The sequence below is a fragment of the Peromyscus californicus genome, unplaced genomic scaffold (assembly GCF_007827085.1).
Source record: "Peromyscus californicus insignis strain IS unplaced genomic scaffold, ASM782708v3 Scaffold_11__1_contigs__length_118956290, whole genome shotgun sequence".
NCBI classification, from domain to species: domain Eukaryota; kingdom Metazoa; phylum Chordata; class Mammalia; order Rodentia; family Cricetidae; genus Peromyscus; species Peromyscus californicus.
In genome coordinates this window covers 105,736,563-105,880,741 of record NW_026294402.1, presented here as the reverse complement: position 1 = coordinate 105,880,741, position 144,179 = coordinate 105,736,563, and the positions used below count along the sequence as shown (strand labels likewise).

At 44.8% G+C, this 144,179-nt stretch overlaps 2 protein-coding genes across 4 annotated transcripts in view; one reads left to right on the top strand and one right to left on the bottom strand.

The window, feature by feature from the left end:
- Window positions 1-8,976, top strand: part of Stac (SH3 and cysteine rich domain) — a 127,972-nt gene extending 118,996 nt beyond the window's left edge. For all 3 annotated transcript variants that reach the window (XM_052722409.1, XM_052722400.1, XM_052722418.1), the window contains one exon: window positions 7,643-8,976. In XM_052722409.1, coding sequence (XP_052578369.1) covers window positions 7,643-7,741 — 99 coding nt within the window. In that variant the 3' untranslated portion in view covers window positions 7,742-8,976. The remainder of the gene's footprint in view (window positions 1-7,642) is intronic.
- A 72,547-nt stretch (window positions 8,977-81,523) lies between these two features.
- Dclk3 (doublecortin like kinase 3) lies at window positions 81,524-139,099 on the bottom strand. The gene is made up of 5 exons (XM_052722386.1): window positions 138,810-139,099; window positions 110,928-112,750; window positions 89,790-89,922; window positions 87,491-87,658; window positions 81,524-82,689 (listed from the first exon to the last, which is right to left on the bottom strand). The coding sequence occupies exons 1-5, from the start codon at window positions 138,895-138,897 to the stop codon at window positions 82,496-82,498; spliced, it is 2,406 nt and encodes an 801-aa protein (XP_052578346.1). The 5' UTR covers window positions 138,898-139,099; the 3' UTR covers window positions 81,524-82,495.
- Window positions 139,100-144,179: the final 5,080 nt, after the last annotated feature.

Here is a 144,179-nt window from a genome sequence, read left to right as displayed (position 1 = left end):
GAATGTTAGAGTCCATAGTGGCTGGGAAGGCATGGTAACAGGCAATTGAAAGCATGGTAACAGGGCCAGGGAGCTGTCTGATCACATTTCATTCAAACACAGGAAGAAGGGAGAGAGAGAGGGAGAGGGAGGAAGGGAGAAGAGGAAGAGAGGAGAACAGGAAGTGGGAATAAGTTATAAAACATCAAGGCCCGCCCCTGGTGACATACTTCCTCCAACAAGGCTCCAGCTCCTAAAGGTTCCATAACTTCCCCCTAAGCAGTACCACGAACTGGAGACCAAATGTTCAAACACGTGAGCCCATAGGGGATATTTCTCATTCAAATCACAGATACTTAGTGGTATCTGTCAGAGAAGAAGCATATATAACTTCACAGTATCATAAGGGAGCATCTCATCCCTGCACTTGGGTCTGAGGATCACAAGACACTGATGGTAGCAGCTACTCCAGTTTTCACTCTGGGCTTGTACCCACCAATATGTAATGGGAAAACTTTGTCATTGGGTGCTACTGTGCTCCAGGACTTGGTGTGTTGGCTCCAATCACACAGAGCTCTCTCAGATCTCCTTATCAAGACTCCAAGACTCTGTGTGTCCCTAAAGTCCATACACATCACATAATAATGTAAGACAGAAACAAAACACAGACTGAAAACTATCTCAGGCAGAGACTGGCCATCTCCCTGTACTCATCCACTGGTTCCTGATACCTTTTTGCTCAGTGCTATGTTGAATGAAGTGTTCTCTGTGAGGTTGTTGGTTTTCCTGAGCCCTCTACGTCTGTAATGTCCTGAAGCTGCTTCCTCCTGGATTCCTTATCTCAGCTCTGGAGTAGATAGAAACAGATGGGACCATCACAGCTCAGCATTGTCATGTTCTTCTGTGTGTCTTCTTCCAGCACAGAGGGGCTGTCCTTCAGCCCTACTTACTTCTTCTCAAGTCACGTACCTCACCTTCACTGAGGGCAAAATGACATGCTCAAGTTTCCAAGACTGTTCTGGAGAAGGTAGAAGAGGATGTGGGGAACCAGAGTTAGAAATCTCCTGTCTTTCTCAATGCAGTCTCATAGGTGATTTCAATGTTCTGTTCAGGAAGTCAGAAGTTGGCCTCTTTCAGCATTCTTGACATACAGTAATTCTAGCAACTCTCAAGACAATGAATATCTCTAGTTGAAAATGTGGAAATTACAAGGCTCAGTCTACAAGAAAGTAAAGAATGAAACATGCTCATAATTTAATACTCGTCTGTTCAATACAGTTGCCCCAAACATATCCTGGACACCATCTATTTAATTTTATTACTCTATTTTATGCATGTGGAGACTGTGCCTGCACAGATGTCTGTGTCCTACATGCATGCCAGGTGCTGTGAAGGCCAGATGAGGCATTGTTGGCTCCCCTGGGATCTGGAATTACAGACAGTTGTGAGTCGACATGGGGTACTGGGGATGGAACCTGAGTACTCGTAAGAGCAGCCAGTGCTCTCTACTGAGCCATTTCCTCCCCCATTTTGGGGAGTTATCTTCAAAGATAGTTACTAAGTCTCACACACACACACACACACACACACACACACACACACACACACATGATTCATCCGTCATTACTTTTTAATCATAACTGATTTATTGTTCTAAAATACTGTTTTACTCAACTTTACCAACCATTTTCTTTTCCATTATGTGGCTCCAAATGACATTATCAAATCGACAAATACTTCCTCACAGCGGACATGTAGTTTACACCATGAGATTCCAGCATCCAGGAAACATAGGCAAAAAAAAAAAAAAAAAAAATCTCAAGTTCAAGGTCAGCATAAATAGTGAGTTCAAAGCCAGGCTGAACTACATAGCAACCAAGAACTTCTGTCAAAATTGCAAAGGCTTGGAAGGTAACTCGGTGATAGAACACATGCCCTGGGCTTGCTTTCTAATTTAAAAAAAAAAAAAAAAGAAAAAAAGAAGTCGCATGCAAAGTAATGATTCACCTTTCACTGTGGCTAGTCAATAGAATGCCTAAAAGTCTAAAGAAAATTAATTTACAATGTGAAAAAAAGGCTTTTAGGAAAAATTTATTATCTATTTCTTTTAGAGTCAAGTAAATAAAAATTCTTAAAAATAAAATAATATACCAATAAATCAGAGCATTGTTTTCCAATATATCTTAAGAACAGTAGCAGATGGAGTCAGTGAAATTGGCTTTCTATAAATACTAGTGTGCATCAGTCCACTCATTTTTGAATAGTTACTTCAGACTATGTAGTAAGAGCATGGAAATTATTCAGCCCTGTGCATACTATAATTCCATTTTCTGCAATAAAGTCCTGAAAATTATCTATGCACAGGGAGAAAAGCTAGGCAAGGAATGTTGACCTTCAAAGTAATCTCATAATGGTGAGAATTGGAGACAATCACACAATGACAGTGGGTAGTCAACAATAAGACTTTCCTAAGGAGGGCTTTGGAGGATGTGGTGATAACCTTGTAGACAGAATACAGATCAGAGTCCAGTCACTGCTGTGCCCAGATGAGGACAGCTCTCAAAGAAAATGCTCTGAAAGATGAAAAAGCAGAGACGCAGGTGCAGAGGCCCCTCAGCCATCCGTATTCAGCCTTGGACAACAGTAAGGAGATCAGGTGTGACCAAATTATCACAGCACCTCACCTCGCCCTCACCACTGCCACCCCACCACCACCACTATGGGCTACCCCGAAGTCCAGGAGACAGTGGCACCGGGTGGCCCTTGGCAAACCAAAGGTCCAGGAAGAAACACAGCAGAACAGACCTAGGCTTGGGCAGTGCTGAGTCCCTGAGTCATTTGTTGTGTCAAACCTTCTGCCCTTAGAGAAGCCAGAGAGACTCAGGAAAGACAGGCAGGGTCTCTTTCAGTGGGAGTCAAAATATAATAGAAGCAACTGGGAGAGGCCAGCTCAGGGGTAAAGTACTTACTGTGGAAGTGTGAGGGCAGGAGTTCAGATCCTTAGCACCCTCCCAGAAGCCAAGCGGAGAAGGGACCCCCAGGGAAAAGCAGCTAGCAAGACTGGCCAAATCACCCCGTTGCGGGTTCACAAAGAGACCCCATCTCCAAGAATAAAACAGGGAAGGTACTTAACATCGGATGTATATAACATTTAGGTCCTACGTTTTCTTTTCACATGCCCTGTGAACTGTGTGGATTAACCATGGAGTGTTTCTATTTTACAAAAGAAGAAACAGATTCCATCAGAGGTTATGTGCCTTACTAGGGGCACATGTGAGTGCCAGGCAAGAATTCAAACACAAACACAGGGCTCCACTCCCAAGTCAGCAACTCTACTGAGCACATTCCCACCCCCGGCATAATGTTTTTATTAGTTATTTGGGAATTTCATACAATGCACCCTGATCATACCCACTTCCCATTCCTCTCAGGTCCACCCTCCCACCCTTGCTCACACAAGCTGGATCCCTGGTGGGCACCCTGCTCTCTTCCAAGCTTTGGACACTTTATCACCATGCTGTAGCCACATCTCTAAATGCCACGCACACCCCACACAACACACAACACACCACACACCACACATAACATATCCCACACAACACATAACACACCCCACACAACACACAACATATCCCGCACAACACACAATACACCTCACACCTCACACCCCACACAACACACATGTACTTCTCCCGACTCAACTTGGCTCACTGAAGACATGGACTTGGATAAGGGAAGGGGTGGGGATGCTGATAGTTAGGTTTTAATCTTTAATCCCAGCACATGGGAAGCAGAGGCAGGTGAATCTCTGTGAGTTCGAGGCCAGCCTGGGCTACAGAGTGAGTTCCAGGAAAGGTGCCAAAGCTACACAGAGAAACCCTGTCTCAAAACACCATAAAAAATAAAAAATAAAAAATTATTGTTAAATGTGGGCATGATGAAGCACACCTTTAATCCCAGCATTCAGAAAGCAAAAGCAGGCCAATATGAGTTCAAGACCAGCCTGGTCTGCATAGTAAGTTCGAGGTCAGTCAAGGCAACATACATAGTAAGACCCTGACTCCAAAAAAAAAATCGATGTTATAATAATAACAAATAAAAAAGCTCAAACTTGACATCTGTTTTAACTTCTTATATTATTAATATATGTGAAAACTTTAAAAGCCTCTTAAAGAAATGTAGCCGGGCGGTGGTGGCGCACGCCTTTAATCCCAGCACTCGGGAGGCAGAGCCAGGCGGATCTCTGTGAGTTCGAGGCCAGCATGGGCTACCAAGTGAGTTCCAGGAGAGGCGCAAAGCTACACAGAGAAACCCTGTCTCGAAGAACCAAAAAAAAAAAAAAAAAGAAATGTAGCACAGTAGGAAGCTCATTGATGCCAAAGTCAGGTAGAAATGGATCTGTGTTCTGTGTGGTTTGGATAGTCACCTCTAAATGTCACCTAAAAACATCACTATAGCAGCGTCTCCCTGAGGCAGACCTGAGAGCTCAGTGTGGCCACCTGTATAGAGACAGCATGGTGCCTGGACACCAGGGGTGTTTAACAAAAGTCATTTCCCACTGTCCTAACTCAGAGCACGTCTCAATGGGGATGTCCTCTGCAATGGTGAAGAACAGTGTAAGGTGCCCCGTGGGTGACAGAAAATAGCCAGTGTGATATTTATCACTCTAAAAACTTAAAGAGACAAGTGGCCATTAACAGAGAAATAGAAAATTGATTCTGAAAATAAATGCAATGCTTCTTTATTAAATCACATTTCTGTTTCTGAGGTTAATCTTTCATAATTATTACATTGTTTATCCACAGAGCGCTAGTTTCCAGATGGAATTAAGTTATCCATTATGAACACGTAGGAGTCTGCCTTGACAGAATGAATTTTCTTCATTTTTTTTTAAACTTAAGAAGAGTCTTACTTAATCAGCTTTAAATTCCTTTAAAACATTTTTATAACATCATTCATGGTTCTGTCGTAACTGTAGAAATGTTTTCATGGATTCCTTGTGCTATTGCAAAAAAAAAAAAAATTAAACCAAAAATTATTTTTAGATTATAAAGCTGAAATTTGTTTATTATATGGAAATTGAGAAAATAATATTTTTAAAGACAGAAGAAGACAGCAACCAAAACAATTCAACCATCAAGTTATTATCAGCATTAAATCTTTGACATGCTTCATAGCAAGCTTTCATTTGAAGGCATAGTTTAATATCATATTTTATTTAGGCTGTATAATTCTATTTAGTTTCAGCAAAATATAATTTTTAACAGTTGTACATACGTCAGAATGGCAAACTTTGGCACACTGGCCAAATCTGGTAACTTACAGTTTTTATTATAAGGTTTAGGGTTTGACTTTTATTCTTAATTATGTATATCCATGTGTTAGTATGTGCATGAGTGTCGTACTCATGGAAGCCAGAAAGAAGGGAGCATCCTATCCCTGGAGCTAGAGTTACAGGAGATTGTGTTGGCTGATAATCGGGGGAGGAACCAAAAGCAGTGTGAACTGTCAATCACTGAGTCATCTCAGTCCCCATTCTGTTTTTTTAAATAACATTTTTAGAATGTGTCTACACTGGAGCTGGGGACAGAATTCCTACCTAATATACTCAAGGTTCTGTCTTAGCATCACACAACACACACACACACACACACACACACACACACACACACACACACACACACACACACGTGCGTTTAGTTTAGTCCAAAGTAGGAGTTTCCAACCCAGCAAAGAGTCTGTGCTCTGGAAAACAGACTTGGAAAGAAATTCAGTACTAAAATTAGGAGACCATAAACAGTCTCACCCCGTATTAAAAAGGGTCAAGTCATAGCTGGCCCAGATGGCTGGAGCCATGCATTGTGTAGGGGCAGGGTGTCCCTCCTCAGAATGCACTGTGCCATCTCCACCTTAGAGGCTGACACCGTGTGCCCAGGCCAGGTCTGCCCCCGCAGTAACTGTGCTGGCCTGGGCAGGAAGAAAATATAGCCAGCCCTTGAGAAGTCTTCTGGCTAGAAAGAGAAAGAAGGTATGGAAAGAGCAGACGGCAGGAGAACCGAAGGCTGTGGGAAGGGGTAGAAGAGGATTAAGAAGATCCCATTTCCAGTCAGTCTGGCCCCTTCAGCTGTCATCTGGAAACCCTTTAACATCTGCCAGCTGTCACATTTGCCCTTTAGCCATGGTGCACGGGGTCGAGCCTTAGTCTTGTGACCCACCCACATCCCGTGTGACCCAGGTGATTCTAAGCTGACCAAATTGGTCCCATTCTACTGTCCGTGATTGTTTAGTGCTTGGCTCTGACCCAGTTCTAGCCACCGAGACAAGTCAGAACATGAGCTGAGGGGCCTAGCAGGGCTTAGCATGGCCTCTATTTCCAGTATGTTCCAGACCTTGACAGTGAGCTCCACCTTGCTCTTCTACTCTTCACCTATCCACCTCTGTCTTGACCACACTGAACTCTGTCTGTCTGTCTGTCTGTCCAGCTACTTCTGTCTCACAGATGACAGACATCTGGGCTTTGTGGCACACTCTCTGACATTAACTCCTCCCAGGGTGTTATTTAAGTCTCTTTGCAGTCAGATTTCTGAAACACAGCTCACATACCAGCCCTGTGTATGTTCCAGAACCTAGGGGTCACACATCCAGCTCTAGACTCTGCTGAAACCTCGTCCAGGTTCCATTTACTGGGGGGTGCTGCTACCTCTGGGCTGTAAACACTCCCAGCTCCTTCCTAGTAAGCCCCTTAGGAAAGTAGTGCTGCCTCAACTGAACTTCTGTGCATCTCTTGTCCTAGGTCAGTCTAGACTCCTTATCTCAAAGTGGGGCCATCTGTGTCCAGACTCCTGTGACTTCTCTCCAGCTGAGTCACGCTCTTGCCTGGTTTCTTCCCTCCCTGGACCACTGTGGTGTCTTTCAGACTCTTAGCAGCCCCTTTCCACGTAGCTCTTGGGTCATGCCTCAGGCTATGTCTGGAAAATACATACTAAGGCATAATTTTCAACTGTGGAGGTGGCTCATGAAGGGAGGAAAAAAGAACTACCCTCCCCAGGAACCTCTGCACACATCTGGTCCCATCCCCTTCTCTGTCCTTCACTGGCCTGTAAACAGTGAGTGACAAGGGCACCTGAATTGATTTTCATGGCCTCCTTTGAAGTCTCACACAGGTGCCTGCTCTGGAATATGAGAGATGCTCATGTTTATTTGCCTGGAGCTACTAATGAAATTGTCTCTTGGCTTCCTGGTGTTAGCCAATTCACATATAAAATTCCAAGCACTGGGCAGGAACCAGTGAGTGACAGCTATTATTTTGGGTCTTCAGCATAATAAACTGAAAACTCGCATGCTTCATGCCAGGTCTATGAGACATTTTTGTCCTTCTCCCCTTCTGGTGACTCTTCAGGGAGTCACAGTATTTAATACCATTTTGTTAATCCTTACTCAAAAAGCTGGAGCCCGGAAAAGATTCTGTATCTGGGCCTGGTTCCAAACCCAGGTTTGTGTGTGTTGCTTTCTTGAGCATTTCCTCACATTGCCACCCCCGGCTTCCCCCTCCCTGAGCCACCTCTCCTTCCTCCGGTACCCTCAGTCAGCAGCAGCTTACGCTGCAGGTCCCCATTTGTTCCTGCTGAACTGAAGCCTTTCTTCTCTCTCCCCTGGCACTCAGATCTGTGTGACTTCTGAGGAAGAACAGGACGGCTTCATCAGAGTCCTCAGCGGGAAGAAGAGAGGCCTCGTCCCACTGGATGTACTGGCAAACGTGTGACTGTGGCAGTCCCTCCGCGTGCAGGAGGCCAGCTCTGCTGATCTCACTGTGTCCACCCAGAGGAGCAGCTGCACTGACAAGTGCCCAGGAAACAGGGAGACTTGAATAGCTGAGACTGTGGTAGCAATCTGGAAGCAGACCCACTGCACAGCACATCCAGGATGCCGGAGAGCAGCATCCCAGAGCTGAGGGCCGCTGGGGGCAGTAAGTGGGCTGTAGCCAAGGCTGCCCCAGGACTCAGCTCCCTCCCTGCCCACCTGTGCAAGGCTGGAGTATGCTCCAGGTCATGGTGTGGTCCTAGTGAAAAGTTTGGATCTGAGTAGCCAGGTGTTGCTCTGGTTCCGGATTATTGCCCCCAATGCTGGCCAATCAACATGACAACTCCTGCAGAGAATCAAGAAGGCCAACCTCCCAGTTGCCAACATCCCAGACCTCACTCCAGCTCCTGCTCAGTCTGTGACTCTGCTGGCAGGATTGTTCTTTCATTCTCTTCAGTCCTTGGAGCACATCCTAGGCAGGGCTGAACGGACGCGTACCAAGCACAGAGATCTGACTTACCTACAGATGCTTGCCGGGGAGTCCTTGCTACTTCAGTGACTCACAGAGGTGGCAGCCAAGTCAGAGGCCCAGAAAGAAGCAAGTAGCAGTAAGAAGTGGGAGTGAGGACAGGGAAGGAGTCCTTGTGCATCGGGACTAGACAGCCCTTTCAGAAGGGGCGCTCTTTCCCCAAGCAGGTGGGGCTGGGAACGGGAAGTAGCTGAGAGTCTCCATTTTCATTTCATACCCTCTACATCAGGAGCATGACCTCTTCCCTCCCTCGTGCAGCCTGCAGGACTCCGTGGAGGAGGATGAGTCCACTGTGCAGGGGACCAGGGACAGGGGAGCCCCTGAGAAAAACACCCTAGAATAAATGTAGCCAACTTAGAATCCATTCTTCTCTAGGGCAGCATTTTCAGCTCCGGCAGGTGTGAAGTGGAAATGAACCTGTGATGCTTCGTCTCTCTGCACACAGAGGAAGCTGGAGCTTAGCTCACATCACCTAGGGAAATTGCTCTCTACCTGTACTGATGTTTACAAGAACATACACACTGCGATGCCTTCCTCCCAAGCCCGGTTCCAGCTCTCAGACTTGCTTCCTAGCAGTCACTGACGTGTCTCAATGTGATTCACGGTGACTTTGAAATTAATGTTGCTTTGATTTATTTTGCCACTGAGCAATAAAATCATTAGAATCATTGGGTTTGGACTTGGTTCTGCTTTGTTTTATGATTTGCTTTGTTTATTGGAGCAAGGATCTTTAGCCAAGGCTAGCCTCAAACTCACTGCATTGCTGAGGATGACCTTGAACTTTGATCTTTCTGCCCCTGCTTCCATAGTGTTGAGATTCCAGGAATGTACCACCACATCCCATGCAGGCAGTGCTGGGGATTCAATCCAGAATTTCACACATGCTAGGCAGTCAGTCTACCAACTGATCTATATCCCAGACCCCAAAAGCCAATGTTTTGCTTTGTTTTGTTGTGTTTTGAAGACTGAGATGGCTACATCCAGGGCATGTCAGCCTCATTCCCTAGACCAAAGTATCATTTGTCTGTTTAATGATAATGGTTTTGTTACTGCTCAGAGTGAAGTCGGGAGCTGAGCTATGGCAGCAGCTGGTCTCACAGTAGCCTGGATGCCTTACTCCCATTCTGTAGCCAGCATCCTTACTCCCATTCTGTATCCAGCATCCTTACTCCCATCCTGTATCCAGCATCCTTACTCCCATCCTGTATCCAGCATCCTTACTCCCATCCTGTATCCAGCATCCTTACTCCCATTCTGTAGCCAGCATCCTTACTCCCATCCTGTATCCAGCATCCTTACTCCCATTCTGTAGCCAGCATCCTTACTCCCATTCTTTATCCAGCATCCTTACTCCCATCCTGTATCCAGCATCCTTACTCCCATTCTGTAGCCAGCATCCCATTTCATCCTCATCTAATACCGCTTATAAAAGCAGATTCACAGACTCAAAACCTTTGGGAGCAAAGGTGGATCACATGACTGCCTTTTATAAAACTGAACACCCAGTGCAGACACTTTCTGCCTCCAATCAATTTTCCATTTAGTCAAGACAACCTAGTGACTGGAAGGGATATAAAACACATGTGTCTTGTCCTCATCCCATTGATCTCATATCCACCGCAGGCTTCTGGTACAGGGGTACCAAATCTGCATTTTAATATCAGCTGGCCTTTTCAAGTTGAATAGAAGGAAGATATGGCATCCAGCCTCCCAGGTTGTCTCCCTATTAACCTTTGCCTCCCCCAACACTGAATCAGGGTTTTTATTAAGTAGCTAGTGAAATACAGCAGAAGTGTCATGAGGCTAGCTCACAAAACTCACAGCTTCTGCCTTGACCTATCAGAGAATATGCTGTTGGAATCTTAGGACACCACGTGAGGAGGGCATGTACCTGAGGCCACTATAGGGAACAGGCCTCCATGTGAAGACCATACACTTCAGCAGTTGGTCCTCCAACCTCAGTGATTGTTGGGGCAGTGAGGAGTTGTCCCTGCTGACCACAGCTTGGGTCACAAATACTTGATCAATCTAAGCATATAAAGCATTTTTAAATGTAAGTTTTAAACTTATTTGCTATTCAGAAACAGGTAGGTGGGACAGGAGGCTTTTGCCATCGCAACCCAAGAAGACATGTATTCATTTTGTACAGTGAGACACAAAAGCTTTGCTGACATTGGGTATTGTCAGGCAGCTAAGCATCCCGTGCCAGATGTGCAGCATTCTCCAAAGACCCAGATCATTCAAACAGAAGAGGAGAAGCTAGATTTCCACACATACTCTGCATAGACTGTTGTGGGTGACTCTCACACATACATACAGAGACGGGGTAAGAGAAAGAGGGGGGATCTGAGGAGCCACGGTCTTTCCTGTCCTCTTCTGCTTGCCTGCCGGGATGACAGGAACAAGGAAAGTGCTGGCCTACCCAAGTCTTGATAATTTCCAAGGCTTGAGAAGTAACTGGACCGTTGATGAGGGGAGGACCTCCAGAGACAACTGCTGGTCTGGGGACAGCAAAGGAGAAGAAAGCGTCAATATGAAAGAGCCAATATGAGTCTGCGGACATTCTTCATAGTGCCGGGGACAGTGCCGAGGATACACTGTGCATCCTCTCATCTGTGCTGCTTCCAGCAGAGGGAGGCACAGGGCCATCTCAACACCAGGGCAGCTGTGCCCTGCACCTCGCTGTGGAACATGGCTCTGTGTTGGCAAATGTGTGGGGAAGAACTCACTGGACATTCCTTAGTGCTCCAGAAGGCAGGGAACCAGATTTCTCTTCCCCCACCAACATCACTACCAGACATTGGTTCTACCTTTAAGGTAGACAATGGAGCTGTGAAGAGAGACAGGTATAGATGTCTGGTCTACATGACAACTGGCAGAATTGATTAATATGTCATTTTCCATTCCAGCTATATACCAAATACACAAACATACACATACACAGAGACACGCAGAGAGGGAGGGGGAGGGGTCCCCATACTTGGATAGTGAAGAAGAATCCGACATCTGGGCTGCATATTTAAAGAACAAATTGGGTAAAACATGGTAGGAACTTAGTGGACCCAGTCTTCTCTGCTGCTGACGGGGAAACGTAAGGTCAATGGGGAAGTCACACACATAGCAAAAATCTCGAGGCTCAAAGCCAGTCTGGATGGTGTGCTCCTCCAAGAAGAAGAGAGTTAGAGAGTAAATAGACTCTCCAACCTGCTAGAGCCTGGGCCAGGCAGAGGCAGCTGCACTGCTGTGTGTTCTAGTACATGCTTACACTTACTTAACATTGCCGATACACTCAGACTTCTCAGGGCCTTTAATCTGTTTGCTCACTCTCATTGTGGACACCCAAAAGGGAGTCGGGGATTAGAACTAGGGAATACTGCCAGCCTCTCCTAGAGTACAGTTTGAAAAAGTCTACAGTGACCATTCTCAAATGATACAGAATCACCTAGAAACCTCAAGGTCCCTAACACTGGACTCTTCCTATAGGTCACTGAGGTAGGCACACTGGAAAGGACTAAAACAGACAATTGCCTTCTCTGGGCTGAGTCTGCAGTGGGACAGCAGGATGTGGAGACTGATGCACTCCAGGATAGAAAGCTCTGATAAGCTTGACTGAAAGCGAGCAGCTAGGGGTAGATTGGCACCAACGTAAGAAAATAAGAGAAAGCTCAGTCATGCTCAGAATGGAATCCCCAGGAAGCTAAGTGAGCAGGTGGACTCCAAGATTCACCACAAACAGAATCCCCTAAAAATAACTTGGACAGAAAATTCAAACTAATAAATGACATCCCACACCAGTCTCTGAGACTTTTCTTAGTCACTATCCTGTTGTGTGTTTTGTACACATGGTGGTTTTGATCCTGAGAATTTGGTTTTTTCTTTGCTTCCAACAAGGCATTTTAAATAGCCTTCAGTCTTCTGTAGGTAATGAAAATTTAACTGTATCTTAAAATGTTCATAAGATCATAGCCATTTATTTTAATAGACCTCTTTAAAATGAAGACGTGGTACATATTTTTAATACAGTATTATCAAATTTGAATAGCTAGTGAGTATCTCCCATGTCTTTGTGGAAGTCAGGATACCCTGCATCCTGAAAGTACACCCTGGCAAAGTACAAAAGCTACTTCCAAGAACAAGGGTTGGCCACCTTTCGACCTCCTCCTGTGATGCCTGGCGTGATGGCACATGCCTGCAATCTCCAAATGAGGTTGGCAGTCTCAAAAGGACCAACAATAGTCCATGAGTAACCTGGACCACATCAGTGAGTTCCAGGCCAGCCTGGGCTATGGTGAGACACCCTAAAGAGGGGGACGAGGTGGGACGGGGAGACAGAGGGAGGGAGGGAGGGAGACTTCTTCTATGGGCATCACTGGCTCAGGTGCTAGGTTATCTTTTTCAGTTAATGAACACATGTTTATCTTCTGCTGATTTCTGGAAATTAACATTTTTTCAATCACTTTTATTTTTAATCCATGTAAAAATGTCATCTAAGGCTCTTGATGATTTCCTGATTTCACTTTTGACCATGTTAAATAGTTGTTTCCACTCTCAGTCATTTTGAACACGGGAATTTAAGTTTCGATTTTTCTCTGATTTAAAAGAAAAGTGTGTGAATGGATAAGCCATTGTATATAATTTCTGGAAACAGGTTCTGGATGGCTTCTGCTTTTGTTGATGACTTTGTTTTTGTGTTCTTATAGCTGACCAGTGTGTATAAATGTTCAGCAGACACCGGGGAGATGGGTCTAGTCTGCAATGTGTCCATTTCACTATTAAATAAATCACATACCTATTAAATAAATCCTTAAGAAATTCAGATTGTCTGTATTCTTTTTTGGTTATGTATCAGACAAAGACAAAGAACCAAGAATAAGTAACAGTGGGCAATAATGAACGACTCCTTACCGCGACCTCCAGTTACTACCACAGTCCAGCCTGAAGGAAGGAAATGGCACACGCCCACACTCTTCTGTATTTAGAACCAATTGCTTTGGTCCTGTCCTAAGCAAATGTTCTCTTCAGCTTCCTGGAGCACACTATGCAGGAACTTTTTTTCTTTCTTTCTTTCTCTCTTTCTTTTTTTCTTTCTTTCTTTCTTTTTTAAGTGTAAAGGTTATAAAGATCTTCTTAGGAAACTTCAATACTAAATGCAGAGATGTGTCCCCAGAGTTCATACTCTTGATATGGGAAGCACAATCCCTAATGAAGCAATGTTGGAAGTGAGGCTTAATTGGCATTTATTTTGGTTTAGTTTTGAAGTACTGGGTATTGAACCCAAGGTCTGTGCATGCTAGGCTCTACCATTGAGCTGTGCATCCAGCCCAAACTGGGGTCTCATAGGAAGTGTTTGGGTCATGAGGGCTCCACCTTCACAGGGTTGTATTTATTACAGGGTCGTCGTCCATCCTTTCTCTTGAGCTCAGTGCTATCGTGTTTCACCATGAACCAACCCAGCACAAAGGCCCTCACCAGAAGCACACACCTTGATACGAAGCCTTGAAGACTAAATGCCAATAAATTTCTATTTGTCATATTGATCCAGTCTGTGACATTCTGTTACAGAAAAAAATCACTAAGATATTATGTTTGTGACATGACTAATAAATATCTAAACAAATTATAATAGGAATGTGTTTAGCCCCACAGTAGAAAAAGTCGAGTGACCTGCAGTAGCGTGCAGGTGTTCTGCTGGCTCTGAGTATGAGGGTCTGCATGACTTTAGATTAAAAGGGGCAGCTTTTCAAGTTAATGACCATGTTAACCTCCCAACAGGTGCAGTTCTTCAGTCTCACCAGACTTTGCAGATGATGAGAGAGTATGTTGTGGCTATGAGGAGTATTATTTTTATTACAAGTGTTTCTGATCGCATGCTTCCTTTAAGTTGGAGTACTGAGCAATTGAGTGATACTGCCACTGTAGCACCAGATTGTGTAGGGACCGAGGGGTTGGTGAGAAAGAGGTGGCCAGGGAAGGGGCTAGTGTGCAGGCAGAAAGAAGAAATGGTGCTGTCACTCAAGTCACATGTCATCCCCAAAAGCCTTAGCAGCTCCTGTCATAAGAAATGGCCCAAGGAGAACAAGCCATCTAAGTGATACTCCACTCTTCCCACATGGGTTCTTATATGTGGTGCTCAAGGCAGGGAAAGATTACACACAGGATAATAAAGGTTACTGTGATATTAGTGATAATAATATCACCAAAGAGGATGGAAAGATGGCTTAGCTGTTAAGAATAAAATAAGAAATAAAAGACTCTTTAATATATAATATATATCATCAAGATGAAAACAAATGCAGAGTTCCTTCCTAATGCAGAACAAAGGTTTTTAAAAATTGCAGGCATATGGTAAGGAAGGCCAGGATGCTATCACATCCAGACAGGATTCGTGAAAGCCTTCCAGTTGTAGGGCAATCCCAAACTCAAAGTTTCTTGCCCAAGATGTCCTTCCCTCTTTGGAGTGTCTCTTCTTTATTGATTTCACCTTCAGTGTGTGTTGCATTATCTCTGGTTTGAAAATTAAAGAAATGAGCTCGTGACTCTTCCAGATGTGATAAGAGAACCATAAAATGCAATGAAACAGTCTAGACCCTGAGCAAGGGATGGAACTAAGTCTTTGGTCTGCACGACCAAACAATGGTTCTGCTACTTAGGGCAGAATCAGCCCTCTCTGGGTTATGGAGTACTCTGTAGAGTGAGAAGTGGGACAGTGAGGGCCCAAGACCTCAGCAGGAGGACCACAGGAAGAGAGCTGGACTCTAATGACATCCCATATAGAGCAAGGCACTAAAGACGCACTCTCAGGCTGCAGAGATGGTGTTCACGTTACACTTGAACCTACCTCCAGTTGACCCCTGAAGCCACTTTTAAAAAGAAACATGGTGGCTTGTTTCTAAGTCTAGCACTTTTAAAAAGAAACATGGTGGCATGTTTCTAAGTCTAGCACTGGAGATGGTGGCATCATCAACAACCAACCCAGCCTGCTTAGTGAGCTCTGGGCAAGTGAGAAAACTTACATTAAAAACTAAAACATGCCCCTGAAGAATGACACTGTACACCCTAGGTTGATGCCTGCCCTCCACACACATGCGCACACATACCCACACCCTCAAGCATCTGAACACCCCAGAATTGCTTTTAATGCAATAAGCCTGAACGGACTATGTCACCCAGAACTCTCAGAGTGATCCATGTCTGCTGAAAGACAAAGCAGTTTTAGAGCCCTCAGCTTGCAGATGTGAGAGTCTCAGGGGACCAGCTGAAGTAACAACAGCTTGACCCTAACCTAACACTAGAACTAGCTGCCTGCCGGGCTTGGATCCTTGAAGAAAGTCCCTCTGTGCCCTTGTGTCCTGGTGAGACCCAATGAGGATCTGTGACGTCTGTGACGGTAAGACAATAAACAGCCATCATTTAAATCACTGAGTTTGTGCACATTTGTTCAAGTCTGAGTGGGACGTGCACAGCACCTCACTGGGAAGCTAGGGAGACGAAAGGGAACACACACCACAGTTATGCCTAACTGTTAACCAGAAGACACAAACGCAAAATCAGATCCAGCATGAAGAAAGGGCTTCCAAGACTCAGAGAGGTCATTTGAGGAGAACAGGAAAAGCCCAATAGCACGATAGTCACGTACAAGAGTGTAGAACAGAAGTGTCCTGGACTCTAGCTTCTCGTATCTTTCTTTAACCCTTTCCTCTTCCTCTGTCCTCCCTCTCCATCACCCAAGAATCAGAGTACCCCTAGAAATGACCCAGACTCTTTCAGATATCTGTGACTCTTTTCCTTATTCTCTCTCTCTCTCTCTCTCTCTCTCTCTCTCTCTCTCTCTCTCTCTCTCTCAAAGATGACTAGAGCTTTGTGTGATAAGGAATAGTAAAGGTGGCATCAAAGGTGAGTTCCGGAACTGCCTAGAGAAGGAGACACTTTGAGGAGCGTCCTGGCCCTGGGTTGCCATCTTCCTCAAATATGCTTTCTATTTATAGCTCAAGGAGCAGCAGTCATTATGCAGTGACAAGTAACCAGCATAGCACAGGAGGAAAAGGGTGTCTCATCAAGAGAGGATTGTGGGAAATAAGGAGAAGGCTTGAAGTGATTCAGGTAGGAAAAGGTTTATGGATCATCAAGAAATATGGATGAAATCAATATTCTATACAGATTCTAACTGGGACTGGAATGAAAAGAAAGCTGGTATTGGGACAGCTGAAACAGAAGAGGAGATGACTCTTCTCAGGAACAGAAGGTTGGGTGTACTAGAAGCCAGGGAGCCAGAGAAGGGGTGGCTGATCCTATAAATATAGGGCAACAGTAAGAGGCTCATGGCGATACAGCAAGGCCAGCCTGCTTGGCAGATCCCATGGGCACCGTGTGCTTGCAGAAGCCCCACCACAACAAAGCCTTTTTTGGTTCTGGTTGCTCCTTAGATACAACATGAATCCTGCTTCCAACATCTCATTTTGATCCCATCCCTGCTGTGATGATTACAGTAGTTGTCAGTTTGGCAGGATCTCATCACCAAAGGAACAATGAGATTAACTGAGGTATGAAGATCCACTGTAACTGGGTGGCACTGTTCCCTAGGCTGGGGTCCTGGGATGAAAAGAAATGGAGAAAGCAATCTGAGCAGCAGCATTCATCACCCTCTGCTTCTTCAGTGTGTGCCATGTTACCACTGCCTCAGGCTCCTGCTAGGACTCCCCCACTTCGAGGGACTGTAGCCTCTGAACTATGAATGAAAATAAGCCCTCTCTCTTGTAAGTCGCTTTTGTCTGGGTATTTTATCACAGAAAAATGAAGAGGAACATAGTTGCCCTACTCAAACCCTCCAGAAACACCCAGGGCTATGGATGACAGTCTAGCCCTGTACTGGGGTCCTCATTAGGGGCTCTGACCCAAGTTCTAGCCCTAAGAGGCAGAGCTCTGACAGAGTGGATCTGCTAGCATCTGTCACCTCAGCCTTGACTGGTGCTAACTTTCACACTGTTGACCCTGAACTCCTACCACCCCAATCGTCTCGAGAAGTAGTAGAAACTGGAGGGGAGATGCACAAGAGTCTTGTGGACCAGACTTTCAGCCAGTGTTCTTAGGTCCTTACTTTACAAGAGTGGTGAAAGGTATTGAGCACCCCTCTGCCAGCCATGCCTGACTGACTCCATGAACAGCCATGTAGTTCTTGGAGGGCAGCAGCAAGGCTTGATTGCCTCTGAAAAGGAATAGGTTCAGAGTGCAGAGTATTAGCATCATCGTAAACACCCCAGCTGCCACTGCTAGCCATCTCCCAGCTCTTGGCATAGCCAGGCTGTAATAGTAGGTGACAATGAACTCCAGCAGGTCCAGAGAGTCAACAAAACCCTCAAAATAAAGACCAAGTTCAACAATGGAACCAGAAGTGTGTGTGTGCATATCCCTGGGAGGGACTGCAGCCCTGACAGCCAGCCATGGGTCAGCAAAAGATACTAGAGACCCACTGAGTAAGGACTAAGAACAGCGATTGACAGGTCACCTCACAAGACCCTGTTGTGCGTTTGCCGCCCCCATGCCCTAGTCTCCACCACTTCCAGGTACAGATGGAGTCAGAAGGGGAATGGGAGAAAGAGAAATTATTTGCATGTCAGGATCCTTAAATCTCAAGTTGTGAGTGGTGTAAAGAACAGGGGAGTAAATCTGTGCCTGAGATTACCCAGGAGACTTCTTATGCTGGTACCCCACAGGAACAGCAAGCCTTTCACCCAGATGCTCTAGGTGGCAGTGAGGTGGTAACGATTGGGGTCCCTGTGCTCAGCACTCACAGCTATGTGAATTTACAGGTCATTTCCTCAGCCATAAATCAGCAATGTCCAACCTAGGGGCGTGGTTTCAAGCGTTAGATATGATGGTCTCAGTACAGGTTCATGGCCTGCAGTAATGACTCAGTCCAAGAGGGCTACAGTTGTGCACCAGGCATGAAGTTGTAACCCCCTGCACCCCCTCTACCCACGGTGAATCATTGTTCCTTAACTCCCTCCACCCTGCCAGGATGTCCTACCTTTTTCGGCTCAGTTAACTTAGACATTGCTAGTCAGTCCCTCTGTACCAGATTATGAGCAATTTAAGAGAAAGAGCTGAGCTTTGTCATGATGTCAGAAATACACATTTGTATGGAAGATTGTTGAATTTCTGTTTTTCTTGTCTCCAACATAATTCTCTCTATAGAGAGTAAGTGTTCAATAAACAGTGGCATTTTGTATTAAGCTGAATCTGTATCCAAAGCAGGGGTACCAGTCAGATTGGGTCTCTTCATCCTTTTAAAATCTAGAAAGCATTATTTGGGAGTTTCAAGCCCATCACCTAGACGAGTATAAAAACCTTCGTCATAATTTCTAGAAAGTTCCAAAAATTGCGTTCCCCTTTGCCTCCCTGAGCCTATGACCTTGAACGCTGTTTCTGAGCTATTCTGGCTCAGGCTGGAGACAAAGCTCTGTCACCTCACCATTGTTTAAAAAAAATCCACCCCATAAATCATGTGCTGAGCTTAGAAGAACTGACCTGATGAGGTCAGCGAAGAAGTCCAGTGAGGAATCCAAGCTTGGCTCTCTACCATCTCCCTGCCACTTCCGAAAGGACCTGAGTCTGCACAGGACACACCAAGACCAAGTTCTCAGCACAAAGGTGACTTATCTGCCCCAGAGGGATGGTGGGGGGAGGCAGGGAGTAAGAGACAAAGATAGATAGAGGACAAGGGAGAAGAGAAAATGGGCAAGCAGGGGAAGGATATTTGCCCCCGAGGCGCAAAGGACTGCCTCTGGACAGGCATCATAGCCCATAGGCAAACGGCAGTTTATAAAGGGAAAAGGGAAACCCCAGTATTAGGATGAGTCGGTTTGTTTTGATTGGGCATGTTAATTAGGGCAACCACAACGGGCTTTTGATTGCTGGACTTCAATACTTTGATAGCTGGACCTTGGCAGTCAGCCTCAGGAGGAGGAGGTGGCCAAATAAGGGACTAGATCTTGGTGTCTAGCTTTAGGAATGTAATCTATGGGTTAGCAAGGAGGAGAAGGGTAAAAGGCAAAACCTGTGGGCACCATGTTTGCCATGCTCGGGCCAGCTAGAGCCCTTCCTCTTCTCCCCTGCTCTCCTCTGCTCTCTCCCAACCCCGCCCCTACCAGCTCTGAATCCCTCTCCTTCTTCCAGGAACTTGCTCCTTTGGCACTCCCGCAGATCGAAGCTCCCCGTTAGCCCAGGGACAAGGAGCTTTTGAGAAGACTTCTTCCCCTCTGAAAAAACTCAGACAATGGCTAAAACTATAAATTATGTAAATATCATCTTTAGTTACAACCAAGCCTCCACTCACAATGATGGCAGGAGGAGCCCTAAGGATTTGTACCTCTGGACTCTGGTCCTGGCAGCTGCCCTAGAAAATAGGCCCCTGTCTGCAACATGGAGTGCATGCATGGTCCCTATGCTCCGCTCCAGTGTGTGTCACAAGGCAGGCCAGCCAGGACGTTGTCCCTGTAGTGAAACCACGTCAGCCTCCTCAATCTGCTTCTCAAAGTCCCCCTACTTTCCCTTCTCAGTGAACAGTTAGTGTGAGTGAAGCCGTATACATTGATTTCCTAAAGTCTTCCTCTCATGCTAGACATGTTTCTAGGTTGTCTCTGGGCTTCATGTGCATACAGACACACATGAACACTTGGACATGCACAAATTATTTCTATTGGATTTCTGATTGGAAAACTGATAGCCATAGAAAGTAGATTACATTTGGAATAAGGGAAATAGGGCCTGCTGTGATAGCTCAGCAAGGGCGAATGCTTACAGCTCTTGCAGAGGACCTGAGTTCGGTTCCCAGCACCCACATTGAGGTACTCACAACCTCCTGTAACTCCAGCTCCAGAGAGATCCATGGCCTCAGGCTCCACAGGCACCCTCTCACGTGTACATACCCACACACAAATACACAGTTAAAAATAAAATAAATCTTTTAAAATGGAGATTATAGTCCTGACCGACAGTGGGTGTGGAAAGGTGAGGTGCCTTAGTTTTGCTGCTCAGGTGAGTGGGCCTGACAATGCTTCCAGTTTCTCTTCAACATTCTGTTGCTTCAGCTCCATGCAGCTTCCACCACTGAAGGCACATGACCTTCTTCCCTACACAGGAATTCAGCTCTGGATGGTTTCCTCAGTCATTCTTCCGAGGACCAAGTCTGCTTTATCAATGCAAAAACAGCGATAATAGTATTTGGTCTTGTGTAAGTCTGGATCCACGGTGAATATAGACAGGAACTCTAAAATACAGCATCTGCAAATTATATAGCCCTGAAATGCTTGGTTTATCACTTTAGTTGTATTGCCAAATTGTCACAGAAAAAAAAGAAACAAAACATAAGCGGCAAATAGCTTTTAACCCAGACACAAGTTTTATTTAATGACACTGTGAGAATAGCATGGAATAAGTTATGGTTATTGTTGTTATTCGAGCAACATAAATTCAAATTCTCATTTCATTTCTTGCTAGCAGTGGACTTAAATTACTTAACTTTCCTGAGCCTCTGAGCAAATAATGCCTACCCGGAAACACTGTTGAGAGCATTAAAGAAGATATTCACATGAAGGTGTGTGGCAGAGTGGCCTCCTCAGAGAAGGCTCAAATGATGTATGGTTATAAATCTGCATGGAGATTACTCAAAAAACTAAAAATAGGCCTACCGTATGACCCAGTGACACCTGAGTATCACCCAGAGGACCCTAGTCAACATCCCTCAGATACACTCTCACATCAGTGTTTACTGCATCACTACCCCCAGTGGCTAGAACTGTAACTGCACCTTGTCACATTAGGTCAGACTCAGAAAGACAGTGTATTTCTCACTTGTGGATTGTAGCTATGTATAGATACATGAGCTCATGCACATATGAAATAGGCTAACAGACAGAAAGAAGGGGAAAGGGGGAGTTTAGGGAGGCATGGTGGGGCGGTATGTTCAGAGTACATCATGTGCCCATACGAAAATGTTTTTATAACACTCAGTACTGTGAACAACGAACATATGCCAATCTTTTCAAGTTTCTGTTGTTTCCAAGAATATTATATTCCTGTTAGAAAGCTACTTGTGTCTAAAGCTTTACACCACAAGGCCTCTATCTTTTCATGTGGTAAATATTCCCAGAATGTCTTCGTTCATTTAGAATTTTAATGGTTAATGTCGCATAAACCAGAAAGCATATGTGAGTTGTCTCTGGCTCTCCCTTCACTGCTCTGGAACCCGAGAGCCAAGGAGAGGAACCAAGACTTATCCCACACCCCTGTGACTGACCGCCACCTCCCTCTAGAGCTATGGGCAGAATTCTTTATGCTTATATGGTCCCTATGCCTGCAACTCTCAAAGCATTTTTTTTTTCAGAGATTAAATCAGGACTTTCATATGACCCTGGCTAATAAATGTCAAGTTTTGTATGTGAAAGCTCAGAATATCCTTTTGAGGAAGGTGGCTGACAGCCTTATCTTCCACACAAATAAACTGAGGCATGGTGGGGATAAATCAGGATTGCTGCCGAGGCTCCGCTCCTTATGTGTACCGTTTCTTATGAAGACCAGGGCTTCACAGGAGCACAGGTACTATGTGCAGGGATTCCCAGAGGCATGGCTGGTTTCGGGGATGACATCTGCTAGTTCCGTTATTCACCTAACATGGCTGTTCGTAGGTGCTGAGGCAAAGATTGCCTTAATTGGATAAAATATCTGCATCAATGAGATCAGTTTATGCAGATAAGCCAGAGCACCAAAGGTGTGCAATATGGCATCCAATATGAATCTACAAGCTTCCTGTCTGAGGTCAAGTCCCCATGGCCACAATAAACCTATGTCTAGGAGGAAAGTGGAGCTGGGGGCAAAGAGAGGTTGAGGAATGACTCTGTGCCTAGGAGAGGGCAGAGAACTTTTGTCAGCATTTGAAGAGGAGCCCGTCCAGCTTGCCAGCTTCACATGGTGTGAATGACTGGGATGAAAGCTGCAAGGGTTAGGAAAATGCCTCAGCTGCCTTCTCAGAGGACCAGAGTTCAGTTCCCAACACCCATACCAACAGATTCACAACCTCACAACCCCCTGTAACTCTAGCAGCAAGGGAGCTGATGCCCCCTTCTGGCCTCCTCAGGCACCTACACACACACACACACACACACACACACACACACACACACACACACATCTAAAATAAATATTTTAAGTGAGACAGTTCACCACAAACCCACACCATGCCTGGCCCCTGGGGTCTGCTGTTAATAAATAAAGTTTGCCTGGAGATCAGAGGTCACATAGCGAGCCATAAACAGAAGTCAGGCGGTGGTAGCCCATGCCCTTAATTCGATCACATGGCAGGCAGAGTCTCTGTGTGGTCAAGGACACAGCCAAGCATAGTGACATGAGCCTTTAATCCCAGTACCAACCATAGAGACCTGGAGGTCTGTATAGCTAGGCAATGACAAGGAATCCATGTGGCTGGGCTTAGAGCCAATTGAGAAAGCAGAACAGAAAGGCAATAAAAACACAGGTTACACAGGAAGAAGCTCTCTCAGAGGAAGCGACGACAGCGAGGTGGTAAGATAAGGTAGTCATGGCTCTTCGCTAGTTCTCTGGTCTCTTTGGCTATTACCTCTGTATATGGCTCTGTGTTTCTCATTTAATAAGACTGTTTAGATATTAGTCTACAGTCTGCCATCCTTCTGTTGAAGGTTTTCTCAGGCCAAAACCTTCCACCTCTTTCTCCTCCTATCTGAAAAGACATCAGGAGTTGACATTACCAGTCACTTGACAAGCAGTGTCTAACCTGCTGTGGCTTTGCAGACTCTACAAAGTTGTCCCAGGAGAGTACACCTAGCCTGGAATGGATTCTCAAGCCTTTCTATCTTGGGTGTCTCTCCATCTGTTTAGCTCACAGAGAAAGCTCGTATGAGACTCGAAATGCAGAAAGGAAGCTGCTCCCATCTCCCTATGCTCTGAAGGCTGCTGAGAGGCACCAAGGAGCTGTCACTGCAAGTCCCTCAGCTCCTGCTTCTGTTCTCTGCTCCTGCCTCTCCACACACATGTGATCACTCAGATCTGCACGTGAGCCACTGAGCTGAGTTTGTAGGTAAGACACACAGGACCCCAGTGACCCTCAGGAGTTCCCATTATCCTCACACCCCACCTGCCCCGTTATTGGAGAACCTAGTAACTCTTTTTAAAAAGATTTTATTGTATTCGTATTTATTCATGTGTGTATGTGCAGGCATGTGTGTGTGTGTGTGTGTGTGTGTGTGTGTGTGTGTGTGTGTGTACAAGAGGAGGTAGCGGGAGGGGGAAGAAAAACAGGAATATGGTGTCAGGGTATGCATGGGAAAGCCAGAAGACAAACTCAGGTACCAGGATGTCTTATTGCTCACCTCTGTGGGGCCAGGATGTCTTATTGCTCACCTCTGTTTGTGCCTGAGAACTGCTATGGGTGGTCCTGCCTCTGCCTCCCATCTCTTCTCTGGAGTGCTAGGATTACAGCTGCTACAGAGGATTCTGAGACTCCCAACTCAGGTCCTCACACTTACACTGCAAGTGCTTTATCCATGGAGCCAGCTCCCCAGCCTGGCATGCACATTTCTTCAGACCACAGCTGTCAGCTTCTTCTGCAAGTCCAGACCTCTGTCCTTGCCACCTCCTACTGGAAGCATTCAGAGCCCTGCTTGAACAACTCTCTCATAGTGACCAGAAATAATCATATAAAGCCTGCAGGACAGAGACAGGGAAGGTATGGGAGGGAGGTCAGGAAGGGGGAGGGCAGGGGGGAAACCAAAGCAAATTTATCAGAGAAGCAGGGCCAAGTGACATCTTCTAAGATGGAACTAAGCTCCCATAAAAAAATAACCAGGATGATTTTACAGCTTTTATAAAGAGAAAAGGGTCCAGGTCATAAACCAAAAAGATGAGGGAGAAAGGAAAATATGGATTTCCTAGAGAAGAGAAACCACAAAGGCCACAACAGGGTTGCTGGTGGAACCAGCTGGTCAGAGAGAATAGCTCCGTTGTGGAGCTGACAGACAGCTGACCAGGACCCCAGAGCCAGGGGGCCAGGGCATAGGGGAGAGTGAACCTACTGTTAGGATCCACGAACCCAACGAAGTGGTAACCCATGAAGGGAGGGCCAAGATCAATGAAACTTTCTAAGGTGCAGAACATGGACTGTCCAGGTATGGTGGTGTGTACCTGTTATCCCAGCACTCAGAGAACATGGAGCACCTGGGCATGGTGGTACACACCTATTATCCCAGCACTCATGGAGCACGGACTGTCTGAGTAAGGTATGCACACCTGTTACCCCAGTGCTCACGGAGTATGGACTGTCTGAACATGGTGTGAACACCTGTAATCCCAGAACTCAAGAAGCAGTAGGATCACGGCTTCCTTGTCACCGACGGCAAAATGGTAAATTTGAGGATTCTGTCTCTAAAACCAAAACAAGGGAAAGAAAAAAGAGAACTGAGGGTGTAGCTCATAAGGTAGAGTGTTATTTGCCCAAGGCCCTGGGTTCAATAACCAACTCAGCATAAAACCAGGTGTGGTGGCACATATCTGTAATCCCAGAACTCAGTAAGAGGAGGCAGGATCAGAATTCAAAAACCCCCTTGACTACAGAGAGATCAAGATCAGACTGGGCTACATGAGACCCTATTAAAAAAAAAAAAAAAAAAAAAAAAAAAAAAAAAAAAAAAAAAAAAAAAAAAAACATGGACCAGTGAGATGACTCTGTGGGTAAGTTCAAGTCCCAGGGCACAACATGGTGTAAGGAGAAAACACACACACACATGCACATGCACACACACACTAAAATTTTTAAAAATTAGATACAAGAAAGGACAGCAGCATGCCCTGTATGTATGAACATCTTGCCGATGCCTGGTGAATTCTCTTGCTGAGAAGCCAATGGCTCTGACCCACGGCTCTGTCTTTGATTAGGTCTCTGGGGAATGAAGACCGCAATGTTCCAAGACTAAGGCGGGGTCCTGCACCCTGCTTACTGCTGACAGGAACATAAGCACGTGCTCTAAAATAATAACGTTCACAGCAGACCCAGAAATAAAATGTGGCTTTTCAACTCAACAAATTTGAGAGACTCTGCTGACAACCTCCAAAGTGTCCAAAAAGGAGGAGCGAGGGTGAAATAAGTAAATAAACAAATAAACTTGCTCCTCTGAAACTCAGTGGTGTGGAGATCCAAGAACTCTATTTTTGAATCTCAGAAGTGGAAAACAGCTTTTGCCCGATGTTGTTTATAATGGCGTATTGCTGTTTTGAATGGCATAAAATTAGAAGCAGTCTAGATGTAGGGCAAGGGGGATGAGTCTAGAGTGTTATAAATAGATGATGCAGTACATCTCTACTACGGAATACGAGTGGCTTTTCTTTTCTAATAAATAGTAAGAGTGTGGATTGAGAGAGAGTAGGAAAATTGAGCATTGAGAGAAAAAGAGAGAGGAGACAGAAAAGTAATTAGAAGTCCTAATAAACAAAGAGAAGGTTAGATGATTTGCGGGCTCGCTGGTGAATCTCTTCTGTGGGGCTCAACACCAGTACCTAAAATGCCACATGTGAATGCCCAGGAAAAAAATAACTTCAGCTATCAACAGAGGCACTGTGCAGATAAATATATTCATAAATAAATAGGCAAATAAATATTTTTGAAAACCATAACAAAACTTATCTTTTAGATTTGTTAGTTTATTTGTTTATCTGTGCCCCTCCCCCAGTGCTTAGAATCAAAGTCAGGCAGGCATTTCACGACTCAGCTATGCCTTCAGCTCCAAAATTCCATCTTTAAAAAAAAATCATATTCCCCCCTCAAAAAATCTAAAGTTAAAAATTCCTCATTTTTTTCAGAAAAATCAAATTCTTTTGACATAAAATTATATTCTCTTCTTAAAATGTATGTATCTTTGTGTGTGTATACATGTTTACACATGCATGGGGGGGGACCACAGAGCCAGAAGAGGGCTGTGAGAGACCCTGGAGCTGGAGATACAGGAAGTTATGAACTGACAGACATGGGCACTGGGACTGAACTCGGGGCCTCCAGAAGACCAGCTAGCAGTCTTAACCACTGAGCCATCTCCCCAGTCCCAGTTATATTCCTACAGACATCAAAGTCTCTAAATCACTCAGGACATGAATAAGAATGCTCAGGGGGATAAAGGAACAATTCTTTTTGGACTATTCACCAAAGCAGTGCCTGCAATTTAGGCCCTGGATAGAAAGAAGCTTCTGCAATTTGTTCAAGCGAGGCTGGGCCTCAGACCTTAGGTCTCCATCAACACTTTCAGATGGCTAGAAATTGTAGCTGCTCCACATCAAACTGCATTCTATTTCCACTTCAATCTTTATGTCAACCACCAAGGTAGAGATGTAATTTTGATGTCCCAGGAAAGTTATACTGGGAGAGACAACTGGAATCAGGGGCAGCTCTGGGATGGGCTAGAAACCTAGTGCAATGGAAACTCACAAGAATCTATGGGCTGACCCTCGCTAAAACTCCTAGCAATGGGGGATACAGAGCCTGAACCAGCCATCTCCTGTACCCAGGCAAGACTTCCAGCCACATAACCTCTGACCTACAATTTTCCCTGCCTACAAGATATGCTGGGAGCAAGGTGGCACAGAAACTATGAGTGTGGCCCACCAATGACTGGCCCGGCTTGACACCCACACCACGAGAAGGAGCCCACCCCTGACACTGCCTGGAGGGCCAGCACCCGGAGGCCTGGGATAGAACCAAACATGACTCGAAAAAAAGAAAAAAAAAGTCAATGATAACTAATGATTTTCTGCTATACTCACAGATCATTGCCTCGTCCATCTGTCATAGGAGAGGCTTCACCCAGCAACTGATGGAAACAGAGGCAGAGACCCACAGCCAAACATTAGGTGGAGTTCAGGGAATCCTGTGGAAGAGGGTGAGGAAGGACTGTAGGAGCCAGAGAGGTCAAGGACACCACAAGAAAGCCCACAGAATCCATAGGGGCTCACAGAGACTGAACCAACAGCCAGGGAGCCTGCATGAGACTGACCTAGGCCCTCTGCAGATATGCTACAGTTGTGCAGCTTGGTCTTGTTGGGGGACTCCTAACTGTGGTAGCAGGGGCTGTCTCTGACTCTGTTACCTGCTTCTGGGACCCTTCCCTCCTACTGGGTTGCCTCATCCAGCTTTACTAGGAGAGGAGGTGCCTAGTCTCACTGCAACTTGATGTGCCATGGCTGGCTGATATCCATGGGAGGCCTGCCCTTTTCTGAAGAGAAGGGAGGGGAGTGAGTGGGTGGGAGGAGGATGGGGAGGGGCACTGGGGAGAGGGGAGGGAGGGAGGGAGGGGAAACTGTGTTGGGCTGAAAAAATTATTATTTAAAAAAAAAAAAGAAAAGCTCTAGACAAGTTTCTCTGAGTTCCCACCATGAAGGACTCTGCCCCTCCTGTCATCCTCTCAGAGACTAGAAGTTTCCCCCTACCTCAGCTCCTCCACACAAGGAGAGTAAAGTGGGAGATATCTTCCCATCTCCCTGTGATGGCTATTCCCTTCATTTTTTTTTTTGTCATAAGCCATATATATTAAAACCATTAACAGTATATAGTCCCACGGTGGCTCCAGCCCCTCATGCTCAGGTGGTGTGGCCAGCCATGTGCTGAGGTCCAGCCTCACCCTTGAGGGCAAGGAGGGACAGCTTGCTCTCTTCAGGCTCTTGGCCAACAGCTCCTTAAGGCTGTCCATGGGCTGCTGCAGTTAGCCTTCCACAGGTGGCCCAGCAGTCATCAGCACCCACCAGTCCAGCTGTCACTGGGAAGGGCTCTTGGTCTCACTGCTGTCCTCTTGGCTGGCATTTTTTTAATATTAAAATATTCATTACAAATAAATCATGATTATATATTATGTATGACTATTTTACAAGCAAAATATAAATTTAATTTAAATAAAACTATGTGTTTTTATTTAGAGCTTGTAAGGAAATGTTTATCAAAATCTATGTATATGATATTACATTTCAGAGTTTGATGAAACTTTTCTGACATTAATAAACTTTTTTGTATGAACAAATGCCTTTTTTTGGTACTAATTTTTTTTCTTTATTTTGTTTTACATATTAACCACACACTCTGGACAGATAGCTAGGGAGCTGGCACAAGACTGACCTAGGCCCTCTGCATCTGGGTGATAGTCGTGTAGCTTGGTCTTTTGTGGGGCCCCTAGCAGTGGGACCAGGACCTGTCCCTGGTGCATGAGCTAGCTCTTTGGAACCTATTCCCTATGATGGGATGCCTTGTTCAGCCTTGATGCAAGGGCAGGAGCTTGGTTCTGCAGCAACTTGGTATGCCATGCTTTGTTGGTTCCTAAGGGAGACCTCATCCTATCTGAATGGAGAGGAAGGAGGAGTGGATTGGGGGGGGGGGAATGTAAGAGAGGTGGGGGGAGGGAACGGAAGGAGAGGAGGGAGAGGAAACTGTGGTTGGTATGTAAAATAAAATAAAGAAAAAGAAATTTGGCTCCTTTCAGTCTTAAAAGCTCCTGCAAAGCTTGTCACCTGCTGCCCCTGCTTCCTGCAGCCCTCTGGAGTTCTCAGACATCTTTCTCTGACTTCCTCTTCCTCTCAATTCTTGCCATTATTCTTATTACTTCCTATGTCCACATGGACAACCTAGTCAATGTCTAGTTTACTATATGAAGAAAACTCAAAACTAGAATATGATAGGGGAAAAAAGCCGAACTTCCCTCTTGTGAGGTGACATCCGGGTCCCCAGCCTTGGTAAAAAGTGATGAACCACAGGGAGAGTAAACACTATCAGGTGACCTGGGACTGCTTCCCAGCACCTACATCAGGCAGCTCAAGCTCCTATAACTCAAAGACCCTCTTCTGTGCACACAGACACACACACAGACACACACACACACACACACACACACACACACAGACACACACACACACACACACACACACACACACATTAAGATAAATCTTTTTTTACAAAAAGAGTGACCAGATGAAGGAGGGAAGCAGAGCAACAAGCGACCTGAGAACGTGTGGAACGTTCTCGTTCTCTGCTTCCCTTTAGATCCAGTGAGCCGGCCACGCCAGATGCCAGGTGAGGAAGAGAGTGAGTGTCGGATAGTAGATGGCAAGGGCACAGAACACGTCCCCACCACGATGCCCATGTGCTTTCGCCACCCCCAGTTTGTGTTACATATAGTCTCTGTCATTTTTACCATATTTCTGGGTTTTTTAAAAAACTTTTTAATGATTAGAAGGGCGGTGGTGGCGCACGCCTTTAATCCCAGCACTCGGGAGGCAGAGGCAGGCGGATCTCTGTGAGTTCGAGGCCAGCCTGGTCTCCAAAGCGAGTACCAGGAAAGGCGCAAAGCTACACAGAGAAACCCTGTCTCGAAAAACCAAAAAAAAAAAAAAGAAGTGCTAGCTTTCAGCTAGCTGGCCTGACCTTGGGACCCGGCAGAATACGTCACCAACTACAACCAGTCCTTGCCCGCATATGTTTGGAGCATTCAAGCATCATGCTGCCCAGCTCAGGGTCCTCAGCTATAGCTAGGGCTGCTATGTCACTACTTAGTCCCTGTGCGCATGCGCTATGCCCCCTTTAAAGGCCAGCTCCACCTGGTTCCCCTTCCCTTTTCTACCGTTTCTCCCAGAAGCAGGCTTCTGTGCCCCTTCTCTCCCTTCCCCTCCAATAAACCCTCAACATAAGTACTGTTTTTGAACTGGTATTCCTCCTGGCAGCCACTAAACTACAACAAAAGGTAACTCTATTCTATAATTTGTACGTGTAGTATATTTTTGTATAATTTTTAACTTTGGGGGGATGCTTGGTATCAAACACAGGTCCTTGTGCATGCTACACAAGCACTCTACAAACTACTGCCTACTGTGTCTGAGACTTTTCCTGCCATTTAACTCTTTAACTGGAAAAGAAAATTAACCTGATCAAGACCCCTAGATGGTAACACTAGCAGTTAGGAGAGGTGAGGAACCTGGGGGAGGAGGCAGATTCCTACATTAAATCACCTTCAAAGTGCCTTTTTCTTTGGTTGCAGCTAAGCAATCTTGGTAGAAGATGAGTTGTCTGAGAACATTCCTTGTTCTTAATTCTGAGTGTACCCAGGAATTGTCTATAGACTGTCTATAATGCAACTGAAGTTTGCCCCAGCATCTTCTATAAATATATGTATGATGCGGCTTAGCTGCACACAGGAGTCTTCCTGTCCTCATCTTGATGGTTCAGTCTATGGACCCAGAGGACTTGCAGGTACCCATCTTTCCCTCTTGAACCATAATTCAAGAAATATACCCAATAGTATACATTTAAATTGTGTATACCACCCTCCTTGTCTTAGTCAATGTCCTACTATTGTGAGGAGACACCATGACCACAGCAACTCGTAGAAAAGAAAGCATTTAACTGGGGCTTGCTTACAGTTTCAGAGCTTTAGTCTATTGTCATCATGGCAGGGAGACATGGTACTAGAGAAGTAGCTGAGAGTTCTATATCCAGATACCTGGGCAGCAGGGGAGGAGACACTGAGCCTAAGTTTTTGAAAGCTCAAAGCCCACCCCCAATGACACACTTCCCCCAACAAGACCATAATTCCTAATCCTTCTAAAGTAGGGCCACTCCCTGATGACTAAGTATTTAAATATATGAGCCTATGGGGGCTCATCTGATTCAAAATACCACACTCCCATCCTGATTGGCAACATGCCTTTTTAGACAACTACATATAGCCTTCCAGAATAAAATTCACACCCTTTCTTGGTTCTGGGAGAGTACTGTCTCAAGAAGCATCCTGCAGAAAACAAAAATTCCCTCTCCTCTTTTATCTCTTGACTGGGCTGTTCTTCTGCACTGACCCCAGTGCAAGCCATTTGTGGTTGGTTGTAATAGGAAGAGGGCTTGTTCATGTGTTGGTTGACCCTTGTCCTAAGATGCTTAATGAGTTTAGGTTTAGAATATGTTCTCTTGATCTTTACTCCCAAATGATTTATATTTAATGAAGGAAAAACTGTTTCCACATTCAGTGAGTTCTGCATACTTGCAGGCATGTATCTAATAAAAGCATAAGTCATCATTGGTTTTTCCATGAAGAGATCCAATTGAAGCTTAAAGTCCACTCTAATTAGTGGTTTTCTCTTACAAACCATTGTTTGTAATGGAAAATTTTAAGAACCACAAATCCCCCTGGCAAATGGATCTGCCTTTAACTTCTGGGTCAGTTGAAGCTTCACCTGCCTGGCTCCTTTCAGCTCTAGTCATGAAGCCACGGTTGAGCCTGCAATTCTTCTAATCATGTCTTTCTGCCTGGTTGTAGGTTAAGTGCTTTAGAAAAGCTCCAGCAGAGCAATGTGGCCTTCAGAGCTCATAGGTCTCATTTGTCTAGACGAGTCCTTAATGGCTCATTATGATGAATGCTTTCCATGTGACAGAAACTAAAATCTGTGGCTTAGACACATGAGCAGCTTGCTCAGGGAGCATGCAGTCTAGAAGAGCTTAACAGTGACTCTACAAACAACTGAAACATAAGGCAGGGGTATGAAATTGCCATCCCTAGGGTGCAGAAACATTTTTGCCAATCATAGGCCCACTCTAGCCACTGATAGTCATGGGAGACTCTCCTCCTCATATAGCTCATGCAACCCTTACAGTCAGCATCATTAGATTGTAGATCTAATCAAAAATTCCTCAGCCTCTCCCTGCCCCCATGATTAGTCACCTACTGCTCCAGACACAAATCTGTATGGCCTCTACTTCCTGTATGAGTTTGGGCTCTATAGCAAAAGTAGATGGTACGCTAAACAGTACATATTCAGTCGTCAGCTCCGGAGTCTGTGGAACCCAGGGTGAGACACCTTCAGGTTGGTGTCTGGTGAGGGCCATTTACTGGCTTGTACATAGCTACCTCCTAGCTGAATCTTCACATGGCTCAGAGAGACCAGCTCTTTCCTGAGCATCCATCTCATCAGAAGGGCTCTACTCTCATGGTGTAAACACAGACACCCCCAAAGTCCCACCCCCAAGTGCTAACTTGAAGAGGACTAAGCTTCAGCATGTAAATTGGGGGTTCTACACATTCAGTCCATAGCACTTTCTTTTCCCAGTGAACCCGGATAGTCTTCTGTTAGTATCTTCTCAGCACAGTCGAGATGGTAGACACAATGGGTCAGTGAGAGCAAAGACAGGTGAAGCCATCTATCTGCCAATTTTGTAAAGATGGTAACGGAAGAATTCAAAATAATGTGAATTCATCTAAGAACAGAACAGTTAGACTTCTTAAAGATGCTGGGACATGGGGAGGAAATAAGAGGGAGACCAAGACGATTAGGCAGAGCTCGGAATCCTGTAAAAGACAGGAAGGATTGTGAGAGCCAGAGAGATCAAGGACACCACAAGAAAACTCACAGAATCAACTAACCTGGATTCATATGGGCTCACAGAGACTGAACCAACTACCAGGGAGCCTGCGTGGTACGGACCTAGGCCCTCTGCACATATGCAACAGTTGTGAAGCTTGGTCTTCTAACAGTGGGAGCAGGGGCTGTCTCTGACTCTGTTACCTGCTTCTGGGACCCTTCCCTCCTACTGGGTTGCCTCATCCAGCCTTAATAGGAGAGGAGGTGCCTAGTCTCACTGCAACTTGATGTGCCATGGCTGGCTGATATGCATGGGAGGCCTGCCCAATGATATACATTGGGCTGGGGGACAATGATTAATTGATTAATAGAAAAGAATGAGGAAAAGAAGAGTGGAGGATTAGAAACACTAAGGAAGGGTTAGGAATCGTTTATAACCTTTGCTAACATTTGTAATGAAGACAGGAAGATTGGCAAGCAGCATAGATGCTGAGCACATAGCATCGTTCTTCTAATTACTGCTTCACTCTTCATTTAGAAAGAGAACATTGGAACCTGGGGCTAACAAGGATACAGACTGTCTTATTCTTAGTGTAGAAATCTATTCCTGGTGTCTTAGAGTACAGGAGGCATTTACAGAGTCTTTGAAGTTTCCACAGTGGCATGCGCTCAGTTGCTAGGGTTGGAGAGCTTAGTGTCTATGCAGTTGCTGAGTCAATGGAGCTCTGGGAACCCCCATTTCTGATAGCTGCTGCAATGTTTTTCTCTTGAATACTCTATCATCCTAAACCAAATACGCTCACAATTCAATGAAGCAGAGTTTCCCCAAAACCTCCCTTTTAAGCTTCCTTCATTGATATCTGTGATTACTGTACCTCTTGAGGGCTTCGTTTTCCTCTGTGTGACTAATTACTTTTGAAGTCAAAAATAACTAAAAGAAGAAGTGACCAGCAGAGGTGGCTCACACTTTTAATCCCAGCACCGAGGAGGCAGAGACAGGTGGATCTCTATGAGTTTGAGACCAGCCTGATCCACATAAAGACTTTCATGGTGACCAGGGCTACATAGAGACCCTGTCTCGGTTAAAAGAGGAGGAGGAAGAGGAGGAGGAGGAGGAGGAGGAGGAGGAGGAGGAGGAGGAGGAGGAGGAAGAGGAGGAGGAGGAAGAGGAGGAGAAGGAGGAGAAGAAGAAGAAGAAAAGGAAAGGAAAGGAAAGGAAAGGAAAGGAAAGGAAAGGAAAGGAAAGGAAAGGAAAGGAAAGGAAAGGAAAGGAAAGGAAAGGAAAGGAAAGGAAAGGAAAGGAAAGGAAAGAATGGAAGAAAGTGACAACCATATTGAGGAAAAATCTTCTGGGAAGTGTTTCTGGGTGAGCACACAACACTGTAGTTCAGAGAGGGCCAAGTCTGTGCCTTGTGCTGACTGCTGAACTTGGTAATGTGTAGAGTCTCCCAGGTAGCATGGGTTTTGAAGGTATGAAGGTTGGTCATGGAGCGCTTGGCCCCATGAGAGGCCAGGAAGGCCATTGGGGAAAGTGCAGCCTCAGTTGCAGTAGAAGGCCCAGGATTGGATGAGGCCATGGAGAGCAGCAGAGGCTTGGCACTATGAGGCGGGATCAGAGGCCTTGAAGGTAACTATTGGTGAAGGTGCAGCCCAGCTGGAGTGGAAACCCCAGAAGAGAACCATGGAATAGTCACCACAGATAACAACAGCTGAGGAGTGTTGCTAGCCTGAGCCTACGAGACAAGTTGTGGGTGTCATAGCATAAATGGCAGAGCCAAAGATGTGGAGCTTCCCAAGTCCTTTGGAGCAGAGAAAAACATGAGTCCCAGATGCCAGACACTGAGTCTCACAGTGTTGGACCTTGATTTGGCTTTGATTTGAATGTGACTGTGCCCTATTTCTTCCCTCTTGAAATAAAGTATTTAACTTGTTTCTATTTTACAGGAGCCCACAGTTAAAAGACTAGATATTTTAAAGAAACTGAATTCCCTAAGTGTTTGAATTTTTAAAACTTGGGATGTGTTTTATATTGAGATATTGATATTAATATGAGATCTTGGAATGGTTGTGGTTTAATAGTAATATATTCCTGTTTAAGTTAACAAGAGGTCAATTGCCTGGTTGGTTTTGTCAAGTTGACACAAACCTAGACATAGCTATGAAGAGGAAACCTTGACTGAGAACATGACTCCATCAGATTGCCTGTAGGCAAGTCTGTAGGGCATTTTCTTGGTTAATGATTGATGTGGCACTCTGGGCTATGCCATCCCTAATGTGTACAAGAAAGCAAGTTGAGCAAGCCAAGAAGCAGCATGCCTCCATAATGGCTTCAGTTCATTCTTCCAGGTTCCTGCCTTGAGTTCCTACCCAGACTTCCATCAGTGCTGGATTGTGAGCTGAGAGTTGTAAGATGAAATAAAATGAAATCTTACTTTTCTAAGTTGCCTTTTAGTCATGGTGTTTTCCTACAGCAATATAAACCCTAACTAAGACAGCCTGGGATACTCAAAAGGCCTGTTCACCACTGTCCCCAAGCATGGAGGGTTGAGCTGGGCTGTTAGGGACCATTCCATTCGCATGTTCCTCTCTTGCCTCTGGACAGCCCTTTTGAAATTTACGTTCACCAAGCAAAGGTCAAGAAATGCCAGAAGCTGTTTGGGACTGCAGAAACCCCACCCCATCGAAAGAGAAGGTGGTCACCATTTCATTCTGTTCTGCCAAATGTGTTTGGAAGAACAGCAGGGTCCTTGGATTTTCTTTCTATTTATTCAGAACATGGTGTCCCTACCATTTCTTCTACCTCTCCTTCCACCCCACCTCCAATTAGACGATTTTATGGAACAAAATTCTATACCACAGGAACCTATATCCAATTTAGGAAGCCACTGGCATATTGATAATTTTCATTTTGAGAGGGTAGGGCAGAACATGCCATGTAATCATAGGTGATTAAAGACACGCATACACTTGTGAACACATATTCCTTGCGTGCACAATTACAGACAATTGTTAGGAAGGCATTTGAACACATGCTGTGCTACCTTAGTGACAAGAGCACTCATTTGGGGACTGCAAGCATGGGCTTTGTTTGCATTCTTAGGCAGAGCTGGCAAACACAATGCAAACTCTGCTTTTGTAACATTTAACCCCAAATAAAAAAGAGTATGTCAACAAAACCACCAAGAAACACAATAAACCCACACTTCTGTTAGGTCCAGAGCGAGGCTAGGAGGCCTCTGTTTCCAGCTAAAGACAGCATCTGGATGCACTCTCCAGGGGTTCTATCTGCTTTGGCCTCATCTAACCAAGAAGCAGACCCAGTGCCAGAGGCCCAATGTGTTCCCTCAGATGCTGTCTGAGGCTCATGAACAACAAGGGTGCCATCACAAGAGAGAAATGCCCACAATCCGATGTGTGCCTCTCAGTGACCTCAAACATCTGATCCAGGATGTGTGAGCTACCACCCACCCAAATGCCCACAGGGCTCCTAAGAGGTGCAGGATGGTGGGGAGAAAGGAGTACGTCTGGCATCCTAATGGAGGATTAGGAAGTAACTCTGCTTTATAGTTCTGCTTATGTGCCGATGGTACCACCTACTTTCACTGTTAGATAACCCTGGCTTCAGCATCCTGATTGGTAAAATAACAAAAAACAATACTTGCCTTATGAAGCAGTTGAAGATGATGGATATAAAGTGGCCTCAGTAACCCTCAATAAATATTAGCTAAAAGTATTTATGATGTTTTATGATTTCTCCTGGATGTCTACACCAAAATGGTTTTTCTCTTTAAAAAGTGAGCTGACCTAGGTGGTGGTAGTGTGAATCTTTAATCCCAGCACTGGGGAGGCAGAGGCAGGTGAATCTCTGCGTTCCAGGCCAGCCTGGTCTACAGAGCAAATTCCAGAACAGCCAGGGTTACCTGCCTTGAAAAATAAAATTGAGCTGAGCATATAGAGCATATAGTGCAATTGGTAGAGTGATTTACCAGCATGCATGAAGACCTGGGTTGGATCTCCAGCACTTCATAAACTTGGTAGAGCATGCTTGTAATCCCAGCACTGCAGAGGTGGAGGCAGGAGAATCAATGAGTTTTAAGCCAGCATGGGATGCATCAGACCCTGCCTCAAAAAAAGCAGGAGGTGGGGGCACTTTGACCTGTGACCTTTGTATGGTACCATGCCCGCATTCTCTTAAATGGCAAATTCTTTACAAATGGGGTCAGTTGTCCATCTCTTGTTTCTAGTTTTTCTCTAAGGAACAGACTGCCACATGGTGTTGAGTACTTCTCCAAAGTACATTGCTGCATCCCACGGAGACAAGTTGGGCAGTGGAACACAGATGTTCATGTTGGTTACTCATGAACAGATACTGACCTTGTCCCCTGTTCTCATCTTCTGTGAGAGCAGCATGGAAATTAGAGGATCCTTTTTGAGGTTGAGTTCTAGGATGAAGAGATGCCTTGGGCCCAGCAAAGCCCTCCAGAATCAAGGCCAACTTGAAGAATTCATTTAATGTTAGGAGAGGATGACTGAATGGATGGCTCAGAGGTTAAGAGCACTTACTGCTCTTCCAGGGCACATGAGTTCAGTTCCCAGCACCCATGACAGATGGCTCACAATGGTCTCTAACTCCAGCCCCAACACCTCTGACTTCCTGACACCTGCACTCATGCGCACATAACCCACATAGAAACACATAATCAAAAATAATAAAATCTTAAAAAAGGTAATGTTGGAAAGGTATAAGTTGATTTTACTCTATTTGGAATTGAACTATTCACTACTGCAGTAAAACTGAGTAATATCTAGCCCCTACTTTCCTGTCAACTGAGTATTTCCCTATGATGATGAGTCAGGGCTGGTGTGATGAGAACTATACTTCTTCATTGTGGAACACATTCCACTAACTAACATCTAAAGTCCCATTCTGCAGAGGATAAAACTGAAGAATGAGAGTTTAAGTTATTCTCCAAAATTTATCTTAAATATATTGTTGATCATATATAAAGAATTAGTCACAGATTTGAAATGAAAAATCTGTTCTATTTTTCCATGAAAGAGCAGAGCAATCTAAAATAAAATTTAACTGCATAGTTTGATCATTATAAACACATATGCACTTGTAAGTTTCCAGAAACATATGAATCAGTGTTATCAGCAGTCTGCACATATCATGGGTGGTTCTAACTGCCCTTTAGTATAACAAAATCATCTAGTAAAAAGTAAATGACTAGAACTAGCAGAACAGGGACTTTACTGTAGATTTCAGTAAGACAGTAGTCACACGACTTGCTTGAGGGTAACGGTGCAATAATGGAGGAAATGCAGATGATATGAAAGAGAGGGAGGGAAACACTAGACCGGGTCTTGATTGTGTGTTTTTCCTTCTGATTAGAAGTGACCAGTGTGGTCCTGAATAGAAGATGTGATCTCACTCATGTGACTCTCAATAGATGGGACCTGTTATCATTTCCTCATGAAGAGCAGAGGATGCTCATGAGACTTAATGGTCCATGAGGTTCACATGGCATTCACAAGATCCTCATATATCCCTAAGTCTATATTCTAGAGCTAAGCCACTGACCATATTTGCGGGTATAGCTGTCAGAAGAGGACAGTGGTTTGAACTCTTGGTGATATAACCTCTTCTGAGTTTCTCAACTCCTATAAACAACCCCAGTAAACTCATTGGTTTACTAAGGTGGACTTGGATGGAAACAAAAAAAAACAAATAAATAAATAAATTGGGGTTTTTTTTTGTAAATCGAAAAGCTGTTAGTCTTGTAAATTATGAAGTAAAATGAAGGATTACCAGGATAAGATCAAGTTTCAAGGCCTTTTAATTCTGTGTATACAGAAGCAAGGAGAATTGTTTTGTCATCGTTGTTATTATCTGTTTTGTTTTTTACAGTGGGGGGGGGCTGAGTAGTGAATGTGCAGTGGAAGCTGGAAACCAACCTTCAGTGTCCCTCCTCAGAAGTCATCCACCTTGGTTTATGAGACAGGGTCTTTTATTGGCCAAAGTTCATTGATTAGGCTGTCATAATTGGCTATTGATTAGGCTATCATGATTGGCCAGCAACCCCAGAGATATACTTTTCTCTGCCTCCCTACAAATGTGCCTCACTCCACCTAGCTTTTCTATGTGGGTTCTGGGGTCAAAATTCAGGTCCTCATGTTCGCATGGAAAAAATTTTACCAACTACACCGTCTCCCCAAGCTACACCCCACTTTTATCTTTTTAAATATTTACTTCTTTTAAAACTGATTTTACTATTATAATTATTCATTACTCTTAAGAATTTCATTTATGTGTACAATGAAATATGATCATGTTTATGGCCCATGTCACCTTTCAGCTCTTCCCATGTCCCTCTCCTCAACACATCTCCCTCCCAACTTCATGTTCTTGTTGTTTTTTAATTACTCACTAAACCAGTAAGTGCTGACTATATGTGGTCTTTCTGGGATATTAACAGAACATTTACTGAATGCAGGACACCAAGAAAAAATAAAGATGACTTTTGAAATTATTGGGTAATGCTGAGCTCTAGGGACCCCTTGGCACACTCCGTTCTCATTGATGAGAAAACAGGACAGAAAATCAAAGAAAGGGAAGCTCATTGACTATAACCTAGCAAAGGGACCCTACACAACTTTGGTCCCGGTTAAACAAGGAGGTCACCTTCCTTCCTAGCCATGGCAGACTCCCTCAAGCACATCTACTTCTTCTCTAGTCTAGGGAGATAGTTTTGTTTTCACAGACTCCAGCAGATTCTGTGGAGCCCCACCCAGAACTCCTCTTCAGAACTAAGATTTTCTTCCTATTAGAACCACGGCTTTGTCTCTCTAGGGGAACTGCTGCCGTCTAAAACCTAACCTTTCCCAGGGACTGTGTCTGCATCTAGTTCTCGCCCTCATTTGGAGCATCTATTCAGTTCTGCAACTCTCCATGGAACCTTCAGTGCCTGCATTATAATAACTACATAGAAGTTGGCACTCTCTGTCTGTCCAGAGCTAATTCCTTCTTTATGGGTTTTGCTTCAAAAAAAAAAAAAAAACAAAAACAAAAAAACTTCCAGAAAACCAACGTTCAAACCAACTACCAGCTCAGAGCCCAATCCAAACTCTAATGTTTGAAAGAACTACACAGAAAAAATGATGTGCAATGCTCCCTGTGTTAAAGGCTTTATTATCAAGAGCAGGGGCCACTGAGAACAGGATGGGCCTGGGAAAAGGAGACAGAACATGTACTACTGCTAAGTAACAAAAGAGGCTCTGCAGGAACAGGGATGGCCATGTGCTAAGGCTGAAGAGGGGAGAAGACTGTGCTAAATCTGCAAACCGAGCTTGACTCCACAGTCTGTCTCTCAACCATTGACTAAAGTCTATCCGGGACACACAATTCTAGTGCAAAACTCTTTTTATTAGTTATGTAATACTGCAGTTATGATGAAGGGGAGGGCTCTTCCCATGGGCCACACACACTCATTTCTCTTCTGTATCTCAATTAAATTCACTTCATTTTAAATGCAAACTCCAAATGGGTGTCTTTGGGAGATATAAGAAGACTTCTTAGCTGAGGCTTTGTTGATGGAGTCAATGAAGATACACAGAAAAATGAACATGCAAACAAGGGCTGAGGGATAGCTCAGGAGGCCAAATGCTCAAGCATAAGGACCTAAGTTTAAGCCCTAGAACCCATGTAAAAAAAAATGGCATCCTGAGGAATAACACCCAAGGTGGACCTCCACGTGCACCCACACACATGCACTCATACACTTGTGAACAGTCACACACACATACATACACACACATACACACACTAGATAAATACCTTATATGTATATACACATATAAATATACATGTATATATAAAAAACTGAAGTTTCCATCCCTCAAAAATGACAACTAGTTATATTCAAGAGATTGACTAAAATTTCCATATTTTGCCCTGCTGTGATATGCAGAAGCAACTGTAGAAATTCTTACCACAGTGTGTCTGTCTAAAATCCTTAGTATGTCTTCTTATAGCTTAGCATGGGTCTTTAAAAAAAAAACAGAAACAAAACATACTTTTGAAAAGTCTTTAGTGAGCCCCAATGAACAAACCTCACTCCCCTCCATAAATCACGCCATTGTGGGGTAGTGTGCCATCAAGACGGGCTGCATTTATCTCCCTACAGCAATCCTCCCAGGAATCTGTTCAGAAAGTATTGGCCATGTTATCTTTCCAAAAAGGTTAAAAGAGGGATTTGCTTATCTATAATGATTTATGGAACTGACAAAGAAGTGCACAAATTGTGGCCAGAAAATGCATACGAATTGACAGAATGGTTTAAAACAAAATTATGGTGTCGGGACACGGAGCTGATAGCTCCATTCTCTAATAGGACAAAGGAACTGAGCTTCATAAATCACATTTGTCAGGAATAAATAAAAAGAGTACCCAATGAGGCCGCTGACCCTTGTTGTTTCTAGCTCTCTCCTAATTTGTTGAACTGCCCTGCCCTGCTCTGCCTGCCTTGGAGATAAGGGCTTTCTGTTGCTGCCTTGCTCTCTCCCGATTAGGTCTCAACACCAATAAATAAGACAGTTGCTTCTGTAAGTGTGCCCTGTCCATATCTGACTTTCCTGGTGGCTGCTAAATGATTTTCTGCGATTTGACAATTTCAGCACAAACAGATCTATCTGAGCAAAGACCCATGTCAACCCATCCAGAAATCGCACTTCCTGTGACTGTGACAGCAACTATGCTTTCCAGTTCCTTCACTTACAAAACCATTAGCAAACACAACACCCCACACTTAGATATCTAATAGAAGAGCTAGAATAAAGTCATACCTGTCCCCAAGCCCAGAACTATTACACTGTCAAACATACAGGGCAGGAGTGAAGAGCAGGTACATGCAGATAAATACTTGTAAAGTTAACTTTAAAACCTGCTTCACATCTCTAGATGAAGAAATGAAACAGACATGTCCCAGATCTGTTCATCTTTCAGAACTGATGATGAAATTGTGTTACCGAACATAGAAGAGGAACAAGCCATATGTTGACTTAATTGACATTTTCACACCAACTGAATTGTTTTAAAATATCTTTTATAACTCCCGGGATTCTGTGTTTTACTGTGGCCCTAACAAAATGCAAAGACAAGCTTCAACACAACTTCCGCTCCCGATTCCGGAGTTATATTAAGTTCTCACTACGCAGTGGGTAGTAGCTGGTATTCACACCTTCTCAGAAAACCCTGATTCCAACCAGCTTCCAGTAAGACCCTCTGTGGACCCTTGGTGATCTCTGCCTAGGTAACATGGCTCTTCTGACATACGTAGAAGGACAATATGAACGTCCGTCTACAGGTGTGGCGGGTCTTTCAGCCATCTCGAAGTGTGAGCAGGGGCCTCTCCTCTTGCTCATTTGATAAGCAAGAAATCACAAGAGAATGAGATGCAGGAAGCCATCAAAGAATGATTACACCAGAGCAAGAAAACCCTGGCAGGTTGGGTGAACCTGTGGTTCCCTGAGCAATGCCTGTGTACAGAGGAGTTTGGGAGCACACAGGTTCCACACTGCTGCTGAGAAGGACACTGGGCATGGACAACGGCCATAACCTTTTGGTCTATGACATCCACAACAATGGGCAGCCACCTTCTTCACAGCCAATTCTAAGTCTAGGAAACAAGAGATATTTCTGAATGAATATTCTGTTAAGTAGCACTGATGGGAGGGCCTTTCAACAAAGGAATCTAACAGCAATAAAGAAAGGGGTTCAGAAGGAGTGTGAGGAGGATGTGAGAGTGTAATGGGAGTACAAATGACCAAATCTAACTGCATTACACACATGTATAGAAATTGTCAATGAGTAAATATTTTTATATAGAATTATTTTATTGTTTGGAATTTCATTCATGAATGTAAGATGCTTCAATCAAACCCACCTTTCCACACCTTACCTTCCAAATCCTCTCATATCACCACAACCATCTTTCCCTCCTAATTTCAAGTGTTGTTTTATAAAAAAATTGAGTTCACTTAGTGCCACCAGTATGCATACAGGTGTAGGGTCATCCACTGGATTGTAGGCAGCCTATCAGGGGCTGTATCCAAAGAAAACAAACTCTCTCTCCCCAAGCAGTCATCAATCACTAATAGCCCCGAAGCTAGGGGTGGGTCTTCATGTGCCCCTCCCCGTTGCATGCTGGGATTTGGGCTGGCTTTGTCTTGTGCAGGTTTTGCGCACACAGGCAGTCACAGCTGCTGAGGTCACAGGTGCAACAGCCTTTGCATTTTGAAAAAATGCTACTTTGCAGCGTCAACCGCGACCTCCATCACTTACAGTCTTTCCATCCCCTCTTCCGTGGCAACTCCTGAGCCTTGGGAGGAGTAGTTGTGATGCAAATGTCCCTTTAAGGACTGAGTGTCCCATAGAAATTATAAATATCTTAAAAATAAAAGATAGATATGATATGCTTGGGGAATGCAAGGCAGTGCATTCAATGGCCTCCACACTGCCTCCCAAATGAGAATGCATCCCACAGTAAAGTCTCTAGAACGACTGAGCCTGCATTGAAGTGGGTTTTTTTTTATATTGTTCTATATGGGGGAAAAGGGGGGAACTGACTAGAAAAGCAGTATAAATGAGGGTATGTTACATTTCATCACAGAGACATTTTCTTCTCCTCACTAGTCCACTATCCTAAAGCCACAGGTGGGTACAATGTTAATTCCATTTGGTCATTGATATAGTCAAAGCAAATGAACCAAATATATCAGGAAATTACTTTACCCAAGTGCGTATTGGGAAATCAAACTGCCAAAAGTGCCTCGTGATGGGCACCTGGCATTGTCCTTGAAAATGAAACTAACAGCATATAACCAGGGCCAAAGTGCTGTTAGTCCCTCTCAAAGCCCCTATTTTCAGTTCAAGTTAGAAATGGCCCTGTGGTCGGTTCTGAGTGAAGCAGCTGGGGAGGGGGGGCGGGTAAAGACAGCACACCAGGGCTGCTAGAATAGCTAGCCCTACATCCATGGATCAGACGCACTGTGGTCAGCAAGACCTTGGAGCTGAAGATCCTGAGGCAGAGACTCGGGTCACCAAGAACCCCAGACAACTTCTTATGCCCTCCCATCCACCACACGGGTTATGCTGTGGTCTCATTTTCATTCAGTTGTGGGAACTTAAATTTGTCCTTCTTAATCGACTTGCTGATCCATTCATCACTCAGCAGTGTGCTATCCTGTGTCCATAAGCTTGTGTATATTCTATAGTTTCTCTTGTTATTGAGAACTAAGATTAGATCTGTCATACATACATCCTTGGATACCAGCTCAATGTGTGAAAAAAGACACTTTCATATCAATGTTTACAGCAGCCTTATTCACAAAAAAAACTAACTTACAGAACCAATCTGTGTCTATTGATTCAGAAATGGATAAAGAAAATGTAATATACAATACATATTCATACACATAAAATTGAATGGTTTCAAAGATTTATTTTCTTATTATGTGTATGTGTGTCTGTCAACATATATGTGTGTGCACGTAAGTACAGTACCTGCAGAGTCCAGAAGAGGGTTATAGATTCCCTGGAGCTGGAGTTGTGGGCTGCCAGACATGACTGCTGGGAACCAAACTCTGGTCCTCTACAGGGCATGATCTCAGCTACTGAATCATTTCTCCATGATGGATATTCCTCAGCTATTCAGAGGAACAAAGTTGTGTCATTTGGAGGAAAATGGAGATGATCATATGAAATGAATTAAATCTGCCCCAGAAAGATAAATACCAAGTGATTTGTTACTTTTGTGATTTCTAGGTTTTAGATGGATGCACATAATCTTATGTTTACTTAATAACATGTAAACAGAAGCAGATGCATCTAGGGGAAGAGAGGGGACTAACTTAATGGAATAGGAAGGAAGAGAAAGAAAGGGTAGCAGGCTGTGGGGGAACATGCTAAAAGGTCACTACAGAGTTGTCTGAGTTTGTCTTTATGTACGCCTGTACCAGGTAAAATCAGACAAAAATGAAGAACAATTTTTTTAAAATCTGAAGACAATTTTGGGTAGCCCAATCTATAAAACTTCATTTTACATTTTTGTATTCACCTTCCAGACCTTGTCAAAAGATATAATAAAGCTTTCAATGCACTAAATCATCTGAAACCTGAATTAGATTGTCACTAGTCACAGGGAATAGTATACACCTAACTGAGCTTTGGGATGAGTTATGAATGTGTTGGAAGAATTAGAAGACACAGGCTTCTTTTTGAGAAGCCCAAGACATCTGCTTTTAAGTTTCTATGTGTCCCTACTGGGCATGACTTCCTTGTCACACATGATACACCATGCAGCTTGGCGGCCAGAACCATCTACACCCCCCTCCAAACAGCAACCACAGATCATGTCTTGGATGTGACTGAGGTAGCAACCTACAGTAGTGTCGTTTGTATTTTTATTCTTTTCTCTTTGGGGACCCACCACCCAGCTCCCAAATAAATCGCTCACAGAGGCTTTTACTTAATTATAAATGCCCAGCCTTTCCAGCTTTCCTTAATTTAAATTAAGGGGGAAAAGGTCTACCTTTTGCCTCTAGGCTTTTTCTGTTCTCTTACTTCTGTAAATCTTACTCTCACTCCTACCCAGTGGCTTGCTGTGGAGCTGGGTGACTGGCCCCCAGAGTCCTCCTGCTTCTCTGGATACTTCTTTTTTCTTCCCACATTTCTCCTTCTATATACTCTCTCTGCCTGCCAGCCCCACCCATCCTTTCTCCTGCCTTGCTATTGACCTCTCAGCTCTTTACTAGACCATCAGGTATTTTACACAGGCACAGTAACACAGCTTCACAGAGTTAAAACAAATGCAACATAAACAAAAGTAACACACCTCAAAATAATATTCTGTAACATTTTCCCCTTTTATCTAAATAAAAAGAAAGGTTTTAATTTTAACATAGTATAACTACATACAACAAAAACAGTTATCAAGTAAGAATTACATTTATAATAGTCTGTCCATTTGTAGTTAGCATATTCAGAGAAAATAATGCATTATCTACCCTATCTTAGTGAATCCAAAGTTTTATACCTAATTTACTTTGTATCATAACTACGGAAAACTGCAACCATAACTATTTAGTCTTCAACTCCACCAAAGACCCAGAAGGATGTAATATTGTCTAACAACAGAGACATTTGGCTGCCTGGACAGTCACCTATAGTTCCTCTGAAATGTTGGGGCATCCATCTTTAGCCTACAGGCCTACCTAGACTATCTGGCAGACTCTTTTATAAAGCAGGAATTTTGAAGGACTGCCCTGACTTGTTTTGGCAAAGTTTAGCAGTCACTATCTGGCAGACTCTTCTGTGGAGTAGGAATTTTGAAGGACTGTCCTGCCTTGTTTTGGCAAAGTTCAACAGTCACTTGCCTGTGGGTCCTGCATGTCCAGTCTGCACAGCACATTGTCAGTAGTCAAAGGCAAGAACAGTTTTTTTGCCCAGTGGCTAACTTCACCACAATGAAAGCAAACTCTGTAAGGAGTTTCTTTGATGCCCATCATCTCAGAAGTAAATTGGTGCTGCCAGGAACAGATTTGTCTCATTGTCATGAAAAATTTTATGTTAACAAAACATTTTAAATGCTATATTCTGTAGGTCTTTGAAAGGTTTGAAGACCATCTCTCTATCTAAAATATATTTCTATATGATCTGGAAAGCATACCTAACATATCTATAAATTTGATTGTTATAAATAACTAACCACTAATCTATGTTTTCTCATTATCCTATATAGTTTATAATAACAGTTTTCAAAAACTAGAATTTTACCTTATATTTTTAAATGAACTGCATAGGTACAATACCTTAAACAAGAGTAGAAACATATATACAATATGTGGTAACAAAAACAACCTTAAATTTGCATCAATATATTATATTCCCCTAAATGATAACAAACATCCATAACCCATAAAATAACCAAAAGCCTCCCACATCCCTCTTGGGAATGTGGACATTGTGTTCTCCAAACTGCTTCCTGCTGTCTATGGATATCATGAGGGTCCCGGGGAGAAAATTTTGAGATAATGACCAAGTCCTGGGAAGACTAGCAGTAACCTTTGCTGATAAATATCATCTGTCAAGATTCAGGGGCTCTTACCTGATCAAACCTGATCCATATTAACCCTGAAGGAATCCACAGCCTCCATCTCCCATGGGAACAAAACTCCAAAGCATTTTTGATTCCCATTTGACAAATATATTTTTTGACTTTTTAAAAGTTAAGGCATTCCTAAGATATATAGGCTGATTCATTTCAACAGTCCCTCTTTTAATTCCAGGTCTCTTTGCAGCTGTCCTTTGCTATTCAACAATCAAAAAGTTCAAAATCAACACAGGATCCTGACTACCTGTGTATTTCCCATCTTACGTGGCTTTTTTCTTTTGTTACTTTTACTCTCTCTTTAAAGACTATGGTATTATTTTTAAACTATCCATTTCTTTCTATGACTAGACCCTTTTTCTTAAGCCTATGCACATTCTTAAACACACTGTAACCTGTTTAAAGGTTTTTCCATCTGGACCTCTTTCACTGCATATTTTCAACCCTTTTTGACTATGTGAACAAAATTTTAAATACTAACCTACACCTGGATCCTCTACACGTGGCTCTCAGCTGGCTCCACCCACTTCTCTGGTCGTGAAAGCCAAGTGTGAAACTCACAACTGGTCAGAGGTTTGTCTGACCAAGAACTGCATTCAACCTTCCTAGAGCTCTAGAATGCTGATGCTTGCACTGTGGCAGGCATTTTTACTTAGTTTTTTGTTCCTACTTAACATACTAGCTGGTCAAGGGCTTACCATCAGGCATAAAATTTTAAAGGAGCTATATCCCTTTTTTTTTTTTCAACACTTTCTCAAGCCCTACATGGAAATCCGAGCATCATGTTGGTACGCCAAAATGTTGTTGTTTGTTTTTGCTCTTTTGGGGAGCCCACCACCCAGTTCCCAAATAAATCACACACAGAGGCTTATTCTTAATTATAAATGTCCAGCCTTAGCTTGGCTTGTTTCTTGACAGCTTTTCTTAACTTAAATTATCCTGTTCTCTTACTTCTGTAAATCTTACTCTTACTCCATGGCTTACTGTGTGGCTGGGTGGCTGGCCCCTGGTGTCCTCCTCCTTCTCTGGATACTTTCTTTTCTCCTCCCAGATTTCTCTCTCTCTCTCTCTCTCTCCTCTCTCTCTCTCTCTCTCTCTCTCTGTATAGATAGATAGATAGATAGATAGATAGATAGATAGATAGATTCTCTCTTCCTGCCAACCCCACCTATCCTTTCTCCTGCCTCACTATTAGCTACTCTGCTCTTTATTAGACCATCAGGTGTTCTAGACAGGCAAAGTATCACAGCTTCACAGAGTTAAACAAATAAAACATAAACAAAAGTAACACACCTTAAAATATTATTCCCCAGCACTGCAGAGCTCAGTTCATTTCTGCAGTCTTCTATTTCCTTTAGGGTGAGTCACACAGCTGCTTGACTAGAGTCCTCAGACCACATCTGGAGCAGTGCTGGCCTCCTGCCTGATTGGTCTGAAAAGCCTTTGTTTCTGCAAAAAGTCAAAGTAAACAGACTTTTGTCTCTTTTAAACACAAGAGACTCACTCAAAACCCTAATAAGAACTCCACACTCGGAGCAACACTTTAGAGTGCTTTATGCTCCCAAAACTATGCAGATGGCAAAGAGCTGACAGACATTTGTGTCTTCCCTTTTAAAATTCTGCTGTTTCCAAACAAAATTAACTTTACATTCATTCATGAGGAGTATATTTTTCTTGAATTTCTTGTAAATGATAGTTGTTGTTTTTGCATTCACTATGATAGCAGAAAACACTTCCAAACAGACAAATCCAATTAGCATGAACATATTGTGCTTTCATCAGCAAACAAAAAAAATGGCACCACCAGAACAAACACTGGTCTTCCAGGAGAAACAGAAATGAATCCTAAAGATTCACTTCAGTTCCTAACAATTAATACTAAAGCCAAGTCCACTGAAAACCCCAGCACTGGATGACAACCCAGCTGCTAAATGAATATGTGGAGTCATGTCAACAAAGCCAAGAAACAGGGGCTTCCACTGGGCTCAGGAATTGTTTGCAACCATTGACTTGTATTTAAAAAAAATAAAAATAATAAAAATAAAAGATTTTCATAAAAATATTCTTGTTCTTTCCATTAAAGTAAATGGTGTCCACCTGTCTCAATCTGTGGAATTCAAGTCCCCGAAGTCCCTTCCCCAAGTGGGTCCCAAATTCTGTGCCCAGGAGATGGGGGCCACAGCAGGATGCTCCCAACTGTAGTGCACTCCAACATAGGTTCACAGTATTGTGGTCCAGTCAACCATCTGATGCTGTCAGCTAGGAGGGGAGAGTGATTCAATGTAGACGGGGCTAGGAGGAGGAGTCAAAGAGGCACATCAGAAGGCCCGATGTCTTAGTTAGAGTTCTATTGCTGTGAAGAGACACCATGACCATGGCAACTCTTATAAAGGAAAACACTTAATTGGGGCTGGCTTACAGTTTCAGAGGTTTAGTCTCTGGTGATATTTTAATTGTGCTGAAATGTGATTTTATTTGTATGTTAGTAAATAAAGCTTGCCTGGAGATCACAGGTCATTAGCAAGCCAGGAATAGAAGTCATGTGGTGGAAGCCCATGCCCTTAATCTGATCACATGGCAGGCAGAGTCTCTGTGTGGTCAAGGACACAACCAAGTGTGGTGACATGAACTTTTCCCAGTACCAACCATAGAGACCTGGAGGTCTGTATAGACAGACAGTGATGAGGAAGTCATGTGGTTGAGTTTAGAGTCAATGAGAAGGCAGAACAGAAAGGCAATAAAAAGACAAGTCAGAGAGGAAGAAATCTCTCTCAGGGGAATCAACAGCAGCAAGTGGTAAGCTAATGGTAGTCTTGGCTCTTCACTCGTGCTCTGATCTCTTGGAATTTTAACTCTGTATTTGGCTCTGTGTTTCTTATTTAATAAGACTGTTTAGAAATTTGTCTACATTAGTCCATTATCATTATGGTGGGACATGGCAGTATGCAGACAGACATGGTGCTGGAGAAGGAGCTGAGAGTTCTGTATCTTAATCCATAGGCAGCAGAAGGAGAGATTGGCACACTGGGTGTGGCTTGAGCATATATGAGACCTCAAAGCCCACATCTACAGTGACACACTTCCTCCAGCAAGGCCACACCCACTCCAACAAGCCACACTCCCTGATAGACAAACTTCTAGTCCTCCTACCTCTTCCACCATGCTGGGATTTTAGGCATGCACCACTACATCCAGTTTTGTGTGGTACTGGGGATCAAACCAAGGGCTTTGCGCATGCTAGGCAAGTGTGCTACCAATTGAGCTATGTCCCAGCCCCTATTTTTAATTAAGTAAAAATTTCAAGGATGTCTAGGGGCAGAACACAATATTTTTATTCAGTGTTTAGATATTTGCATTAAATAATACTTAAACATATATTGATATTACGATCAAAGCAGAGTCCAGAACACACATGAGTTTTACCATGTAGCAGTCACCCACATCCCTTTGTAATGAATAGCAAAACTCTATGAAGTCAGACATCCCTCTTGGCCTCTTCAAGATGACTCTCAGTGTAACGACCCTTACCTATGCCTGAACAATTTTATTCTTAACCCAATCTTGCCTCATGTCATCATGCTGAAACAGTGCTGAAGGCTCGGCCAGCTTCTCACTGTGCCAGACACCTGCCTGAAAGACAGTCGCTTCTGAGGAACTCTTTCTGTTGTTGCTTTGCTGGAGTCTTCCTCGGTCTTCTCCGCCTTTGGCTGTGTCTTTGCCTTCCATATTCTCTCCTTCCCTCCTCTTCTCCTTCCTGCTGGCCTCGGGACTCTGTGCCTCCAGCATCCAGCACAGGCCCAGTCCTAGCACCATCCTGAAACTAGAAAAGCCCAAAGACTGCTAATGGCTTTGGGGCCAATCAAGTTAGGGGGGCTGCTTTTTCCAGCTCTTCACTGTAGAATAATATCTTAGTTAGGGATTCTATCACTGTGAAGAGACACCATTACCACGGCGTCTCTTATAAAAGTAAATATTTAATTGTGCTGGCTTACATTTCAGAGGTTCAGTCCATCATCTTCATGGTGGGACATGGCGGCATGCAGGCAGACATGGTGCTGGAGAAGGAGCTGAGAGTTTTACATCTCACGCAGGCAACAGTAAGTGGTCCATCTCACTGGGCCTGGCTTGAGCATATGTGAGATTACCTCCACAGTGACACACTATCCAACAAGTCCACACCCACTCCAAAAAGGCCACACCCACTCCAACAAGGCCACACCCACCCCAGCAAGGCCACACCTACTCCAACAAGGCCACACCCACTCCAACAAGGCCACACTTCCTAATAGTGCCACTCCCTTTGGGGGGCCATTTTATTTCAAACCAAACAGTTAGGAACCTCTGAAATTTAAACTGGATGGATGGACCCTACCCTTCCACTAAGTGCCAGCATAGCCACCTGGTCTCCTCTGCCAAGGTCTTCTAAGTATCCCAGTATGGTGACAGGCACCAAGAGAGAAATTCTGCTCTGGACCCAAATGATAGGCTGAGCTCTGCTTTCCTACCTCCTGAAAGACAGCTTTGTGTAGCCTTGCTTGGTCCTTCTATGGTGCAGCCAGATTGACCAACTGGTCCTCACATTTGATCTGGGATACACTTCATCTCCCAGAACAGACTTTCATCCTGTAACCATTACTGATTATGAGGGGATTGGCCATGTTCTTGCTGAGACAGAGATGAGTAGGTCTTCTGTCTTAGAAAGAAGTCCTGCTGAGACACCATGACAAAAGCAATTCTTACAAAGGAAAAACATTTCATTGGGATGACTAATAATTTCAGAGAAGTTTAGTCCATTATCATCATGGTGGGACATGGCAATGTGCAGACAGACCTGGTGCTAGAGATGTAGCTGAGAGTCCTACATCTTGATTGGCAGGCAACAGGAAATGAACTGAACCACTGGGCATGGCTTGAGCATATATGAGACCTTAAAGCCTGCCTCCACAGTGACACACTTTCCTACTCCAACAAAGCCATACCTCCTAATAGTGCCACTCTCTATGAGCTTATGGGGCCAGTTACATTCAAACCACCACTTCGGTCCTGACCAGGATCCAGGCTACTGGCTATGCACCCTGCCATTCCCAAGCAGCTCCTGAGAGAAGCCCTTACTTTTCCTCTCCGCATCCATTCTCAGGCTCCCCTTTGTTCCCAGCGTGCTACAGAGCTAGTACCCCCAACTTCTCAGAGAGCTGACACTTCCTCAGGGACCATCAGAGGCATTACTTCTGAGTCAAAATGCAAAGACTGTCCAATAAAGTAGAAATTATGCTCAACTTTAAGCTGTGAACTAGAGTACTGGATATCCAGGCAGAAGCCCATGGGCCCCTCAAAGCCCAGAGTTAGCACAGTAAGCTTTATGAGCCATCAATTTTATTTAACAGTAATAACTTTGAACTTCATAAATATTAAACTGAAGAATAATTTATTAGGGAGAACATTATATCATGCTCATTACTTTTAAAATATGAAACCCTAGGATTTGCTTTAATTCAGACCAAAACTATTAGCATGAGTCTAGATCACTTCCTCAGACCACCTCATTGTCACCTAGGGGCACACATTCACTCTCCTCACCAGTAAATGGGAACACTCAAGAAATATACTATCATGACTGACCCCCATTGTTCAAGATGGCTCCTGTTGTGTTGGAAATTTCTTTTACATTTTACAGTTATGTACTCCTCCCCCTCCTGCCCAACCCCCTCATCCTCCTCCCCATGTCCTCCCCCTCCTGACCTACCCCCCCCACCCCCAACCCCCATCTCCTCATGACCTTCGTTTTTAAGACCACTCGAGATGCACTTGAAAGACATTTGCAAGCCTGATGCTGCAAAGGTTGACATTGAAAAGTTGGGGGGGGGGCTGTTGCATGAACTACCATGGCATTTGTATCTCTAATACATAAATACAGATTTATTTTATTGTCATAAGCAGAGCTACTGTGGACATTCTTATCATCATATCCAGATCTGCCTCATTAGTAATCCTGTGATTTTAACAGGGAAGTGGTTCTGTCCTCAAGAATATAAATTGCCCAAACACCCCTATTCTTGTGAGAATCAGTGAAGTTTAGACAAGCCACTTGTGCTGGAAAGGTGAGTGTCCAGAATGCTGAGGTCACACTAAGATTCCTGAAATGGCATCTGAAGTTCCCTGAACATTAGTCTCAGGCCAAAACTACCCACTCAACCATCCCAAATACTGATAAGTGATAATGCAGAGTGGAAACTTAGAACAACATTGCAGAGCCAACCCACCTCTGAATTAATGCTGTTCACAGACAGTATTTCTAATACACTTATCTTGCACTTATTTTACCCAGGTTTCCCGGTACTGGGACAAAACACCTAAGGCAGTCAACATCGTGTAGGGAAGACTCCTGTGGCTCACGGTTTCCAAGGGCTCAGCGATCAGCTGGCCCCATCACTATAGTCCTATATTGAGGCACAACAACCAGCAGAATGAGTGTGGTGGGAGCAAAGCTGCTCACTTCACAGAAGCCAGGAAACAGATGGGGGATGGGCACAAAATATACTCTTCAATGCAAGCTCCCAGTAACCTCTCTGTGACCTCCCAGTGACTTCCCTCCTCCAACCAAGCCCAATGCTCTGAAGTTTGCATGACCTCCAGAGCCATTAGCTGGGGATCATCCTTCAACACATGGGCTTTGAGTGGAATACTTAGGATCCAAACTGTAACAGTGTGATGTTAAAATTCAGCAACATCATAGAGATAAAATGGTTCTGCGGACAGCGACACCCTTGAGTAGCTGAAACTTCACAGAACAAATTGTACCTTTCCTTCTGAAAACTAGGAGCTTAAAAACTATAAGACATTGATAGAAAAGTGTTTGTAGCCCATGCAGTTACAATAAACAGTTGACACTTGTCTGGTTCATTTGTGGTTTATTTGGCCTCTACACTCACACCCTCGGGGTGATCAGCTCTGATCATTCCCCTCCAGCCACGAAAGCCTGGAGAGCAAAGCATAGAGTTTCACCCCAGTGTTGTCTCCTGTCTGAGAGAATCTGAGGGTGTGTCGTCACTGCCTGAGCACCACGCTACCATGTGCCTTATACTTGCTGACCCTTTAATCCTCACAGTCTCTGTAAGGATTAATGTACTCAGGGCGGGAGACATGGCTCAGTCCTAAAGTGCTTACCATGCAAGCAGAGGGACCTGAGCTTGACCCCAAGTGCCTAGGTAAAAGAAGCCAGTGTGCAGTAGCACACACCAGTAATCTCAGTGCTGGAAAGGCAGGCGAAAGAACCCATGGCACTCAGTGGCTAGCCAGGCTTGCCAAACAGTGACTTCCGGGTTAAGTCGGAGAACTTGCCTCAAAGTGGAGAAGTAATAGAGGAAGACACCCAACACCAACATCTGGTTTCCATATATATGCACACACACACACACACACACACACACACACACACACACACACACACATACACACACACACACAAAGAATCAGTATAATTATCATTGCCTTCCAAATAGACACTGTCTTAGCTAGAATTTCTTCTACTGAGGGAAGTCGGGGCAGGAACTCAAACAGAATAGGGACAGGCAGGAACCTGGAAGCTGCCGGAATTGAAGCGGAAGCCAGGGAGGAGTGCTGCTTACCGGCTGCTCCTCTCAGCTTGTCAGCCTGTTTTCTTAAATCACCCAATGAGCTGTGCCCTCTCACATCCATCATCAATCAGGAAAATGCACCCGAGGCTTGCCCGCAGGCCAGTCTGGTGAGCGCATTTTCTCAGTTGAGATTTCCCCTTCCAATAGGACTCTCGTTTGTGTCAAGCTGATAGGAAAGTAGCCACAACAGACACCAAAGGTCATAGTAGATGTGGCTTTCTTTGGCCTGGAGACCCCCACAAAACAGATTTGTGGTCATAAAAGCTGGCACAAAGGGGCTTTCTTTGGGTGGTCCTAAAGGAGTAAGAATGCTGGGGGTAGTTAACAACCTACTGCAGAGTGGGTGTGGTAGGAGCCACATAGAGTGGGTGTGGCCAGAGTTCAAAGAGGGTCACTTTCTACTGTGAAGAAGGATGGGAAAGCCCAGTCTGTGGTGGTCTCACAGATACTCTGTCTGCAGAGACCAAATTACAGCTCTCTATTTATCTGATAAAAGGCAACTGTAATAACTTTCCAAGGTCAGTACAAGCAGTGATGCGAAGTCACAGTTCTGTCATCCCTAAATTGCAACAAAAATAATAATAATTATGCCACATCTATTGACAAGCTTGCAATCAGTCACAAGGAAAACAGCATTTGCTTCCCAAATCCTTGAGAAAATGCTAAGAACCCAAGGAATGTGGGCCAGTAATGATTGTAACGAGCTGTGAGTACCTCACACAGTGTGATTTGTGAGAATATTTGAGTTGATTAAAGACATCACTCTTGTCTCAACAAGCTTCATGACCTGTCCCCTAGAAGAATTTTCTTTGATTTTTTTTTCCTCCTTACATTTAAATTAAAACTTGCTAGCCAGGCAGTGGTGGCTCACACCCTTAATCCCAGCACTCGGGGAGGCAGAGCCAGTCGGATCTCTGTGAGTTCAAGGCCAGCCTGGTCTACAGAGTGAGATCCAGGATAGGCACCAAAAACTACGCAGAGAAACCCTGTCTCAAAAAACCAAAAAATCAAAAAAGCTTGCTGACTCTGTAATCCACAGAAGTACATCATGGTAAGCAAGCACCTTGGCTATGTCAATGACCAGCCACCATTCTCTTTCATTACATATCATGGTTGCAAAGTTAAACAATTTCATAAGCATTCTGAGTATCACCCATTTGGCATAAGGTCAGATTTGAACCCCCACAGTCTGTCATTGCTCTTGATGACATATGAACCTCCTAGTAGGCATGTGAAGAAATTTTCTGCTTGAATGTCAGCCAGAAGAAAGCCCCCCCCCCCCCAGAACTATGTTCTGAGCAAGCTCTTCATGGAATGCAATTAAATAAGGACCACATCTGTAGGATGAGAATGTGATGCTGATGACATCTGGGGCCTCCCTCACCAGGTCGCCAGGCATATCTGGTGAATCTGGAGCACTTCCACTGAGGAGTAAGAGAGAATAGTAAACTCTTGTATCTGCAGGGGGCTCTGGGTATAGCTGCTGAATCTACCATAATGCCAGCATCTTAAAAGTCCAGTGTGAGACTCCATCCCTGACCCCTACCTCTCTCCCTGACAAGATCTCATGTAGCCCTGGCTGGCCTTGAACTTATACAAGTGCACCACCACAGTCAGTTTATGCAGTTCTGGGAATGGAAACCAGAGCTTCATGCATAGGAGGGAAGTCCTCTACCAACTGAGCCACATGCCCAGACATAGTGAGATGACTTCCAATTTGTATTACACATCTTGCATCTGTTCTACAATATTCTTATGATTAATTTAGAAACTCAGGATCAAGTGAAAATGACAGTTTAATTCCATCTTCTTTCAACTTCACTAAAAGTAAAGAATGGGAAATTGTATGTTTTTCCAAAGAGTCACTCCATTCACATTTTCCATTTCTAGGAAATACACATGAGAGACTCTATCAAAATCTATGAAGTGACTATGAATTGCACTCAGTTATACCTGATATTGTCTTGTTTTGTGAACACTTTGTTTAGACAATTTACTCAGGAAGAAACTGGAAGCTGGGATTTGAACACATCTGTGGGAGATAAAGTATGCTTATGTTTTCATCAAAACCAGGATGGCAGATAATCTTGGCAGGTAGGAGATTTCCGTATTACCTTACTGCAATACCAATCAACCCTCACATCGAATCAGCCACTGAGAGTTCCTTTCTGTCTGAAGACCCTGGTTTCATTTATTAATTTAAATAAATATATTAATAAAAAAATCATCTCAATTTGGAATGCATCAAAAATCTAGACTAAATTGCTTTCTTTCTTCGTAGATGGGTTTTACAATACCCAAGTTGAACATCAATGGCGTGATGTGCCAGTTGTGATTTAACTTTTAGGAACCAAAGCTTGTTTCTATATAAAATTGATGCTTCTGAGTCTAGAAGGATTCAAACCATGGATGGGGAGACTAAAGCTGGTGTCTTCCAGGTCATCCAAACAGCGTGTATAAGAGGAAAAGTTGCATGTTATTAACTACTAAGTCCAAAGCAACTACCTACACTGCAGGACTGGGCACTTGCCAGCAGACTAATGAACACATGAAAAGAAGCACAGGTACACTCCACAGAAACATGGCATACAAGAATCTCCTGCTGTCTGACTCTGTGGGTGGCATGAACTCTGGTAATCTGACAGGGCCCAGAAAGTCATTTTCTTTCAGGCCCTGCTCTGACTTCAGTTTCTCATCTAACAGAAAAAGCAGGTTAAATGAAGTGACCTGCAGCTATCAAGGGGGTGAGAAAGCAAAAAGCTTAAAAATTGAGCTACCCTGGGGCTAAAGAGATGGCTCAGTGCTTAAAAGCACTTGCTGCTCTTCCAGACGACCCGGGGTTCAATTCCCAGCACCTGTGTTGGACAGCTCTTACTGCTTGTAGCTCCAGTTGACACCCTCTTCTGACCTCTGCAGGCACTGCACTCACGTGGCGTACACTGTGTAACACACACTCACAGAGAACTAGATGCCCAGAATCCAAGTTGCCTGTCTCTTCTCAGAGAGTTTGGTATGTGGAAACAAAGTGGGTGGGCATTCTTTTTTATTGGTTGGTTGGCTGGCAGATTGGCTTATTTTGGGGGACAAGCTCTAACTGTGCAGTCCAGCTGGCCTTCAACTCAGGTCAATCCTTACCTCGGCCTACTGAGTACTGGAATTCCAGGGGTCAGGCCACTTCACAGCAACAGAAGTCTGTGACGAACATGGAGGACTCTAACATCTAAGGGTCACCACCTCTTTAGCATTCTCCTTTTTTTTTCTTTCTTTCATCCTGGTTTTGGGGGGGACATAGCCTGTCTTCTAAAATTAAACACTTCTACTCAGGTTATGTTCTGTGTGGACAACCTCTGTGCTCAAACCTTCTTTTCAAAACACCATCACCACTGTGGCTGGCAGAAGTCATGATTCTTCAAAGACACATGCCCTTCTATAAGCCTGTGTGGCAGGCAGGATTCTGAACAGAACACACATGCACATGGAGAGAGAGAGACAGAGACAGAGACAGAGACAGAGACAGAGACAGAGACAGAGAGAGACAGAGAGAGACAGAGAGAGAGAGACAGAGAGAGAGACAGAGAGAGAGAGAAAGGGAGTTCATTAGATCAGCTTGCACAGTAGGTAGGAGCTGGGTAGTGCAGCAAAGGCTATGTACACCGACGGATACACAGCAGTCCTCAGCAGTCCCAATCCAGTGCTTCCCGCCAGAAGTTCCTGGAGAGTAGATACTGAGTCCACATTGAAAGGCCAAAGATGCTGGAGTGCAATGTCATCAGAAGATGACAGTAGCAGTGATAGTCACACTCAGGAGGAAACAGCAAAGGCAATGCTTTATCCTCAGCCCTCTTCATATCTGAGCCACTTGTTAGAAGACGTCACCTACACTGGAAGCTGGTCTTCTTGCCTCCATTAACTATCTCTTGAAACATCTCCACAGAGGTGTGTCTCCTAGGTGATTTTAAATCCAGTCAAACTGACAGTGAAGACCAGCCATCACACCCTGCCTTCTGTGAGTGGGATTTGGATGTGAATGAGATTTGTGGAGTGCCATAATGACTCAGATATAGAATAGGGCATAAAAGCAACCTCTAAAACTAAAGTATTATCAACCTTGTGACAGCCCACAAGAAAACAAGACCTCATGGGCCAGCGAGATGGATCAATGGGTAAAGGCATTTTCTACCAAACCTGACACCTAAGGGTGATCCCCAGGCACCACAGGGTGGGAAGAGAGAACTAACTCCTGAAAATTGTCTTCTGACCTCACACACGTGTTGTGGCATACTCACACACACATTATATATATATGACCTCAGTCTACTATTGATATCCCAACTGAACTTGGACATGGATTCCCCACCAGAGCACCCAGACAAAAACTCATGTTTGAGATCATGGGCAGGGTGAGTTAGTGAATCATTTTCACTTAAACGGCTAAGCTTGTGGTCTCATGTTATGCAGCAGTAGAAAACCAATACACCTGTCTTGGGTTTCAGGTGAGGACAGTCACACAAAGAACACAAGATAAAGGAAAATTCTTCCAAGAAACTTAGTTCTCCTCATAGGAGAGTGGCTGAATGTTGAGTTTTCACTCCTGGAGCTTGCCTGGATTGACTTAATGAAGATGTCTGATTAGGGTGTGCCTGTGTGTGTATGTGTGTGTGTGTCTGTGTGTGTGTCTGTATGTGTGTCTGTGTCTGTGTGTGTGTCTGTGTTTGTGTGTTCATGTATATGTAAATGTGTGTGTTCATATGCATGTGTGTGTTTAAGTGCAAGTGGACCTCAGTGTCATTCCCTAGGAACTAGCCACACTTTGAAACAGGGTCTCCCACTGGGACCTGGAGCTTAAAGATTGGGTAGGTTGGCTGACCAGCAAACCCCAAAAGTCCTCCCGTCTCTACCTCCCCAGTACTGGGGATTGCAAGCCACCATGTGTGGTGATATTTTATTTGTGCTGAAATGTGGTGAAATGTGTATGTTAATAAAGTTTGCCTGGAGATCAGAGGAAAGAGCAAGCCAGTAAACACAAAAGTCAGGCAGTAGTAGCACACACCCTTAATCCGATCACATGGCAGGCAGAGTCGTGTGTTCAAGGACACACTAGGGAACAGCCAAGCATGGTGACACACACCTTTAATTCCAGTACCAACCATAGAGACCTGGAGGTCTGTACAGATAGGCAGTGACAAGGAAGTGAGGTAGCTGGGCTAAGAGCCAATGAGAGGGCAGAGCTGGAGAGGTGAGTTTGGTGGCTATCACTGTTTCCCTGATCTCTAGGCTTTTGCCCCTATATTTGGCTTTGTGGGGTTTTTATTGACTAAGACCATTTAGAAATTCATCTGCAACCATGCCTGGCTCTTATCCTGGGTGCTGAACTGACCTCAGGTCCTCACACTTGCTCGCCCAGCACTTCATACTCAGTTATCACCCACCCCCTATCTGATCACAGAGTTACAAATATTGGACTTTTAAAGGAAGACCAAATGCTTCAAAAAAAGAGCAATAAATGTTCCTGGAGCCAAAAAGACCAAAATTAAATAAATAAAAATAAAAGGGGTTTTCTCTGTGCATAAAATTTGCATTTGAAAAGCAGAGTGCATTAATATCTTGTCGGCTGACACTCAGAACCCACATGCCATCTCTTCAGAAATGTGCTTACCTCCAAAAGAGAAAGCCAAATATGTACAAGCCAGAAAACAGAATGCCAAACCTAAGTCCCCTGCCTTAGAGGTGAGACAGTGATGACAGGGGGAAGGGGGACATCTTGAAAACAATACCTTGAACTGTTGCCACAGAGATAATGAATTCAACTAACCATTGAAGCGTTCTTCTGAAAGAAACGACGTTGTGAAGCTATTCCCTGGGAAGGATGAAAAGTCACGCACCCCTTCCATCATAGAGAATTTAAAACCGACTCATGTCACCAGCTAACAGGCGGTGGGGTACGAAACCTCTATAGCCACAGCAAGCATGCCACTGAGTCCATCACTTTATAATGACAGCACGAGGGAGGAGCCCGTGCCTTCCAGGTTCCAACACATCACCACAGGGAGATCACTAGCTCACAGAGAGGACAACTGAGCGGGGTAGGCCTCCACTGTGGGGAAAGGCATATTTGTCAGCTAGATTGAAGGATCCTGAGGCTGGACAGATGGCTCAGTGGGAAAGAGTGTAGACTGTTCTTCCAGAGGAACCAAGTTTGGTCCCAGAAGCCCTGTCAATAGCCTGTAACTCCAGCTCCACAGGTATTAGATTCCTCCGGCATCCTAGGCTCCTGCACTTGTGCATATGCATGCATGTGCGAGTGCACACATGCACGTGCGTGCACACACACACACACACACACACACACACACAAAATTAAAAATATTTTTAGCCAGGCGGCAGTGGCGCACGCCTTTAATCCCAGCACTCAGGAGGCAGAGCCAGGAGAATCTCTGTGAGTTCAAGGCCAGCCTGGTCTACAGAGCGAGATCCAGACAGGCACCAAAAACTACACAGAGAAACTCTGTCTCAAAAAAACAAAAACAAAACAAACAAACAAAAAAAAAAAAAAGACCAGTTGATTCTGTGTATCTCAAGTTCAGCAAAAGATCCAACCTTAGTAAACAAAGTGGAGAGCAATGGAAACCGCTAACATGAACCTCTGACTCCACAGGCGTGCACAGACAGACAGACAGACACACACACACACACACACACACACACGCACACTTGTGAAAATGCATATATACACACATGCCCAGCACACAGGAGCCTACACCAGTGGTTCTCAACCTTCCTAACGGCTGTGATCTTGAACACAGCTCCTCATGTTGTGGTGACCCCCAAACATAAAATTATTTCGTCTCTACTTCATAACTGTAATTTTGCTACAGTTATGAGTCATAATACAAATATCTGACATGCAGGATATCTGATATGCGACCCCTGTGAAAGGGTCATTCAACTCCCAAAGGGGTTGCAATCCACAGGTTGAGAACCTCTGGCCTATACAAATAATATATAATGACCCTTGATCCCAGTTTCCTCCAATAAATCTACCGAGCCATCAAATGCTGGGAGATATCTGTGTCACTGCCACATTGTTATATTTATATTTGAACCTCCTCTAAAGGCTGCAGTGTACTGCGGCACATTGGACAGTACAGTTCAGCTTTTCTAAACATTGCCTGGCTCACATCTCCTCACCAGGAAGCCTGTGCATCTGACATCCATGTCTGCCGTGGCCTGAGTAGATGAAAGGTCATCCTCTCAGCCCACAGAAGGACATGATGGAGGAAACCTCCTGCTCGACAAGAGAGATGTGAAGCCAGAATGGCAGCCTGTAGGAGCCACATTCCATCACCCACAGCACCGGGGGAGGTGTGACCAAAGATGGAGCTGAAGGAAGTGAAAATAGCAAGCTAGTTTGTCTTTTCCTGTCTGAATATGTCAGAAGTGAATCTGAAACCCTTTCATGCAAAGGCTTCCCGGCATCTGGTCAGAGCAAAGCAGGAAGAGGTCTGAGTCTTCCTCTGCCCCCAAAAGGGGAGTGAGGATGAGCTCAGAAACCACCTCTCACAGGTCAGCACCTAGGCAGAATTATGAGACAATAGGTGGTATGGTCCAGCCTCACCCCCTCACCCTCCTGGCTTGCCTGAGAACTCCCTAGTTTCAACACTGAACATCCCATTTGCTAAAGGCACCTCAGTCCTACCTGAGTCTTGTCTGTACACATCAGCGTTGGAGGAATTCCTTCTCTATGGAGACTTGAACATATCCACCCCTCCCCATACGGACCCAACAACAAACCAAAATTCACCCCAGGGAATCAGTGTGTTTACTGGGCTTTCTCACAGAGCATGGATGGGGAGTTACTTGCAGGAGTCAGTGACCCCAAAGAACTGGGAAATCTTCACCCAGCTATGAGATGGCTTCCCCATAGCCACTATAATTGAGCCCCCTCAATTATCATCCCTCAGCCTATGTACTCTAGCAACTCCCAACACACATGCACCCAAGGCCATGTGTAATTAGGGCAGAATTGTATACAAATGGCTGGGAAGAGCAGCTGGAATCTCAGATGGGGGTCCAATGACCGTTTCCACCTATTCCTTCTCTGAGGGAGATTCCAGTTAACATCTCCACCTGATGGCCACTTGCAAACAGCTGATCCGATGAAGATGGTGGCGGCGGTGTTGCCCTGAGGGCTACCTTCCACAACAGTCAGCTCGCAACCATTCGTTACAAATATGCACAGTCATAAATGTAAAAGTAAGAAATCTGACTGGATTTGGTACCCAGGCACGCAGCCTTTGATAATGTGACATCTCTCCTCTGCAGGCAGCATCCGAGACTCATAGTTAGCAATGAGCACGCGGTTCAACATGTCTTTTGAGAATTGCTTACTGGCACAGTTCGGGTGTGACTTGTGAGTTGTTACAGTCTTAAGGTGCTCCATGATGTCCTGGCTAAGTGCTACAAAGAGTGGTCATTGTTGGCACTATAAGTGAACAGAGACAGCACGACATCTGTTCCTTAGAGTTGGTCTTAGCTATAGAGAATACCGTATCAGTGGGGTCGCCCTGAGCAGCATTAGCAGAAGTGGGATGGATGGTCAGCTCTGCCCCCTCATCTGAGAGCCTGTCCATATGTGAGAAGGAAGAGTGGCGGAGGGTAAGAAAGAGAGAAGCTGGAAGCTCTTCCTGCCGCCCTCCTCCCCGCACCCCAGATGGAAGTGGAGTCACGTGTCTGCTGCCTTCAGACACACTCATAGAACTGATCGATAATGTGCCTCTGTTCTCAGCATACAAAATCAATATGAAAATAACCAATGACACAGAGAAAATTTATGATAACTGTCAGGGAAATATGTCCTGTCTGAACAGTGGCGCAGATGCAAAGGCCATGTAGAAGGACTCTAAGACGTAATCGATAGGATCCATTTCAATATGCTGTGCACTTTCCCCCTCAAAGAGTCGCAGGTGAGCAGCAAGGCGCTAGGCCCCTCATGCCCTTCCTTGGGGGCTGGTGCCTGCTTGTCTCAAATCTCTGAGAGCTGGGAAGTTGCCATTTGAGTGAGCTCAATAGAAATGGGGGTAATCTCAAACCCCAGAACACTTGTTAGATAAGGCTTTGTCTCCAGAAGGGGATGGGGAGTTTGGGAAGGGGGTTGTACTAGAAGAGCCAGAAGATTGTAATTCTCTGGAGTACCCACTGGAGAAGAGGGCAGAGACTTCTGGAGATCTGGGACCTTACAACCCAGTCTTTTGCCTTTTCTCCATGCCGACATCCCTCTGCACAGTGGTGTACTAAACACTGCCTCGCTTTTTCTATCACCTTAATTTATTACAGAGTGTGAGCAGCTTGTTCCCCCAGGACTCAGCTCAGGCCCTCTGAGTTTCAGCTGCTCTCCTTTTCAGTACCCAGTGCCGCAACAGATGAGAGAAATAAAAGTAAACTAGGGAGCCGGGCACGTCGCTCACTCGGTGGACTGCTTGCCCCGCATGCACAGAGCTCAGGGTTTGACCCCATTAGTGCCGGTGTGGGATGGTTACAAAACTGAATGTGGGGACACATGGATGTTTCTGTACCGGTTTGGTTAAATGTCCTGTAAATCTGTAATTATTCATGGTCCTGTGTAGTGGGTAGCCGTTCCAGCTTTGATTTGGAAGTTCCAACCCCCATTGAGGCTTAGGTAACTGTCACGCCTACAAGGCGGGGCCAAGAGAGGACCCTGAAGACCCGATCTGGATCCGTTGGCTCACTTGGTTCCTGGACCCTGGACGCTGGAGGTAGTAGACTGATCAGCGTTCTCCAGAGAACACCGCGGGACTGCGCTACACCTTTCCCAGACCCTGTTACCTATCCCTTCACTTGTAAGTTACCCCACAAAATAAACCTCCTTTTAACTAGTGGAGTGGCCATAATAATTTCACCAATAGTCCTGCCATGGGACAGCATCTGCCAGGAAGTCTTCACCAGAGTCACGCCAATGCCCCCACATCCTTGAATATTCACAGTATTTAGCTAAATAAGCTTCCTTCCTTCATAAAGTCTTCAGACTCAGGCATTTTATTACACAATAGAAAATACACTGGTATAATGGGCACATACAATATAAAGAAGTAGCTTCAGAAAGCAGGAATATGAGTGGGAGGGAAGAGTTGGGTATGTGATTGAAGTAAGGTGTTTTGTTTGTTTGGGTTTTTTTTTTTTTTTGGTTTTGGGTTTTGTTTTTTGTTTTGGGGGGTTTGTTTTGTTTTGTTTTTGGAGACAGGGTTTCTCTCTATAATAGTTCTGGCTGTCCTGGAACTCACTTTGTTGATCAGGCTGGCCTCGAACTCACAGAGATCCACCTGCCTCTGCCCCCTGAGTGCTAGGATTAAAGGCACACACCACCACCGCCTGGCTTGAAGTAAGTTTTTTAGGTTTAAAATAAATTATTATGAGATTTTTTTTCCTAGCCAGTCATGGTGACTCCTGAAAATCTTTATTTTCTACATTTCTGTATTAAACAATTATGTTTCTGTAAGGGCAGAAAACTTTGTATATACAGTAAAATTACAGCAGTGGTCTCTAAGCCAAAGTGTTTCACACTGGCATGTGTGGCGTGAGGGCACACACAGTATAAAGTATTCCTGTTGCGTGTTCAGAACCGAGGCATATGACATCACATAGGCAAGGGTTACCGGAAACATCTTTAATTCATTACACACATTTGATTTGATTTTGAAATGATTTTTAGTTGTTGAACATTTAGAAAGCTTTGTCTGTTGCCAAATTTTCCACAATCTCCAGGTTCAGTTTTATACCCCCACAGTGAATCGTGACTTACAAGTTAAGAGACTCACTCTAAATGTAAAGGAATACATAAGTTAAAAGTGAAAGAATTGAAAAAGCCATTCCATGCAATAGGAAGATCAAGGGTGATCACAGTCACATCAGGGAAAAATAAGAGGCTACATAAAAAGCAAGAGGTAAGAATGGCAATATATAGCAATAAAAACTCTTTCAACAGAAAAATACAATAATTATAAATATATATGTACCGAATATCACAGTACCCAAATACATAAAGAAAAATATGGAATTGAAAACAGAGATAGTGACCTCTTAATAATAGGAAATTTCAATACCCCAACACTTTAAGTAATGAGCAGAAAAAAATTAAGGAGATAACCAGAAAACAGAAAATTTAAGCAACACTGTAGACAAAATGAGGTTAGCAGACAGAATGTTCCCTCCAACAGTAGCAGAATGCACATTCTTCTCAAGTATACATGGTACTTTCTCCAGATCACATTAGGCTGCAAAACACGTTATAACAAATTTAACTATCTTTTCTGCCCATGATAAAGTGAAATTGGGGTGAGAAGAGCTGGATATGGCTCAGTGGTTAAGCGTACTTACCTATTGCTCTCATAGAGGACCTGGGTTCAGTTCCCAGCACCCACACATGATGGCTCACAACCACCTATAACTCCAGTTCTAGGTGATCTGATGCCCTCTTCTGGCCTCCAATGGCTACTGCACACACATGGTGCACATACACTCACACAGGTTCACATACATACACATAATTTTCTGTTTGTTTTTTGAGACAGGGTTTCTCTGTGTAGTTTTGGTGCCTGTCCTGGATCTCTCTCTGTAGACCAGGCTGGCCTCAAACTCACAGAGATCTACCTGGCTCTGTGTCCTGAGTGCTGGGATTAAAGGCGTGCACCACCACCGCCCAGCCATATAATTTTTTAATAAAACTTTTTTAAAAGACAAGTGAACTATGACACTGAAAATCAAAGCTGTAGGAAAGGCAGAAAATTTACAAATAGACAGAAATCAAACAGAATACTCTTGAACAACCCATGAGTCCAAAGTAATAACAAGAGAAAATGTCTGAATGTACATGAAAACAAAACCACAACAAAGCAAAACTGTGGACAGCAGTAAAAAGCAGTCCTAAGAAGGAAGTTCATGGTGCAAAATGCCTCCACAGAAACGAGTTTTAAAAAGTCAATAAAATAACTTTACGCCTCATAGAACCAAAAAAGAAAAGAGCTAAACCCAGAGTTAGAAGGGCTTAAAAGGAATAAAAAAAGATTGGAGCATTCATATAGTAAATAGGGAAAAGAATAAAGATGTGGATAAAAACATGGAACACAAAAGTTGATTTTCTTAAATAAACAAAATTGAGAACTCTTAGAACCACTTAGCAGTTATATCAAGGCTTCAGAATACAAAGTTGGCATACAAAAAGCAATCACTTTTCAATACGGCAGCAATGGACAAGTGAAACTTGCAATTCAAAATATAATACTCTTGAGCAATACTTTCCAGGGGTGATAAAATAAACATCTACCCCTCCCAAAGAAGGCAGACCAAAGCAAGAGTACTCCCAGAGTCTAAGTTGGTGGACCAACAAGTTTTGTTGGGGTTACTTATAGGAGTAGAGGGGAGGGTTCCTTACAGAAGCAGAAAGGACACAAAGACAGCTGCATCACTGAAGCCCATCCCAGCATGTGTGATGGCTCACAAAAACGGGGAAACCTGGAGCAGGTGGCATGGCCTGCAGGCAGCGCAAGAGTTCAAAGAGCGAGCTTGGCTGGTCTCTGCCTCTTAAGGCAGCTGAATTTTACTAAGAGTGTCTCTCCGCAGCCCTAATGGTTTATGCGTGCTTGGGGATGGGACAGGTAGGGATGTGGTCAGTTTCAGGGACTTCCTGAAGCTTTTGAGTTGTTTACTTCCTAAGTTTAATGAGCTTCTCTGCAGGATGGAATATGTCACCTCCCCTCAGAACACCCTGTGCCTCATTGAGCTTCCTCTAAAATAGAAGGTTTTAGCTCAGAGGAAATTGTTATACAACAAATACCATTTACATCACTACCAGGAAAAATAGGTACAAATCTAACAAAATAAGTGATGAAAACTATAAACCTCTGATGAAAGAAATCAAAGAACTAAGTAAATGCAGACATATTACATGTTCATGAATAGGAAGACTCAATATTGGTACATCTGCTTGACTTAATCTATAGATCCACTGGGATCCCAGCAAAAGTTTTTGTGGATATTGGCAAATTTATTGTAAAGTTTACAATCAGAGGTCAAAAATCCAGAATAGCAACTACAATACTGAAGAAAGGCTGATATTACCCAAATTCAAGGCTTTCCATAAAGCCATAATAATCAAGACAGTGAGCTATTGGCAAAAAACAAACCGTTCAATGGAACAGAACACAGAGCTTAGAAACAGACACATCATACAGTCAACTAGTCTTTGAGGAAGGGGAAAGGTAATACATGAGTCTCCAAACAAATGTTACTAGAACCATTGGTGTTGCAGGATATTTGGTTGCACTGTGAAACTCTGAGACTGTGTTAATAAAATTAACCTTGGATAAGGGGGCAGAGCCAGTGAGTAGTTGACAAGAATTAGCCGTAGAAAGTATGGAGGACCTATAAGACAGATAGAGAGAGACACACAGGAAAGAGTAAAGAGAGGCTTAGAGACACCAGGTCCTTTTTGGTTTGGAACTGTGTGGAGAGACACTCTCTTGCTGGGTCTCTGGCCAAAAAGGAAGGTCAGCTGGTTACTTCTCAGCTTCTCTGATCTAACAGGTTTTCATCCCAATATCTGACTCCTGAGTCTTTATGGGCAAATAGAACAACTTAGATAAAAACAGCACATTGGATATTCATATGCAACCATAAAAAGCAATGTCGACACAGACGTCATAGCCTTCACAGGAATAAAGTCAAAATGGATTGTATACTTTAACATAAAATGAAAAATTACAGAACTCTAGAAGAGGACTAAGAACGTGGCTCAGTTAGCAGAGTGTTTGCCTTCATGCAGGAAGCCCAGGCTTCTCTCTCCAGTACCTCATAAACGCAGCATGGGAGCACATGCCTGAAATCCCAGCACTCAGGAGGTGGAGGCAGGAGAATCAGCAGCACACAAGGTCATCCTTAGCTACATACAAGTTCAAGGCTAGATTGGGATATATGAGGCCCTGTCCCAAAAGAGAAGTTATTAAAGTCTTTGAGAACATAACTCAGGAGAGAAATCTAGATGACCTTGGTGTTCCAGATGACTTTTTAGATATACCAAAGAAAGTCTATGAAAGAAAGAATTGATACAGAGGACTTCGCTAAAGTTCAAATTTCCTGTTTGAAAGAAACTGTCAAGAGAGTGAAGAACAAGCCACTGAAAGAAAATATTTGCAAGAGTCATATCTGATAAAGGACTATTCCTGGGCACAGGCAGGAAAGTCAACGTGAACATAAATAGCTCGATTTGTAATAGGACAAAGAGCTGACTGGGTGCTCGGAGAAGCTGCGTGGCCAGTAAATGACCCTTCCATGTCATCAGTGAAGTTGTTATTTGCATGCACACTGTTTCCTGACAAGCTCACCCAAGCCAGTCTGAGCTATACATGGGTGGAATGAAGTCTAGGTTAACTACAAAACCAGGATCTACGCCATAAAATGAGCTTTCCCATTCATCCATCACTTCATTTGCAGTTGGCATCATGGAAGCCGGAAGAGAAGAGCTGGTTGTGCTGTGAGGTGGAGAGAAGGCAGGTCTACAAAGAGGGGGACGCAGCCTTGAGTCAAGCAGAATGCAGGAGCAGGTGCTGTCAGCGCGGGCCAGACACGCGGGAGAGGTTAATGCGGGCCTCTCTGAAAGGCTGACCCCAAGAAAATAGGCAGGTGCTGGGGGAGCAACTGGCAGAAGAGGCTCTCGTGGCGATCAATGGGTCTTGGTCTCTGATGCTCATGAACTCCCAAAGAAAATTAAATCTCCCAGCAGATCTTTCCTGAACCTAAGACCAAAGAGAACTGTTGCCCAACCTTTGGGGGCTGCAGGTTAAAGGGCTGGCCAAATAAAAGTAGTAGTAATCATAATCATAATAACCATAATCATAATTTTAAAAGCATTCACTAGGGGACCTGAAGAGATGGCTCTGGGGTTAAGAGCACCAGTGGGCTGCTCTTGCAAAGGACCTGGATTCAATTCCCAGCACTCACATTGTGGCTTACAACTGTCTGTAACTCCAGTTCCAAAAGATCCAATGCCCTCCTCAGGCAACAAACACTCATAGGGCACACAGACATACACAAAGTCAAAACATCCATAACATAACATAGCTGTTTTTAAAAACCATGTGCTGGGGATATAGTTGAAAGGTAGGGTGCTTCTCCAGAATGCACAAAGTCCTAGGCTCCATTCCCAGCATGACAGAAGACAAGCATGTTAATGCTTGGAATCCCAGCACTGGGAAGGTTTGGGATTAAGTTTAGAATTACAATTAGAGTTCAAGCCTTCCTTAGCTATACAGCAGGTTCAGGATCGGATAGACAGACAGACAGAGATAAAGAAAATAAAAACTCCGATCACCTAGGTTTCCAGGGCTACCTCATCCTTCTCCAGCTGCCTACCTCAGCTGGCCCACAGAGTTGGCAAAGGGAGAGATACCATCTGTCCTGAGCCTCTTGCCACATGCTGGGCATTCAACCCTCTTAACCCCTAGAAAAAGGTCTCCTTTTTCTTAGAGTACTACAGGACCTGAACAGATTGTGGGATGCTCCATAGCTGTGTCTAGTCTCTGGACCACTGAGGAAGAACCGCATAGGTGCATGTCAGCACCCATCCAGCAGAAGATGGAAAGGCTACAGGACTCGTAGTGGAGTCTCATGGCTCCTTCACCTGAGAACTGCCCTTGGCATATTAATGCCTCTGCTCCTTTGGGCTGTGTTTACATGAGGCCTAGTGACATTATAGAGATTCAAAGGACTCTGGGGACAGCAAAGCAGAGGGACACCTTGAGTGGTGCTCTGAGGAAAGGCAGGAAACTGTCCATCATGGACATGCTAATGGAATACAGGCTCAAAGACAAGGTGCTTTACAAACTTCAGTTATCTGGGTACCAAGACAATCATCATTTCAAAGGTACAGAAATGGAGACTCAATAAGGCCAAGGGTGCTGGTCTTCAGTCACCCTGAGAATTCTCCGTGTTTAAAAAAAAAAAAATACTGGAAGTTTTCTTCCAGAAACACATTTTTTTCTTTTCTAGATGTGTTTCCGTGGTTTGGAGACAAGAAGGAATGTGGATTTCATTATATCTTTATTTCATTATAATTGTGTGTGTGTGTGTGTGTGTGTGTGTGTGTGTGTGTGTGTGTGTGTGTGTGTGTACATGGTTGGGGGAGGGGCATAGGTGCCTGCTATGGCAAATGTGTGGAGGTCAGAGGGTGAGTTATAGGCATCGGTTCCCTCCTTCTGTTATTGGAGTCCTGAGGTTTGAACTCAAGTCATCACCTTGGCAGCAACTGCCTCTACCCACTAAACCGTCTTGCTAGTTTTGGAAGGAATGTGGTAAGCCCTACCTCCTCACCTTGTCACATAGCAGAACGGGGTCTGTGAATTACTTGGAGCTACAGACCATTTCAAGGACTGTGCAGAACTGCATGGAGGGGTGCTCTGCAAACTAATTTTTGGTAGTGAACCTTTTCTTCAGAGGAAATCTTATGGGGACCATGGAGGACTGACAGAAGTCTTGAACTTCCCATTTGAGAGCTCGAATGGTGCCTAAGTCCACTCAGAAGCTCTTCTGAGAATGCCTACAATGCTGCAGAGCACAGGAGCAAATCACTAACAAAAGAGAGACCACCAGATGCCCAGATGCCTACACCAGACTGACATCTGCCAGGTTGCCACACCGAGTGAGCCATGTCACCTCTCAGGGTCTCACAGGCCCATCCTGTGACTCCTTTGGCTCTGGGGTCACAGTTTCTCTCACACATGGGACAGATGTCCCCTTTGTGAACTTGCAGATGAGGTTAAAGGAGGCTGAGAGGCAACCTCACCTAATCTTGTTCGTTCCCCAAGTGCAAGTCCCACCATCTGGGCCCACACCATGTGTCAATGTGGCTCCACACTCCTATATTGTTGATTTGTTGGAATACTTCATCATCTGCCTTATGGTCTGTCACTATAGCTATTAGCTGAACATGAGGACAAGGCTCAGCAAACCTCCCATCTCTCATTTGCAGTTTCCCTGGAAAAACAAAGGACACACACACACACACACACACACACACACACACAAAAAAAAAAAAAAAAAAAAAACCACCATGATTAGATGCTCGATATACTGAGCAGAAACCAGAGAATGTTACCAGCCCCAGAGATCCATGGATGCTGGGGGATATCAGGCAGAAGAACATTTATCAACTGTCTGAGTATTCAAGAGTGAAACAGCCTGACAGCTGTGATTTGCTTTAAAATTGCCCAACAGCTGGGGAGATGATTCAGCAATTAAAGTGCTTACCAAACAGGCACTGGGGATCAGAGTTCAGCTCCCAAGAACCTATGCATATTTCTAATTCCAGCCTTAGAAGGCAGAGACAGGAATCACCAAAAGCAAGATGGCTAGCAAGACTAGCCATATCAATGAGATCTGGGTTTGATTGAGAAGCCTTGCCTTGATGACTAGGGTAGAAGAGTAATGGAGGATGATTCCAGACATCAACCATCAATGTGAAGCCTCACATGCAGGTGTCACATGCATCTAAATTTACATGTACCCACACACATGCAAAAACATACATGTATACACATACGCACCCAAAATGCACACACACACACACACACACACACACACACACACACACACACACACGAAAAAGAAAAAAAATAATAAAAAAAATTAAAATCCCCCACCAAGATAAAAGGTAGGAGGAGCAAGACAAGAAATGGGGAATGTTAGTGACTATCAACTCTCGGTGGGTACAGGGACATTCGCTGCTCTCTCTATTTCGAGTGTCTCTGAGCTGTTTTATTACCAAAGGCTATTTGTTGTCAGTGCCCATGTGTGATGCCCGCCCTAGACACTTGGCCTATTCCCCCACTTAAGCTTTTTATTAAAGCTAAGGGCCACAGCAACTGTGTAACTTACCAAGGGTGATGGAGGCAGCTCTCACCCCGACCCTGAGAAAAGGCCCGTGGAAAGGTAGGCTTAGACAGGGTTTTGACTTCTAGGCACCTGGAAGCTCTCCAGGAGTGGGAGCAACAGGTGAAAACACCCTGAGAGAGCGCCAGGGCAGGACAGATGCTCTGAGGGAGCAGGCTCATGACTCATAAACACACACTTCATTATCCAGTTAATACAAAACAATTATCTTGCCTTTTAATCAGCTCTGGGTAAAGCAACAAGAGACAGATCGATGGGGCTTGGAATCAGGCATTGACTGGAGTAATGATGCACATGAGTAGCAGGGCTGTGACCCGGGACTTGGGAGTCTCTGGTGACTTGCTCCTCAGCAAGGTCCAAACATGAGCAAGAGAATGACCAGGACAGGACAGGCTGTGTCAGTGATGAATGAGGCAGGAGCTCCGGCTCCCCAACTCTGAAAGAGCTACTGTCCTTTTGTTCTGTTGCTCTCAGCTCCTGGGCACACAGAGCATTTGGTGAGCATTTCCTGGTAAGCTAGCTGCTGGGCCAGATGCTGGGTGGCAGATTGCCCTAGACTCAGAGCTCTAAGCCAAGATCAGTAACCACAAGAGATGATCAATAATGCTAGTTCAGAAGAAGTCTACTCCAAGTTGGGGCATCTTGGAGGAAGCAGAAACCACATTCAGCTGTGAAGCAAGGGTAAGGTTCAGGCATACAAAACTGTAGGGAGGGCCACCCGGAGAAAAGTGGGCATGTGTAAGATGTGTCTGCCTAGGAGGTGGGGGGGGGGGTGGCAGGCTTTTTTGAAAGAAAGCGGCAAAGAAGGTTCTAGAAGATGGTAAAAGAGATTGACTTCAGGTGTGAGTGTCAGGCTGACAGTAACATAGAGAGCAACTTTCTGATTGATGCACAGGGTCTCCTTCGTACACACTATTGCATGTTGGGAGCCAATTTCCTACATCACCCCCTGTGCATACCCTCCCCCAGTCTTTGAAGTCCCCCTAGGTGGACAACAGTGGAGCATACTCCTTTCTCTGTGGCTTTGAGATCAGGTATAACCTTGCTTTGACCAGTGGGAGCTGGACACAAAGCTAAGGCTGGAGACGGGGGTTTGCATCAGGGCCTTACCTCTGTAACTCAGCCCTGCCATGACAGAGGTGGACCCGCATAGGTTGCTGCTGGTCCATGGAGGATGCAGACCCTGCCCAAGAGACCCTCAGTCTTGATGAGAGTTTTCCCCAGTCACTGCAGCCAAAGCTGGACAGCCCAGCCATGCCCAGTTTTGATCAGCCAATCTCTAGCCGTAACACATTCGGAGATTACCCCATAGGTCTAGACATCCTGTCAGTGCATGACCTCAATAAATCTGTGTGTGTGCGCATGTCTGTGCACATGTGAGGGTGTATGTGTGCATGTGCATGTGGAGGCCAGAGGTCAATGTCAGGTGTTAATCAGGTCACATAAAAGGACAAAACTGACTCACAAAAGTTGTCGCCTGTCTTCTACATGTGTTGTGGCACACATATGTCTACACGGTCACATGCCCTTCCACATCACACATACACAATACATAAATACAATTTAAAACTTTAAAAATATTTTTGTAATCCCAGCACTGGGGAAGCAGAGGCAGATGGATCTCTGTGAGTTCGAGGCCAGCCTAGTCTACAGAGTGAGTTCCAGGACAGCCAGGGCTGTTACACAGAGAAATCCAGTCTTGAAAAAAACAAATTTTTTTTTAGGAAGTAAATATTCTAAGTTCCCAAATTGTTACACCTTAGACCACAGAAAAACACAACCTCCAAACCTAAATGTTTGGATTTTATAATTTTTATCGATTATTTGTTGTATGTGTATGGGTGCTTGGCCTGCATGTATGCCTGTGGGTCATGTGTGTGCAATGCCTGAGGAGGCCAGAAGAGGGCATCAGATCCCCTGGGATGGAAGTTACAGATGGTTGTGAGCCACCGTACTGGTGCTAAAAACTGAACCTGGGCCCTCTGGAAGAGCAGCCAGTGCTCTTCATTGTTGGGCCATCTCTCCAACGCAAAATCTAGACATTTCTGAGGCACTGCTGTATGCAGGAATACAACACATTTTCATCATACAACAATTCTCTAATGATTTTTTTTAGCATGTGAAAACACAGTTCTGAGGTTATGATCAATAGAGGGAGTATTTCAGGCGTGTCTAGCACATTTTAGTTTTCTGATATTGAAATGTTGGCTGACCCCTGGCAGTGGCACAGGTCTCACGACTGTCCGCCACTGGTGTGGGGGAGGGGTGCTATAGGAACATTTCAGTTCCAATCCCGTGTCTCTCCTTCATGACGGCCAGTTCTAGGTTGGCTTAGTCTAAGCTTCCCTGACCCAAGAGTTGGGGCTGAGGGTGAGGGAGAGAAAGAGCAGTGGAGAGGGACAAGGGAGAGAGAAACAGGTAGAAGAGGAAAGAGAAAAGTACACGAGGAGGGAAAGAGAGAGACTGGTTCTCTAGGACTGGTGTTCAAGCCCGGCCCTTCTTTCTATTTACCTACCTATCTCTACTTCTGTCTCACTTTCTGCCTCCTCTCTCTCAGAGAATGAGCACAAATGAGCCCAGAGGACTTTGAACCCTCGGGTGTGGCCACTTGTCCACCATCCTGCTGCAGAATCCCCAGTAGCAAATGCAACCCCAACTTGTGCCCCAGTGAAGCCAAAAACACATGTTTCAGGAAGCAATTTGACAGATCCTTCTAACTTTGAGAACATGTCTGTCCTCCTCAATGTCTGTAGCAAAGCAGACACGATCAAAATGCAAATCACATTCTTGTACTTTTCTGGGAAAGTATGTTCCTAAGCCCCTCCCACAGCCCCACTCCAATTACCAGCATCCTTCCAACTGTGAGCCTTTTCTCATGACTCCAGCACAGCCCACCCTGGGCCTTGGTCCACCCACCCTGCCCTAGGAGAGAATCAGACTACACCAGGCTGAACACGGTAGAGGCTCTTTATCGCCACAAGCAAGAACATCTTGTTCCAATGACACAGTCCTTATCTGTCAGACAGAAATGTCCTGGTTTCAGACGTTAAACCTAGCAAGGCAGAAAATGAGAAAGATGCTAAGCCAGATTGCCAGAAAAGCATTTGTCAGAAACCAATATAGCTACAATCCCTAGGGTACAAGGTCATGAGCATGAGCAGCTAGGCATTGTTGTGCACAAGCAAAACTCAGGCCCTCCCTGATCCAAACAAAGCTACTTCCACCACCCAGACACATCTCAACTATTCACCTGGGAAAAGTGGCCTACGATCCTGCCTGCAGCGCCACCTGGTGGCTATTTGGTGATCTTCCCGGCTGCCCAGCCTGAAGTACACAGCAGTCTGAAGCAAGTGTATTCCTTCCCACACCTGTTCTCCCGTGTTCATTTGTCAAGATGTCACAGATCCTAGCAGTGAGGAAAAACTAAAAAAAGAAAAAAACCTAATTCAATTTCAAATAAAACAATGCAGTCACTTTCTTTGCCTTGTGGAGATCACAGGCTTCAAGTGAAAACAGGACAAAAAGCTAGGAAGCCAAAATGTCAGGGCTTCTGGCTCCACCAGATCCTGAGGTGCCCGAGGGATAGACAGTGGGTGGGTCTCAGCAGTGATCTATCCCTAGAGACTGAGAGGCCCACAGGGAAAGATGAAACAGAGACTGAGGCCAGAACCTCAGGAGTTCTGGAATCAGGCATCTAAGCTTCACTTTGTCCTGTAGCTGGGTCATGCTACCAGGGAAACTGAGGTTCCCTTTGGGAGTTCTTAGTCTCATTGAAAAAAGAATGTAAAAACAGGATGTAGGTAGCACTGCCCTGTAGTCTGGGGTCCTGGACTGAATTAAAAGGAGAAGGTGAGCTGAGCACACGTTCGTCTCTGCTGCCTGACTAAGAATGCAATGTGAGCAGCTGCCTCACAACCCACCACTGCTAGCTAAACCAGGAGCAGAAAGGAACCTTCCTTTTTTAAGCTGATGTCAACTATTTTGTCACAGTGATGAGAAAAATGAGAGAGAAGGGGAGGGGCTGTCTGCCCACTGCCCGCTGGAGTACGTGTGTTTTCCTTTTCTGGGACTAGACGATTAGCTGTAACTGGTGGATATGTCGATCCCCTCACTTCCAATTGTACAATTCTGTTTAATCTCCCCAGAAAAATGCAGGATGCTCACCCTAAACCATGCAGGATGCTCACCCTAAACCATGCAGGATGCTCACCCTAAACCATGCACACAGTTCGTCCTGTAAGCGCATCTCTCAAAGAAGATACTACTGTCCTGAGTACTAAATCAAAACCCAGTCAGGGTCGCACAGACAACACATGACCTTCACATCACTACACAGAAATGCTGGGACTCCCATACTTGCTCAGGGTACAGTCACCACATGTCAAATTCACAGGGCCCTTCATCTGGCCACAGACCTCCTCATGATCACCCTGACACTAGAGATGCCCACCAGCTGCCAAATGACAGGTCTGGGTAGACAGGCATAAAGCCCTGTCTGCTTGTATCCAGGAGTGTTTAAAGATCTCCCCATTAAAACATCCACCACCAGGCTGGGTCTAGAACTACTTTACACTCTAAAAAGAAAAAATACAGAACATAGTCCAAAGGCTTAACAGCATCCCAGACTCCTGCCTGGAACAAGTGTGGCTGACTCAATAATAGTGGGAGACAGTGATACACACTTATTACCCCAGGACTGGGGTAGTTGAGGCTAGAGAATCACAAATGTGACACCAACCTGGCTATAAAACAAGACCTTGTCTCAAACAAAACATGAAGTTAACAAATGCATTGCCTCCTGCCCACTGCAGTGCACCAACAGACTGCATCCTCCACCGGCGTGCCCAACTGCTGTGCCAGTATGATTCCAAATGCTTGGAGCGCCACCTGCTGCTCAAAATGTAAAAAGATTGGTTTGTCCTTCCTCCTCAAAATAATAAAATCAGGTTCTCGGCAATTTTTAAGTAGTTTGTGTAGGTTGTCATGATAATCCAAAAATAAGTTAACACAATACACACCAGGTTATCAGACTGATAATGGAATCAAACTGGATTCCATTATCAAGTTTATTTTTCATTTCAGGGGATGCTGGGAGATTCTGCCAGAGGCAAGCTAACGTCTTAGGGATGCATTTGCATCAACCAAAGCCCAGAGATTCAGGTACAAGCTGCACACTTGTCATAGAAAGGGCTGTGTGAAAGGAACCAAAGTGTCCTATCTGTGTCACACACATATCTAATTCAGAAGAACCTGGGACAGAATAGTCGGGGTCATGTTCACCATGCAAAAGACAATTGTAAGAACACAAAACATCACCCAGTCCATCAAGCTGGCACGGATCATAGATGTGGCTTTACATTAAGTTAATTTGTGATTTTCTTTTGTTTATGTGGTGGACCATGGGTGGCAGGAATAAGAAATGTGCACCTAATGCTGGACATGTACCTTTCATCCCAGCACTCAGGAAGCAGAGGCAGACAGATCTCTTTGAGTTCAAAGTCAGCCTTGTCTACAAAATGAGTTCCAGGACAGCTGGGGCTACTCTGTGAAACCCTGTCTCAAAACACAGAGAGAGAGAGAGAGAGAGAGAGAGAGAGAGAGAGAGAGAGAGAGCAAGAAAGAAATAAATGTGTACCTGGTATTGTCTGTAATGTTTAACGTTACAATTTAACATACATTTACAGTGTGTAAAATAGTTTCTTTCTTTCTAGTTTGTTTCCATTTCTCTGACTCTGTGTCTCTCTGACTGTTGTGCAGCCATTTCCTCTGAATTGAAACAATCCCCCTAGAGGGAGGAGGTAGGTTCAAAATGAAGACTCAAACTAATGAAACTTCCAAGGCTCAGAAAGTTACTAAAATTACAAGAGTCGGGAGTGTAACTATCTAAAATGTGAGACTATGTATACAGCGTAAACAACAGAGGGGGAGGTCAACTCTTCAGGAGAGCTGCCTACACCTTGAGCAGGGAGCTCTGACCACACAGCTTCCATAAATTATTGCTCATGCTGGGCTGGGCTCCTCAGTGAGGCAGCCACCTTTGAGTCATACATGTAGATGTAACCAATCGTCTTATTAAATAAGAAACTCAGAACCAATGCAAAGAAGAAAGCCAAGAGATCAGAGCTAATAGCCTTACCAGCCTGCTGCAGCTAGCCTCTTCAGCCAGGAGACCTCTCCAAAAAAGAGCTACTTCCTGTGTGTTTGTCTTTATATAGTCTTTCTGTTCTACCTTCTCATTGGTTGTAAACCCAAACACATGACTGCCTCGTCATTGCCTGTCTGTAGAGACTTCCAGGTCTTCTATGGTTGGTATTGAGATTAAAGGCATGTGTCTCCAATGCTGGCTGTATCCCTGAACACACAGCGATCTACCTAGCTCTGCCTACCAAGTGCTGGGATTAAAGGCGTGTGCCACCACCACCATGCTCTTGCTATGGCTCTAATAGCTCTAACCCCCAGGCAACTTTATTTATTAACATACAATTAAAATCACATTTCAAATAAAATACCACCATACATACATGCTCTTCTAAGTAACTCTTCATCCATGATCCTGTAAATAACCCCAACAAGCTAACTGATCACCAAGCTAGACTTGGGTGGAATCTTTTCTCTGGTTTGCCATTGGTACTGTATCTCTGTTCATGTCTCTCCAGAAATCATACAACATTCTCTGTCTCTCTGTCTTTGTCTCTGTCTCTCTCCCTCTATTTCTGTGTTTGTGTGACTCTGTTACTCTCCTGATCTCTGTCTGTGTGTGTGTCTCTGTGTCTCTGTGTCTCTCTCTCTGCCTCTCTCTCTCTCTCTCTCTCTCACACACACATACACACACACACACACACATACACACACACACACACACACACACACACACACACACACACACACACACACCGCTATTTGGTAGATAAATGCATGGATGGATGGTTGGATGGATGGATGGATGGATGGATGGATGGATGGATGGATGGATGGAGTCCATATAGAGGAAGTCTTGGTTCCTTTTCCTGCTGCTGTGATTTAAAAAAAAAAAAACTACCTTGATAAGAGCAACTTAGCAGTAAAAGGGGTTCTTTTCACTCCCAGTTCAACGCACGGGCCATCGTGATGGGAAAGAACCCAGCATCACTTACAGCAGGTGCTTACCCCACACCCACAGTCAGGACAGAGAGGGATGAGTACTGCCACTTAGGTCTCCTTTTCCCATTTTTACACCCCAGGATTGCAACCAGGGAAACAGTGCTGCCCACAGTGGGTGGATCTCCCCACCTCAAACAATGTAATCTAGATAATCCACCCACACAAATGCCCAGAGACCCATCTCCAGATGATTCTAGAGTCTGTTAATTGGCAATCAACATTAATCATCATAAATGGTTTACTAGACCTTTCTTTCTCTAAAGGAAGTGCTTACATGACTCACCATAGTCTGGTTTGGGTTTATTATGCTGTGTCTCATGACAAACAACCCCCCAGTTTCCACGGCTCATAATTACAACCATCTGTTGTTCTCAGTCATTCAGAAGGTCAGATAGGGCCACTCTATTCCTGTGTATGAGCCAGCTTCTGGTCCCCTCCAGGGGTCTGTCTTCTTTGACTCGGAAGTCCCATGGCATGCTCTTTTTGTGGCAGGTGGCAGAAGCACTGGGACCAAGATGAACAGGCAAATAAACCTACAACTGGGGGTCAAGGACTTAGGTGCTCAAATCCCATTGGCTCCACCCGAGTGCTCAACTGCTGTGCCAGTTATGATTCCAAATGCCAGCAGCGCCACCTGCTGCTCAAAATGGAGAAAGACTGGTTTGTGGGGAGTGAGATATGGGGACGTGGTGGGCAGGAAATGACTGCTGGTCCTATTTTCACCACTAAGTGTCACCTGGCCTTTGTTCATTTTGGGTCACACCCTACAAGCTGCCATTTCAAGGCGACACTCAAGTGAGGATGCCTTGGTGTAGGCTGTTCTGCATTGTGTAAGGAGAAGGGATAAGGATGGCCATCTGAGGCAGTTGGCTGCTGTGCTCAGAAAGCTGTGATTCCCAGGGAGAAGCAGCATACCTGGGCACATGTCAGACAAGTGCCTTGAGAAGCAAGCACTTGGATATGTGTGTCCAAGAGGACAGCTGCTGGTCCTGCTCTTGCCCAGAGAGGACCTGGTGCCTGTAATCCCAGCAGGGGGAGACTGAGACAGTAGGGTCATCATGAATGGTAGGCCAGTCTGGGCTATATAGTGAGTTCCAAGCTAGCCTGGGCTACAGAGTAAGATGTCTGTTCTGTTGTGATTTTTTCAAGTCTTTTGACCACACTTCTTTTGCTACAGAATTCAGGGTAATTCCTGCAGGTGCCCTGAGATGATGGCTGTAAAGCTCTTACCTTGCAAGCATGAGATCCTAAGTTCAAGGCCCAGAACCCATGCAAAAGCTGGGCACGATGGAGTACTGTAATCCCAATGGTAGGGAGGCAGTGGCAGGTGGCTATCTGGGGATCACTGACTAGCCAGCCTGGCCTATTTGGTGATTTCCACACGTGTCTCAAAACACAGGATGGACGGACGGTACCTGAGGAGCAGCATCTAAGGGTGTCCTCAGGCCTCCACATACCTGTGTACCTACACATACACAGAAATATGCACCAGCTGCTGCAAGTGACTGAGGTGAGCAAGAGAGTAATTTATCTTTCTCTACATGCATCTACCCACATCACAGACCACCATCTGATCATCTCCATGAGGTAAGAAGCATGGGTACTAGAACTATCATAAGCCCTTCAGGGAGAGCCTGTGCCTCTCTGGGAATGGGATAGTAATTCCCTGTTTCTCCTCCATCCATTTCTCCTTCTCTCTACCTAGCAGGACCTGGTGCTTCTTTAACTCCACAGTGAAAGTAACGCAACAAGAGCAGAAGCTGGAACAAGAACAGGGGTGCGGGGTTGCTCTGCACTGAGGTCCACCTCCAACAGCTAAGATTTTTTGTAAGCTAAGTAATGATGGGCAAATCAGGCCCCTCCTAAACCCAATTTCCATCTGTAAAGTAGGATGAAAATTATCAACACAAAATACACAGCTCTTGCTTCAAAAAGAATAAGAAATTGTTTATTCTGCGCCAATTGTGAGTGATCGTAGCCTGGCAACACGCATTCATGTTGTCCCAAATGACACATCCCATCCTGGAAATGGTTACATGATTTTATTATTATCACAAAATACAATAAAGTCACAAATCAATGAATTTACCAAGTATACTGGTGGTGGGATCAGGTAGGGGCTGACGGCAGAGCAGGGACGTCTTTTCTGTAGGCTCTGGATGCTACAACATCTTAGCTTTGGGATTAGTAGAAGCTGGCAGTCAGCTGAGTTAATAGGTTCTAACAGCTTTATCTGCTAGGTCAAATATACAGTTTGGTGATACATAACTATTAAGGAGACTAAAGATAATTTTTGGCTCTCAATCTGTACATTCCAATTCTCCATAATCATGAAGTTCTAATCAGTCAGCCTGCAGACGTTCCCCACCACCAAAAAAGTGGGTTTTTTATGGAATTTCAGCCCATAGAATCATATTTGTTGGTCTCTTTGCTATTCTGAGATGAAAACAAGATTTTACCACAACTGTCAAATATTAAAACACAGCTGTGTTGAATTGTATTCCCCAGCTCTCCCCACCACTGAACAGGCAGTTATTTGTCTGTAACCCAGAGATGTTTTATTAAAATAGAAAAGCCAGGATTCACCTCATTCATCATATGGGGGAGCTCAAGCCATGGAAAACACACTCATGTAGCCCACTATGAACTTGACTACAAGGAGGAAACAGAATTGTTACTATCAAAATTCTTCATTCGAGGCAATTCTTACGATATACAATCTAAAATATCATAGAGCTTTTAACATTAGGACTTCCTTTTTAAACACTCTTTAGAATATTCCAGGTGTCTCTTCTCTTTCTCTAGTCTGGGAAGCACCTTGCATGGTCTTCTTCTAGACTTCCACCCTTCTGTGTCCTCAAGGAGAGCAGGCAGGATAGATGCCCCAGACAGGATTATGCCACCTGCTCGGCAACCTTCTTGTGCTGGCTCTGGAAGCGACCCTCACTGCTGGAGGACTCCTCCTTCTGTGGGTTCACTGTGCTGGGATGTCCAACCATCTCAATCCAGGGATGCTGAAGGACCTGGTGGGCCGTGTACCGCTTCTTGGGGTCCACTACCAGCAAATGTCTCACCAGATCTTTGGCAGCTGTGGGAGGGGCAGAAATTGGGAAAAGAATGATGAATACATGTGGTTTATAGTGTTCTTTCCTTCCGAGCCATGAAGTGGGAGCCCATGCCTCCACATCAGCACTATGGGAATGCAAACAAGTTTTCCTTGTTCAGAGTGAATGACAGGAGATGGAACATCCCAGACCTGTTCCAACCGCTCATGACCACCAAGCAAGCATTAGAGATTAGGTTAAGCTAAGGAAGGAGGATCACTTGAGTCTGAGCTAGCCTGAGGGAGCTACATAGTGAGTTCCCAGATAGTTTGGGCTAGAGTGAGGCCCTGTCCAAAAAGTCATAATAATTTAATAAAAGAAAAAGGAAAGAAATGAAGGAAAGGACAGAAGAAAGAGAAGAAGGAAGGAAAGAAGAGCAGGGGGAAGGGGAGAGGAGAGGAGATGAGGGGAAAGCAGAGGAGAGGAGAGCAGAGGAGGGGAGAACAGAGGAGGGGAGAGGAGAGGAGGGCAGAGGAGGGGAGAACAGAGGAGGGGAGAGGAGAGCAGAGCAGAGCAGAGGAGAGGAGAGCAGAGGAGGGGAGAACAGAGGAGGGGAGAGGAGAGCAGAGCAGAGGAGAGGAGAGCAGAGAAGGGGAGAGGAGAGGAGAGCAGAGGAGGGGAGAACAGAGGAGGGGAGAGGAGAGCAGAGCAGAGGAGAGGAGAGCAGAGAAGGGGAGAGGAGAGGAGGGGAGGGGACAGGAGAGGAGAGCAGAGCAGAGGAGGGGAGGATAAAAAGTGCAAGCAAAGGAAAAGTAGGGGAAGAAAGAAAGAGGAAAGGAAAGAGGAAATGATAGAGGAAAGGGAAGAGGAAATGATAGAGGAAGGGGAAGAAGAAATGATAGAGGAAGGGGAAGAAGAAATGATAGAGGAAAGGGAAGAAGAAATGATAGAGGAAAGGGAAGAGGAAATGATAGAGGAAAGGGAAGAGGAAATGATAGAGGAAAGGGAAGAGGAAATGATAGAGGAAAGGGAAGAGGAAATGATAGAGGAAAGGGAAGAGGAAATGATAGAGGAAAGGGAAGAGGAAATGATAGAGGAAAGGGAAGAGGAAATGATAGAGGAAAGGGAAGAGGAAATGATAGAGGAAAGGGAAGAGGAAATGGGAGAGGAAAGGGAAGAGGAAATGATAGAGGAAAGGGAAGAGGAAATGATAGAGGAAAGGGAAGAGGAAATGGGAGAGGAAAGGGAAGAGGAAATGATAGAGGAAAGGGAAGAGGAAATGATAGAGGAAAGGGAAGAGGAAATGATAGAGGAAAGGGAAGAGGAAATGATAGAGGAAAGGGAAGAGGAAATGATAGAGGAAAGGGAAGAGGAAATGATAGAGGAAAGGGAAGAGGAAATGATAGAGGAAAGGGAAGAGGAAATGGGAGAGGAAAGGGAAGAGGAAATGGGAGAGAAAGAAAAGGGGAAGAGAAATCTAGCTAGTGATGCTGAATAAATAAAACCTTACTTTATTAACCCTGAAATAATTCACTTAGAATTAGCCATGTGTGACCAGGGCTAGGTAGCCCAGCTGTGGAGGACAGCTGTTCACTTTTTCTAGCCCCACCCCTAACATCCACATACCCAGGCCAAGGAAACAGACCATGCACCACATCTATGTACTTTAAATTTTTATACCAAACTAACCAACTTTTAAATAAAACATGTTCCCTTTTCCTAAGCTGACAAATAGTTTTGCATACTGACAAACATGTAAAGAAACCTAAGCAGCCATTAACACTAAATCAAATGAATTTTACTTCCTACTCAAACGCTTCCTGACCATAGAGAGATGGGAAGACTGTCAGAAACCAGATCCCACCTCCAACCCCACCCCCACCTCCTTACCCCCCAGGGGTAAAAGCCTCATGGATCCAGCCCCGCCTCACTGCAGTCTACTGTGGATGACAGACAGGCCACCTCCAGCTGTGAAGAGACTCACAGCAGCTGCAGCCTTCCATCCTTCTCACTAAGAGCCTAGCCTCCTCTCCCTCCTGGGAACCAGAGGCAACCTGGATGTAGGTACACAGCATAGATCACATATTAACTAAGTCTGCTTCCACTGGGCCCAGAACCACCACCACCCGCCCCCTCAGAAACCTCTAAATGTAGAGACCTCCTTTGTCTGGTAGAACTGGAAGGCTCTTGCTTCAGACCTCCACCCTGCCATGCTTATCTGTCTATGGCTCCCTTGAGGGACATTTAACTTAGCTTCTCTCTCAAACCTACCCACTTCTCTCTCTCCCCCTAAAACTAACTGGTAGGCAGGGTGGTGGGTGAGTAGAAAATAGAGACTCTCCCCAAGTCCCTGCCTTCCCAATCGTCAACCCCCTACCCTTCACCCCAGCTCTGTAGGCTCTCCTCCTGATTCACGGAACACAGAAAGAAAACACCCATGTTTTCACCCTTCTTGAAAGGTGCCCCTAACTCAGTATCAGCTGCTCCCACACCTGTCAGCCCCTCCCCAAAAGTAAACTCCAGAGTCCAGAAGTCACAGACTTCTCCTACCCTGCCTAGTTCAAGCTGGGCAGGCTCTGCACCACTCTATTATAGTATGTTTTTTTTTTCTTTACCTGACCATCCCATGACCATTTTGGAGTGCCTATGACTTTAGTCCAGTAACCACAGCAACCATCTGAGCAGAACAATATAGGGGTAGCTAAGTCTGTGATGCTGACGGCCACTGATACCTCCTAGCAGGATATGGAGCTACAGTTGGTAGTCCAGTCATTCCTCCCTTCTCCCTTCCCCCAACTGCTGTGGTACGTCTTTCTGCATGCTGTGAATATGTGTTGCTCTGATTGGTTGATAAATAAAGCTGTTTGGCCAATGGTGAGGCAGAATAAGGTTAGGCGGGACATTCCAACTGGAGAGAGAGGAGAAGAAAGGAGAGTGGGGAGACGCTGTGAGCTGCAGCCAGGAGAAGCAAGATGTGAAAGTACCGGTAAGCCCCGAAGCCATGTGGCAATGCATAGATTGATAGAAATGGATTAAGTTATAAGAGCTAGCTAGTGAGAAGCCTGAGCCAACAGGCCATAGAATTTGCAATTCATATTAAGCCTCTGAGTGATTATTTTATAAGTGACTGCGAGACTGGGGGGCTGGGCAGTACTGGAGAAACACAGGAGGGTGGGGCCAGGTGGGACCGGAGAAACTTATGGCTACACCCAACTACAAGTGATCTTGGAAAGTGCTGGAGTATAAAGAAAGTGGAAGGCTAACAGAAAAGATAACTCTATAAGGCAATTTCCACAAGGTCATCATCCAGGATGGGGTGGAACTGTTCAGTGTTGTTTGGGTCACTCTTGTTCCTGTAAGTCACTCTTCACCCATACTATGTAAGTAAATTCAATAAACTCATTGGTTCCCCAAGTTGCACTTTTATGGAATTGCTGCTCTGGTCTGTTGTCTGTGGGTGTATCTCGAGTAAAGAGATGTTTCTTCACATCTACTGTAATCAGGCTGCACTAGACTCCATATTGGTGAAGACAATGGCATTTTCAGACTTTCCTTGTCCTGAGAGACTCCATTTTATACATAAATTTGACTCCATCCTGGGGATAAAAGGGGGGCTATGCACCTGGGTGAGCACATGACTGGGACCATCCGTCCATCCTGGGGATAGAGGGGGCAGTGCACCTGGGTGAACACATGACGAAGACTGCCCACATAGTACCACTCATGAGGCTCAGGCCTATAACTTATTCCCCATAGTAGAAAACGAGCCACTTATAAATTTATTGGAGTGAATTGAGACCATAGGGAAATATGGGTACCAGGCCCAAGAACTTAAACACACCAGACTGAGAAAAGGGTGTAACACCCTGACTTGGACCCATAAAGAAGACACTCAGCACTGTAATGGCAGGAGTCCTCCATCATTCTGTTATGTGATACCTGGTAAGTGTATCAAGGACCAACAGGCAGAATACTCCCAGGTGTCCCTGGGGTTTCAGTTCAGCTCTGTCCCCACTGCTGACAAAGCCTACTCAACTGCCACCTACCCCTCCTCCTGATTGCCTGTCTGGATCTGCCACCTGTCCATCAGCCCTGGCTATAGACCCCACCCTGTCCTTTAACCTCTCAGCCAGACTTAAGGCTGACACTTCACTCTCAAACCCAGTGAGGGACAGCAGCTTGACTGACAGTGGCAGTGAGGGACAGCAGCCTGGCAATGGCAGCCTTGTAACTGTCTTTAATTTGGGTTCCTTATCTTATCAATACAGATTCTACTTACATCTCTATCTGCCCATTTCTGAAACCTCTTGAAATTCTGCTGCAACCCTTTTTAACCTTTTGTATCTATTCAGTAGTATGGTGTGTGTGTGTGTGTGTGTGTGTGTGTGTGTGTGTGTGTGAATTTTCCTGTGATATATGATGTAAGAGTTAATATTAGTAACTAAGACTGGAATACAAGAACATGTGCTAACCTTGGCCCAATTACCAATCTGGCAAATTGCTACCATTAAAATTGCTTTGTGAATTTACTCAATAAATTTTGCCTTTGTGGAAAGAGACACAAGTGTGTGTGTTCATCTATGGTGCTGACATAACACGCTCAGGACAACATCTTTCCCAGGAAAAGTTAACATAGCACCCCTTCCAAATCCCAGGAGGATCCAGACTGGAAGGCCACATCTAAACTGAGAATCCTCCAAGTCCCTCCTCTATGCATGAGAATAGTTGACATACCACTCCAAGTTTCATCCACACCCTCCAAACACCTCTCCAGGCCACTCTTTAAAAGAGTAGGAAGAGGCCCACAGCTCTCCTTCCCATCACAGAGAGACCCCCAAATCTTACCATCAGAGATGTTGTCCCAGTAAGGAGCGAGGAACTCAAACTGGCCCAGTTGGATGATGTTGAAGAGTTCATCCTGGTCCCTCTCAGGACTTCTGAAAGGGGGGAAGCCACACAGAAGGATGTAGAGGATCACACCTGCAGCCCACATGTCCACCTCCAGGCCATAACCTGCAAGAACACAGAGACAGGAAACCACTCAACAAGCAGGTAGAAGGTGTTACACTCTATCTCTTGAACTGTGCAACAACATTAACAAACAAAAAGCCCCTCCTCCCTTAAGTTGCTTTTGTTGGGTATTTTGTCTCAGCAAAAAGAAATGTAACAAATATGATCACTGATTAAAATATAATGTAACTTACTGGAGAGGAGATATACAAAGTAATTGTCCTAGTTAGCTTTAACTGTCAACTTTTATATAGCCTAGAGTCCCCTAAGAGGGGAGTCTCAGTTGAATGTGAGCCTGTGAGCAGTATCTGTAGAGAATTGTCTTGATTATTAATTGATATAGGTAAAAGGGCCAAGCCCACTATGAGCATTACCATCCCTAGGCTTAAGGTGAATAAGAAAGCCAGTTAAACATGAGCCTGTGAGCAAGCCACCAAGAATCATTCTGCCTTGGTTTCAACTGTATTCCTTGCTTGTGAATAAGTTGGAATAGCAAGCAGTCTGCCTTCAGGTTCCTGCCTTGCATACCCATCTGACTTCCCTAAGTGACTGACTGTGATCTGGAAGTGCAAGATGAAATAAGCCTTTTCCTTGCCCAAGTGGCTTTTTTGGTCATGGTGTTCGCCACAGGAACAGAATGGAACTAGAACTGAGATTTTTATGTGCCTCACCTATCACCCTCCCATAAATGGGCATGCACACATTTTCAAGTACTTTCTGACTTCTCACCTTTAGGAAATGAACACAGCTGGTAGCTTTAAATGGACATTAGAAGTTCATTACTAAGCCTCAGAGCAAGCTTACCAAGACACAAATCAATAAGAGGCTAAAGTGGACAAGCTGGCCAACTTGATGATGACTGTTCAATTCTCAAGCACTGTTAACTCTCGGGGACAGATTTTTCTGCCCCCACCTTCTCTTAAACCTTGGCCTTGGCCTCTCAAACTTGTTCTTTTGTAATTCAGTTCCATTTCCATGTAGTCTGGCCCTCTACTGACTGCTTTCCCTCCTGCAGGCAGGACCCATGGCTGGTTTGAGCTTAATTGTTCTTGTCCTGGCATCACTGGAGAGCCACCAGCTCACCAATTTAGCCATCAGGTTAAAGAGTCCCAATATAACATATTTATCCAGGACTTCCCATCCTTGCTAACAAGACAACAGTGTGGGTCTATACTGATATCTGTCTATATACTGTCTCTATATTGATGTCTCGATACTAATGTCTCTATACTGATGCAGTCTATACCGATGTCTCTATTCTGATGTGAGTCTATACTGTTTAGTTGGTGTGCTTTCCCCACAAGCTTATGCTAATTTGCTTTGTCTCTCATCTAACTCATCTTTGCTTGCATTCAAATGTCCTATGTCTTTTGGCATTCTTTTATACCACTGTCATCACAGTACAGCGGCCATGACATCCATCATTCAAAATTTAAACACTTCCTGTTTGGGATAAATCTTGGCTCAGTGTACCCAACCCACTGACTCTCTACATCCAGTACAACTAGTGTTCTGAATTCTCTACCCCCTAGCCTCAGGCATGCTCCATCTCCTCATCACAGCTTCAGGTGCCCGTGCTGATGGGGAACTAACCATGCCTTCCTCCTATGCCTAAGCTTTCAACCCACCGAGCCTCTCTCAGCCAATAGGTAAATTCACTTACCAATACAACAGCTATCAAGCTACCTTCCATACAATTTTTGTTTATATGCTTTGCAAAGTACATTGCCAACGTGGTTCATTTGATCCTCATAAGTGAGGAATGAATATTCCGAGTTTGAAATGAGATCTCTTTCGCCTTTACATGGAGGTTTATCACAGAATTTTTAAACTTTTAGCATAAGAAATGTTTCCATTTTTCTCTCCAAGTAGTAGACCTGAGTACAAATGGCCTTCACTGAACAGATTTTCTCTCCCAGTTCTCTCTTTCATCCCATTGTCCTGCCTACACACACACACACACACACACACACACACACACACACACACACACACACACAAATAAATAAATTTTTTAGCAAGCATGAGTTCCAGCACTCAGATTTTTTTTTAACTGCTCCTTGTTGGAAAACACTAAGCAAGGCATTTGTTGCTTGCTGAGCTTGAGTACCAAAAAGCAAAGGGTAACACTTACCTTTCTCAGAAAGAATTTCAGGAGCTACATATGTAGGCGTCCCACACACGGTAAATATAGGCCTCACCACATGTTTGGCCAGGCCAAAATCAGCCAGCTTCAAGGTGGTAGACTTGTCTTCATTTCGCTGAACCTAGATGGAATCAAAACATCCAAATCATCAAAACTGTGATAGAAACAAAGAGGGGATACTGAGACAGTGTGTGTGTGTGCAGCCAGATCAGAGCAGCAATAACCCATGGAAGCTTACAGGGTATCCCAGGACAGACTCATCCAGCCGAACCTCAACACAACTGCTCACATTTTCAACCAAAGAATCAGATTCCAGTTCACTGTGCTATCCAGCACAGCATCACCATGTTATCAAATGGGATGTTCAAATTCACTGATCAAAACCCAGTTTTCCAGCTGCACTGGGCACATGTGTATGTCCAACAGCCCCTGTGATTTGGGCACCATGCTGGACGGTGTAGATGGAAACTATCTCTACTGGGCAGCACTGTGTTATAACAAGGATCAGCGGTACTTAGAGCATAAACTAACTTATCTAAGAACAAGAAAAGGTCTGGACAGTGAGATGGCTCAGTGGGTAAAGGTACTTGCCATCAAAACTCATGACCTGGGTTCAACTCCCAGGACCCACGTGGTGGAAAACGAGAAAACTTGACTCCAGCCTACACATATGATGTGGCACACACTCCCACCCCACTTCAAATAAATAAATGTATGTTGTACTCCAAATAGCACAAACGATGAATATTCAAACCTAGTACTATCTTCCTAGAAGTCCAAGATGCATGGTACTTCCATACAATAGAAGCTGATTCCACCTGGGCAAAAATTAAGTAACCAGACATAAATTCAAACTCTGGCTTCCTTCAATATCAGTGAGCACATACCCAAGTAAAACCAAAGATCAACTGTCCATATCACACCAGAGAAGCCAGTGGACAAGGTCAGATAATGAGCAATGCCATTTAAGTGCTGGATGAAAACAGGCTGGTTTTATCCAAGAGAAAGACTCACTATTGCTGCCATACCCACAAGAACGCCCAGCCTGTCTGCAGCTCACACCCTTGTGTTTCTTCTGGACCTGAACACAGATCTCCTGTGCTCCTATCAGCACTAGGGGGTGAAGCCCAAGGGGGAATGGTGGGTCTCCCTGTATCTGAGTCATGGTGGCAACTGGCAGGGCAGGCTGGAGCAGCCATTCTGTCTCTCCCTGCTAGGTAGATGGCTAGATACTCGGGGTCTTTAAGAATGTACCCCTCCATTGTAAAACCTCCTGTTAAATGTGAAAGTGAAATAGCAGAATTGTGACTATGAATCAAAAGAATGGGCTCTGAGTGGACTTTCTGGCCTCAGGTAGAGGCATGACTTTCTGAACTACCCAGAAGATTGTGAAATCACTATCTAGTCTATCTAGTTGCAAGCTTCCTAGTAATGAACAAGAACACACTCTTATGACCTCCCAGAATTCATCCATGGGCCTATCAATCACCTGGGCAGGAAAACCCATTAGGGAAAGCTATCTATTCTAGAGAATTTAGAAACAGGGTAAAGCCTGCCTAAGATGTAGGTAATAAAGATCGGCACAGTGGTCTGTTTGGCCATTGTCTACTCTCCCCACTTGGAAGTGTATCTAACACAGAGTGGTCCCTTTGGGCACTGTCCCCCTGAAAGTGTTCCACTTCACTGTAATAAACACTACCATCTCCACACCGTACTCTGTGCACAGCCTCGAAATTCTCTCAGTGGAGATTCCAGGGCAGGGGGAGAGAAAGGGAGATCCTGATTATGTCAGATTTCCACACACATGATTCCACCAGTGAACTGGCATCTCTACAAGTTGCAAGTGTCTTAGTTGCTGAGTCTGGGTCAAAACTGACATATGAAAGGAAGCAATGACAGAGGAAAAGGCTGGAAACCCTTCCTTACCATCTGGGAAAAGCATGCACAAGGAGAATGCTCCACACAGGTCCCTAACTGCCCATCATCATGGGAGTCACGGAACTTCTGACCAACTCAGGCTCATTCCCGTTCTCTAAAGTGCTTTTCTTCCCTAGTAAACTCTCTGTTCCTGTCACTACCGTGTGTCCTGGTCCAGTTCTTGTTCTGAGAACCTGGAAATCCCAGTGGGTACCCTGCAGAACCCCATCCAAGTGGCTACACATCATTGTCTCCTAAATTAACCTGGCCAAGAAGAAACCATAGTTTCAGACCCCAAACACAGTTCTGCCCACTCTGCGCAAGGAGACAGATGCTGCCTGAAAGAAACAACAGAATAATTTAGACTAAAAAATCTAGTTGGGAAATAAAGGGAAAAAAATATTGTTGGTGCCTGGAATCACCAGATGGACTATCTGCATTCATCATATTTACTAGGTAATTGTTGAGAAAAAAAAATGTTCCCCTCAAAAATATTTGCAAATATTTCCAGCCAAATGATCAGCATTAAAAGTATCTAGCCAATTAAATACACCAAAATAAAATGGATATTCCTATCAAAAATTAACTGGAAACTCCCAATTCCAAAGCCTAGTCCCACTGGGCCAGTAGAGACCAGATGAAATGTTCTGGAAAATTCAGACTTTCATTTGAAATTGTATTATGTTTAGTGTCCTGGACATGTTCTCAAAACATCACATCAGTTTTTAAATGGTTGTATGGGCCTGTCTAAAACATAATATGCTGCTCTTTTTTCTTCATAACTCAGTTTTTCCCACCTGGAACTGTGGTGGTATTTTGTTTGTGCTCTAACAAATAAAGCTTGCCTGGAGATCAGAGTGCAGAGCTAGCCACTAGTTAATCATAGAAGCCAGGCAGTGGTGGCATAGACCTTTAATCCCAGCACTTGGGATCTCATGCCTTTGTTCCCGGTACTTGGGAGGCACATGTCTTTAATCCCAGCACTAGTGAGGTGGAGACAGGAAGTGATATGGCTGAGTAGAGAGTGGAATATAAGGCGGAAGGAGACAGGAGCTCATCCCTTTTTGGACTAAGGAGTTGGAGAGGTAAGAGGTGACTGTGGCTAGTTCCTTTAATTCTCTGATCTGTCAGCATTTACCCTGACATCTGACTCTGGGTTTTTATTATTAAGATTAATTAGAATTTGCGCTACATGGAACACCAACCATTGCTTAGAAGAACCAGTGTGGCTAAGACTCTAGCTTCTACAGTCAGGGTTTCCTTAATAATCTCAGAGTTGTCTATTATTATTTTATTAAGTATCTATTTTCTGTGAGAGGTGGTACATGGGCATGTATGTGTGTAGATATGAGTACTCATGCAAGCATGAGGACATTGGTTCTCTCTCTCTCTCTCTCTCTCTCTCTCTCTCTCTCTCTCTCTCTCTCTCTCTCTCCTTATTTGATGAGACAGGATCTCTCACTGAACCTGACAGTTTAGCTGGGCTGGTTGGCCAGCACCCAGTACCCACCTGTCTCCATCCTCTGACACAGCAATTACAGGTGCACAGTCATGCCCAGCTTTTATGGGATTTGAACTCGGTCCTCTTGCTTTCATAGCAAGCACTCTTCCCACTGACTGTCTCCTCAGACAAAGCTGCCATTCACTTCACTATATAAACAGCTTTGTTCCACTCCAGGGTATGCAGTGTGTGAGGGTTTGGGTTGTTTCGGTTTTTCAGCAGACACCTTAACTCTTTGCTTCAGAACACTTCCTATCTCACCATCAGGTCAGACCTCCACCCAAACAATAAACTTGTCTAACACATCCCCCCACCAGACACTTGTTCACCTTAGATCCTCTTGTGCTGCCCCAGAAGTCCATCCCTACCTGCTTTCTCGGCTCGCTTTCTGAATTCTCTAAGTTATGATCCTAGGACTCCTCCCAAGTCCTTATGGGACTTGGTTTCTGGGGTAGGGGTACTCTCATTTGACCAAGCAGCTGAAGAACCCATTAAATGTCTACTTCACTGCCTCTGTCTCAAGGTCTTTCTGGCTTTCCTGGGTTTGGAAGCAGTCTGTCCCAAATCACTTGCCCATGGCTCAACCCAACCCACATCTCCAAGTTTATCTAAACTTGCTGCTGTTCTGGGTCATGTTCTTGCTGGGCTGGTCCAGGCCCTCTGCCTGACAGGATGCAGAGATGGCTGCACACAGCATGAGTGACTGACTGGTTTGTCTGTGTCCATGTCCCCCTTTCCAGCCATCGAAAGAGTGTCCTGCTTTGAATCCAGGCAGTGTGCACTAGTGGTGTGAGCATCAGATGACCACGCTTGTGCCCTCAAAACCTCAAGTGAACAAAACAATTTTTTCAGACAGGGTATCATGTAGACCAAGCTATGTAGCTCGGGATGACTGTGAACTTCTGACCTCCCACCTCCAGATCCCAAGTGCTAGGATTATAGGTATGTACCAGCACGCCTATTAATGCAGGGCTGGGGATCGAACCCGGGAACTTGTACAGTCAGTACTCTATCAAGTGAGCTACATCCCTGTCAGGGATGTAATCAATTCGCCTCCACTCTGCACTTCCATAGTACGTCAATTTAAACATGGTTATGCAATCCATCATGAGGTACATACATATCTGTAATCCCAGCACTCAGGAGGATAGAGATTTCCAGCCAGCTTCCTCTGTACAGCAAGGAAGACCCTAGCTCAGAAAAAAAAAGAAAGAAAAAGAAAAAAGAAAAAACAAGCATTCAAACAAATAATAAATAGGTGAATAGATAAATAAAACATTAAAAATACACTTCTACTCTCTGAGCAGAAGAGGGCAGCAGAGTACAGACCAATGGCAAGGCGCCCTTAAACACTAAATTTGGAATAGGCTTAGTTATCTCTGCTAGATTCCTGCTTGAATCTTCATGGTTCTTTGGATCATCTCCCTCCAAAGTACATTTCCAACTAATAAGAACTAAAACAATCTTAGAAACTACATCATGACAAAATGCCAAGGCCACAATCTAATTTACACTTGAACATAAATGGTACCGTAATCCTTGACCATCATGTTTACAGCTGCTGTTCACAACAGCCAGCAAAGAGAACCAACCTAGATGTCCATCAAGAGAAGAATGGTTACGAAACTCTTTCCATTAACTGAAGAATGGTTAAGAAACTGTGGCACACGCACGTACATGATGGAACCTTATGTAGCCATAAAGAAGAATGATATCATGACAGCCAGAGAAAACATGAATAGAACTGGAAATTATTACTTTAAACAAAGCAACCTGGACTCAGAAAAACAAAATGTGACATGTTCTCTCAAATATAGATTCTAGACTTTATTTTTTATGTGTGTGTATAGAGAGAGGGTGAGTACAGGTCATACTAGAAAAGAGACTCTTGAGAGGAGAAGAGGCTTCACAGGATGGGGAGCAGGGATGGGGGCAGATAAAGAAAGAGTAATAAAATACCCAAGAGCAGGGGGACCAGCAAAGGTAGGTAGAGGTTCTAGGGAGAGGTGTAGGGAAGGATTATCAGCAAAAAACAAAAGATTATGAAAACGTCCTAATGAAACTCACCACTTTGTACACAATTTAATTTTTTTATCATCTTCTAGTCAGGGAAACAAACTCAGCTTTAATCTGAATATACCAGGGAGCACAGCAGCCCAGGGCACAGCAGCCCAGAGCACAGCAGCCCAGGGCACAGCAGCCCAGGGCACAGCAGCCCAGGGCACTGTAGTCCAGGACACAGCAGTCACCAGGTTGCTTTGTCTTTTCAGTCCAGCATCTAGTTCCGAGGGAAAGCCTGTTGAGGGAGGACAGTCAGACATAGGTGCTTCCTAAGTTGGATCTGATAGCTTTGTATTTCACTGCATGTCACATCACCACTGTCATCTGAGAGGATGAGAATCAAACTCAAGATGAGGAATAGGACAGATTCTGCCAGCTCCAATTGGACCAAGAGGTTAGTCTGTTCTCCTAGCTGATCACCCCAGCCTCTAAGCTTTAGGCCCAAGGGCACAATCAGTGCCCCTATAAACCACCTATTGCAGCCTTAGTTGCAGGCCAGCAGGCAGGCCTGACCACCACCAACCCCCCACTGGACCCTGTAACCTACAAGCCCTAATCTATCCCCCAAACTCACCCATCCTCCAAGACCACAGCTACTCCCTGAGACACAGACTCTGCAAGCTCCAATTGGACCAAGAGCTCTGATTGGACAAGAGTGGCTATCTGAGACACAGACACCATTTACACCAATTGGAGGAAGAGATGGGTAGACACCAGTGCAAGAATGCATTCATAACACAAAGAGCAATATGGCACCACCAGAACCTAGCAGTTCTACATCAATAAGACTTGAACATCCCAACATAGAAGCAGCAGAAGAAAACGATCTTAAAATTGATTTTAAGAAGATGATAGAGGCCTTTAAAGAGGAAATGAACAATTCCCTTAAAGAAATTGAGAAAAAGACCAACAAAAAATCAGAAGAAATCAATAAATATCTTAAAGAAAGCCAAGGAAACAAAGAAAAAGCAATTAAACAGGTGAAGGAAATAGTTCAAGACCCAAAAATTGAAATAGAAACAATGAAGAAGACACAAACCAAGGAAATGCTGGAAATAGAAAATCTGAGTAAATGAACAGGAACTACAGATGCAAGCACAACCAACAGAATACAAGAGATTGAAGAGAGAATCTCTGGCATTGAAGATATGATAGAGGAAATAGATTCGTCAGTCAAAGAAAACATTAAAGCCAACAAAGTCATAACACAAAACATCCAGGAAATCTGGGATACCTTGAAAAAGCCAAACCTAAGAACAGGGATAGAAGAAGAAGAATACCAACTCAAAGGCACAGAAAATATATTCAACAAAATCATAGAAGAAAACTTTCCCAACCTAAAGAATGAAATGCCTATGAAGATACAAGAACATTACAGAACACCAAATAGACTGGACCCAAAAAACAAGTTCCTTTGCCACATAATAATCAAACCACTAAATATAGAGAATAAAGAAAAATATTAAAAGCTGCAAAGGAAAAAGGCCAAGTAACATATAAAGGCAGACCATCAGAATAACACCTGATTTCTCAATGGAGACTCTGAAAGCCAGAAGGTCCTGAATAGATAGTATACAGATACTAAGAGACCATGGATGCCAGCCCAGACTTATACCCAGCAAAACTCTCAATCACCATAGATGTAGTAAACAAAATATTCAATGATAAAACCAGATTTAAATAATACCTATCCACAAATCCAGCCCTACAGAAAGCACTAGAAGGAAAAATCCAACCCAAGGAAGTTAGAGGCACCCATGAAAACACAGGCAATAGATAATCCCACACCAACAAATCCCAAAGAAGGGAAACACATAATACTACCACCAAAAAATAACAGGAATTAACAATCACTGGTCATTAATATCCCTTATTGTCAATTGACTCAGTTCACCTATAAAAAGACACAGGCTAACATAATGGATACAAAAACAGAATCCATCCTTCTGCTGCATACAAGAAACACACCTCAACTTCAAAGACAGACAGTACGTCAGAGTAAAGGGCTGGGGAAAGTCTTTCCAGTCAAATGGACTTAAGAAGCAAACTGGTATAGCTATCCTAATATCTAACAAAATAGACTTCAAACTAAAATTAATCAAAAGAGATTGAGAAGGACATTACATATTCATCACAGGAAAAATCCATCAAGATGATTTAATTCTGAACTTTTATGCCTCAAATACAAGGGCACCCACATATGTAAAAGAAACATTACTAAATGCACATCAAACCCCACACACTAATAATGGAAGACTTCAACTCCCCATTCTCACCAATGGACAAGTCTGCCAGACAGAAACTTAACAGATAAATAAGGGAACTAACAGACATTATGACTCAAATGGACTTAATAGACATCTACAGAACATTCCACCCAAACACAAGAGAATATACCTTCTTCTCAGCACCCCATGGAACTAAAATTGACCACATAGTAGGTCACAAAGCGAATCTCAACAGATACAAAACAAAAAAAAATCAACAGATACAAAAAATTGGAATAACCTCCTGTATTTTATCAGACCACCATGCCTTAAAGTTAGAATTCAACACAAATTACAGAAAGCCTACAAACTCACTGAAACTGAACAATGCTCAACTGAATCACCACTGGGTCAAGGAAGAAATAAAGAAATTAAAGACTTCCTAGAATTTAATGAAAATGAATGTACAACATACCCAAACTTATGGGACACTATGAAGGTAGTATTACGAGGAAAGTTCATAGTGCTAAATGCCTACATAAAGAAGTTGGAGAAATCTCACACTAGCAACTTAACAGCACACCTGAAAGCTCTAGAACAAAGAGAAGCAAACTCACCCAGGAGACGCAGATGACAGGAAATAATCAAACTGAGGGCTGAAATCAATAAAATAGAAATAAAGAAAACAGTACAAAGAATCAATGAAACAAAGAGTTGGTTCTTTGAGAAAATCAACAAAATAGACAACCCCTTATCCAAACTAACCAAAAGGCAGAGAGAGAGCATCCAAATTAACAAAATCAGAAACAGGAGACATAACAACTGACAGAAAATCCAGAGAATCATCAGGTCATACTTCAGAAACCTGTACTCCACAAAATTTGAAAATCTAAAAGAAATGGACAGTTTTCTGGATAGGTACCATATACCCAAATTAAATCAAGACCAGATAAACAATTTAAATAGACCTATAACTCCTATGGAAATAGAAGCAGTCATTAAAAGTCTCCCAAACAAAAAACGTCCAAGGCTAGATGGTTTCAGTGCAGAGTTTTATCACAATTTCAAAGAAGAGCTAATACCAATACTCCTCAAATTGTTCCACACAATAGAAACAGAAGGAACATTGCCAAACTCTTTCTATGAGGCTACAGTTACCCTAATACCCAAACCCCACAAAGATGCAACAAACCAAACTCCCTCATGAACATTGATGTAAAAATACTCAATAAAATATTGGCAAACCAAATCCACAAATTCATCAAAAAAATCATCCATCATGATCAAGTAGGCTTCATCCCAGAGATGCAGGGATGGTTCAACATACAAAAATCTGTCAATGTAATCCACCATAGAAACAAACTGAAAGAAAAAACTCATTATCATCTCATTAGATGCTGAAAAAGCCTTTGACAAAATCCAACACCCTTTCATGATAAAGGTCCTAGAGAGATCAGGAACACAAGGAACATACCTAAACATAATAAAGGCAATTTACAGCAAGCTGACAGCCAACATCAGATTAAATGGAGAAAAACTCAAAGAGATTCCACTAAAATCAGAAACAAGACAAGGATGTCCACTCTCCCCATATCTGTTCAATATAGTACTCAAATTTCTAGCTAGAGCAGTAAGACAACAAAAGAAGATCAAAGGGACACAAATTGGGAAGGAAGAAGTCAAACTTTTGCTATTTGCAGATGATAGGATAGTCTACATAAGTGACCCCAAAAATTTTACCAGGGAACTCCTACAACTGATAAATACCTTCAGTAATGTAGCAGGGTACAAGATTAACTCAAAAAATCAGTAGTCCTCCTATACACAAATGATAAATGGGCCTAGAAAGAAATCAAAAAAACATCACCCTTTACAATAGCCACAATAATATAAAATACCTTGGGGTAACTCTAACTGAACAAGTGAAAGAGCTGTATGACAAGAACTTTAAGTCCTTGAAGAAAAAAATGGAAGAAGATACCAGAAAATGGAAGGATCTCCCATGCTCATAGATAGGTAGAACCAACATAATAAAAGTAGCAATCTAACCAAAAGCAATCTACAGATTCAATGCAATCCCCATCAAAATCCCAACACTTTTCTTTACAGATCTTGAAAGAACAATACTCAATTTCATATGGAAAAACAGAAAACATAGGATATCTAAAACAATCCTTTACAATAAAGCAACTTCTGGAGGCATCACCATCCTTGACTTCAAGCTCTACTATAGAGCTATAGTAATAAAAAAAAAACCAGCTTGGTATTAGCGTAAAAACCGACATGTAGACCAATTGAATTGAATTGAAGAGCCTAACATTAATCCCACACACCTATGAACACCTGATTCTTGACAAAGAAGCCAAAACTGTACAATGGAAAAAAAGAAAGTATCTTCAACAAATGGTGCTGGCATAAGTGGATGTCAACATGTAGAAGATTGCAAATAGATCCATATCTGTCACCATGCACAAAACTCACATCCAAGTGGATCAAAGACCTCAACATAAATCCAGCTACACTGAACCTGATAGAGGAGAAAGTAGGAAGTAGCCTAAAAGCATTGACACAGGAGTTCACTTCCTAAATATAACACCAGTAGCACAGACACTGATAGCAACAATTAATAAATGGGACCTCCTAAAAATGAGAAGCTTCTGTAAGGCAAAGGACACAGTAACTAAGACAAAAAGACAGCCTACAGAATGGGAAAAGATCCTCACCAACACCACATCTGACAGAGGGCTGATCTCTAAAATATATTAAAGAAAGAAAGAAACTAGACAGCAAAATACCAACCAATTTAATTTAAAAAATGGGTGACAGATCTAAACAGAGAATTCTCATCAGAAGAATCCCAAGTGGCCAAAAGACATTTAAGGAATTGCTCAACATCCTTACTCATCAGGGAAATGTAAATTGAAATGACTCTTAGATACCATCTTACACCTGTCAGAACGGCTGAGATCAAAAACACTGAAGACAGCTTATGTTGGAGAGAATGTGGAGCAAGGAGAATATTCCTCTACTGTTGGTGGGAGTGCAAACTTGTACAGCCACTTTGGAAATTAATATGGCGCTTTCTCAGAAAACTGGGAATCAATCTACTTCAAGACTCAATGAAACCACTCTTGGGCATATACCCAAGGGACGCTCAAGCATACTGCAAGGACACTTGCTCAACTATGTTCATAGCAGCATTACTCATAATAGCCAGAACCTGGAAGCAACCTAGATGCCCCTTAACTGAAGAATGAATAAAGAAAATGTGGTACATACATACAATGGAGTATTACTCAGCTATAAAAAACAAAGACATCATGAAATTTGCAGGCAAATGAATGGAACTAGAAAATATCATCCTGAATGAAGTAACCCAGGCTAAGAAAGGCAAACATGGTATGTACTCTCTCATAAGTAGATACTAGGTGTAAAGCAAAAGATAATCAGACTACAACCCACAGTTACAAAGAAGCTAGGAAACAAGGAGGACCCTACGAAGGACGTACAGATCACCTTGGGAAGGGGAAACAGAGGAGATCCCAATGAGTAAACTGGGCATGAGGCGGGGAATAGAGGATAGGGGATGGGAGGTGAGAACATAGGGAATGGGATGGTCGAGCTGGGGGAGGAACAGAGTGGGAGAGCAATGAAAGAGATATCTTGATAGAGGGAGACACTATGGGGTAAGGGAGAAACCTGGTGCTAGGGAAATTCCCAGGAATCCACAAGGACAACCCCAGATTAGACTACTAGCAACAGTGGTAAGGGTGCCCGAACTGGCCTACCCTGGTAATCAGATTGGTGAATACTCTGTCATCATAGAGCCTTCATCCAGTAACTGATGAAAGCAGATGTAGAGATCCACAGCTAAGCAGCCAGCCAAACTCTGGGAGTCCAGGCGAAGAGAGGAAAAAGGGATTATATGAGCAAGGGGAGTCAAGATCATGATGGGAAAATCTACAGAGACAACTGAACCAAGCTCAAAAGAACTCACAAACTTTAGACTGACAGCTGTGGAACCTGCATGGGATCAGACTAGACCCTCTGCATATGGGAGACAGTTGTGTAGCTGGGTCAGTTTGAGGGGCCCCTGGCAGTGTGATCAGGATCTATCCCTGGTGCATGAGCTGGCTTTCTGGATCCCGTTACCTATGGTTGGACACTTTGCTCACTCCTGATAAAATGGTGAGGGGCTTGGTCCTGCCTTAACTGAATGTACCAGGCTTAGCTGTCCCCCCATGGGAGAACTTACCCTGCTGGAGGAGGGGATAAAGGTGTGAGGAGGCAGGGGGAGAGATAAGAGAGGGAACTGTGGTTGGTATGTAAAATGAATAAAAAAAAATAAAATCGAAAATATTTTAAAATCTAAAAAAAAAAAGAAAGAAAGAAAGATGAGGAACAGTGGTTTCTCACTCACCCTGATCCTGTCTCAGAGATTATAACCCCAGCCCAGAGAAAGGCTCAATTATCACATATGGTTAAACCTCCCAACTTAAAAAACACACAGCCCATTTCTACACACCCCTTCAGCTGCTGTTCCTGTTCCATTTTGTGATCTCCTTCACACACACACACACACACAAACAGAGAGAGAGAGAGAGAGAGAGAGAGAGAGAGAGAGAGAGAGAGAGAGAGACTTTGAAATAGATGTCTGTATACACCGGGTGCAGCTTTTCAGCACCTATGAACTCAGTCATGCTCACATTCCTCTAATTATCCCGCAATCTCCTTCCTCCATCAAAAAGATGAGTCTCACACCAGAGTCCTCTCTCCTCACCCATCATCCCAACCATTCACAGGTCAGGGCATCACCGTAGGATGACCACCTGTCTCTATTCACTTCTACTAAATGCCCCAAATCAACCTCAGCATCTCCTCCTGGAGCCCAGCAAGAAGCTTACCACGGTCCAGCCTCAGATTCCTCCCCTGACCTTACATAACCTGCAACAGACAGAACTGCCAGAAGAAGATGAAACAGATCCTTCTAGAAGAGACAGAGCCTAAGGACAGCTAGATCTTAGAAACTCATGGAAGAGATTTGCTGAGCTGCTTTCTCCAACTAAAAGAATTTTGAGAACTATAATCTTACAACCTCAAAGGGCTCACAAGAACACATTCTCCTAGGAAGGTGACAGCAAGATATTGCCAGTATTCACCCTAACACAATGACCTGAACTAAAAGCCTTTTTCATTTCACTCCCTCTTTATTTCATATTATTAATAATATATAATACTATCATAATATTAGTAATATATTTAATCCATGTTTCTTCATTTAATGAAGTATAACTAATGAGATATGCTGCATAGTTATTACCAATTTTTAAAATTGTTAATTTAAAATTGGTCATACTTGGAGCATTAAAAAGAAAAGAGGGGTATATGGCTAGCTTCTAGCTAAGGAGAAAAGAGTTAGAGCTAGTAGAAGAAATACTGTGTAGATCAGGGAGAAATATTATCATGGAGTCCTTCTTGTATATCATATCAGAAGGGAGGGGAGGAGAACATAGGCAACTAAGGTCAACAAAATTATGGAAGAAAGAATGGACAAGAGATGTGTTGGGTCATCTCATTCTAGGCTTTCCTTTTCACCTTAAGGACACATATCAGTGCACAATCCCAGCCACATTCAGTAGTTAGACAGCTAGACAAATGTCCTTCATCCCAAGACCAACGAGACAACAGAAAAAAGGACCTCCCTCTGTCTTTACCCAAGCTGTGACCTGGCCCACCACACCACCACCTTTTCTTCTGCTCCAAGCACTCAGAGATGCAGCACCTGGGCTGGGGAACACTGATAAGATCCAGGAAAATCCACTCTTTGTATGTCAGCTGGAGGAGCAACTGATCATCCACCCATCTCATGCCTCCCAGCACCTTTCCAGAACAAGACTCTGTTCTTCCCTCCCTGTCCTACTGGAAGAATGACCACACTCCAGCCACAGCACGTGTCTTCCATCGCTCCCCTGCTCACCCAGCTGTCTTAGCTGATGATACCCAGCCTGGATGGCTATACTCCCCATCCTGGGTGAGCTGGTCTAATCTCCATCTCTTGTCATCTCCTGTGTCTTCCTCCTTCCTTCCCTGGGACTCAGTCAACACTATCCCAACCCCTCGAGGGATCACATACTGGCAGAAGAAGCAATTAACATGGGTATTTCTGCAAGCTGGAAATTCTCATAATTAAAACTTTGTTTGCAAGATCTCAGGAGTCTAAATAACCCTAAGGGAAGAAGAATTGTAATATCAGGAAATGAGATCAGTAGGATCAGATGAACTTGGCAATACAGGCCTGAAACGTTACTCCAGGGCCTAATTAGCAGATGTAAATATTTCTGTTGATTAAAACATCATGATAAGCAGCCATGTTCATTAAGAGCTCTTAGTGTGCTCAGAAAGTGTCTGTAAAAGCAGCTGCAGTTACAACCCACTGCTCAGTCAGAAGTTGATGCTAAAATAATCATTTTCCCAGGCTTAGAAAAGACAGGTCTAACAGAGACCCAGCAGCCATCCTGTAAAGGAAGGAAGCATTCAGGAAGGAAGCATTCATTTGACAACATGTTTAGGTAAGTGAAGAACACCTACTGATGGATGGTGATCACCATGGCAACAATGATGAATATTGAATCTTGGAAAACCAAACAAATCTGCAACATAATTATCCTATCAACAAACTTGGAAATGGTACCCAGACAACCAGCAGTTGTCAAGTCCAGCATAAACCTCATCTTTGTCTGAAAAAAAAAACAAAAAAACAAAACAAAACAACCCTATCACTGGACAATGTTTAGGCTCTGGGCATGATATGCCAAATTTTACTTAGCTAGAAAAAGGACAAATGTGTTTCATGAGTGTGATAGACATACCTGTTTCAATAAGTGCATATTGACAAATCACCCAGGAAGAGCAATGCATTAAATCTTCCACAAAAGATAGCTCACACATAGCTTTCTGCTGTTTTTAAAGCCATACATGTACACACACATACACACACACACACACACACACACACACACACACACACACACACACACTGCTCTATTTGGAGAAAATAAAACAGACTTTCAAAATCAGAACAAGTTCTGAATGCCAACTGGATTGCTAGCAATGAACAAATCATGTTTGAGCTGAAAAATTATAACTAGTCACCTGCACAAGACTTGTATACACACACACACACACACACACACACACACACTCCACTGCCTCAAAGCACTAAAAGATGCCAGCTACGATATTTAATTCCATGAAAAACTATACCTGCCTGAACTTTCACAGAGATCTGTCCACATTGAGCACATCACCTTTACTTTACAACAACTTCACATGCTCAGTCACCGTGGAGCTCACTCTCCAGTGAGATACTGTTGGCAACTCCATCTCCTCACACCATGAGAACAGGCTGAGCCTCAGACCGATTCCAGTACATGGTTAGAAAACACAAGGTAAGCCAATTGTCCCCAAGTGAAAATAGCCCTGGGGGACACCTGATCTCACATGTGGAAACTATGGGCATGTATAACTGGTAGAATGCATCAGTGGGCATGTATAACTGGTAGAACGCATCAGTGGGCATGTGTAGGAAATGCCAGCTCACAGGACCTACCTGGACTCTCACATGAATCCCCCCTGCTTAAAGGATTCAGTGAAAACAGCAACCACAAGAGCAGGCTCTGGACATCACATGTGGAAAATGCCTCAGCTCAGACCCAAAAGACAGACAACAAAAATGGGTGAGTGGCAGGGCCTGTGACTCAGTTTGCAGAGCGCTTACCTAGCACACATGAAACCCTGGGTTAGATCCCCAGAACTCCATAAACCAGGCCTGTAACTGCAGCTCTTGGGAGATGTAGGCAGGAGGATCTGATGTTCAAGGTCATCCTCAGGCTACACAGCAAACTGAAGGCAAGTCTAGGATACATCAGTGAACACATCACCCAAAAAATATTAATAATAATAATAATAATAATAATAATAATAATAATAATAATAATAAGTTCTTCAAAGCAGTAGGAAAGGGACAAGAACAACAACAAATATAAAAATTCCACTTCCCCAAGAGAGTTACTGAAAACTAATTCAGACCATGCAGGCAACCAGCCAAATTATTCTTGCAATTCTATTAAAGTTGGCAAAAACAGTAGTGCCTGAGTTAATGGTCAACATAAACCTCATTTCACCAGAAAATGAGCTTGACTCAGTCTGCCTTCAGCCTGCTCATGGGGGCAGTTCAGGGACACAGCTCTGCAGCCATGCACATTAAAGGAAACATGCTCAGTTCCTGACCCCTTTGCCCCATTTTTTTTTAAAAAAAAGGCAACTTATTGGCATAACTGTCTCCATTCACTATCACTTTGTCTGCAGGAACTGGTCTCTGAGTGCACCTTCATGATAAATGCCTGGGCACCACAGTCCTTTCTATATGCTGATCTTAATGGAGAGCTTGCTGCTTCCCTGGCATGAAATGATGATGTCCAGCTAATGTCTGTTAATTGTCTACCATGTGGCAAAATTGTCCTCGGGTTCATGGTAGAGTCTGAATAAAATCGTGCCTGTAGTCATGGACCTGTCTTTCCAGTGAGAGAAGGAAGAAATGAAAGGCAACGTAGATGGGAGACAGCTCAATTGGTAAAAACACTAGTGCAAGTCTTATGATGTGAGTTTAACCTCTGGAAAAGGCAGATTCGGGGGCATGGGCATGCAATCCCAGCACTCCCACAAGAAGGGGAGGACAGAGATGGGAGAAAGGCCCAGAAGCCCCAGGGCCAGCTACCCTGAAGCACACAGAAACAGTAACAAGAAAGATTGCCTCCAACAAGATGAAAGGAGAGAACCAACTCCTGAAGTTATCCTCTGAGCACCATGTGCACTATGACATGTGCACACCTGCAGTCACATACATGCACAGTACACACACACACACACACACACACACACACACACACACACACACACCACAATAATAATAGTAATAATAATGATAAAATATTTGTGTGCTGGTTGGTTTTATTGACTTGACAGAAAAACCTAGAGTTCTCTGGGAAAAGAACCTCATTAAGAAATTGTCACCATTGGATTGCCTGTAGGCAAGTCTATAGAGCACTTTCTTAATTAATGATTGAAGTAGGAGGGCCTAGCCCACTGTAAGAGGTGCCACCCCTGGGCAGATAGTTCTAGGTTGAATGAGAAAGCAGGCTGAGCAAGTCATGGAGAATAAGTCGGTGAGTACCCCTCCAGGCTGAGCAAGCCACAAGCCAGTGAGCAGCACCTTCCACAGTCTTTGTTTCAGTTCCTGCCTCCAGGTTCCTGCCTTGAGTTCCTGCCTCCAGGTTCCTGCCTTGAGTTCCTGCCTCCAGGTTCCTGTCTTGAGTTCCTGCCTTGGCTTCTTTCACTGAACTATGACCAGGATGTATAAGCCAAACAAACCCTCTCCTTCATAATCTGCTCTTGATCCTGTTGTTTCATCACAGCTAGTGAGATGGCTCAGTTGGGTAAAAGTGCTTGTCACTAAGCCTCAGTTCCATCTTCAGGACCCATATGACAGAAGGAGAGAATTGACTCCTACAAGTTGTCCTCCCTTGAAATGTGGCATGCTCATGCTCATCTTCTACCTACCTCCCTCAACACACAATACATAAATAAAAATGTAATTCTACTTTTAATAATTTTTAAAATTGTATTATTTTATGTGTATGAGTATTTTGCCTGCATGTATATCAGTGCACCACATGGATGCCTTGTGACCAAAGAGACCAGAAGAGAACATTGGATCCCCAGAATTTGAGTTACAGATAATTTGGGAGCCATCATGTTGAAATCAAACCCAGGTCCTCTGAAAGAACAACCAGTACCCTTAACCACTGAGCCATATCTCTAGCCCTCTAATAAATTTTCCTAAAAATGAGATGTAGAACATATCAGGTGGTGACAGAACCTGTCAGGTGTGATCAGAACTTGTCAGGTGGTGATCATAAAGTGTCAGGTGGTGATCATAAAGTGTCAGGTGTGATCAGAATGTATCAGGTGGTGATCACAGCTATGAAGAATAAAAGGAGACAAAGATTCCAGATGATGACAGTGTGAGATTTGTTGTTCTGACCAAGACTCCGAGGGATATGCTTATAAGACATGTTGGGTTCATTAGCTCACTACAGTAAGAGGGAACACACTCTGCTAGAATCTTCATTTAACTCAGAGAGCATCCAAAACACTCAGAAGATTGGAACTATGTTGGGTGATTAGGGACAGTTCAAGAAAGCAGGAGTTGGCTTTGGGTTGGGCAGGGTCAGGATGAGTAGTTCCATGGTGTCTCTCTGTTGAGATAGGGCATTAGCCTGCAGGTGGTGGCACATGCCTTTACTCTCAGCACTCAGAAGACAGACTGGTGAATCTCTGAGTTTGTGGCCCGGCTAGTCTACAAAGTGAGTTCAAGGACAGCCAGGGCTACACAGAGAGACCCTGTCTCAAAAAACAATCAACACCAACAGATAGGTTATTAAAAAGAACAGGCTCATCCTTGAAATAACCAACGATGACCTTCAAGTCCTGATCCTCCTGCCTCTACCTCCCAAGTGTTGGGGTTACAGGCATGCAGCACCACATCTGGCTGTCTGACTGGGGTTACAGGCATGTAGCACCACATCTGGCTGTCTATGACTGGGTGTCTTGATCTTGTGTGAAGGCAGGAGAATGAAGCAACAGTCTTGATAGTCGTCACAGGGACATTTAACCACATTCACAACTTAATGCATTCTGACATTATTACAAAGAGGTTTGTTTTTGTCTTGATCTACCCAAGATACAGAGTGGCCCTCTGGGAAGTAGGTGTACTGTGACATTTTATGTTAAACAGGAGAGTGTCACAGCCAACCTGGGTTAATGTGCTGACTCCTTCATGTCAGGGGGCCTCTGCTTTTTCTCATGTCTATTCTCCCAAGATACTACTGTTAGTGTTCTTTTCCTATTAAATCAGGAAACTGGAGCTAAGAAGATGACCCACTGAGTAAAGATCCTTGACAGACTAACCTTGGCAACTTAGTTCCATCCTTGGAAATGAAGTAAAGGTAGAAAGTGAGAATTGAGAATTGATTCCATAAAGCTGTCCTCTGACCTCTACACCTGGTGCCATTGCATGCATTCCCTATTCCCATCTCTCTCTCTCTCTCTCTCTCTCTCTCTCTCTCTCTCTCTCTCTCTCTCTCTCTCTCTCTCTCACACACACACACACACACACACACACACACACACACACACACACACACACAAATATACACCTTAAAGATTTGGTTGCTTAACAATGTATATATATGAGTGTATTTCTGTGCATGTATATATGTGTTCAGGTGCCTGGGGAGGTTAAAAAGGGTGTTAGATCCCCTGGAGCACAGTTACAGGCAGTAGTTAGGTGCCAAACATGGGTGTTGGGTCCTCTAGCAGCAAGTATCCTTAATCACTGAGTCATCTCTCCAGTACCAGGAAAAAAAATATTTTAAAATAATGGAAATCAGGAAACTACATGTTATGCAGCTATTTCCTTCTAATCAAAACCTTCATTCTCAGAGAGGTCAAAGAGGAAGGCTCTTAGGACTCATGAGGTTTAGAAAGTTACAAGACACAGGCGGTCCCCCTACCCCACTTAACCCCTCCCCCAAGGTTTTATAAAAAATGGCAAACAACTGCTGGAGGAGAAAGAAGAGACTCTTCCGTGAAGCCTCCCCAGGCTGAGCAGAGCTCCAGGTTGTAGCTTGGATGAGTCATCACCATCACCACCCATGCTGGGGTAAGCAGCATGCAGCTGCCTTTGAGTTACCCACAATCCTCTGAGGAACTTCTCGACCACACTTGTGGTGATATATTGTGTACCCTAATAAATTTGCCTGAAGATCAGAGAACAGAACAAGCCACTAGATTAAACATAGAAAGAAGCCAGGCAGTGGTGGCACACACCTTTAATCCTAGCACTCTGGAGGTAGAGATCCACCTGGATCTCTGTGAGTTCAAAGCCACCCTGGACTACATGAGATTGATTCAGTCTAAGAGAGAAAGAGAGCCAGACAGTGGTGGCACACACCTTTAATTCCAATATTTGGGAGTCACACACCTTTGATCCCAGCACTTGAGATCTCATGTCTTTGCTTGGAAAGCACACATGCCTTTAATGCCAGCACTAGGAAAGTTCAGACAGGAAATGATATAGGTGGGCGGGAAAAGGTGTGAGGAGACAGGAACTAAAGTCTTTCAGCTGAGGAGAGCTTTTCAGGCTGAGGAGTCCTAAAGGTAAGAGGTGGCTTGTTCCTTTGTCTCTCTGATCTTCAGGTAAACTTATTAGGGTAACAATATATCACCACATACATTCCTCTAAGTAACTCCAACAAAATCATGGGTTCGCTAAGCTAAACTTGGTTGAAATCATTTGTCTGTTGCTTGTGCCCTGTCTGGACTACACAGGATTTTGTTCATGTCTCCCTAGGAAGAATCACACAACACTAAGGTCCAGAAAGGATAAGGACTTCATCTGGAGAAACAAACAAACACTAGGAAGCAAATTTGGAGGACCTGTCTTCCTGTGCTAGAGAGTCTTATGTCAACTTGACACAAGCTAAAGTCATCCAAGAGGAGGGAACCTCAATTAAGAAAATGCCTCTATAAGATCAGGCTGTAAGGCAAGCCTGAAAGGCATTTTCTTAATTAGTGATTGATGGGGGAGGGCACAGTCCATTGTGGGTGGTGTGATCCCTGGGCTGGTGGTCCTGGGTTCTATAAGAAAGCAGGTTGAGTAAGCCATAGGGAGCAAGCCAGAAAGCAGCACCCCTCTGTGGCCTCTGCATTAGCTCCTGCCTCCAGGTTCCTGTCCTGTTTGAGTGCCTGTCCTGCCTGACTCCCTTCAATAATCAACTGTGATGTGGAAGCATAAGCCAAATAAGCCCTTTCCTCCTCAATTTGCTTTTGGTCGTGGTATTTCATCCAGCATAGAAACCAAGACACTTCCCCACCAGTCTCATGCAATCCACACACAGATCTCTCCAGATCTGCAGACTGGAAACTCCTTAGCAAAGCATTGTCCTCAAAGAGGACACAGGGAGGGGCAGATGGTAGTCGCAAAGCTTGAGGGAGAAGCCACCACCAGTAGACATCCATTGCCTATGCCAGAGGATATGTAAATATTCAAGAAATTAAGTCACATGGCCACCATCAAAGCAAACACATTTATCTCCTAGAGAAGAGGAAACATTTTGACTTATTTAAATCAAAAGGCTTATATTTCCGTAACAATCAAAACAAATTTATTCAGCAATTTAGGAACTATACCCAAGGTTTTAAGTACTGAAATAAGCACATTAAAGTAGCGTAATTCTCGAACAGCATGATGCAGCTGCTATTCATTCTATCCTACATTTTATAACTCCCTCTCCGGTAACAGCAAAACTCCCGGCTTACCAGAAGGTTTTCCGGTTTCAGATCCCGGTGGACGATCTTCTTGTCGTGCATGTGGACGAGGGCCTTACACAAGTCTGTGACCATGAGTGCAGCATCAGGCTCTGGAAACTTTACACTTTCTATGATGGCATCAAAAAGGTCCCCTCCTTGAACATACTCCATGATCAGGTAGATCTCCGCTTCTGTTTCATAGACCTCGTGCAGTTTCACGATATTGGGGTGAGAGAGGCTCCGAATAATTAAAATCTCACTGTCAACTATATCCTCCTTACCCTTCAGCTTGGACTTGTCAATAATCTTCATGGCGTAAGCCTGCTTGGTCTCGCGGTGCTTGCACTCCTTCACGACGGCAAAGTTCCCGTCCCCAATGACCCGACCGATTTCATAGTGCTTCTCCACATCAGCTGAGATGATGCCCAGCGGCCGCAGCTTCCGGCCACTGGGCCGTTCCGGCTTGCTCTCTTCCAGCTTCGTCTTAGGCTCCTTTTCCAGCACCATTCTCCTTCCTCCTGCCCCACCTGGCTTCTTCTCGTGGTCTGTTTCCTTCTCCTCCCCTCGGGTCCTGGGAAGCTGCGGGGGTTCGGCCTGGTGCTCTCTCAGAAGCCAGGCGCCATGCTTATTCCTGCACGTGTGCCTGGGGTCTTTCCTCGCATCCACCAGCCCCTCCTGTACAGCTGGTGGGCCTTCCACGAGGTCCTTCTGGGCCTTGGCTGCTCCTTGAGGGTGACTTTCCTCTTTCTTGTCTGAGTTGTTGCTGGGTCTCCTCAGCTCCTGAGGGGGATTCCTGGGGCTGCTCCGATGGCTATCACCCTTCCATCCTTCCTCTCCATCCGTCAAGTTTGCCTCAGAAGCCCTCCTGCAGCTCTTGGTCCTCACCAGCTTCTCCGAATCCCACTTCTGACCCCTCCCCAGGTCCAGCTCACTGATGCCCAGAGGGCACCACTCCCTCTGCAGACCCAGCTGCAGCTCTCTTTCTCGCTTACACTTCTCACACCTGACGATCTCCCCGGAGGTCTTTTCGATTTCCACCCCCAGGTGCTTCTCTCCACTTGCATGAGTCTCCTCCAGAGTGGCTTCCCTGGGTGTTGGCAGGGCACCAGGTTCTGCTTCCTGTTTGCCTCTTACCCACTTCTTCTGGGCCCTCACCTTGTCTTCCAAGGCCAGCTCTGTAGAGGTCTTGCCCTGATGCCTGGTGACTGTCCTGCTCCCCATAACCTCACTACAGCTTCCCACCTCTCCACAGCGGTGGCCTCCTTTTAGAAGCTTGCTGGGAAGTCTGCTTCTCAGCCTTGGGGAGGCGGCTCTGCTGTGTGGGGCCAGGGCAAGGGCCCGGTTCTTGGGATACAGCTCCTCCATAGCCAACTGGATGCTCTTCAATGTTAGCGGCTCTTTGCCCATAGCTATGAAAGCATCCCCCTCCCTGAAGAAGTCAGACACACTCTTGACTTCCCTGCCCTTGAGGGTGAACAGCTTCCGCACACGGTCATTCTTCCACCGTGGAAAGCCCAAGGCTTCAGAGATGTCTGCTAGGAGTTGCTCAAAGGTCTGCACTGACCGCCTGTTGAGGAGCAGGGTGGCCTTGCGGAGGGGCTGCCCACCCAGCTTCACCACCGTCACCACCCTGGGCTTCAGCGGGCTGTGCTCAGCACGGACTGAGTGAAGGCCACTCTGAGGATTGAACATGGGCACGACGGCACCACGTGGCCCCAGGACAGGTTTCTCCAGAGGTCCTCGCCCAGCAGGCAGCCAGGAGCTTTGCAGCTTTCGCTCAGAAATCTTGGAGCTTAAGCATTTTAGAGAATGGTCACACGGGCCTCGGTGGCCTGCAACAGGAAAAAAGCAAAGGAGGTTGGTTAGTCAAAGTGAGTTTAAAGAATCCTTTGGACTTCATCGGACTTGACCGATGAAGGGGCTGGAAGTGTAACTCGGTGACAGCGCAGCTGGCCAGCACATGAGAGAACTGCTTCATGTCCCAGCCACAATATATACATGTGTGTGTGTGTGTGTGTGTGTGTGTGTGTTATATGTGTATGTGTGTGTTATACGTGTATATGTGTGTTTGTATATATGTATATGTGTGTATATATATTGCTATTCTACTATCGCTGTTTAAGTATATAAAATGATGGACCTTTAAACATTATGTCTTAGCTTCAATTTCCTCCATGAAAGAACAGGAGCCTGGAACTGAGTTAGCAAAAGGCTGAGGTGGCTCTTTTGCAGAGACCTCCCCTGAGCCAGGCCACACCTGGGACCTTCTGGAGTCATAATCTGGTCCATTGAACACAAATTAAAGCTCCAACCTGTCTACCTAGGATGCAACGTGAAGCTAAAACATTCCAGAACTTCAAGGGTCTCTGATCCTTCCCATCCTTTTGCCCAGCTAGATTTTCACCTCTAACAGGGAAGGCAATATGAGAAGAGGGTATGCCCAGGATTTTTATCCTGGAGTGACCCCTAACTATGTCTATAGACTTGGGCAAATTATCTGTGCTTCCATGTCCTTCATCTATGACAGTAGGAAGGGTGACATTTCCCTCCCAGTTTTGTAGAGTAAATAGGGAAGTGATTATAGTTCATTTAACAAAATACTGACACTTATCAATACCTACTTTCCAATCTTAGTATCAGCTTTGTGTTATCATTTCATTCAATTAAGGTATAAGTCTGTGTGCACAGCTTTGCCTGGCATCATAAACAGGGCCGGGCCAATGTGCTGGGGGAGAGGAGGGTTTAAAGCTGTAATTGAGAGTCTGCATAAAATGTTGCTGTAAAGATCTTGATTTCAATCCATATAAAGAAACCTCATTCTCTAAAAGATTTTTTCCCTCCTTATTTAAAATAAAATGTATCTCAGTGCTACAAAGTGAAATTAACATGTACAATATACAAAGCCCTGAATTCTATCCCAGTACAGTAACACAAGCTATTCTTGTAAGCCCAGCACGCGGGATGCTGAAGCAGGAAAATTGCCATGAGACTTGAGGCTAGAGCCTGGTTTCCAGACTAACAGGCTACAAAATGAGACCTTGTCTCAGATAACAAGGAAACAAGGCAGACACAACAGCACATGCCTTCAATCATAGCACTCAGGAGTCAGAGGCAGGTGGATGTCTGTGAGTCTAAGACCAGCCTGGTCTACATAGTGAGCTCCAGGCCAGATGAGGGATACATAGTGAGACACTATCTAAAAAAAAAAAAAAAATGTGGTTAGAGAGATGGTTCCATGGTTAAGAGTACTGGCTGCTGTTTCAGAAGATTCTAAGTGCTGGATTTCCAGAATCCCTATAGTGGCTCACAATATGTCATTCCAAAGGATCCAACACACATACCTCCTTGGCCACTAGGCATACACATGGTGTACATATTTTCATGTAGGAAAACACCCATGCACATAAATAAAATAATAAAATTAGTTTTAAAAGGTTAAAAGCAGGGGGCAGGAGAAATGGCCCAGTGATTAAGAGCACAAAGTGGTCTTGCAGAGGACCCAAGTTCAATTTCGAGGACCCATGTCCAGCACCCATGTCAGGCAGTTCACAACCACCTGTGACTCTAGCTCCAGGGGATCCGGCTCCTTCTTCTGGCCTCTCAAGTAATGGCACTCATATTTGCACAAACCCACACATGAATATTTTAAAATAAAACAAAATATTTTTAAATAACTATATTGTTCAAAGTTTCAAAGTGATTACCTGTAAATGTATTTCAGTCCACCACAGCAGAAACCTCATTTGCCAGGGATGGACAGCTTGGCCCACATGTCCACGCAGAATGTGTTTTGTTTTTTAATTATAACATGCAATCTGTTCTGAGACAATTTCTCTCTAGGCACATTGTCGATCAGATGAGAAAGTAATAGCTGGCGCTGATCTTCCCACATGCCATGAATTTATGAGTGTGACAATCACAGTTACAGTGGAGGGATTTATTTACGGACATCTGTTATACTTCTCACAGTTACCCTGCCCCAGTCGTAGGCAGCAGGAACACTGATCTGAACTCCCTGCATTGTGGACCTGAAGAAGGTTATGAGGGAAGGTGACCATGAAATGCATGGGTATGTGTGAAGGGCTGATGAAGAGCATAAGAAAATAAGGAAACTTGTTTCCTCATGCTCTTCGTATAGGGTAGAACCTTGATTCAGACTTATCAAACTCTTGGTACAGAGAACTGTTATCTCAGCCAATACCCCAGGTAAGGGCTTTCCCAAGTAGGAGTAGAGAAAGGATAGGGTAACTAACCCAAAGGATCAAATATTGGCTAGGATCAGAGACCACCACCAGAAAGTCAAGAGGCAGATCAAATGCAAATATGAGAAGAAAGAGGATCAAGAATTATTGAAGGACAGGAGTTAACTTGAGCCTTCAACACTAAATGGGGAGGAGGCCCCTAGTAGAGAGGCCCAGGACCCTGCCATGGAGTTGGACAGTTGTCCATGTGGTCCTGAGGTTACCACAAATAAATGTAAACTCAAGGTGGAGCAGAAAAATTTTGGAGAAATGGTCAGTCTCTACATGAGAGTGTCAAGCCAAGGGATGATACAAGCCTTGATTAGAATAGTATTGGGAGGTGGGAAAGTAGCAAGCTCCGAAGCAGCCCTGAGAAGCAAAATTCCCAGCCCTGCCTTCAAAATCCATGGGCTTTGCAAGAGAAGTGTCCTCTATTCCAGGGAGGAAGAGAAGATGGGTCCTCAGAGGACAACCAGGCAGACACAAATCTGTAAACACACTGGCGAAGTGGACACTCATCATGGAAAGAGGCTTAGAAAGACCCCCAGAGAGGTCTTAGATGGTGCATCAGGGTGGTGTGAAGTGGAGCTCATGAAACAGGACCCACACTGGATGGCTTCCACACTGGAGAGCAACTTAGGATAATGAAGATGTGAGCCCTAGTGGGACCTGCATCCTCAAGAGCCCAAACATCGGTCTTCTGATGGGCAGTTTGACCCCAAGGTACCCAGACCTGGGTGGAAGAGGATAGATTGTCAGGACAGTTGTACTTAGACTTTTTCAAAAGACTCTGCCCAAAGCTTTCATGGATCCCAGGAAGTTAAGAGAGCAAGCTGATGGTACCGCATCTCTGAACCAGGAAGACAACCCAGGGCACAGTCAAATGGAATGTAAATACAGAACAGTTCAGTTTCCACAACAGAACATCAATTATGCCCAGTGCAGTACCTAGACACCCAGATCATTGGAAGCACCACAGTCTGAAGGAAGACAGAGAACTCAGTCCCTCACCCTCCTGGAAACAGTGAGGTCTGAAGAGTTCCTGGCACAGCGAGGAACTGGGAGCCCCAGGGGAAATGCAGCTGTGTCAGTGACTGTATTCCTTGCTTTTCTTGTAGCTGTGACAGAAGCGACTTGGGGGTGGCTGTTTATTTGGGCTCAGGGATATAATCCACCATGGTAGGGAAAATCATGGAAGCGGGAGGGTGAGGAAGCTGGCTACATTTCATGCATAATCAGAAAGCAGAAAGAGATGAGGCTGATGTTCAATTGGCTCTTTTTTTTTTTCAGCCCAGGCCTCCAGCCCATGGACTGGTGCCACCACAGTTCCCGCGGATCATCCCACCTCAGTTAGCCTGACTTGGAGACTCCTTTGAGAACCCGCTCATAGATTTGTCTCCTACGTGAGTCTAGACCCTTTCAAGTTGACGATCAAGATCAACCATTGCCACAAATAACAGTGTCGCTGTTTTGAGCTCCAAGCATCATCACTGAACAGACCTACTGAGTGGATGGAATCTGGAGGAGGGAAGAGTCTGTGACCAGACATTCGCCTTCCACCAGGAAAACCACCAAGGAAGGCATGTAAAGGGCAACCAGGCAAGAGCGGCCCATTTGCTCGGAGTTTGAGAAAACGTCACTTTGCAGCTGGAACATGGAATGTAGAGTCAGACGACGTCTGTTAAATCCTGAATCTACCCGAGTGTCATTAGCTGAGTGCACTCAGGAACATTCTATAATCCCTCTGAGTTTCAGTTTTTCTACCTGCCTGTCATTCTGTCATTTTGGGAGAGAAAATGCCTTCATCAAACTGGCCCATAGGCATGTCTGGGTGGCACTTTCTTAATTGTTGACAGATGTGGGAGGGCCCAGCCCACTGTGGAAGGTGCCACCCCTGGGCAGACAGGCCTTGGCTGTATAAGAAAGCCAGCTAAATGTGAGCCTGGGAGCGAGCCAATAAGCAGCGTTCCTCTGTGGTCCCTGCCTCTGCTCCTGTCTGCATTCCTGCCCTGCCTTCCTTCAGTGACGGACTGTGATCAGGACATGTAAGCCAAATCAACCCTCTCCTCCCCAAGTTACTTTTGGTCACGGTGTGTATCACAGCAATAGAAAGCAAAGCAGGACAGTGCCAAACAGCCATAATGTCTCATTCACACTGAGGGAGCTGGCACCCTGCTCAGCCTGGACGGGCTCTCCAGGAGTGCTGGGTTTTCCACATAATGAAAGAAAATGTGTCCTGCAAGCTTGAGTTTCCCCCAGACCCACACAAATCTCAAGGTCAAAGAGAAGAGATGCTAAATACGATCCAGCAGGATAAACTTGCCATTCCTGTAGTAACTGAAAGAGATATCCAACAAACCTAGGTACATAGGCCTTCTGGTAGGATAACTCAGCTTCCTGCTCGCTGGCCCTAGGACACTGGCATCAAGAATGCCCAGTACCTAAACCAGCTTGCCATGGCATTATGCCCTGGGATTTGTTTGACTTCAAGACTCCATGTCTATTACTTGCTGCTGCCACTCAGATGAGTTCACATAACATGATTCCATGGTGACCAGCTCTGGGAATCACACTCACCCAGTTTCCTCTCTAATTATTTGTCATTACCTGTAGTTAGGAGACTAGCTGCCACTCACCAAGTGTATAATCAAGACAAAAATAACTAGAGCCTAATATGTTTACACTGTCTCTTATTTTTTTTTTATCACAAGGAGCGTTTACCTTTTCCTAGCCATTTTTTAGTCCTAACCTGTTTATCTGATTCACACAAACAAAAACAAGCCATGCCTCTGATCAGTATTACCTTCCAAGAAGTTATGGTAACCGCTAGAACGAGTCAGTACTGGAGAGACGGCTCAGTGATTAAGAGCACCGGCTGCTCTTGCAAAGGACCCAGGTCTGATTCCCAACACCCATATGATGACTCACAACCACCTGTAACTCCAGTCTCAGGGGGTCAAACAGTCTCTTCCAACACCAGGCACCTATGTGGTACACAGACATACATGCAGGCAAGACAACACATACATAAAACTTTAATTTTTTTTAAGAAAGAGGAGAATTACACCCAGTTGCTATAGGACATAAATAATACCTAATTGTTCCTGAAGCATTTAGAAACTGTGTGTGTATTTAAAAATGGAAATTGGCTGGGCAGCGATGGCACATGCCTTTAATCCCAGCACTTGAAGAGGCAGAGGCAGGCAGATCTCTGTGAGTTTGAGGCCAGCCTGATCTACACGTTGAAGATTATTACACAGAGAAACCCTGTCTTTAAAAAAATAAAATTGATGTTTTAAAATATCTTGTAACATCCAATAAAAAGTTACCACATCTAATAGAGCATTATTAACTTGTTCTCTCTAGCAGGGAAATTCCCCTTAAAATACTTTCCCTGTGACTGGCCTTTCAGTTCTTGGTGATTTCCCCAGATTAATCACTGCAGCCTCCAGATTCAGTGCTGAGATTATTCACTTGGGAGGCAGAGATGGAGGGGACTGGAGGAAATTTTCCCTTTCCCTGAGTCGTTTGTTCTGGCCATTTTCCAGACACCGTTTGGGAACAAACTCACTCTGCTCACTTGTGGATATGCGATCAGGAAAACATCTGTCAAGTCACATTTGATAACGCAAACATCCCAAAGAGAGTTTTCTACATGAATTTTAAAAACTGGAACACGGCCTCACAGTAAGCTGTGGAAATGCTCCCATTCTGTACAACGGGAACCCAGCCGACACCCAAATGATGTGAAGAGGAAGTACCAACAAAGAAACTGAAGTGTCATGCTGCTTCTCATACACCGTCGTCACTGGTGACATGCCAAGCTCTCCCAAACGTTGCCACCAGCGATCTTTACTGCCCTTGTGACACTGACTGAGACACCCAAAGGGAGATTAAATTTGCTTCTCTACTATTACCTTAGAAGTGCCTCGACTTTGTATTGGTTTTATCTGCTGACCCACTAGTCACCATTTCCCTCAGTGCCTCCCAGCACAGAGGCACAGCACCTGACTGTGAGTGGCACCTGCCAGTCCTTAGTCCATTCTGCCTGACCGTTGGCAGATACATTTTCCTAAGCTGTCCATGACAGCTGTAGAAGAACTGCTGTGACCCTGTATTGCCTCCAGTGTTCCTGGGCTCCTTCTTTAAAGACAGTGTCTCTGTAGCTCAGACTAGTCTCAAACACCCTATGTAGCTGAAGATGGTCTTGAAGTCCTCAGTCCTCCAGCCCTCCTGCCTCTACCTCCTGAGTGCTGGGATTAGAGATGTGTGCCACCATGCCTGGCTGCTGGAGTATCTCTAAGTGAGCACACTTCTCCTCACTTTAAAGGTCTATCCCTGAAACCTTTCAAAACGCCTGTCCCTTCTCACTCACTCAGTTGGTCCCCGGTTCCCACACATCACACTTCCACTTCCATTTCTGCCACACTTATTGTCTGAAAATCATCACCCCCTTGCAGCTAGAAAGCAGGCTCCTCTTCCTTGGAGGTCCCAGGACCTCAGGATACATCCTAAAGACATCCTAGGACAAAACAAAAAATAAAAAATAAAAAAAATGGAGGCACCCAGACTGTGAGATCTCCCCTCCTGTACCTACTGAGTACCTACATTAATATTTAAGCCAACAGCTTGCTGGTTAATTTCCAATTTGCTGCATTCTGTAGTCCAGGCCTTCCTGAATGCCAGAGTACACAGAAACCACCTGAAGCTTGTTAAACATACACTGGTGTCCAGTCAGTCTTCTGGGAATGGGTTCCAGAATTTGCATTTCTCATAATCGATGTTACTGGTCTCTGGCCCACACTCTGAGTAGCAAAGATAAAGAATCAAAATCCAGGGTCTCCTAGGAGTGTTGCTTGTCTGCAAGTGTTTAATTTTATAGTGAGAATTTAGTGATATCAAAACATGCCACCAAGAACAGTGACATGGGGCATCCAGCATGGTTACCTTCTACAGGCCCAGACTTGAGTGTACACCTTTATTGGTACCAGTTGCCACGAGAGCAGGAAGGCTAGGGAATGGCTGGAAGACATTTTTGTGCACAGGGAGGAGATATCAGGCTGTGTCTGAAGAGGGAACAGAAATTGGGGTGTAGCTATGCTGGTAGGGTTCTAGCACTCATGAAGCCCCGAGTTCTGTCCCCAGTACTGCATAAGCCGGAGGTGGGGTGCACATCTGGAACACCAGCACTTGGGAAATGGAGGCAGGAGAATCCAAAGTTCACTTATCCTCTAGTACATAGCAAGTTTAAGGACAGCTAGAGACCCTGACTCAAACAAAAAAAAAAAAAGAGGGGGGAGCAGCATGGTGCTTATCCAAGTATGTTCGCCAATCCTAGAAAGTTGGTTCAAGAACCTCGGAGCTACAGGGAGAACGGAAGGGGGAAGAGGCTAAATTTCCAAGGCTTGTGTGAGCTCTGGACTCCAGGTGACTAGGTAGATGTGAGAAGAACCACCCCTGCCTGCCACCTTGCACAGGCCCAGCAGAAGCCATGGAGAGAAGGCCACAGGAGAGCAACAGAGGGTGGAGTCAGAAGTTGCATAGCAACGGGGGTGGGGCGTGGGGGGAGGAGCCACAGTATATCCAAGTGATTCAACGCTCTGCCAATGAGGTTGCAGGTGGAGGGCCTGTGTGAGCAGAAGGCTGCTGGGACTCAGCACACTGGGCATTACTATTAACATGGCCCCATTTGCTCCCAGAGCTGGCAGTAATGGTGACCCTTCTCTCGGGCTCCCTTTCCTCCAGATGGGCATTCCAGCCATTGCCTGGCATGGATTCCCCAGCTCCTCTTTCCTCTCACTGGTTCTGAAGTGGCCTGACTCTGAACAGCCTCCTTGCCAGCGTTCTCCATGCCAACCCACCCCGTCCCTCACACTGTCTTTCTCTAGGACACTTGAGGAGGCTGGCCTGCTTTGAGCCTCCAGGGGCTCTCTCTGGGGACAGCTGGTCTTTCCTTCCTACCCTGGGTTTAATGTTTCTTCCCAGTTCGCCTACAACTGTATCCCCAAGGCTCCACCACCCACTCCGTGAATTCCCAAAAGGGTGCAGTTTCCAGCCCCAGTTGAGTCTTTCTTTGACCTGAATTGTTAAACTTAACTCCAACAGAGGAGATTCTCAGCAGCTTTGCTTTGGGCTGGGTGCTACATAAGGAAGGCTTTTGGGTAGGTCCTTTTGGAAGCACTCACCCACCTTGTGCCCACTTCTCCTCCAGTCACCCAGATGCTAAGACTCCACCACTGGCTTGTTCCACCTCGTTACTCCAGGCTCCCCAGGCCACTGGCCAGTGTTGGACAGCACTTCAAACACACCAGGCTGGAGGGAGAATTAACACACTCTCCCCCTGTTAGGTTTAAAAGTAAGATGTACCCCACAGATTCCTGTGTTTGAACAATTTGGTCTCCGGAGAGATGCTGTTTGGGAAAGCTGTGGAACCTTTAGGAGGTGGACCCCACTAAAAGAAGTGGGTCCTTGAGAGGTCCTGTCCTCCCTCCATGTTCTGCTGAGCTATGAGCAAGTGCCTACCACACGCCCGAGCCGTCGGCCACCATGCCTTCCCTGTCACAGTGGATTGTTTCTACTCAAACCATGAGCCAAAGCAAACTTTGCTTCCCCAAGTTGCTTTCTGTCAGATGTTTGATGCTGTCAACAGGAAAGGAGGAAGGACATGTCCTATGTGTGAGGCTACAGAAGACACTAGGAAGCAAACTCCCAGGGCTGGGCTGCGGGTCAGTGGGCCATTGGCTCCAGAGTAGAGCACCTGCCCAGCATACATATGGCCATGGAGTCCATCCACAGCACCACCTTTGTTTTGCAAGCCAGGGTTGCTCTGTGTAGCCCTGGCTGTCCTGGAACTCACTCTGTAGACCTGGCTGTTCTTAAATTCAGAGATCTACCTGCCTCTGCCTCTTAAGTGCTGGGATTAAAGGTCTGTGCCACCACTGCCTGGCTACATTTTTTTTTTAAGCACAAGCCTTTGTTTACTCACTTCTGTATCCTCACAGTTCTGTTTGGATGGGTTAGATGGGTATAAAGACACCTGAACCATCAGTCATTACCTGCAGCTGGAACTTACCCATTTGTCGAGTGTATCTGAACAGGCAGAAGACTGTCACTGTACAGGACAGAAGAGTGCTGCAGCCTGCAGATTCTTTTAACAGTCACTTTTTTTAGAGTGGACTGTGGTGGTGTACACCTGTAATCCCAGTACTCAGGATATTGGGGCAGAGGGATTGCCATGAGTTGGAGGCCAGTCTCAACTACACAGTGAGTTCAAACCCTTGCCCCCCAATCCTCTTTTAAGTGATATTGACTTCCTAGTAAGACCACATCAGTGAACCCCAAATAACTAAACAGTGAGCAATTAAAATAATCTTAAGAGGGATATTTCAAAAAATACATCTTCGGGGAATGGAAAGATTGTTCAGTGGTTAGGAACATTTGATGCTCTTGAAAAGGACTAGAATTCAGATCCAAGCACCCACAGCTGCTGCTCACTAACACTAACTCCAGTTCCAGGGGATCCAACGCCCTCCTCCGGCCTCTACCTAAGAGACCTGCACTCATGTGCCTGTAGCCCCACACATACATATAATTTAAAAATAAATATTTTTAAAATATAGATTTTATTCATATTCATGAGAAATGGTACATTTGGGAAATAGTGGGGTTGATTGTAAAAATAAACCATAGGGAAATGTTTTGAATGATTTTGTGCCAATAAATAACACAAATGAAATGTATTAATTCCGTGGAAGACAAATATTACCTGACTTTACTGTGCTGTTATCTGAGTCTTGGGTACACCTGACTGACAAAGATACTTCTCATAAATATTCAATAACATGGTGACTTATATGATCCACTTGACTTTCTGGTAAAAAAAATTCCCAAGAACAGCTTATATTGAAATAGAAATCCTTTGTAAACAAAAGTAAAGTCACAAATCCAGTCTCAGGAGGACTGTGTTGGGTGCAAAGGCTGTCTGAATATAAATATTTGTGCATGAAGACATCTATCAATATAGTCAAGCAACCCTTGATAGCTGCAGAGAGCGAACAGTTAGCAATCACCACACAGGTCCACAGTGGCACTAAAACAGTTCTTCCTGGATCCTGAGTGGGTTTGAATAAGAGCTCTGGTGCATTGAGGTTGTCCTTTGTAACCACATTACTAAAGCAAACTTTCAGGGTCTGCAGAGAAAATGGAACAGACACAGGACTCCGCAGGGGGTATCAACACCTCAGCAAAATAGCCTGAGCTCAGCTTTGCCCTAGTTGTGAAGCCAGCCGGCATCCCACTGGGCAAAACACAGTCACACCGTGTTCCCAGAGCTGGTGATAAACAGGTGAGCTTCCCCAACGTCCCTGCAGACAGAATGTTCTAAAAAAGAAATTCTAAAGTGGATGAAGAGTCCAAACAAAGGAGAATGTTGGCAAAAGCAGACTAAGGTGCAAACATTTCTTCCACCTAGGGATCAGATTGGGTTTGGTTTTCTTCTCACTTGAAGAAGGAAAGGGGTGGTGGATACTCGCCACAGCAGCAGGTGTCCACAGAGCTCAGGCAGCCATCCCAGTACCCACCCACTCAGAGAAGCAGAGGCCAGGAGAGCATCACAGGTGCTGGCAGAGTCCAGCATCCTCTCTCTGTGGCTCACCCTGTGAGCAAGGTGCCAGCCATAGGCTCTGGTGTGTGCAGCAAGCACTCAGCACACTGTGACCACAGTGCCAGTGAGGCAGGCTGCCTCACTGCAAGAAGATCAGCTCCCCCACAGAGCCCACCCCACTTTCTGGGGGCATCAAACACAGACAGCCTTGGACCCTCCAGTTGCCCCTTACGGCTCCGACTTCCCTGGGGAGTGATGGCTAAGTTTCTGCGGGAGACCTTTCAATACTCTCTGGCCACATGGCAGAAAGAAAGAAAGAAAAAGAGAGAGAGGGAGGGAGAGAGGGAGGGAGGGAGGGAGGGAAGGAAGGAAGGAAGGAAGGAAGGAAGGAAGGAAGGAAGGAAGGAAGGAAGGAAGGAAGGAAACAAAGAAACATGGCTTGCAAGAGTGGCGTCTACTAAATAAATGGATTTGCTTGGGAAGATTCCAAGCATACCAAGCTATTGCCAGGACTGAGGTGGCTAGCAGTGAATGGGCATTATATGAGGGAAGCCATAGGTGATACTAATGAAAACAGCCTGTAGCCTGAGTCTGTAACCATCAGAATGTACCGGGCACATCAACCATATAACCATGTACATGGGGTTTTCTATCTTTTTGTCCCAACTATCTCTCTCTCTCTCTCTCTCTCTCTCTCTCTCTCTCTCTCTCTCTCTCTCTCTCTCTCTCTCCCTGTCTCTCTCTCCCCCTCCCATCCTTCCTCTTCTTTCTCCTCCTCCTTTTGAGACAGGGTCTCCCTGTGTAGTTCTGGCTGTCCTGGATCTTGTTTTGTAGACCAGGCTGACTTCAAAAACTCAGAGAGATCGTCCTGCCTCAGCCTCCTGAGTGCTGGGACTAAAGAGGTGGGTCACAAGGCCAGGTGGTGGTGGTGCCCACCTTTAATCCCAGCACTCGGGAGGTAGAGCCAGGCAGATCTCTGAGTTCGAGGCCAGCCTGGAAACCCTGTCTCAAAAGAAACAAACAAAAAAAGATGTGGGCCACCATGCCCAGCTATTCTGCCCCACACTTTATCTAAAACTTCTCCATCAGCTTCCTGCAAGTCCAGCGTGCCTCTGGCTGGTGACACCCCTATCCCCAGGCAGGCAACTGTCTCTAGCCACTGCTCTTGCTATGTTAGCACTGAGGGCCCGTCTGTGCCCGGTTTTCCCACACATTACCGTCTGCCGCCTGAACTTGCTCATTCACCCGTGAATCCCACACACTCATTTACACCAGGCCTGATCAATGATGATTGACAGAGAGGCAGGAGAAACACAAGAAAGCTGCCCAAAATGAAAAGTCCTAGGTGTCGGGCATGCACTGGAGTTCTCCAGAGACTCACACTGAGATGTGCACCTGATAAAGACGTGTGTGTAAGCTTACCAGTGAACAGTCTCCCAGAGCTCACTGGAGCACCTTTCAACATTTCTTTCATATACCCTTCTTTGCTCAGGTCTGCCAGAGACCCCATGTCCTACTGTCAGTCATCCGCTGAGGACACAAATCTTCGGCTCCAGCACCAACCCTCTGTACAGTCCCAATGGAGGAATTGAGATGCTCGGACCTCTGCCCCTGACCCCTCCAGCTCTAATACCATAGCTTCTATGATGTTGCTATGTCTACCACAGTGGCATATAGTAGACTCTCAGTAAATACATGTGAGTGAATGAATGGCTAATGCATGGCAATTACTAGTGATTGTCCTGGTAACCTAATGCTAAAGCTAGCCAACTAAAAGCAGTTACTGTCAGGAATATGGGAAAAATGAAGAACATGTAAGAAAAAAAAATCGCTAAACCATGAAAGGATCTGCCTATTACTGACTGTGTTATAGAAGAAGGTAGTTAATTGTAGGTTAAAGAGACACAATGCCAACCTCCAGATGGAGATAGCTTGTGCATCAGGAAGGCCAAGTTTCTGACTGTTACTCAAGGCAACTTGGGAAATGTAAAACGTTCCTTTTCCCCTGTGAAATGAACACATACTTAATGCTCTGCTCCATCCTGAAAAGGAAAAGTCCACTGATCATGATTTGTATGTGTGTGTGCACATGCGTGCCTGTGTGCCTGTGTGTGTGAGAGAGAGATCCAGTGTCTTCCTTAGTCACTCTCCACTTTATTTTTCATTTGTAATTATTATTGTGTGTTCACTCACACACACAATAGTGTACATTCATGCTATTGTGTGAGTATGGATACCAGGAAGCGTTGTGAAGCTGGCTCTCTCCCTCACTTTTACATGGATTCCAGGGCACAAATTCAGGTCACCAAGCTCAAGACTAAAGTGCCTCTACCAGACCAGCCTTCTCACCTGCCCCTTCACCTTATTTTTTGAGACAGCATCTCTCACCACGGGAGAGCTCACTCCCCGGCTAGACCAGCTGGCCAGCAAGCCCCAGCAATCCTCCTACCATCTCCCCAGCATGAGACACTGTGTTGTCACATCTGACTTTCTACATGGGTACTGGAGATCCGAACTCACATCCTCATGCGTGACAAACACTTGACCAACTGAGCCTTCTTTCTCTCCACACTCCTAAGAGCATTTAAGAACCCACACACTGTGCCTGTGTCCCAGCCATCCTGGAGTCCAAGGGAGGAGGCCCAGTCCGATCCTACCCCACCCCCTGCACCACCACCACCCCACCCCCCACCTCCCACGCACCTCCACCAACATGCTTCACTGCTTGGTACTGGCCACGAAGTCTAAGAAACTAAACAGAGAGAGGCTGGGCAGACATGATGTTTTTGCTTTGTAACAGACCAAATGGTTTAGAAAATAGGAAGTAACCATCATAGATGCCAGGGACACAGGACCCTGGATTGTCTCGGGCTCCCAGATTCCCTCCTTCTTGTGAGCATGGCAACGATCTTCCTTTCACAGTATCATCATCTTTGGAGAACACCCTCTCCAAGAGCAGGAAAACCCCTTCAGCTGTCCAGTCTGTGCTTAAAATGATCAAATCATCAAATGTCTAACTTACTAAAGCAATGCTCAAGGAAAAGCACAAAATGGATTCCACAGCAAATGTACAGCAAATTTCCACCCATAAACTGGAAGTTTCTCTTACGTCAGATGCTAGGGGCTCTGAAAACCTGGGGCTGCAGGTGAACCCAAATCCCAAAATATAAAGGGGGCTGATGCTAATGTATTCAACTTCTTTCTGTTTCCTTTTATTTTTGAAGTAGAACCTATTGTTTTGTTTGCTCAACATGTGCACAGGTTAAGAACATGACTTGGGACATGGTGTCCTTACAGTTGCTTTTATGTTAACCAGTCTGGCCTGCCAGGCCCGGCTTTAGCATCAGTGCAGAGGCGGCTACCTCTGGCACCATCTGCTGTTACCCAGGCTATGTTATTACTGACAAGTGCCAATTGTCTGCAAGAAACCTTTGATGTGTGGACTACTGGAGTCACAGGTGGGTTTTATACATGTGAGAGGTTATGTCTCAAAGAGAAAATGCACGCTGAACCCAAGCTGTTTGTCTTCCCAGCATCTCTAACTGTGTACTTGGCTGTGAGAACAGGACCCTGTGAGCCTATGAGTCTCCTTGCTCCCTCTGTCCCTCCACAAACTCACTTCAATTCTAGGACATGCCTATTTATTCATTCTGAGCCACATGGAAAAGCAAACTGAGCTCATGAAATCATTTTCTATGTTTTCTTACTACAAAATATAAGGTAAAAATACTTAATGACATATTTTTCTTATATGTTAATTTCAACATATAAAGGAAAGTTTATACACACACTAGCTTTCCTACAGAAACTTCAGTAAGTTGGGTTTTTTTAAGTCAACTTTTGAAAACTCCTAAGACTAGTTTTAACTAGAAATGTGTTGATCGATGTAAGAACTATTGTAAAACTGTGAGGAGGGGGCTTTGAGGGGAGCGGCTTGGTTGGCAAAGTGCTTTCTGCATATGTATGAGGACCTGAGTTCGATCCCCAGCACCCATATAAAGAGTAAAAAGCTGGATGGAGTAGCAACTGCTTGAAACCCCAGCACTGGGGGGACAGATAAGGCAGATCCACTGCCACCAGCCCAGCTTAATGGGCAAAATTCCAAGTCAAATGAGAAACATGGTCTCAAAAGCAAACTGCTGAGCTACTGAGGAACAACACTCAAGGTTGTCCTCTGGTATGAACACACACACACACACACACACACACACACACACACACACACACACACACACACACTGTCAGAGGTATTGGAAGAGTCATGTGAACCACAGTCCAGAAGTCAAACCTGCTCTAAATAGCTCCCAACTCTTCCCCATTGTAATTAGTAGGTTCGAGGCCATTTAAACACTAGTGTAAGTTTCGGGAGAGAACAAGGAGGAGGTGAAGAGTGAGGCTCATAAAACACAGTGGGGTTTCCTAGACTTTTTCCACTCTTCCTGTAGAGTCCTGCAGGAGCACATGTCTGTGGGATCTGCTTCTTGGGATATGTTCCACAAGTGGGAAACACAGATAAAAAAAACAAGGGGCCTGTCCTCAGGGGAGGTAGGTGTGCATTTGATGAAAGGTCATGTGGAAACAGGGTACATGTGTATAGATGTGGAAGCCAGAAGTTGGCATCAGGTGTTTTTCTCAATCATTTTCTACCTTATTTTCTCTTAGAAACATTCTCTCAGTCTTTCAGCTAGACTGGCTGGCCAGGGGGCCCCGGGCTCCTCCTGTGACCATCCCTCCAGAGCCAGGACTGCTGGCATGTGCTCCCATGCACAGCTTCTCACACGGCTGCCAGGGATCCAGACTCAGGTCCCCATATTTGCACCAACTGAGCTGTCTCTCCAGACCAATCCTAAGAACCCTCTCTCCAGTTCCAACAGCACTGATTCTGTAGGATACAGACACTTCAGTGTCTCTCAAGAGTTGACAGATGTTTTGATTTTATAATCATCAATACTGAGAATGCCATTTTGCATAAATACATAGTAAAAAGATGGCAACAATATGTTTGGGGCCATTTCAGAAACTGTTAGAAATTCTGTCCTAATCCTAATCAAACTTCATTGAATTATTCTTTATGAAACTCAAGCCAAAAATTTAAACAACCGTTCTCGAAGTCAATCATTCTGAAACATTACAAATATTACTAATTTTACACTTGCAAACTGAAGGATAGCAACATGAAAACATTAAAAGCCTTTAGTAGTCTTTTGTGACTGAACCGTTGTGCTTTTACAAGAGTAGAAGACTTTGTATAGACAGAAAAACCACTACAATTCATAAACTGTAATAGTCTTAAAATCAGAGCCCAGGTGTTTTACCCAAGGTTCCATGGGGTTAAAGGGCATGGCAGCATTGCAAAGGGCAAAGTGCACATGTTTTGTGTTAAAAGGCAAAGCTACGGTGAAATTGCATGAGGAAACAGCCGTGAACACTGCCAGAAGCACCTCTGGCTCATTACGTGTTTGCCTTTGTATTCATTTTTGGTTGTGTGCTCAGAAACCCTTCTATTGGCAAATGTTTTGCTACCCCCACATTCAGTTATACAAACCCGTGCGGATTTAAGAATCTGTAGCATGCACTGCAGAGATTTGATCACAATGGTACTTCTTCAGAAATTCAAGCAAATAACATAACTCTAGTCTCCACATAGCTGCCACTTCACACTATAATTTAATATAGAATCAAAGATGATTGCAACCCAAGCAGGCAATCTGGAGTCATTTTTATTCAATATTGGGACAATGGACCAGTGATTTAGAAATGGAGTAAATGTGGATAAATTTCAAAAATAACACCAAGGTGTCTTCTGGAGGAAGTAAAAGTGACACAGAAAATGATTCATTTTTACTTTACTATTACCCACACACACACACAGCTTAGCAGTGAGAATCAGTCAGGGATGGAGTGTAACTCAGTTGGTAGAGACTTGCCTAGAGCATGCAAAGCACCAGGTGTGCTGGCGCCCTCCTGTAACACCAGCACTCAGGAAACGGAGGCAAGACAATCACAAGTCCAAAGTCACTCTTGGCTTTATAGCTGGTTGAAAGCCAGTCTAGGCTATATGAGATCATGCTTCAAATAAATAAATAAATAAATAAATAAATAAATAAATAAATAAATAAATAAAAGAATAGATAAAAAGTAAAAAATTTTAAAAGGTGAAAGTGCGGATCAAGGGTCCCCAGAATCCTCAGGGAGGTAGAAAGGGCACAGGCTTTGGTAGAAGTCCCTTAGAGGGTCCTCCTGATGTCCAGAGTCGGACGAGCAAATGCCTCAGCTAGTAAATGTCAAGGAGCCAAGGGGTCACCACAGTAGTTTTTTGCTCTAATGAATCCCAGTGTGACTACAAGGCTTCTTCTACATCAGCTCCTCCATCCGAGGAACTCGGTCCCCAGAACCACCAGAGCAACAGAGCAGAGCAGAGGAAGTGCCCTGACTTTTAACTGCCTAGCATGGGACATGACAAACTGTACTCCCACCCACAGTCCACTTACAGTAGCTGCTCACACGAGCCCAAATGAGCCCCAAGTGTCAAGTCCTCCCCAAAGCAGAAGCTGGGAAAGGATTTGAATTGATTTGTGCTTACTATGCGGAGAATCTCTGGAAACTGGAGACATGCCTCCCATCCATGACTGTCCTGCCTGGGGGACATGGACACTCATAACTATCTTCATCCCTCTGCAATTGAGGATGGCTCTAATGCTCAGGAACTGCCCAGCGCTTCTGGACTGCACTAAAGATAGCTCAGCCATGTCCCTGCAACCAGAGAAAGCCCTCTAACAGGGCCAGGGCAGCTTGCAAAGGACAAGAGGTGGTGTGCTCGGGGACCATGGACAGAGACAATGGCATCAGCTAAGAAGGGAAAACACATGGGTATCCAGCAAGACCAACGGTCTCTGCCGCACAGAAACTGAACTTCCAGACAGCTCTAGCTGCAGACACATGAAACCAAAACAACACCCGTAAGAGGCTCAACCATTTTCACCTAAGACATCCTGGCATGGCTATTCCTAAAATCTCAGTCAACCTTTAGGCTCAAAGATGCTTCCTATAGAGTCCTGCAGCAGCAATGCTTGTGAGATCTACTCCATTGGAGAGGTTCACGTTCACGTGGACGAAGGTCCACATGTCCATGTGTATAGATGTGGAAGCCAGAGGGTGACGTCGGGTGTTTTCCCAGTCACTTCCCTCCTTCTTTTCTTTTCTTTTCTTTTCTTTTTCTTTTTTTTCCAGCTAAACTGGCTGGCCAGGGGGCCCCGGGCTCCTCCTGTGACCATCCCTCCAGAGCCAGGACTGCTGGCATGTGCTCCCATGCACAGCTTCTCACACGGCTGCCAGGGATCCAAACTCAGTTCCCTATACTTCCAAAGCAAGCATTTTGCCAGCTGGGCCCCCTCTCTGGCCCAGTCACAAGAACCCTATGGCCGCTTCCAACAGAAGCAGAGGAGAGAGGCTCCACGCCTCCCTGGAAAGTTCAGAGGCTCTTTGATTCTTCTCCCCAAGGCAGGGAGGCTAAAAGGTCAACCCTGATAAAAAAGAGAAGAGAAGCAGCCACTTGGGGATGCTGGCTCATCGTACTTCTGTCTGTTGGTATATTAGGTTAATCATTATACAGAAAGAAAACAGTGAATAACATTAAAAATATTTTACTTTTCTTACTTTTTAATGTATTATTTTTCTCTGTGTGTGTGTGTGTGCACTGACACACACCACAGCACATGTGTGGTAGCCAGATGACAACTTGCTGAAGTTAGTTCTCTCTTTCCGCCATGTGGATTCCATCAACTGAGCCAAGTTCATAAGATTTGGTGGCAGGTGTTTTACTCACTGAGCCACCTCACCAGCCCTAAAAATATTTCAAACTGAACATTTCGGATAACATAAGACTTCAGTCTGGAGACCACACACAAGTTTAGTGTATGATGATTTGTCTGTGTGTTTCCTGTTCTTTCTCTTCCCTTCCTCAAAGTGCAGTTTCTGTTTTCCTTGTCCCCTAATTGCCTAGAGATCATTTACCCTCAACCATGTCACTCTTCCCAAGAATTTTAAGCATCTCTTCCTTTAGAAATAGAGCAGAAAGTTTACCGAGCTCTTAAAAGTTGAAGCCCTTTAAAGGAAGAAACAAAACAGATGCAGTTCCCTAGTGTTGACTTAAATCACTGTCACTACACTGTGTCCCCCACATGCAGTGGCACTCAGTAGTTCTGAAGCCCTGATGCTTAGTGATCTTCTGTGACCATAGACCAAGGACAAGCATCTAGATACACTTCCATCATAGCTATGAACTGAATGTGTTCAGGACCTGAACTTGATGGCTGGTGCTTTTTTGTTAAAATAGAATCTTTGGCTCAGTCTCAGAAGACTCCTTACAGGTGGTATGAGTGTGATGTGCTGTGTGCCCCACTCTGTGTGCTGTGTGGTGGCTCCATTCTCTCATCAATTTGAGATCTCCACATTACAATTCTTCTTTGTTACTTTTTTTACTACATAATGAAAATAATATGTAGTGGATAGCCATTCCAGCTTTGGTCTGGAAGTTCCAACCCCCATTGAGGCTTCGGTAACTATCACGCCTACGAGGCGGGGCCAAGGGAGGGCCCTGAAGACCCAAGATCACAATGCAAGGCTCTCTCTTGTTCCTGGTCCCTGGACGGTGGAGGTTGGCCGAGCAGAGCTCCAGAGAACACCACTGGACTGTGATACACCTTCCCCAGACCCTGCGACCTACCTATCCCTTCATTTGTAAGATGCGCCACTAATAAACTTTCCTTTTAACTACGTGTAGTGGCCTTAATAACTTCACCAATAATAATATTTAGTGAGTTCGGGGAGAAGGCCCAGTTGGTAAAGTGCTTTTCAAACAAGCATGAGGACCCAAGTTCAATTTTCAGCACCCATGTTTAACAAAAACAAAAAACTGGGAGGGTGGTGTGCGCCTGTGATCCCTGAGTTGGGGAAGCGTAGGCAGGAGGATCCATAGAATGTGCTGGCCAGCCAGCCTAGAAGGCAAGTTCTAGATTCAGGGAGAGAATGATTGAGGAAGACATCTAATGTTGACCTCTGACCTCCACATGCAATTACAAAACAAGTGCACACATTCATAAATACACATACACACAAATAAATAAAATTAAACCTAATATTTCCTCTTGGAAGGTAGAAGCAGGTGAATCTCTGTGAGTTCAAGGACAGGCTGCTCTATGTAATGAGTTCCAAAAAAGTCAGAGCTACATAGTTAAATCATGTCTCCAAAAATATATATTTCCTTATGCAAATTGTATTGCTAACTCAAGAATACATATGAGAAAATATTTATGTGGTAAAACTTGACCAGAACACAGTCATATAAGTGATTCAACATCATGAAAATAAAAACAAAGTAAGAACAATTTTTTTTTTGAGAACCTGTGATTCCCTAGAGTGTGTCAGGCTTTCCCAGGGTGCACTGCACACTCTAAACTAAAGGAGAAATCAGCTCTGTGGTTCAAGAGACATCACTCTGTCCAGGGTACATGGGATGGGGTTGGAGGGAGCAGGAAGCTCTAAGTGAGGTCAGATGTGGCAAGGGCCAGTGCTAAGGGTTAAGGGAACTCACAGAATCTGTAACTCCAGCATCAGGAGAGCTAATGTCCTCTTCTGGCCTCCAGTACATCGGGTACATGGTACACAGACATACATGCAAAAAGAACACCCACACACACAACATAAAAATAAATAATTATTTAATATATAGAGAGGGAGCAGTTCCATGTATAAAATGACATGAAGTATTTCTTTTTTAAGCATTTCTTTCTTTGCTTCTATGTGTGAATTGGTTCTCTCCTTCAGTGGTAAGAGTTCTAGGACTCGGGCTCAGGTTATCCATCTTGGTGGCAAGTGCCTTCACCCCCTGAGCCCTCAGACCAGCCCAGTATTCTTTTTTTTTTTTTTTTTTTGAGTCTGACTTATTTTGCTGAGCATGACAATCCCCATTTTAATTTGTTTCTATTTCATGTTAAATTCATTATACACACACACACACACACACACACACACACACACACACACACACACATATATCCTGTTTCCTTGATCTGTTCATCTGTCGGTGGGCATTCTGATTCCATACTCTGATTATTGTGAATAGCACTGTAATAAACACAGGTATCAAATATTTCTACTCTGTGCTGATTTTGACTATTGACTTCAGTTTTATATGCAGAAATGGTATAGCTGGATCATGTGGTTGTTGCATTTTCAGGGGTTTGAGTTTCTTTTTTAGACATTCCATGCTAATTTCCACAGAGCCTGGACTAATTTGTATCTCCACCTACAGTGTATCAGGGTTCTTCCCCGCCCCCACACTCACGCACATCTGTTATTTGTTTTCTTGAAGATAAACACCCTGACTGGAGTGACCTAGAATCTCAGTGTACCCCCTCCAATTTCCCACCAGCTTTATAAAATGCTTTTACCTGTATGTTATAATTATCTATTTCAATATCAGATCCTACCAGGCCCACCACACTGTGATAGGACCAATAACCTGTGTACTCCTGAATCCTCAAGGCCAGAATAAGAAAGACGCTGTATTGGCCATTTAGTCAAGAGGGACTTTCTCAAGAGGGTTGATTCTAGGGCACCTGACAGCAGCTGGATTAGAAACAACAACTACCAAGGACAATATCTTACTTAATAACAGCATTCCTCAGGGGTCTTCAGCCGGCTCCAAGCCAGACCCTTCCAAGAATCCTGAATCTGCCCGCTGAGGAATTGGCCCATGTCTCCCATACACTGCTCGGTCCCCATGAGGATTCAGACTTTCCCTGGGAAGAAATGACTACAGACCCGTTATTAAAAGTGTGGTCCCCAAATAAGAAAGGCCTACAAGAATTTAGGAACCGGTTTTAAAAAAAAAAAAGAAAAAGAAAGAAAGAAAAGAAAGGAAAAGGGCGGAAAAAAAGGCAGAATCTCAGACTCCAAGACATTCTGAATCCAAATCTCCATTTTTACCTACATTGCCAGATGGTTCAAACGCCCAAAGCTGTTTGAAAGTTTGCTACAATCAATCTCTTCCACCTAGACATGTCAGTCACTTCAACTGTTTTCAGTTGTAGCATCTGGTAGGCGCTGCACATCAGTGCCTCCTCAGAACATCTGGAACACACCCACCTTACCAATAAAGGAAACAAGTTCAGAGAGGGTTGGTCACAGGATCATGTGGCCTTGAAGTTTCAGAGCCAGGATTTCCAGGCAGGTCTGAAGGACTGACTCAAGCCCTTACTCCATAACCATACAGACCTTTGCAAATTTCTGATAATTTTTTAGGGTAATACAGGCAGCTCTAGAGACTTCTTGACCCTTCATGCTACCACTGACCCAGAATTTCTCTCTCTTCTCTCTCTCTTACTACCCACAGGATGATGCCTCCACAAACGCCACTGTCCCCAGGAAATGGCCTCTTATCCCCAAGTAAGTACTTTATAAGCTTGCTCAATAACTGTTTGATGAGTTCATGAAAAGATTTCCCCTTTAATCATCAAACAATACTGAGGTAAGTGGAATGGCTATCATTAAGGAAGGGAAGACGAAGACTCTGGATTCCCAGAGAAGTTCAAAGTCTTGCCTGGGGTCTCTGGAAGAGACTAGAGCTTCAGACTAGGAAAGGAACCCGAAGCCCCTCCCCAGTTCCCAGGACTGACCTATACTACCAGGTAGTTCACAGAAACACCCCTTTCAAATCACTCCCCCACAGACACTTTAAAAGGGCTCTAACGCTGGGTGTGGTGGCACACAGCTCTAATCCCAGCACACACCTCTAATCCCAGGAGGCAGAGGCAGGCAAATCTCTGTGAGTTCAAGACCAGCCTGGTCTACAAATTGAGTTCCAGGACATCTAAGGGTGTTACACAGAGAAAACCTGTCTTGAAAAAAACAGGGGTGTTCTGCCACCAGACAGGACAAATTCAGATGTTAACAGCAGCCACCTGGAAAAGGAGAAACCTGGAACATGAGCACACACAGGACCCTGGACCCCAAGGAAGGAACATCATCAATCAAAGGCCTCTGAGGAAAGCCGTCCCCTCAGCGACAGAGACCCTGCTGTGGAAAAGGGGCCCCCAAGAAGCTCCAAGACCAGGCTGAGAGAAACCAGTCACTCACCCTAGCGAGGCACCACTGTGACTGCAGCTGTGAGACCAAGGTTCACACAGCACTTTTCCTTCCCTTTGCTGCATTTAGAAAGATACTAAGGCCTTTATTGACTCAGCTTGTCCAGAGAAAAGCAAAATATTTGCCTGAAACATTAGGGGAAACATAAGAGGGAAATCTCTCTTGAACTGGGAACTGGGAGGATTTCATACACCTACACACACACACACACACACACACACACACAGAGAGAGAGAGAGAGAGAGAGAGAGAGAGAGAGAGAGAGAGAGAGAGAGAGAGAGAGAGAGAGAGAGAAATGAGAACTTGGGACAACCCAACAACTCTCCAGTTTGTTTTTGCATCTCTGAGCCCCAAGCCCAAGGGCTGTGGCACCGGGAACACTGAGCACTGTGTGTACTGTCAAAGGCACTCTGATGAAGGCCATGGCACTGTGACTTGCCAGTCCTGGTCTGGGCACCAAGACCCATGGGCCTAGACAAGGCACTCTCTGTGAATTTACCCACCCTAGAGGACTCAGGCTGTTCACTGCTGTTTGAGCAGAGCGGGGAGGAAACACATTGTCTGAGAAGGCTGTCAGATAGGAAGACACATTTGTAATCCCAGCACTCAAGAGGTGGAAACAGAAGGAGCATGAGTCCAAGACCAGCCTCAAGTACATAGATAGTTCAAGACCAGCCTGGTTTGTATGAGATCATGCCCCCAGAAGGAAGAAAGGATGGGGAGAGGAGAGAGAAGGGGGGGGGGAGAGAAGTGAAGGGAACGTGTGCTGGTCAGTTTTTGTCGAGTTGACATGAGCAGGTCATTTGGGAAGAGGGAACCTCAGTTGAGAAAATGCCTCCATAAGACTGGCCTATAGGCAAGTCTGTGAGAATTTTCTTGATTAATGATAGTTGTGGGAGGGTCCAGCTCACCGTGGGCAGCGCCACCCCTGGGCAAGTCAACCTGGATTGTATAAAAAAGCAAGCTGGCCAAACCATGGGCAGCAAACCACTAAGCAGTGGCCTCTGCTTCAGTTTCTGCCTCCGGGTTCCTACCCTGACTTCTCAACATGGTGGACCACAGCCTGCAAACCGAAATCAACCCTTTCCTTCCCAAGATGCTTTGGTCATGGTGTTTACCACAGCAATAGAAAGCTAAGCAGGACAGAAGGGAAATGACTCCATGTTTTGAGGTTTGTTTTTTTTTCTGTTTATTTTTTTTGTTTTGTTTTGTTGTTGTTCCTGGGAATCAGACACTGAGGAAGAATTCCTATGAGAGTGAGTGAGTGTGTTAGCGTGTTCGCAGTTGTTCATAGGAAAAGAATGGTTGGAGAATGAAGAAGTGAGCTAAGAAACCCAAGCAAGCCAAGCAAGGCCAGCAAAGAGCCCTGGGGGTCAACCTGATGGAATGCCACAGGAACTTTTGGTAAACAAAGGGCATCATGCCTGACTTGGCATCCCAGTGAAGACCCTGGGAGCTAGATAATGTTCTCTTGAAGGCTCACCAGTTCCTTGTCAGGGGCTGCCCCAGAGAGATGTGCAATTCTACCCAGTCCTTGCTCTGAGCTTGTACGAGCAAATTAGTGCAAAGGTCCCTCCAACAAAGACAGAGGGGCTTGCCTCTGGGAGCAAAGCACTCAGGGCACTGACAGGCAAGCATAGCAGAGCTCACCATAAAAGGACCGTGCTCAAAGACCTTTAAAGCTAAATGAAGGGAGTTGGAGAGTGTAACTCAGAATTCACATCTGCCTCTCTCTGCCCTTTCTCCTGTGGCGTCACACTAACAACACTGTTGTATGCCAACATGCTTTGCTGAAGCTGGGCCGTAGACAAACCAGCACTCCAGCTCTGTAGCCCTCCCCGGGCTCTGCTTTCTGCTGCCTGCACGAGGGATAAGGTGTGCCTGCCTGTACCTCTGGGCACCTCATTTTGTTGTGATCCTCAGCCCAACAACAGCCCAGCAGATCACCCCTGTAAGAAGCAACAGACCCCACTCCACAGCCCCCAACACACTCATCACTGTACAGATCTCCCTAATGCCAACATGTGTTATAAGGGCTGAGGACAACGGGACCTGGCTTCCACAGGACAACTACCATCAAGTAGAGGGAAGGGAATGGTCTGGACTCAGGAGTGAGGTGGAAAAATGACTCACTGTCAGGAGCGAACAACCTAATTCCCTCCACAACTTCTCACCCCCACTCCCAGCAGGCAGAGACTCTGGGAAGGTGTCCCCAGACGCCTCTGCCCAGCCCGGGTGCAGCCCTATCCTTTCTCCACCACACCTCGCCCCCAGAGCCAGACGTGGAAAGGAGTGAAAACGTGGCTCTATATTTGAAATGAATTGATGGTCCTGTTTCTCCCGCTCTGATTTATCCTGCTAATTCCCAAGGGCTCTGCCGCCGCCGCCACTGTGTTGTTTTTCCTAATCCCCCTTTTGTTCTTCTGTGTGTCTCTCTAGCTAGAATCAGCGCTCTGGAGAGCAGGGTTCAAGAAACTATTCCACCACTCTGGGGTGATCCTAGGCAAAGCGGTGGCTCTAGATTCTCAAAACAGATTCTTTCTGGAAAGGATGGAATAAGGGAGGTCCCTAGGTGACTAGTGTCTGGCACATGAAGACAATTAATCAATGACAGCTCCCCCCTCTATGTGCCTTCCTCCTGCAGCCTTGCTGCACCGGCCCAGTGTGTTTTTCCAGGAATGGCGCTCTGGCTGCTCAGAGAGGGTAGCAGCTCCAGCCGCTGTCACCCACTAGCAAGCGAGTTTCCCCGTGGTGTAGAGAGAGGGATTGCACAAGTGCACACAGGCGCACAACACACGCACGCATGCACACACGCATGCACAGTGCGGCCCCGTGGGGTCTGCCTCTGTTGCCCATCGCTCCAGAGTGGGGTTCCCACCGACAGTCGCCACGGGCACTTACCCGGGATGGGAGGCGCAGGGCGGCTGGGAGCCGGAGGGGCCGGGGTCGCGGGCGGCGGCGGCGGGCGCAGGGCGGGCGCGGCTGGCATGGCTGGCGGCCTGACTGCAGGTGGCAGTTCCCTGACGTGGCCCGACGGCGGCAGAGCGGACACGGGAAGGCTCGGGGACTACACACTGCACGGAGCAGCTTGGGTCTCCTCGCTTTGGTTGGCGCAGGCGGCAGCCACAGTGCAAAGACAGTCTCCCCGGCGGCGCAAGCTTGACAACCGCGCGCCGCCCCGCCACCCTCCGGCCCCGCCCCGCCCCGCCCCGCCCCACCTCGCCCTAAGCCGCCTGGGGGCGGTGGAGTTGGCGGTGAACTTGGGCGGGCAGACGCTCCAGGAGAGCTCTCTCGCATCTCCTTCCCTCCGTCTCCTCCTTCCTCTCCTTCCTTACCCCTTTCCCGCTGCAAGGCGTCTGGCCAAGGAACTTGGGGACTGGTTTTGACCTGTTTCTCCACAGTGCTCTCAGTGGTTGACTCCCAAGTCAAGGAGGACTGGAACCCCAGCAACCCTGCTTCTCCTTGCAGTACAGAGGTCAGACTGTAGGAACTCCACCAAAACATCCTTCCTGCACCCAGAGTCAACGTTAGGACACAGTAGTCCAAACCCACAAGTTCAGAGACACTGCAGGATGTCCTCCCATCTTGGGGTTATTGACACCATGGAAGGCCTTTTGTGAAATGGTCCCTTCTCAGCACCCCATACCTACGCATCAGAGTTGCAGTAACAAATACAGCACTCCAGCATTTTCTCCTTAGGGGCCTTTAACAGCCACGCTTTCTAGTACTGTCATTTATATTCGGGAGAAGGGAGACTTGGAGTCAAACTGGGCTTCAGAGATCAGGTGGTGTGTTTCCTGCCTTGCGCAGCAGTATTTGAGCAACAGCTGATGGCTGGGTGGATAACCATCATTTACACATGGCTTTGATGAGTGCACCCAGCAGTAGGGATGAAGCACTCAGCTCAAGACAGTACACCACCGTGAGGTGCAGTTATCTCCCCTCGCTGCACGCTGTGGGGAAAACTGCTGTCCACCTAGTCACAGCCCGTTTTTTCCCTTCCGACCTATTAACAGAACCCAAGTTTTTAGCTGGACACATCGCATTCCACAATAAAGAATATATTTCCCAGCTGTCCTAGTGCCCAAAATGACCATAAGACAAGTTTTTTGGGCCACTGAAATATAACTGGGAAGCTTTGTGGAAATATAACTGGGACTCTCAAAATGTTCCTGAGGCTAATAGATGCATCCCATTGTCTCTTCCAACCTCCTGCCTCATCCTGGCACCCAACAATGATGTCTATAGTATGTTAGATTATGGGGGCGATTCTTTGCTCCATCTTCTAATAGAATTAGAAAATCCACAGTCTTCCACTACTGTGACATAACACCCAAGCTAACAGTTGACCAAAATTTAAAGATCTTTTTATTATTTTAAATTATGAGTACAAGTGTGTGGGTGGGTATGTACACATGAGTGTAGGTGCCCACAGAGTTCAGCAGAGGACGTCAGATGCCCTGGAGCTCAAGTTATAAGCATTTGTGAGCCATATCATGTGATGTTGGGAACCAAATTCAAGTCCTCTACAGGAGAAGAAGCACTCTTAACCACTGAACCATCTCTCTAGCTCCCTGAGTTAACCACTTGAAATGGAGGGAATACTTGGCTTGGCTCATAGTCTCAGAGGTTTCAAATCATGCTTGCTTGGCCCTGGTGGTGACATGTATGTCATGACAAGAACACAAGGAGGAAGAGCCCTATTTCTATCATGATAGGCAGGAAGCAAAGACAAGAAGGTGTGGGGCCCCAGTATCCCTTCAAGGATGTGATGTCCATGACCTAACTTCCTCCTACCAATTACCACACCCAAGTGGTCCCCCCACCTCCTAATAACACCACAGACTAGGGAACAAGCCTTCAACTCCTAGACTTTTGAGGGAAATCCCATATCCAAATGATAACAACATCCCTTGTCCTTCAAACTACAGCATTTCTCTGCATCTTGTCTTTAATTGTGGCCATCTTATTTACATGACCAATGGGATGCTATTGGATGTGTACCCTCTGGGATTCACTCCCTAGGATCTGTTCCTGCCAATAGTTGAATAGCTATTGCCCAAAGAGAATGTAGAGAAAGATGAATAAGACCTCAGTGTTAGCTGTAGCTAACATTTGACATGATGTGGGACTCCCCAAGGGACTGTAGACCCAGAAGTGACACAGATAATGCCTATAGTTATAAACAACTAAGTTCTGAGCTACTTTGTCCCTGAAGATCGTTGCAGCAAAAGCTAGCTAATATGAGAGACAATGATGGCTGAAGCTCCAGCAGCCTTCTTGGATTATATGGTAGCCTTAAAGTTTTAAGCCAAGCCCGAAAAAATTACAGAGCAGTAAAACAGAGGCCCGAGTCCCTTGTGACATAACAAAGCTATGTCAACTTTAAATTTCCCTTCTAAGAGAGAAGACACCTTGTCTGTTTAAGCCACTACAGTCTTATTACCTGAGAAATGGTATTTGTGTCAATACTTAAATAAAAGAATTTCTTTTCACACAAAGAGAAACACTGAATACAGACATAGGCAGTCATTTAAATGCAAACTAGAGGTCTAGGAAGGAACACCATGCTCATGGTGAGCCACTGAACTAGAACTTATTTAGTGTAGCTCAAGGGAGTGGAACAGTAACCATGGAACCTGGACAAGGCATAGGACTACTTTGGTCATAAGTGAGGAAAACTCACTCACTGAGCCAAATTAAATGGAAGAATCAAAGGCATTTTGAGGGTGTCTAAGGAAAGTCCAAGGGGTGGAGAAAGAGGTTAGTGGTTAGAGCACTTGCCACTCAGGATGAGGGCTGGAGTTAGGATCTCCAGAACCTCCCTAAGTGCCAGGCTAGTACAGTGCTTCAGAGGCAGAGACGGGGGACCCCCAGAGCAGCTAGATAACAAGACTAGCCATATGGTCATTGTCGAGCTAAGCTCTAGATTCAAGAGACTCCACCCCCAATGAATAATATGAAAGAGTGATCAAGAATGATTTCCTAATCAACATCCAGCTTCTACATGCATTTGAAGCCTACCCCCCCACACACACACCCACACACAAAGTAAAAGTAAATCTCCAAATCATTCAAAAGCAGCATGGCAGAACTCCATGGCCTTACTCTGAAATGCCCCTCACAATTGCCATGTTTCAGGATCCACCTTCTCCAAGGAAAGAATACACTCACCACAGCTCATTTATTCTAACTAGCCAGACTCTGGCTCACCTCCTTTAGAACAGAGAGGTCCCTCTCTGTCCAAAACATCCGTAGAACAGTGGGAAAGAAGAGAGGAATAAAGGAGTGACTGTCATACTGAAATGCTGGGGCACTTTAAGACCTGAGAGGAAGTTACATAAGTGAGAAAATGGATAATCAGATCCAGGACACACCCATAGACTTTGCTGAGGAAGAACCTGGAAATGTGTCCAGGAAGGCTGCCCTGACTGCAATGCCACTGTGTGTTTAAGGGTGACTTGGAAGAGAGATTTTGATGGAGATCATGAAACCTCTGAGAGAAACTTCCCTATTTTTCCCAGAATCACATGGGGGGAGGGTGCTTCACATGGAATCTTCAGAAAGGGGAAAAATGGAGAATCTTCCATGATAGTGCTCATTAGTCTAATGAGCCTGCAGTCTCATCAGATTAATAGATTATTTTTTTTATTCATCAGTCTTCTCATCAGATTAATAGATTATTCTTTTTTTAATTCATCAGTCTTCTCATCAGATTAATAGATTATTCTTTTTTTTAATTCATCTATTTATTTTACATTCCGGCCACAGCCTCTTCTCCCCCGACCCCCTACCCCCAGCTCCACATCCTCCTTTCCCAATCCCTCTCTCCCATTCTCCTCTCCCACTCACCCCCAAGTACCCTCCTTTTCTGTCTCCATCCAGGAAAGGGCAGGTCTCCTATGAGTATCAATAAAACACGGCCCATCCTTAATACATGGGGATCAAGTTGTAGTAAGACTAAGTACTTCCCCATGTATTAAGGATGGGCAAGGCAACCCAGTATGAGTAGGGTCCCTAAAGCCAGTAAAAAAAAGTTGGAGACAGCCCCTGTTCCTGCTGTTAGGAGTCCCACAAGAAGACCAAGCTACACAACTGTAATATATATATATATATATATATATATATATATATATATATATATGCAAAGTGCCTAGGTCACAGTCTCTGTGAGCCCCTATGAGCCCGGGTTAGTTTATCTTGTGAGTCTTCCTGTGGTGTCCTTGACCCACCCCTCTGGCTCCTACACTCCTTTCTCCTCCTTTTCCTGCAGGATTCCTGAACTCCACCTAATGTTTGGCTGTGGGTCTCTGCATCTGCCTCTCTGATAATAACTGGGTCAGGCACCAATCTGGTCACAGGAAACAGCCAGTTCAGACTACTTATCCACTATTGCTGGGAGTCTAAGCTGGGATCTTCCCCATTGACTCCTGGGAGATTCCCCTGTGCCAGGCTTCCACCTGACCCAGAAATGTGCCCCCCAGCAGTCTCCCTCAGCGTTCTCCCCCTCTGTGCCACCCCCAATCTGATTGTTCATGTTCCCATTCCCCACCTTAAAATCTCTTCTGTTTCCCCTTCCCAGGGAGTTCTGGGATTGTAGCATAGTTATACTTTATTTTACAGCTAATATCCACTTATGAGTGTGTACATACCATGTTTGTCTTTCTGAGTCTGGGTTACCTCACTCAGGATGATTTTTTTCTAGTTCCATCCATTTGCTTTCAAATTTCCTGGTGTCCTTGTTTTTAATAGCTGAGTAACACTCCACTGTGTAAATGTACCACATTTTCTTAATCCATTCCTCAGTATAGGGATATCTAGGTTGTTTCCAGGTTCTGGTTACTACAAATAAAGCTGCTATAAATATAGTTGAGCAAGTGTCCTTGTGGTATGCTTGAGCATCCTTTGTGTATATGCCCAAGAGTAGGTTGATTCCCAGAGGATAGAAAATTCTTATATGCCTCCCTCCCCACAACAACCATCAACCTCTCCTCCCCAGGCAAACATCTTGAGATCTCTCTCTCTCTCTCTCTCTCTCTCTCTCTCTCTGTGTGTGTGTGTGTGTGTGTGTGTGTGTGTGTGTGTGTGTGTGTGTGTGTGTGTGTGTGCCTGAAACAAGGACTCATGCATGTATCCCAGTCTGGCCTCAAACTCCCCATATAGCCATGGATTGCCAGTGGCCATGTCAGAGGAGCAGCAGATGGCAAATGAAGTTCAGGTGTCAGCCCACCAGGAGGGAAATCCCTGATGGCTGAATCTCAGGTAGGAAAG

Coding starts and splice junctions, on each gene's coding strand:
- Dclk3 (XM_052722386.1), bottom strand. CDS start 138,897: ATGCCAGCCGCGCCCGCCCTGCGCCCGCCGCCGCCGCCCGCGACCCCG. Junction 112,751..138,809: donor CCCTGCGCCTCCCATCCCGG/GTAAGTGCCCGT, acceptor TTCCTGTTGCAG/GCCACCGAGGCCCGTGTGAC. Junction 87,659..89,789: donor TGAAATTCTTTCTGAGAAAG/GTAAGTGTTACC, acceptor GTGTTCTTGCAG/GTTATGGCCTGGAGGTGGAC.